Raw genomic sequence first — 144,179 nt, forward strand, 5'->3', positions numbered from 1 at the left:
GTAATGAGTTTCAGGTCCTGGTATAAAAGGGAGGTGGGGCGGTATGATAGTGGTTTTGTTGGGTCCCTGTCTTTCTTTGGAAGGAGGATTATCCGGGCTTCATTTGCTTCTGGCCAAAGAGGGAGTATATTTTTGTATAATGTATGAAGCGTGGGGGTTATATCGGGCCCTAGAATCTTGTAGAATTCGGCGCCTAGGCAATCCGGACCAGGGCTTTTACCTAATTTCAATGATTTGATTGCTTGTATGATTTCATTTTCTGTAATCGGGGCATCGAGTATGTCTCATTCCTCCACTGTTAACTTAGGCAAGTTAGCCTCTCGCAGAAATGTAATACCTTCTGTCTGATCATCGGGTTCTGCTGTGTAAAAGTACTGAAAATACTGTGCCATTGTTTTAGTGATTAGTGCAGGGTCTGTTATCCAAGATTGATTATTTTGAAGTTTGTGTATGTATGACTTTGTGGTTTGTTGTCGCACAATTCTTTGCTAAAAGTTTACCTGTCTTGTTATCCCATCTGAAATATCTATTGCATGTGTGATCTAGATTCAGGGTGTCAAACTGTTTTTTGTCTTCTTTGTATCTTTTGTACGATTCATTTTTGGAATGGGTCTTGAATGAGATGTTTGCTTGTGAGAGTTCTTTTTGTAAGGTGTCATATTTGTCGTTGTATTGTTTTTTCCGGTGGGCTAAGTATGTGATGATTTGTCCCTGTAAAACCGGTTTAACTGCAGCCCAGAATAGGTTTGTGTTGTCCCAATGGGCTATGTTGTCATCCACATAATTGGCCCAGGAAGTTTTAATGTGTTGTTTAAAGTCTTGATTGTTATAAAGGTACGATGGGAAGCTCCAATTATTGGATCTGGGTTGGGGTTGCGGGTGTTGTATTTTTAGTAAGACGGGGGCATGAATTGAAACTATTATGTCTTTGATTTCAGATTTTTGTGTATTGTGTGTAGCAATGTTTGGGAGACAAAGAAATAATCTATACGAGAGAAGGTCTTGTGGACGCCAGAGTAATTCAACTTTGGCTCCCGCACACCCTCTGCTAATAAGTAGAACGATACCTGGTGCACAAAGGTAGAGGATCAGCCTCACAAACAGTCTTAGCAAAAAGAATCCAAAGGCTCACAGGATCAATGCAAGCAAGCTGCCTTGCGTGTTTATTGCGAAATGCAACGTTTCGGGGTCACGCCCCTTTCTCAAGCATAAGGAACACAGTGCAAAAGGTGAATATAAAGCATTTGATATGCAAGTAAAGTCAATTAGTGTCCATCCACCAATGGCGGATCATTCAAAAGTGCGCATCATCAGTGTGTCAGTGATCCTGCGAAAAATTAGTGAAAACATATTCTAGATTCATAAAAAGTTAATACATAATAAAATCTTGAAGTATATAAATATGAAGAGATAAAATGCATTAATAGAAAAAATACATTAATAGGAAAAGTTAAGTTACCCAGTGCATTCAAGTGAACCAATCCGAAGTATAAAACAGACTTAAATACAAAATAGCATTTACAATAAAAATATATAGTGTATTAACACTTCTTACCCTAAACGAAATGAGAGCAAGGGGAAGTTGTCCCTGATATAGAAGGGGACAATATAACAAGGGTCCCATGCAATGTTTCTAATGCAGAACGCCTTGCGTTTAAATCTTTGCAAACCGATAATTCTATTACAATTATGAAGGCTGACAAAGGGGGTGGTATGGTTATATTGAATACTGTAGATTATGATAGAGAGGCTGAACCCAGTTACATAATCCTTTGCATTACAAAATGCTTAAAAATTATCCAACTTCTATATTTAAAAATGATATTAACATCTTATTGAATGATGCAGTTATTGAATGATCATAACAGATGAAATACTCCATTTACTTTAGACACAATTTCCAACCATTCCGTATGTGTATTTTTTGCCAAAAATCCACAAGAGTCTTACACAACCCCCTGGTCGGCCTATTGTGTCTAATGTAGGGTCTATTTGGCAACCTTTAGCTATGTATATTGACCTGCATTTACAAGAGATCCTTCCAACATTGTCTTACTGCTTAACTGATACTTCTGAATTTTTAACTAAGGTGGAAACAATTACAGTGACTAATGACAATTTCTTCCTTTGTTCATTGGATGTGAAAGATCTGTTCATATCCATACCCCATGACGAAGGGATGTGTTCGGACTTATTTGTCCCAAGGATCACTACCGACACACATGGTAAATTTCATATGCTCATTATTGGAGTGTGTACTTTGCAAGAATTATTTCCAATTTAAAAATGTATTCTATTTGCAATTACAAGGCTGCGCCATGGAAGCTAGCATGGCTCTGGCATATGCCAATATTTTTATGGATTTTTTTGAAAAAACATTTATGTTTGATAATTTGGAATTTGCAAAGTACATACATTCATATATGAGGTATGTGGATGATACCTTTTTCATCTGGACTGGGCCTTTGGAATGTCTACATGATTTCCTAACATATTTAAATCATTATTTAAATATGTTAGGAAATCATGTAGACATTCCAAAGACTTAATGGTGCTGTGAACATTTTCACAGCAATGAAATCTTGTATTACCGCACACCTCCTTCCACTATTCTGCGTGGTGGTGCTGGTTCTCCGTTGACCAAGCCCGGTCTCCTTACTGCTATGCAATTTCAAAAAACGGTCCGCACACACCAATGTTGCAGTCGGGGATTGTGCCCCTTTTATTAATGCCACCAACAATCAACGTTTCGGGGGGAACACAGCCTCCCTTCTTCAGGATAAATTTACAAAGTGCACAGTGCCATATTTTTATACCCTTAACTCCTCCCATCCCACCTGTGTGGCATCTCATTAGTGCCGTTTATACAATTAACTCTTAAAGTTCATTCAAAACCAATGTAAATGAGTATGCATCATATTAAACATGTGTTACAACTGACCATACATATCTTCATTTAATAAAAAACTTTTTACTCACTGCCCCTGGTTGCGTTTACTTTAGTTCAACTATTTGGAAAATACCACCTCCCATGTATTATAGGGCTATCATGATACATCATCTGTGAAGGAAAAAGGGTGATTTTATAAATTATTAAATAGTGTATAAATATCTAAAACCTACAAAAACCACATATATTATAAAAAACATGTCAAATTAAAATCTTCATTGAGGCCTTTAGGCGAAAGTGTTTTCAAACGCCAAATCCAATATGCATTGAATGTTGCAGAGATTATCTGGTGAAAGAAAAATTACCTATGCATGAGGTTAATTTTTTATGCAGTTGCCTGGAATTCGTGCTGAAGCGAAATTATTTTCGCTTTGACACGGAATTCTATTTACAGCTGCAAGGCACGAGTATGGGTGCTAACATGGCCCCTGCATATGCAAACATATATATGCATTGGTTTGAGCACAAATACATCCTGAAACATCCTGAGTATGGGAAATTTATAGGGATGTGGAGACGGTTTGTGGACGACATGTTTATAGTTTGGACTGGCACCGAAGACCAGTTAGAAAACTTTTTTATATATATCAACAGTGTACATGACACAATAAAATTCACAATGAGTAAAGGTCCACAAACCGTCAATTTTTTGGATGTGCAAGTAACATTAAAGGATGGTGATTTTGTAACAGACGTATACAGAAAGCCAACTGATAGGAACAATTTACTAAGGAAAGACAGCTTTCATCCAGCAGGGGTCAGTAAAGGTTTACCAAAAAGCCAATTTATTAGGGCTAAAAGAATTACCTCAACAGATGAGTTATATGAAAAACAAGCACAAGTGATTGTAAAACAATTTTGTGAAAGAGGTTATAATAGAGGTGAGCTTAATCAGGTTAAAAATGAGGTAATGGGGATAGAAAGAGAAAATTTGTTAACAAAGAAAGACTCGAAAAAGAAGGAACAGGAGTGTGTATGTGTAACTACGTTTGGTCCACATTCTAATTTGATAAAAAGAAGTATATTGCAACATTGGCATATACTGCAAAAGGATCAAGTATATGGCAAATTATTCATCAAAAAACCACTTTTCAGTTTCAAAAGGGGAAGAAGTGTGGCGGATGGAATAGTAAGATCAGACTTTAATCCAAAGAAAACAAAAGGTGTGATGTTTAACAAAAGGGGTACCCTTCCGTGTCATGATTGTGGCCACTGCAGTGGCATCATTAAAGGTGACAAATGTACCCATCCGAGCCAAGGATATGGAATCCGATTAAAACATATGGCAACATGCAATACGGAAGGGGTAATCTATTTGTTAAAATGCCCATGCGGCCTAGGTTACGTGGGCCAAACCTCCAGAGCGGTTAAAATACGTTTGAATGAACACAAAAGCGTGATTAGAAATTACAAACCAGAGGAGGGAACTGACACTAAAGATAAAAAAAGCAAAGAGAAATATAAACGAGAAACCCTATTGGCTAGACATTTCTATAATGCGAAACATAATGTCTCCCAAATAAGATGGCAGATTTTAGAAGTTATGTATAAAAATGCAGGTGTTGATTTTAAAAAATCTTTATTGAGGAGAGAAGCATATTGGATTTGGCGTTTGAAAACACTTTCGCCTAAAGGCCTCAATGAAGATTTTAATTTGACATGTTTTTTATAATATATGTGGTTTTTGTAGGTTTTAGATATTTATACACTATTTAATAATTTATAAAATCACCCTTTTTCCTTCACAGATGATGTATCATGATAGCCCTATAATACATGGGAGGTGGTATTTTCCAAATAGTTGAACTAAAGTAAACGCAACCAGGGGCAGTGAGTAAAAAGTTTTTTATTAAATGAAGATATGTATGGTCAGTTGTAACACATGTTTAATATGATGCATACTCATTTACATTGGTTTTGAATGAACTTTAAGAGTTAATTGTATAAACGGCACTAATGAGATGCCACACAGGTGGGATGGGAGGAGTTAAGGGTATAAAAATATGGCACTGTGCACTTTGTAAATTTATCCTGAAGAAGGGAGGCTGTGTTCCCCCCGAAACGTTGATTGTTGGTGGCATTAATAAAAGGGGCACAATCCCCGACTGCAACATTGGTGTGTGCGGACCGTTTTTTGAAATTGCATAACATTTTCACAGCACCATTAAGTTTACCCTTGAATATAATTCCAGTGAGTTGCATTTCCTTGACGTAAATGTATTGTTCAAGGATAATACTTTTACAACGTCTTTGTACACTAAGCCCACTGACAAAAACAATTTGGTAAGATCGACTAGCTATTAAAAGGGCTCCCTAGGAGTCAGCTTTTAAGGGTCAGACGTATTACATCTAATGATACCTTGTTTGATTCTGAATCTGATAAGGTCCTGCAGAAGTTTTCTGAGAAAGGATATGATAAAAATGACCTTTTGGCAGCAAAGGAGGAAATTGGTATATTACCCTGTAAAGACACCCTTAAGAAGAAAGCCACTAGTGTACGTAAAAAGTCACGTATACCATTTATTACATCTTTTGACTCCAATTCAAAAATGTGTAAGAGGATAATTCTGAAATACTGGGATATTCTTATGTCTGATCCTAAAGTAGGCCACTTATTTCAGTTACCACCTTTATTCTCCTATAGGCGTGGTAGGAACATAGGCGATCTCATTAAACACAGAGAATTACCCTGTAAGGATTTACATCTTTCCACTAATACTAAGGGCACGTTTCCTTGCAGGAGATGTGGCCATTGCAGTGGTATAATACCCGGGGATTGTGTCATGCATCCTACACTTGATACTAAACATAGTATTAAATGTTTTGCTACATGTGACAGTTGTAATGTGATCTATTGTATCAAGTGCCCTTGCGGAATGGCCTATATCGGCCAGACCTCACGATCTATTAAAGTGCGTCTCAATGAGCACAAATCCGTGATACGTAACTTTAAACCTGCTAATAATGTTCCAGGAGAAGCACAGGAGGCAAATAAGGAAGCAAAAAAAGAGAAAAAAGAAACATTGTTAGCGAAACTTTTTTTGCATGTGGCCACAAGGTGTCGCAGTTGAGGTGACAAATTTTGGAAAAAGTGGCAGTATAACAGGGCCAAGATTTAAAGAGGGTGTTACTCCAACGTAAGTGTTATTGTATATGGCTCTTACATACGAGACATCCTAAGGGTCTAAATGAGGAATTTAATATGGCTTGTTTTTTGTAATATTTCCTTTGGCTTTATTCTCTTCCAGATGAATGTTATATTGTCCCCTTCTATATCAGGGACAACTTCCCCTTGCTCTCCCTTCGTTTAGGGTAAGAAGTGTTAATACACTATATATTTTTATTGTTACATAGTTACATAGTTACATAGTTAAATTGGGTTGAAAAAAGACAAAGTCCATCAAGTTCAACCCCTCCAAATGAAAACCCAGCATCCATACATACACCCACCCCTCCCTACTTTTAATTAAATTCTATATACCCATACCTATACTAACTATAGAGCTTAGTATCACAATAGCCTTTGATATTATGTCTGTCCAAAAAATCATCCAAGACATTTTTAAAGGCATTAACTGAATCAGCCATCACAACATCACCCGGCAGTGTATTCCACAACCTCACTGTCCTGACTGTGAAGAACCCCCTACGTTGTTTCAAATGAAAGTTCTTTTCTTCTAGTCTAAAGGGGTGGCCTCTGGTACGGTGATCCTCTTTATGGGTAAAAAGGTCCCCTGCCATTTGTCTATAATGTCCTCTAATGTACTTGTAAAGTGTAATCATGTCCCCTCGCAACCTTGACAGTCTACCCTCATAAGTTAAGTCTTCCATCCCTCTAACCAATTTAGTTGCACGTCTCTGCACTCTCTCCAGCTCATTTATATCCCTCTTAAGGACTGGAGTCCAAAACTGAACTGCATACTCCAGATGAGGCCTTACCAGGGACCTATAAAGAGGCATAATTATGTTTTCATCCCTTGAGTTAATGCCCTTTTTTATGCAAGACAGAACTTTATTTGCTTTAGTAGCCACAGAATGACACTGCCCAAAATTAGACAACGTGTTATCTACAAAGACCCCTAGATCCTTCTCATTTAAGGAAACTCCCAACATACTGCCATTTAGTGTATAACTTGCATTTATATTATTTTTGCCAAAGTGCATAACCTTGCATTTATCAACATTGAACCTCATTTTCCAGTTTGCTGCCCAGTTTTCCAGTTTAGACAAATCACTCTGCAAAGTGGCAGCATCCTGCATGGAACCTATAGTTCTGCACAATTTAGTATCATCTGCAAAAATAGAAACAGTACTTTCAATGCCCACTTTCAGGTCATTAATAAACAAGTTGAAAAGCAAGGGACCCAGTACAGAGCCCTGCGGAACTCCACTAACAACACTGGTCCAATTAGAAAATGTTCCATTTACCACCACTCTTTGTAGTCTATCTTTTAGCCAGTTCTCTATCCAGGTACAAATACTATGTTCCAGGCCAACATTCCTTATTTTAACCAGTAACTTTTTGTGTGGCACTGTATCAAATGCTTTAGCAAAGTCTAAGTAAATCACATCCACTGCCATCCCAGAATCGAGCTCTCTACTTACATTCTCATAAAAAGAAATTAAGTTAGTCTGGCAAGATCTATTACGCATAAAACCATGCTGGCACAAACTCATAGTATTATGATTTGCTATGAAGTCCAGTATCTTATCCTTTATTACCCCTTCGAAAAGCTTTCCTACCACTGACGTCAGACTGACTGGCCTATAGTTTTGAGGCTGAGAACGGGATCCTTTTTTGAATAGAGGCACCACATTAGCAATTCGCCAGTCTCTCGGCACTATGCCAGATCTCAATAAATCCTGAAAAATTAAGTAAGAGGTTTGGCAATCACAGAGCTAAGCTCGCTAATTACCCTGGGATGAATACCATCTGGCCCTGGACCATTGTTAATCTTAACATGTTCTAGTCTCTTTTGAATTTCTTCACGTATGAACCATGCATCATTAGTTGTATTACTAGAATTGGGACTGTTAAGAAGGAAACCTTCACTTACTGGTTCCTCATTTGTATAGACAGATGAAAAATAAGAGTTCAGAATCTGCGCTTTTATTTTGTTTTCATCAACTAGCTGACCCCCCTCTGATAGTAAGGGTCCCACCCCTTCCTGCTTCATTTTTTTACTATTAACATATTTTAAAAAATAATTTTGGATTTTTTTTATAATTTTGAATAAAATTGGATAAAATTGTAAATGCTATTTTGTATTTAAGTCTGTTTTATACTTCTGATTGGTTCACTTGAATGCACTGTGTAACTTAACTTTTTCTATTAATGTATTTTTTCTATTAATGCATTTTATCTCTTCATATTTATATACTTCAAGATTTTATTATGTATTAACTTTTTATGAATCTAGAATATGTTTTCACAAATTTTTCGCAGGATCACTGACACACTGATGATGCGCACTTTTGAATGATCCGCCATTGGTGGATGACACTAATTGACTTTATTTGCATATCAAATGCTTTATATTCACATTTTGCACTGTGTTCCTTATGCTTGAGAAAGGGGCGTGACCCCGAAACGTTGCATTTCGCAATAAACAGGCAAGGCAGCTTGCATGCATTGATCCTGTGTGCCTTTGGATTCTTTTTGCTTGTGGACGCCAGAGCAATGGGTTTAATGGTGGGATGTGTATATCGGAAGTAGTCTTGTAGTTTTAGGGGTGTTCAACCATTTTTCAAGGGGCCAAAAAAAGAGGATTTCTTTTCGTAGCAGTGTTGGGGGGTCAGAGAGCATCAAAATTTCCCGCAGGTTTCTTCCTCTCCCAGTAAGGTTTTTGACTAAGTATTTTAGGTAAAGTTTTATCACTGCCCAGAATTTGCCAATTTTGATCCACTATACTTCGTATGGGTTTTGATGCCGTTGTATATTGTGAAGTAATCACAAATCTTTCCAATTTGTGTTGTTCTCAATGGGTCTGTTTGCATTATTTTTAGCATGTGATAGGGCCTGATCTAATAATCCATGTTTGTACCCACGTTCCTGGAACCTCCCATATGTCTCCTTCAATTGTGTCACACAAATGTCTGTGTCAGAGTTGTTACGTAAGGTCCGTAAAAATTGTGAATATGGGACACTATTCTTGGAACTTACAGGGTGGAAGCTATTATAGTGTAGGATCGTGTTTCGATCCATGGGTTTACGGTATAACTTATAACCTAATGAGGAACCACATTTAAAGACTTCCACATCTAAAAATTGGACTTTATTGCCCCCTTTGTTTAGGGTAAATTTTACAGGGGCTGGCAGTAAATTCAGTGTGGGTACCATATTCTCCAACGAAGCTTCATCACCACGCCATATTATAAAAATATTGTCTATATAGCGATAGTATGCAATAAGATTATTCATATATTGTGGGATAATGTATAAGTTCTCATAAACGGACATAAAGCAGTTGGCATAGGCCGGAGCCACTGCTGCACCCATAGCTGTGCCCTCCTTCTGTAAATAGAAAGTGTTTTCAAATTTGAAAAAATTAAGTTTCAATGTTAGTTCCAATAAATTGCATATAAACATAATTGGTGGACCATTATATTGTGAGGAGGTTTGTAAAATATTGCAGAGAGCCTTGATACCTTCATCATGAGGGATTATAGTATATAAACTACTCACATCTAGACTTGCCAAAATCACTTTACATTGGGGCAATATTATTGTAGATATCAATTTCAAAAAATGATGGGTAAAACGGTCAGATTTCATGCCCATTAGCCATCCGTACACCCGTTTGTGTTTGTAATCATCTGAAACCAGATCTGACAAGTCTGTCCTGACAGAATTCCTCATCGACTTACTACAGCTGACACTAACCTGGAACTATTTTCAATTTGAAAACACGTTTTATCTGCAAACATCGTTTGCAGACACCAATTGGTGTTAAGCTGCTTTAAGAACTGAGATAAATAAATTATCACGATGTGTGGCCAAAAGTAGACAGAAAAGGAAATAGTGAATCATAAGTTGCAACAAAATCAAACACAGTGATTGTAACAATATTTAATTGCTTTATTGTGTATATGTCGCTTCTGGTATAGTTTGTATAAATTTGCAGGGTATACATGGAAGGAATCTCTACAAATGGACTTTTTTTATGAACATTCACTTACTCCACTCAATATTGGCACCTTGTGGTGAGAATGTAAATTGCATAACTAAATGCCTAAAGAATGTTTGCTTTGTCAATTAACTTAATGAGGTTTGGTTTAACATGTATGCCTTCACGTTTGGCGCCATTTTTTGAAATAGGAAGGGTTTATTGTATAAGTATGCACTGAAACACTTGTATTTTATCCTTGATAAAGGCCAGAATATGGGCCGAAATGTTGGATGCACAAGTATGAATAAATACTGATTTTTTTGCACTAAACATAGGAGTGCGGGTCCTTACTGTCTAATTGTGACCCAGCACCCAAAGTGGATTAAGACTGGATTAGAGTGTGAGCGGTTACTGACTCCTTTATCAAAAATGGACAGTATATAAGCAATTACAGAGAGTAGCAACAGAGGACTAAAAGACTAAAAGATGTAATTTGGGTGATGTATCATCTTATTGAAACAATGTTAACAATAGGCTTTTATTCCATGAGTAGGCTCTTGTTTGATGACATTGGGTAACAATGTAACATGAGTATAAAGTAATGGGCTGTATATTGATACACATAAATAGATTCAGTGTATGCATCATCATTAAGTGAAATTGAACTCTATAAGTACTGATTCTCAGGTTCTAAAAAAATTTTCTTCTAGATGGACCAGTGTGGGTTGCGATTGAAGGTTGGCCTAATAGCGGAAATAGGTGTCGCCATGTAGGAAAAACAAACCCTTGAAAGTCAGAGAGCGGGATGCCTATCCGAGCGCCAAATATAATATTCCTGGCATAGCACTGCCTGAATGTCGATAAGTATAACTAGGTGCCTGTCAATACAATGATGTATTAACAGGTTTGCACGATTATATCCTGAGAGTGGAGGGACAGATGTGGAGCGCTGGTACCTGTAGGTATTCAGAGCTGCTCACCGATCTGTTCTGCCTACGGGATCAAGACGCCTGATTACAGCGTTATTCATACGGGACAAGTGATCCAAAGGAAGCCAGTTGCCTTGGTGACAGATGGAGTTGCACCAATGATACGATATGCACAGAGGATCATTACGTGATGACACCACATATAAGGCACTTTTTATTGTTCATTTGGCACTTTGAGAAAGGCCCAGTGAGGGTTGAAACGTCAGTCCTTTTGCTCTACAATAAAGTGACGTTTTTTTAAGTCCTGTGAGTGCGGATCTTTCTCTGGAGGTATATTTATATATATATATATATATATATATATATATATATATATATACATACATATGACTGAAAAAGGCTCGCACTCACAGGTCTTATGAAAAAACAAAAGTTTTTATTTAGCAAAATACAACTAACCTTTTGGCTAGCACTCTAGCCTTTCTCGAAGAGTGTGTGTGTGTGTATATATATATATATATATATATATATATATATATATATATATATATATATATATATATATATATATATATATATATATATATATATATATATATATATAGTCCCGCAGTACCAGCACTCTGATCATATGATATATATATATATATAAAATAGATACAAAAAAACGCACTCCTAGGTCTTATTCAGTGAAAAAATAGAAAAAATTTTATTCAACGTTTCGGCAATAACACATGTGACGTCTTCAGGAAGGTGAACAATACACAAACAGTGCTCGTGCTTTTAAAGGTGTTAAAATGGCGCCAAACTACCATGAGTGACATCATCATTAGGTGTCAGACATGTCAAAAAACAATAAGTGTTAAATCAAAAGAATTAAGGCTCCATTATCCAAATAGGAGCATAGGTATTGAGCTAACACAATGGTAGTACACTTACCCCAGCAAGATCAACTAGGTGGATATGGTCTCCCTTGTTGCCCCTTGTCGCCACTGTGCGCACCAGATGCTGGCTGCCCGTGTCATTCCCTGTTTGCGCATCCAGCTGCAGCCTCTCACCTCACTGCCGTGCTGCTCCCCTGCTCGTGCGTGTGCGTATTAGGCTCCGCCCCCATTGCCATGGGAACCAGACTCCAAGCAGCAAGGCATAGTACTACAGGAGACAGAGGGGACTCGAAACACAGCGGCTTCATCACCCACTCGGTACCTATTAGCATTGGCCCCTCAGGCAACACGTGAACAGGTCTAACCTCCCGTCCTCCCATGTGCCAAGGGAACTGTCGCCCATTTAATCAGGCCATTGGACCTTCTTAATTAGTCCCCTCTCTCACTGTACCTGCCTCAGTTGTACCACGTTCCTGCAGTTGCACGGAGGTTAGGGCTTTTTCTATCTATCTGTCACCAGGGAGTGCAAGCAGCCCCGGCGTACACAGTGGAACGTGGGCTGTCTACCTTCAATCCACTCATTAACCCTGTCTGGGGCACCAATGATCCTGAAAAAAAACAAACAACAAAAAGAAAAGGAATAAGAAATATTCTGATTATTCATAATCACACATATGACCTACAGCCAAGAAGAAAGGTTTGCTTCACATCCCCTATATTACTATCATCTGAAAAAAAGGGTTTTGTCACAGTTGTATTTCAGAGTCAAGTGCCCTCATATAATCCAAAGCACAAAGTCACTCATAAATGTCCACTTCACAACTATGGGTACCTACGTCCATTATAAGTCACCCTTCGGAAGAGAGAAAAATCCATGAAGTCTATGTCATCCTAAAGGAAAGAAGATGTAAAAAAACTACATAAAAAAAATCTTCGTGGTAAACCACAGTGCAGGTTAACCCATTAATAAAAAGACGACATGGGTAGTGTCTCATTAAGCCCTTTGGGGGCTAAAGTATCCAATTTAAAGATCCATTGTGTCTCCCTTTGCAACAACCATTGTAATCACAGCAGAATGGAAGAGAGTAGCACAACACCATTTTTGTTGCAGGTGGGGAGCTTCCCCATTTATTTTTCACCACAAGTAAATCAACGTTTCGGGGGGGGTTTTCACCCACCCTTCATCAGGATAAACACACAGTGCAAACCATCACATTTTAAAGCCAATTAGGCCACACCCGCCAACCACATGTTCCCAAGTTCCTGTATGGATCCAAATCGAGGCTTGGTACTCAGTCCTGTCCAAACACTAATTGGAGGGTCCATTTTGTAGTGTCACAAAAACAGTTTTTTCTTTAATAAATCCAGTCAAGGATGTGCGTGTATAGCATAAGATAAACCCAAATATCTCAGTGCAAGAATATACAAATTCAGACTACAATGGTATATATATATATATATATATATATATATATATATATATATATATATATATATATATATATATCGACGTTTCGGTCAGGATCTAAGACCGTTATCAAGATCTTGATAACGGTCTTAGATCCTGACCGAAACGTCGATCCTTGCGACTATGGTTTTAATCTTTTTTTTTTTAAAGGTAAAATTTTATTGTTTTATAACGCAACAAACATAAAACAAAATATATGCCGTAAAAGCTACTATAAAAGTTACTATTACATAGCTCGGAATACAACATATATGTATATATGTGCTCAGTTATTTGAATGATACTTTTAAGATCGAGAATAGAGTACAGACTGTCATACAGGAAGAATGGAGTACTGCCTGCGAAATTCCTATCATCCAAAAATTGGACAGTAACACCAAGTTCGAAATAAGGAATACTACCTTCAGCAGTAAGGAGATACATTTCTTTTATGTTCGGGAGCCCTGACCCCCAAGCCCTGCCTCCCACCAAGGACTCCATATTTTCTCAAACTTTTTCAATGCGCCTCTGGCTAGCAAGGTAAGTTTAATGAGAGGCAGATTCTGGTTCACCAACGTTATCCAGTTGTGGACTGATGGCAGCTGAGGGCCCATCCACGCCATAGCAATTACTTTCTTAGCATAGTATAATAGAGTTCGGTATCTAACTCTGGCATGATTAGTGTATATGATTTCATCCATGATTCCTAATATGCACACCTGTGGGGTCAGTAGCCTAGGGAAATCCAGTTTATCCGCTAAGATATCCATGACTTCAGACCAAAACTTGAATACTGGTGGACACGACCAAGCCATGTGCAAAAAGGTGGCTCCTTCAGCCCCACACCTATGACATCTAGCATTTGGGTTATTTCCCATGGCTTTTAATCTCACAGGGGTGATATAGAATTGATGAAGCCATTTAAAGTAAACTAATTTGTCACGTATAGAATAAAGGTGAGTATAACCTTTATCCGTAGCTTCCTCCCATTCTTCTTCTTCGAGGTCTGGGATGTCGGCAAGCCATTTTTGATATGCTACCTTAAATGGCGGGGGGCACGTTTGTAACAAAGTCTTGTATAAAGTGGATGTGAGTTTGGCTACATTGGGAGACCATAGCACAGCTTCAAACTGCGGTTGTGAGGTCTGTATTTCAGATCCTCCAAACTGTGCTAGAAATACTTGCCGCAGCTGGAAATACCTAAAGTGAGACAGAGTGGGTTCTGCAAGTTTTTCTTTAAAGAATTCATATGAGCCAAACTTGGCACCGTCTAGCACATCCTGCAATCGTCTAATATGTTTACGTGGCCAGTAGAGAAAATCCGGGAATTTATGGAACTGGGGAAGGCGGGAGTTAGCCCATAATGGAACATTGGGTGTTAAGATGGGGGAACTCTGTGGATACAGCTTGAGAACCAAAGTCCAGGCCTTCTTTGGGGTTGTCATAACCTCCGGTAGTTTGCCATGATCTGCGACTGCTCTATATGGAAGATGTCTGAGTCCTTCCCAAGACCCTATAGCCAGTGCCTGAAGTGTTGTGTTAGGGTTATATGTATCAGGTTCGAACCACCATTTAACATAGTGCAATTGGCTGGCTAAATAGTATAGGTATAAATCTGGCAAGCCTAGCCCCCCATCTTTCGTGGCAGGGGTGAGTTTCCGCCAAGCCAGCCTGGGCTTTTTACCTCCCCAAATAAACCTTATCACAATTTGATTAACAGTCATAAAAAAACCCTTTGGGATATGAGTAGGTGAGTTGTGGAATATGTATAGGAATCGTGGTAGATACACCATCTTAAAAATGTTAATTCTTCCCCAGAGTGTCAATGGAAGTTTAGACCACACAGAGAGAGTATTATTGAGAGAGGATACAATTGGGTCCAGGTTGCGTGGTATAAAGGTGGATAAATCTGGGTTAATATTAATTCCAAGATATTTAAATTCCCCCACCACTACTATTGGAATCTCTTGTGGCAAGGCAGGAAGGGGAGTTGGGTCTATTTGTAGTAAGGCGGATTTATCCCAATTGACCCGCAACCCCGATAATCCCCCAAATTCTGTTATAATGGCGGCTAAAGTAGCTAAAGATGGACCCGCATCCACCAGATACACCAGCAGATCATCCGCATAAAGCGATATTATGGTTTTAATCTTTTGATAAATAAAGAAACAAATCTTTTTTAAACTCCGGTGTGCGCTGCTTACAATTGTGGATTTGATGTATGTGAAGCGCTACTGCAGCACCCGATCCTGATTTCCCAGAAGGGAGTGCAGAGACCTGCCTGGGTTTTTAGATTCTATTGGTATAATTACTCACAGCCAGTGGGGTTTTTTTATCATTAGCTCTATCATTTCTTTTCTCCCTCTGGCCGGTTTATCTGTGAAGAGGAAAAAAGTGTTACAATCTTATACATTAAAAATAACTTATTATAAGAAACAATTTAAACTGAAATGTTCATTAAGACCTTTAGGATGTAATGTTTCCAGTTTCCAAATCCAGAAAGCCTCCCTTTTAAGTAAAGATAATTTTTATTGATAACATTACTTGGAGACACCCACACCTTTTTTCACCTTTTCTTTAATTTTTTCTTCCTCAGTTTTCTCTTCCGGCTTATAGTTTCTTATGACACTTTTATGCTCATTGAGCCTTATCCTAAATGCCCTTTTTGTTTGACCCACGTAGCCTAAGCCACAGGGGCATTTTAACAGGTAGATCACCCCTTCTGAGGGTCCATTTTGTAGTGTCACAAAAACAGTTTTTTCTTTAATAAATCCAGTCAAGGATGTGCGTGTATAGCATCAGATAAACCCAAATATCTCAGTGCAAGAATATACAAATTCAGACTACAATGGTATATATATATATATATATATATATATATATATATATATATATATATAATATATATATATATATATATATATATATCAAACAAAAAAGTCCAGACCACTTGCTTAATGGAACAAAAAAGATTTTTACCAAGCAAGAAATTGCAACGTTTCGAAGCTCCCGCTTCTTTATCAAGCATAAATGATTACAATGACATCACATCCTATATAGGGTCATAGGCATAAGTTCCGCCCACATGCACATACTGAATAAATTAAGCACAACCACATGGTATCACCCAGAATAAGTAAAATTAAACATTGCTGGCATAATTCTTATAAACATCAGGTTATGCATCAAGAAAATTGTAACAATTAAGTAACAACATCATATATTAGTTTTCACTCAGACTAATGAAACAATGTAACAAATAGGATATGTAATATCAATCAGTCCCAAAGTTACCCCTTCTCATTCAATAATTGTATCATACTCATATAAAGGCATACAGATCATATTCTCTATTGAGTCCCTTTGGATGTAGTGTTTGTAGTGTATGGATCCCAAAACTTCTCCCTTTTCTGGAGTTTGCTGGAGTCTGTTGCCCCCCCGACGTGGGGGGGGCAACAGACTCCAGCACAAGAAACCTCAAGGTTGCTACCGAATGTCGTGCTGCATGGAAATGCGCCGGAACCGGTAATTTCAATACCTCCTTTCTAATGGTTGATTTGTGCTGGCTAATCCTGTCACGTATAGGTTGAATGGTCTCCCCTATGTAGGCCAACCCACAGGGACATTTCAGCATATATACCACGTACTCAGTGTCACAAGTATAATGGTCTTGTATCTCGAATTTCCGCCCTGTGCGGGGATGTGTAAAGGCATTTGTGCGTATGACACTAGAACACTGATTACATCTACCACAAGGGTACATGCCATTTCTCAAAGGTGCTAAAGTCCTCTGTGGGTTGGTCCGAGTGGTACCTAAATCTGCCTTAACCAGTGTGTCCCTCAGACTTCTCGGGCGCTTATACGACAAGAGGGGGGTGCTTTAAATTCCAAAATATCAGGATAGGCTTTTTGCAGTAATGGCCAGTGTTTGTAAATGATTTGATGTATCTTACGTGTACTCGGGTGATAAGTATGCACAAACGGTATACGTCTTTTTTGCGACACCTCTGGCACCTTTTCCTGTATAATGGAATCTCGGTGAAGCTCTCTAACCCTTGCTACTTCCTGGTTAAGCATTGCATTCGGGTACCCCCTCTGTGTAAATTTAGTTGTCATCTCAGTCAGGCGTTCAGTGAGATTTTCCTCCTCTGAAACTATTCGTTTGACGCGTAATAGTTGTGACCTGGGGAGAGAGGAAATATTAGCCCTCGGATGTGAGCTATCAAACCGTAATAGATTCTTCTTGTCAGTCGACTTGACATATAAATCGGTATGTAAATGTCTGCCTTTACTGTACACTGTAGTGTCTAGAAATGTAACCCTCTCCTCATTGTACGTATATGTGAATTTTATGGTTGGGATACATGTATCCAAGTATGATTTAAACTCCAACAGGGATCCAGCGTCACCCCTCCATACTACCAACAAGTCGTCGATATAGCGCCACCATTTCAGGCAATGCATAAGAAGAGCAAATATCTTCCACCTACTTCTAACCATCCAGTTGAGACTGTTATCAGCTTCATAGCTCATGACATTAACCATTTAATACAAGACCCTAAGGGACTAAGGTCTATGCGGTTTAATAACAATTTGTCAGTAACTGAACGGGACTCTTTGTGTTCGCTCATGGGGGATGATACTGTAATATACAAACCTGCTGACAAGGGGGGAGCCCTAGTAATTTTAGACAAGGAATATTATGTACAGGAAATCCTGTGTCAATTAAGTGATGGTAATACCTATGTACGTCTAGAAAGGGATCCGACGGTAGAGATAACAGGTTTGATATCCGAGGTCACGTTACCAAGATCTAGGGATTATCAATGAGGGTCTTAAGGATTTTCTTACACAGGAATTCCCCTGCATTCCGGTGTTTTACACTTTGCCTAAAGTGCATAAAAACTTAAAATCTCCCCCAGGGCGGCCCATAGTAGCCGGAGTTAACTCCATATTATCCCCTTTATCGATATTCTTGGATAAAGTACTAGCACCCTTTGTGTCTTTGGGGCAGTCATACGTAAAGGACACTTCCCATTTTTTGAGATCAATACAGAACTTGGATCTAGGAGAAGAGAGGATAATACTGGCAGCCTTAGATGTAAGTAGTTTGTACACTTCCATCCCCCACGAGTTGGGCATGGCGGCGGTCCATTCTGTGCTGGAGAAATCAGAGTATGATATTATACAAATTAACTTCTTTATGGAGCTTCTATCCGTTGTCTTACATAAGAATTATTTCTTGTTCCAGGATAAGTTTTATCTCCAGCTACAAGGGAACGCGATGGGATCCAACGTCACTCCTACCTACGCCAACATCTTCATGAACCATTTTGAAGATACATATGTTTACATACATGAATCATTCGAGAGACATTGCCTGAAATGGTGGCGCTATATCGACGACTTGTTGGTAGTATGGAGGGGTGACGCTGGATCCCTGTTGGAGTTTAAATCATACTTGGATACATGTATCCCAACCATAAAATTCACATATACGTACAATGAGGAGAGGGTTACATTTCTAGACACTACAGTGTACCGTAAAGGCAGACATTTACATACCGATTTATATGTCAAGTCGACTGACAAGAACAATCTATTACAGTTTGATAGCTCACATCCGAGGGCTAATATTTCCTCTCTCCCCAGGTCACAACTATTACGCGTCAAACGAATAGTTTCAGAGGAGGAAAATCTCACTGAACGCCTGACTGAGATGACAACTAAATTTACACAGAGGGGGTACCCGAATGCAATGCTTAACCAGGAAGTAGCAAGGGTTAGAGAGCTTCACCGAGATTCCATTATACAGGAAAAGGTGCCAGAGGTGTCGCAAAAAAGACGTATACCGTTTGTGCATACTTATCACCCGAGTACACGTAAGATACATCAAATCATTTACAAACACTGGCCATTACTGCAAAAAGCCTATCCTGATATTTTGGAATTTAAAGCACCCCCCCTCTTGTCGTATAAGCGCCCGAGAAGTCTGAGGGACAGACTGGTTAAGGCAGATTTAGGTACCACTCGGACCAACCCACAGAGGACTTTAGCACCTTTGAGAAATGGCATGTACCCTTGTGGTAGATGTAATCAGTGTTCTAGTGTCATACGCACAAATGCCTTTACACATCCCCACACAGGGCGGAAATTCGAGATACAAGACCATTATACTTGTGACACTGAGTACGTGGTATATATGTTGAAATGTCCCTGTGGGTTGGCCTACATAGGGGAGACCATTCAACCTATACGTGACAGGATTAGCCAGCACAAATCAACCATTAGAAAGGAGGTATTGAAATTACCGGTTCCGGCGCATTTCCATGCAGCACGACATTCGGTAGCAACCTTGAGGTTTCTTGTGCTGGAGTCTGTTGCCCCCCCACGTCAGGGGGGCAACAGACTCCAGCAACTCCAGAAAAGGGAGAAGTTTTGGATCCATACACTACAAACACTACATCCAAAGGGACTCAATAGAGAATATGATCTGTATGCCTTTATATGAGTATGATACAATTATTGAATGAGAAGGGGTAACTTTGGGACTGATTGATATTACATATCCTATTTGTTACATTGTTTCATTAGTCTGAGTGAAAACTAATATATGATGTTGTTACTTAATTGTTACAATTTTCTTGATGCATAACCTGATGTTTATAAGAATTATGCCAGCAATGTTTAATTTTACTTATTCTGGGTGATACCATGTGATACCATGGGGTTGTGCTTAATTTATTCAGTATGTGCATGTGGGCGGAACTTATGCCTATGACCCTATATAGGATGTGATGTCATTGTAATCATTTATGCTTGATAAAGAAGCGGGAGCTTTGAAACGTTGCAATTTCTTGCTTGGTAAAAATCTTTTTTGTTCCATTAAGCAAGTGGTCTGGACTTTTTTGTTTGATATATAATTTGTCCTATTTTGGACTAAGTCACGGACTGGGTCTGCACTCCAATCCACTTTGTACAAATATATATATATATATATATATATATATATATATATATATATATTCTATAGGTACAATTACTCACAGCCAGCGGGGTTTTTTTATCATTAGCTCTATCGTTTCTTTTCTCCCTCTGGCCGGTTTATCTGTGAAGAGGAAAAAAGTGTTACAATCTTATACATTAAAAATAACTTATTATTTTGTTGTGCTACTCTCTTCCATTCTGCTGTGATTACAATGATTGACGTGTGCCGACCGTCTAGAGAGTTTTGCACCATCAAGCAGGAATTGGCATAGGAAAGGCGAGTGAGGTGCGGAGATTTTCATCGTCAGAAGTGCAGGTCACCCTGTACCTAATATCAAATTTGGCCCCAGTTCAGGGATGTGAGAATTGGGCACCCTGTAACATCCCGCTACAGGTCAGGCAACCGGCACATTTGAAGCACCCTTTCTTAAGGGGTCTATCCAACCAGGCGGTACCTGTTCTAGGGGGTTCAAACACGTCTTTCATCACTAAAAGATCCCCCAGATTACACCCTCTCTTATAGGCCAGTAGCGTTTTTTTGTTAGCAAAGTGTAAGTTTTGATCCGCCTGTATAATTTCCCACCGATTGTTCAAAGCCTTTTTAATCTCACCGCTAACTTCAGTCCATTCTGTTGAGAAAATCAAGTCTGGAGGAACCATCCTTGCGCTCAAGTCTGGGTTAAGTAAAGCATCCTGGGTCATCAATTCCGCTCGTCTCCGCTGTTCATTCACCAACACGCTGTCATAACATAGTTACATAGTTAAATTGGGTTGAAAAAAGACAAAGTCCATCAAGTTCAACCCCTCCAAATGAAACCCAGCATCCATACACCCACCCCTCCCTACTTTTAATTAAAATTCTATATACCCATACCTATATTAACTATAGAGTTTAGTATCACAATAGCCTTTAATATTATGTCTGTCCAAAAAATCATCCAAGCCATTCTTAAAGGCATTAACTGAATCAGCCATCACAACATCACCCGGCAGTGCATTCCACAACCTCACTGTCCTGACTGTGAAGAACCCTCTACGTTGCTTCAAATGAAAGTTCTTTTCTTCTAGTCTAAAGGGGTGGCCTCTGGTACGGTGATCCACTTTATGGGTAAAAAGGTCCCCTGCCATTTGTCTATAATGTCCTCTAATGTACTTGTAAAGTGTAATCATGTCCCCTCGCAAGCGCCTTTTTTCCAGAGAAAACAACCCCAACCTTGACAGTCTACCCTCATAATTTAAGTCTTCCGTCCCTCTAACCAATTTAGTTGCACGTCTCTGCACTCTCTCCAGCTCATTTATATCCCTCTTAAGGACTGGAGTCCAAAACTGAACTGCATACTCCAGATGAGGCCTTACCAGGGACCTATAAAGAGGCATAATTATGTTTTCATCCCTTGAGTTAATGCCCTTTTTTATGCAAGACAGAACTTTATTTGCTTTAGTAGCCACAGAATGACACTGCCAGAATTAGACAACGTGTTATCTACAAAGACCCCTAGATCCTTTTCATTTAAGGAAACTCCCAACACATTGCCATTTAGTGTATAACTTACATTTATATTATTTTTGCCAAAGTGCATAACCTTGCATTTATCAACATTGAACCTCATTTTCCAGTTTGCTGCCCAGTTTTCCAGTTTAGACAGATCACTTTGCAAAGTGGCAGCATCCTGCATGGAACCTATAGTTCTGCACAATTTAGTATCATCTGCAAAAATAGAAACAGTACTTTCAATGCCCACCTCCAGGTCATTAATAAACAAGTTGAAAAGCAAGGGACCTAGTACAGAGCCCTGCGGTACTCCACTAACAACACTGGTCCAATTAGAAAATGTTCCATTTACCACCACTCTTTGTAGTCTATCTTTTAGCCAGTTCTCTATCCAGGTACAAATACTATGTTCCAGGCCAACATTCCTTAATTTAACCAGTAACCTTTTGTGTGGCACTGTATCAAATGCTTTAGCAAAGTCTAAGTAAATCACATCCACTGCCATCCCAGAATCTAGGTCTCTACTTACATTCTCGTAAAAAGAAATTAAAATAACCTCTTGCCATAAACTGCTCAGATAAGGTAGTGAGTTGTAGTTGCGCTGTATTCCTATCCGAATTATTTAGGATAATTCTTAGGAACTGTGAATACAGGACCCCCCGGGACATGTGTGTGGGATGGTGTGATTGTGCCTGGATAAGGCTATTTTTGTCCATGGGCTTCCTGTACAGAGTAGTGCCCAACCCTTCACCCTGTTTAAATATAGTCACGTCCAAGTAATGAATCGTCTGTGTGTCATGAGATAAGGTCAGCTTAATGGGGGAATTTAACTTGTTCAAAGATTCATGATAGTCAATCAGTTCTCTTTCTGTGCCTCTCCAGACCACTAACAAGTCATCGATATAGCGTTTGTAAAAATACCCTTTGGGTAAAAACACAGTCTTCTCATAGTTTTCCATAAACAAATTAGCGAATGAGGGGGCCACATTGGACCCCATCGCGGTCCCAGATACTTGTAAGAAAAACTTGTCATTGAACATGAAATAATTGTGAGATAGTATCAAATCCAAAAGGGCTATTAGAAATTCCACTGGGGGGCCACCTTTATGTGTTTTAATCAAAGTCTCCCTGCATGTTGCTATCCCTGCCTCATGGGGACTCACAGTGTATAAGCTCGATACATCCAGAGTCGCCAGTATACTATCTGGGGGTATTTTCAACTTCTTCAACATGGTCAGCAGATGTGTGGAATCTTTCACATAAGAGTCCATAAGTTGTACTATGGGCTGTAAGTAGTGATCAATAAAAATGGCAATAGGTTGAAACAACAAACCCACAGCAGAAATGATGGGACATCCAGGGGGTGTGGACAATGACTTGTGAATCTTTGGAAGGGTATATATAAAGGGTATCTTTGGAAAATCAGTGGTCAGGAACTGCTTTGTGCTCTCGTCTACCCACCCTGCTACAGCAGCTGTATTAATCAATGTGTCCAATGTTTGTTTGAACTTGACAGTAGGTCAAGTTAACCTCACATAAGTGTCTGTATCGGATAGCTGCTTAGCAATCTCATCCATGTATTAAATTTTATCCAAAATCACTATCCCCCCTCCTTTATCAGCCTGCCGAATAATGATGTCTTTATCTGCTTGTTAAGTTTTGATAGCCTCTCTCTCAATTACTGTGAGATTGGCAAAGTGTTTATCCTTAGTGTTATGCTGCAAAACTCAGGGTTGGCCCTCCCTAGTGTTGGTACATTCCTAACCCTAAAACCTCGAGGTATAATCTTCTGTCGGTGGTAATTTGATAGATATGTGCCATGCAAAATTAAATCTCTCTCTTTTTTCTTAAGATTGAGCAAAATATGATAAAGATCCCGGGGGGTCCTACCAGGTGTGGAATTAGTTGGAAGGTCTGCAAACAGGATCCTTTCGGCGTCCTCGGTGGTAAAGGTGTACTCTCCTGTAGTTTCTACATCCAAAATGGCCCCTGTATCATCCATCCTCAAAGGGTGTATCCTGCTGTATGTCGAACTACTGAGTGTCGAATTCTCCTGTCTCAATAAATCAAATAGAACAATAGTCAAATATCAAATGTTGGTGGTGCAACCAGTAAAAGACCTCTCATCCTAAGGTGGAGAGGTCCCTATACAAGAATCCCCAATCCGGTGCACTCTCAACCCAATGGCAACAGCCTGGGTGCAGGTCAAAAAACACATGTAATAGATACAAAAAACCGCACTCCTAGGTCTTATTCAGTGAAAAAATAGAAAAAATGTTATTCAACACATAAAGGTGGCCCCCCAGTGGAATTTCTAATAGCCCTTTTGGATTTGATACTATCTCACAATTATTTCATGTTCAATGATAAGTTTTTCTTACAAGTATCTGGGACCGCGATCGGGTCCAATGTGGGCCCCCTCATTCGCTAATTTGTTTATGGAAAACTATGAGAAGACTGTGTTTTTACCCAAAGGGGGGGGGGACAACATCTATTTTTACAAACGCTATATCGATGACTTGTTAGTGGTCTGGAGAGGCACAGAAAGAGAACTGATTGACTTTCATGAATCTTTGAACAAGTTAAATTCCCCCATTAAGCTGACCTTATCTCATGACACACAGACGATTCATTACTTGGACGTGACTATATTTAAACAGGGTGAAGGGTTGGGCACTACTCTGTACAGGAAGCCCATGGACAAAAATAGCCTTATCCAGGCACAATCACACCATCCCACACACATGTCCCGGGGGTCCTGTATTCACAGTTCCTAAGAATTATCCAAAATAATTCGGATAGGAATACAGCGCAACTACAACTCACTACCTTATCTTAGCAGTTTGTTGCGAAAGGTTATGACAGCGTGTTGGTGAATGAACAGCGGAGACGAGCGGAATTGATGACCCAGGATGCTTTACTTAATCCAGACTTGAGCGCAAGGAGGGTTCCTCCAGACTTGATTTTCTCAACACAATGGACTGAAGTTAGCGGTGAGATGAAAAAGGCTTTGAACAATCGGTGGGAAATTATACAGGCAGATCAAAACTTACACTTTGCTAACAAAAAAACGCTACTGGCCTATTAGAGAGGGCGTAATCTGGGGGATCTTTTAGTGATGAAAGACATGTTTGAACCCCCTAGAACATGTACCACCTGGTTGGATAGACCCCTTAAGAAAGGGTGCTTCAAATGTGCCGGTTGCCTGACCTGTAGCGGGATGCTACAGGGTGCCCAATTCTCACATCCCTGAACTGGGGCCAAATTTGATATTAGGTACAGGGTGACCTGCACTTCTGACCATGTGGTTTACATAGCTTGGTGCCCGTGTGGACTTTACTACATGGCCAAAGCTGGAACCATGTACAGAGAGAGAATGAATAATCACAGAAGTGCAATACGGATGGCCTTAGCAACCGGTAAAGCTGATCAACCAGTAGAACGACACTGGCTTAAATCCAAACACAGTTTCGGCACATGATCATTGATCATGTGCCCGTCCCATGCAGAGGAGGGAATAGGGAAGTGATGTTGTTGCAAAGGGAGACACAATGGATCTTTAAGTTGGATACCTTAGCCCCCAAAGGGCTTAATGAGACACTACCCATGTCGTCTTTTTACTAGTGGATTAACCTGCACTGTGGTTTACCACGAAGATTTTTTTTTATGTAGTTTTTTACATCTTCTTTCCCTTAGGATGACATAGACTTCGTGGATTTTTCTCTCTTCCGAAAGGTGACTAATAATGGACGTAGGTACCCATAGTTGTGAAGTGGACATTTATGAGTGACTTTGTGCTCTGAATTATATGAGGGCACTAATATGTTGTCCCTCTTGACTCTGAAATACAACTATGACAAAACCCTTTTTTTCAGATGATAGTAATATAGGGGATGTGAAGCAAACCTTTCTTCTTGGCTGTAGGTCATATGTGTGATTATGAGTAATCAGAATATTTCTGATTATGCTTGCCTGGTTCTAGGGTTCGGCATGTGGTGGAACGAGTGGACAGATTATTAGGAGGGGCTGGGGAGGACCCAGCGGTCTTGGTACACATAGGTACCAATGACAAAGTTAGAGGAGGTGGTGAAGTCCTCAAAAATGATTTTAAAAAACTAGGTGCAAAGCTGAGGGCGAGGACTTCCAAGGTAATTTTCTCAGAGATATTACCTGAGCCACGAGCAACGCTAAGGAGACAGCTGGAGCGTAGGGAGATTAATGCGTGGCTGAAAGATTGGTGTAAGGAGGAGGGGTTTGGGTTTTTGGAGAACTGGGCTGATTTTTCAGTCGGCTACAGGCTCTATGCTAGGGATGGGCTGCACCTCAATGATGATGGGGCAGCTGTTTTGGGAGAGAAGATGGCTAGAGGGTTGGAGGAGATTTTAAACTAGGTGTGGGGGGGAGGGTTCAGTAAAAGATTCAGTGGAAGACAGGTTAGATGAGATAGTGGGCAAAGAAAGAGAAAATGGGGGAGGAGATTTGGCTGGGGATACTGTTAAGGATAGGGAGGACCACATGACATATGTTCAATATGGTACCAGTATTAAATGTATGTTTACAAATGCAAGAAGTCTGACTGGTAAAATGGGAGAGCTGGAGCTGCTGGTGTTGGAAGGAAAATATGATGTGATTGGTGTGGCCGAAACATGGCTGAATGAGTCGCATGACTGGGCAGTAAATATCAGTGGCTATACATTGTTTCGGAGGGATAGAGGCAATAGAAAAGGAGGAGGGGTATGTCTGTTTGTTAGGCAGGATTTAAAAGCTCATATAAAGGAGGAGGTTATGTTAGAAAATGAGGGGGCAGAAGTCGTATGGGTGGAGTTCTTCACCAATAGTAAAGAATCCAGCAAATTAATTGTAGGAGTATGCTATAGACCCCCTAATGTAAGTGAGGAGGAAGAGACAAAGCTCCTAATGCAAATAGAAAAGGCTGCTAGTTTGGGTAAAGTAATGATAATGGGGGATTTTAATTACCCAGATATTGACTGGAGCAACGGTACTGCTAGATCAGTTAATGGGAACAAGTTTATAAACTTATTGCATGACAATTTTTTAGCACAGGTTGTTGAGGAGCCTACCAGAAAAAATGCTATTCTTGATTTAGTGATCTCAAATGACCCAGAACTTATAGCAAATGTGCAAGTCATTGAACCCCTGGGTAATAGTGACCATAATGTTATATCTTTTAATGTCTGGTGCAAAAAACAAAAATATACTAGGGCAACAAAAACCATGAATTTTGGAAAAGCTAATTTTAGTGCCTTGAGGGCTGCCCTACAGAGCATTGATTGGGGCATTAGGTTTTCAACTAAAAACACAGAACAGAAATGGTTGTCCTTTAAAATGACATTAAATCATTACTGTTCTCAATTTATTCCCTTAAGGACTAAACGTAGAAGCTCTAAGAATCATCCTGTGTGGCTAAATACAGAAGTAAAGAAGTTAATGGGAAAGAAGAGAGGCATTTAAAAACTACAAATCTGTAGGGACAAAAGCTGCATTTAATGAATATAAACATTGTAATAAATGTTGTAAATCAGCAATCCGGAAGGCTAAGAAAAGAAATAAAGAGTTAATTGCAGTGGAGGTGAAAACTAACCCTAAAAAGTTTTTTAAATATATTAATAGTAAAAAGATGCAGGTTGAGAGTGTTGCTCCATTAAATAATGGTACCAGTATGGTTGTAACAGATACAGAAAAGGCAAATGTGTTAAATCAGTTCTTTTCTTCAGCGTATACAATAGAGGAGTCTAGGTTCCCAGGCTCACTTTATAGCTGCACTAATGGCTCAACTCAATCTAGTCAGTGGCTGACTCAGGATATGATTCAAAAAGCTTTAATACAAATTATTGTAAACAAGGCTCCAGGGCCTGATGGCATACACCCCCGGGTTCTAAGAGAGCTTAGTTCAGTCTTAGACCAGCCCTTATTTCTGATTTTCTCAGATTCACTGTCATCTGGTATGGTGCCTATGGATTGGAGAAAAGCTGATGTTATTCCGATATTTAAAAAGGGATTGCAATCTCAGCCTGGCAATTATAGGCCAGTATCTTGACATCTGTGGTGGGTAAATTATTTGAAGGCTTGTTAAGGGATTACATTCAAAATTTTGTCCTAATGAATGGCATTATGAGCAACATGGCTTTATGAAGGATAGGTCATGTCAGAAGAATTTGATTGCATTTTATGATGTGGTATTTAAGATTCTGGACAGTGGGGTGGCAGTAGATGTGATCTATTTGGATTTTGCCAAAGCGTTTGATACTGTGCCCCACAAACGACTGCTTTCTAAACTAAGGTCTGTTGGGCTTAATGAAGTCGTTTGCACATGGATAGGAAACTGGCTACAGGATCGGGTACAGAGGGTGGTTGTTAATGGGACATTCTCTACTTGGAGTAAGGTTCTTAGTGGGGCCCCCCAGGGCTCAGTATTGGGTCCACTTTTATTTAACTTATTCATTAATGACTTAGGGGAGGGTGTTGTAAGTAATGTATCAGTGTTTGCAGATGACACAAAGTTATCCAGCCCAATTAATTCCATCCAGGATGTGGCATCCTTGCAACAGGATCTTGACAAACTGGCAATCTGGGCAGCTAAGTGGCAAATGAGATTCAATGTTGATAAATGTAAAGTCATGCACCTGGGATGTAAAAATATCCAAGCCACTTATACCCTTAATGGGACTGCACTAGGCAAATCCATCATGGAAAAGGACCTTGGAGTCCTTGTAGATGATAAACTTGGCTGTAGCAAGCAATGCCAGTCGGCAGCATCAAGGGCAAATAAGGTCTTGAGCTGTATTAAAATGGGCATAGAGTCAAGGGAGGAGGGGGTCATTCTTCCACTGTATAGAGCACTTGTAAGGCCCCATCTAGAATATACCGTACAGTTTTGGTCTCCATCACTCAAACAGGACAATATTGTATTAGAGAGGGTACAGAGAAGGGCAACTAAGCTGGTAAAAGGTACTGAAAATCTTAGCTTTGAGGAAAGACTGGCCAAATTGGGGATGTTCACGCTGGAGAAGAGGCGCTTAAGGGGTGATATGATGACTATGTATAAATATATAAGGGGATCATATAATAATCTCTCTAATGCTTTATTTACCAGTAGTTCTTTCCAGCTGACACAAGGTCATCCATTCCGATTAGAAGAAAAGATTTTCCGCCTAAATATTCGAAGGGTTTTTTTTTTTACAGTGAGAGCTGTGAAGATGTGGAATTCTCTCCCTGAATCAGTTGTACAGGCTGATACATTAGATAGCTTTAAGAGAGAGCAAATTGGAGAGGCTTCAGATGGGTTTGCCTTCCTCTGGATCAACTGGCAGATAGGTAGTTAAAAAAAAAAAAAGGTTGAACTCGATGGACATGTGTCTTTTTTCAACCTTACTTACTATGTTACTATGTTACATAACCCTGTATTCACTCACTTGCTAAAAAGGCATCCAACCCCTTCTTAAAGCTATCTAATGTATCAGCCAGTAATGAGCTAACTGCATATTATTTAAATCTAACATTGTACCACTAGTTCCTGTTCAATAACCTTTTAAAAGCCCTTAGGACCCCCAGGGAAAGTTTGTTTAACAAGTCTAAGGGTCCTAAGAATCAGGATTCTCAACCAGTTCGATTCATAAGCACTTTTTGCAAACAATGGCCAATCATTAACTCTATACTAAAGAAGCATTGGCATATATTATTAACAGATCCAGTCTTATCTGTTTCGCTTGGACCTCGTCCATTAACATGCTGCCGTAGAGCACCGAAATTTACGAGATTGTTTAGAAAAGTCATTTCACTAAACCAAATAACAAAACAGCACATGTAGGCACATTCCCATGTGGTAAATGTAGAGCTTGTGGATATATGCATAACCAATCTTTGGTCACTGATAGATTTGGTAAATGTCACAATATTTACTTTAATTTTACCACAGAATATGTAATTTGCATATGTAATTTACATGTTGACCTGTCCTTGGGGTAAGATTTACATTGGTAATTGTTGCAATCGTGCTTTAAAGAAAAGGATCCTAGAACATGTATACAGCATAGATAATGCACTGGAATGGATCAAATCAGATAAGAAACTTTCTATAGTCAGTCGTCACTTCTTAGAACACCACAATAACATAAGCAGAGGTCTCAAAGTCACTGGGCTTTCCAGGATCTGGAATCTTCCTTGTTGGCAAAAGAAAGTGAATGGATTTTCAACATGAATGCTATGGGCCCTGAAGGCCTGAATGAGAGCATTATCATGAACATTTTTTTATTTGAAATTCATGATCCCATAACTCAGTGAATAATATTTTTATGATACCAGAAGATCATTCCTAGTTATCATAAGTAATTGAACAATATCCCTATGATTCCAGCAGGACCAGCTGATTTATAACAGCTGAGTATAGAAATATTTTGCCAAGACACTATTAATTCTACCTCCATCCCTTCCAGCATAATTCTTGTTACAATTTATCCAAAAGGCTTTAAAAGATACATACTGTTAGAATTTACTACCCTCAATTATAGATAACAATACACATTGCAACTATGTCTATCGATTAATCCTGGGGAGATATGAGCACATTAAAAGTAAAGGGGCCAATCAGCTCCCCCTGTGCTTCCACACCCCATCGCTCATTGGTGGATTTGAAATCAACGTGCACTTGCATCTATAAATAGATGTGCTTTATCTTCGCACCGCGGAATGCCTTTAATAAAGCCCGTTAAGCGAGCGAAACGCGAGTCAGGCGCCTATACCTTTGTAAACCAGTGCTGTCCAAGTTCTGTGGTACCAAGGGCCAAAATTTTACTGGCCTATGTAGAGGAGGGCCGATAATGGAAGTCAGTGTTGGCCACTCCCCCTTTTAAACCACACCCACTGTAAACCACACCCACATTACCACAAGAACTTTTAAGATCATATCCACATTAACGGTGGCAGCACACCAAAAAACCAAATGGTTGGTGCTCACTGCAGGGAAATCCCTCATCACTCATAAGTGAAAAATTTAAGTCATGTTAAAAACATACCCTTAAATCCATATGCTTCATCCTCCCCTGTGGATAATACAACCCCCCAACACATGATTAAACACCTTAGGGGTCCTTAACAACAATTTCCAAATGCTAACAAAACCCCAGAACAAACCCCTAACAGGCTTACATTCCACAGGTAGCATAGGGCAAGCAGAGAATGGCACACACAAGCAGCACTGGGCAAGCAGAGAATGGCACACACAAGCAGCACTGGGCAAGCAGAGAATGGCACACACAAGCAGCACTGGGCAAGCAGAGAATGGCTTCAATCAGTGCCCCCCCACCCAGTCCTGCATTACCATTACCCACCTTACCAGTCATATAGCCTTCTGTACCTGTGCCAGCACCTATCACATTGCTTCCATGTTTACCTATGCCAATGGCAGTCAATCCTTCAGATTGCCCCCAAACCCCAATCTGTACCTGTGCCAGCATAAACGAAAACATCCATCCTATTTTTATCCCCAATCTGTACCTATGCCAGCGGCAACCAAAAGAATCCATCATATTGCCCCAATTTGTATTTGTTCCAGCAGTAGCCAAAAATCCATCATATTGCCCTCAAACATCTGTGTACCTGTACCAGCAGCCACCATATTGCCCCATGTACCTGAGCCAGCAGCAGCCAATCCCTTATATTGCCTACTCTGCCTGCCCCTAGTTCCGGCCCTGCAGGGAGGGAATGCAGAACAAAGCAGGAGACAAGGAAAGCTCTCATTCTAATATGTACTACATACAGTGACACAGTGCTGGTGCCCCATTAGCATTTTGAATAAGCTGTGAACAGGTGAACAATGTGGGAAGTTTCAGTCTGGATCACAGGTGTGAACACTATAGGCTTTAGGATATAAATAATAGAGGTGTCACAAGTATGAACAATACAGGGGGTTAGAGTCTGAATTTGAGTTTTAAACAATGCAGGGGCCAGTTTATCTCTGTAGTGATACTTTTTAAATCTTACATATGGTAAGCAGACACAGCATCTGGGGGGCCACAGAAGGGGGGGTCACCGCCAGTTGGACAGCCCTGTTTTAAACTATTAGGCAGGGGCACGGGGAAAATCATTTGTGGAAGGGTGGCTTGTGGGTGATCTCTCCATTACCAGTGCTATTAAGAAGCAGTGACAGGCAGGGAGTATCGGTTTGTTATAAGTTACCATTGTAACAGCCACGCTCATCAAGGGAGCGCTCTGTGTGTACATGTGGGGGAACTACGGGCCGGCTCTTCAAACGCTTGCAGAGGCTCTCTTGGCAGCAGTAAGAGCCATGCGATATGCGGCTTCATAAATCTATCTAATTAGATTATCCCATCCGCCTCTCTGCTCTGAGTCACATAATAGGTAGAATCAGTGACAGGCAGAAAGCATCGGTTTTGATAATAGTAAATACTTTAGTTGATATGTCCATCAATAAAGGTGTGTGTGTGTTGAACTACGGGCCGACTCTTCAAATGCTTGTACAGGCTTTCTTGGCAGCAGTTAAGCTGGCCATAGATGTTAAGATTTTGAAAAGATCCGATTGTCATCGTGAGACCACGATTAACTCGGAACGATCGTAAGAATTGTCCATCAACTAAAAAGACCAATTTTCCAGGAAAAGTAGCTGCCTGCTTGGCCCTGCAAACATAGCTAGATTGCACTGGGACCAACAAAGATTTTTTAACCTGGTTGATCAATTTCCTGACAGATGTCGGCCGAAAAATCGGAAGATGTTCGATCGTTCGAATCCCACTGACCGCACGATAATTTTGAAGGATTGGTCGGACTTCGCTAAAATCGGTCATTCGGCAAGAGAAATCTTTGCGTCTATGGGGACCTTTATAGCCAGATGACATACAGTCTCTCCTATCACTGATTCCAACACCAAGTAGATGCCTCAAGACTGTGGTTCTAGCCTGGTAGCATCTGTCTTTCCCACAACCATCAAGCACCATTTATTAGAGGAAGTGGATTTACTGACTTAAGTTTAGTTGTTTATCCTTTAACAAATCCTCTGCACTTCGTCCCTGAACTAATGACCCGGAGTCGATTTAGCGCTCTCTCCAGATCTTGTTTTTATTAGTGTTAAATTCTGGGCACAATTTTAACTATACATTAATAAAAGTTAAGTTTTAATTTTGCTCATATAGTGGGAACTTCTGGATATATTGTGGGGTGGTGCAACTACAAGGGTCATTCTTTTTCTATTTTGGTTAGAATGAATTTCATCATATTGGTCAGGAATTTGCTGGTATCATTGTCAACCCCCATGTACTGATCTAAAAAATACTTAAGGGCTTTCAACTCTAATTGGTGATTTATGGAGGTATACAAGGACTCTACATAGAGTGTTATCAGTAATATCTCCTTGGTTACTTGTATTTCATTAACTTGATTTAGTACATCCATAGTATCTCAGGCATACGACTTTAGATTTTCCACCATTGGTTTAATTTTCAGGTCAACATATTGGCTGGCTTTTTCCGTCAGATTACCATTCCCAGATATGATGAGTCGACCCAGAGGTTTGTTAATACTCTTATGTATCTGTTAGTAAATAAAAGGTTGCAACCCTTGGATGATTGATACTTAAAATATTTTCTCCTTTTTGTCAATTATATTATCCTTATAAGAATTAAGTATCAATTTGTCATAATGTTGCTGCTTCCCCTGTGGGAAATTGCAAATCAGCAGGAGGTGATCTATTGTTTAGAATGCCCTTGCATTAAAAAATATGTAGGCATGACTAAACAAATGCTCAAACAATAACGAGAGGGGACATAGAACAAGAACTACTAAATCGAGAATACCATTGGATCTTTAATAAAATAGTGTCCCTCCATAGGAATTAATAAAAATATACTCTTTGGTGCATTTTTATAGATTAGTAATAGCTACCGTTTATTACTCTCACACATACATGTGACGTATATTCAATATAAGTCCAAGCATGCTCCCCATTCATAATAACCTTCCAACACCACTAATAAAATTCTACAGGATGCTTTAGCAATTAATCTGTGTAAAATCTCTTATGGTGCTAGAGAATTGTCCCTAAGCTCTCCTTTAGATGATGAGAGAAAGGGGCGCGTCTTGTTATTTCCCTGTAATGCTCTAGTTCAGGGGTCCCCAACCTTTTTTAATCATGAGCCACATTTAAACGTAAAAAAAGAGTTGGAGAGCAACACAAGCATGAAAAGTCCATGGGAATGTCAAATAAGGGCTGTTATTGGCTGTTTGGTATCCCCTATGTGGACTGATAGCCTACAGGAGGCTCTGTTTGGCGGTACACCTGTTTTTTATACAACCAAAACTTGCCTCCAAGCCAGGAATTCAAAAATAAGCACCTACTTTAATGCCACTGGGAGCAACATCCGAGGGGTTGGTGAGCAACATTTTAAACGCGAGCTACTGGTTGGCGATCACTGCTCTAGTTGATGGACAGCGGTCAGGGAATGATGCGACTGGCATATCATGAATACGCAACTTCCGACTTGACGCTTCACAATGACGTCACGGATGACGTGCACTTCTCGCGTGAATCTGTCAACACGGAAGCCTTAAATACCCACGCGACAGTCAGTAAGCCCATTTGCCTTGAAAAAGCGTTCTGTGAAACACACGTCGGCAAGCCTTTGTTATTTTAAGTTCTTTTAAGTTTGATTCTAATTCACTAGAAATTTTTAATTACAAGAAACGGAGGCAGAATTTAGCCTTCAGCAACTGCATTTACTCCTTTAGATACTCCTTTCTTTCCAAAGGCTTGGGAATTTGTGTTTTTTTAGGTTATATCATTGAGCTAGTAAGGTAAAAATCAAGACCACAGTCCCCAGCACCCTGCCTTCTCCTCTGTGTGGTGTCCCAGGGCCTAGAAAAATTACCAATAGAAGTTTCTAGGCTGGTTGTTTGAATTTAGTTAATGAATTTGAACTCATTTTTAATATTATATTTATTGCTTATTAGCAGTACTACTACTACTACTACTACCATTTCATTAGGAATCTTTACTGCTTTTTTCCTTTGGAATCAGACTCTTTTTGGTAATCACACCTCCGTATCATCCGAAAAGTGATTTAATTTGTAATTAATAGGGATACCCTACAGATTATGGTTATGGTCAAGTCTCTGCATAATTATGGTTCAGAATATTCATAACAGTAAACCTGATGAAAAATATTGAGTACCATTTGGTTTACATTTTCAAAATCTCTTTAATAACTAACATTGTTTGCAAAATTGTTTAAAAACACAATACATTGTCTTTTTTAAATCCTCAAACTGTGATATACATTCAAATGAAAAAGACTGCTTGAAGAACCATCCCTTTAGTTGGCCTATTTTGCCATCTTTTTTCTTAGTTACTTTTTCAACAAATCGAAACAAATTGAATTTTTATGATGTAGTTTTTATTTCTAAATTACACTGTTAACATTGCAAATAATTAACCCTACAATTCAAAATTTCTTTCCTGAACCAGCAAGTGTATTTTTTTTAGTTGTAATATTGCTATGTAGGCAGTCATCTCAGGTCATTTTGCCTGGTCATGTGCTTTTAGAAAGAGCCAGCACTTTAGGATGGAACTGCTTTCTGGTAGGCTGTTGTTTCTCCTACTCAATGTAACTGAATGTATGCAGTGGGACCTGGATTTTACTATAGAGTGCTGTTCTTAGATCTACCAGAGAGCGGTTATCTTGTGTTCGGGAGCTGCTATCTGGTTTCCTTCCCGTAGTTCTGTTGTTAGGCTGCTGGGGGGGGAGGGGGTGATATCACTGCAACTTGCAGTACAGCAGTAAAGAGTGACTGAAGTTTAGTAGAGCACAAGTCACATGACTATTCTATTTGTTGTAAGAGAATATTTGTATTTAACAACAATTCTAAACTGTAACAAAGCCAAGATACCCTAGTAATAAAAGTCATTATCAATTTGTGTGAGCTCAACAAAACATTTCAGCAAAAATTATATGAAGGAGATCCATAACATGAAAAAGCATGGTGGTTTATGAAACTTGCTTTTGAGGTAAGCATTCATAATAAAACTTTGTGTTTCACTTCACTCTGTTAATGCCAACAATCACAATTCTAAAATATGTAATTTAGCCACAATATTTATACATTCCCATAATAATTTAATTGAAAGTTCTTCAGTGGATATTTACAACTGTATATACATAAGTTCTCAAATATTAACAAATGTAGGGGAAATGCAGAAATTAATGGAAGTGTGTTTCCAATAAACTACATATAGCTCATGTCAAGAAATATTATCCAAACGTAGCACAAAATCTGCACTCGAAAATGTCCAATTAAATTGTGACAGAGACTTCAGCAGGAGAAGACCTAACAAAAGGATATAATCCCGCATATGCAATGCAAGGCACTTGGCTCAGGATCAGTTAACTAACAGTAACCAATAAGATATCTGCTTTTAAAATAAAGGTTTCCTTCGGATTGGTTGCTATAAATTTAGCAGCATGTACTACATAACTTCAATAATGTTTTAAAATTGTACACTACAATTTTTTTTCCAGTTGATTTATAATTTACCTAGTTTGCCTTTTTATGTGATTAGATCAGTAGAAAACATTGCACATTTTATTAAATTTCTCCAACAGGGTTCTAAAGAATTAAATAGCTATATATTCTTTGTGTGTTGTTATATGCTCTAGATATAAATATATATATATATATATATATATATATATATATATATATATATATATATATATATATATATATATATATATATATATAGATATGCAGGCCCACAGTACCAGCACTCAGACAGATGTTGCCAGTGGTGCACGATCAATAAATCGTATATAGTCTTATGAAGGATCAGCACACACTGTTCTTTAGTGAAGTAATAGTGTTTATTTTCAAACAAAACATATTTTTATCCGACGTTTCGGTCCCACCTGGGGACCTTTTTCAAGGATATATATATATAGATATAGATATATAGATATATATAGATATATATATATGGCCACATTTAACACGAGTTAATGGATTACATTTTGTCTGCTTGTACCCAAGAGCATTCTGCATTTTAGCACAGTTGCATTTAATTGCATTTTTTTTATTAACTGCAACATGCTGCATGTATTTGATGCACTTTTAATAGAAAATTGCACATCAAACTCACAAAAACACACAGGTTATAAAGATGCACATGAAAGAGTTTTCATGTGTTTAACATGCAATTCAAAAGGCGTCCATTAAAACACCTGTGTATAAAATCCCTAACACAGATTAACAACTTCCCATTTTACCTTTTTACTTATTCTCTTTCTCATTCTTTTTTTATTGTATATCAGGGGATGGTCTCCGTAGCATATTACTTTTTTTTCATTTTTTATTTAATAGAAATTTTTCATAGATAAGATAATTAAGAAATACAGAAAAGATAAAAATAGGTAAAAAGTAGATTAAGAGCAAATAGGACAATTTCAGCAATGTACCATACAAATTAAAGTATACAATATACACACGCAACCAGATGCTTTAACAGTTATAACAACATGATGCTACTAAAATATTGTTGCTAAAAGAAGGTATATGGTAACTAAACAAACCCCCTACTGGTTTCTATTTTGCGGAATTAGATCGTCCATTATATCCTCTTTTAGCCAAGCCTCCCAATTAAAACTATCTATTCAGAAACAATATCCATGGTTACCATATTTTCCAGTATCTTTTGCTATTATTATGAAGTATATGGGTTATTTCTTCCATCTTCCTAGTTTCTTCAACTACCTGCTGCCATTCTATAAACCTCGGAGGAACCGACTCTTTCCAATGTGTTAGGATTACTGACCTAGTTGCATTCAATAAGTGCAAGGTAAGTGAATCCCTCAGTATTTCATTTTTGTCTCTATCTAGGCTTAACAGGATTAATGGAACATCCACCGCATTAACATCTATATGCGTTACTTCTGTTATTACTTTCAAAATCTTTCCCCAATAGTCTTTCAAACTCTTACATTTATACCATATATGGACGTGAGTCCCCTTATCTTTACTGCATTTCCAGCATATATATGTGTAGGGACCCTTGTTATTGGGCCAAGCCCTTCTAACTGGTAAAGTGTAACAACTACACCTATTGGACAAAGAGTGTAATGACACTTCCCTGCCACACTGCTATATAGTGCTGTGTAGGGAGTGGCCTCTTCCTCTTTGGCTCCTAGTGTCTGTGCTGCTAGGTGTTTCCCATTGAGCCTGGGATCACCAAGGCCCCAGTAAGCCATTTACCCCAAAGGGACCTGTACCTTTGGTGCTGAAGTCGGGAACCAGGCAATCCCGTGAATGAGGATTAGCTATCATTAGGGCAGATCTGTAATAGTCTCTCTAGGAGAGAGAGATAGCCAGATTAAGGTAGTATGAGCAGTTCTGTGCTCCATCAAGGAGAATAGCAGGGAGTAGCCTCCCAAAGGCTTTTAAGGTGCCTTTAGTGTAGGGAATTCAGTGATAGGGAATTCAGTTTAGCAGAGCACTGCCTGACCCCTACTTGATCGATCCTGTTTCACATTGGTCGCTGGTCTTTGGGAGCGAGATATTCTTCCTACTGTTTGACTTGAGGAGTGACATCTGTACATGCTGCATCATCATCAATGCTATCCTTTCTCCTCTGTAATATGCTAACTCCTACTACAGCTCCTGCGTGAGTAAACCTGTTGTCAATTGCCTTTGCATATTGTTGTGCTAATAAATCATCTCACTTGTTTTCACTATCTAAAGAACCTCCTGGCGTCCATTATTCTATCTTTCACTCTAATTAGCTTGTGGGTTGTAGTTTTACACCATCTTAAAGGGGAAGCTTCCATTTAGCGAAGGCTCTGCCCTGAGTGTAGTATCATAGTGATGTGCTAATATATCATCTCACTTGTTTTCACTATCTAAAACCTCCTGGCGTCCATTATTCTATCTTTCACTCTAATTAGCCTGTGGGTTGTAGTTTTACACCATCTTAAAGGGGAAGCTTCCATTTAGCGAAGGCTCCGCCCTGAGTGTAGTATCATAGTGTAACCCATGCTCATACACTAGCTGGACACCCTTAACCCCTAATTGCCGGGATAGGCCAAGAAAGCGTTACATTTTGGCGCCCAACGTGGGGCCCCGCCCCCAATCCAGGCTAAAATAGTGTTTTCGCAATTTTTGTAAAAATTGTGTACTGTATCTTTAAAATTTGCTGACAGGCTGCCGGACCCGTTAGGCAAAGGGCAGTCCTGCACGCACTTGCTATTTTTGGTGTGCGCATAGTAAGGCCGTGGGTTCGGGCTTGGTGGTTCTTCCTGTTCCCTTTATTCGCCTGCGCCACTAAAGTCCCGCCAGGTGCATATTCGCTGGCGTTTTTGTTTTGTGCACTGTGAGTCTTCGCTGGCGCCATTTTAGCCCTTGCGAGATTTCGCAGGCGCCATCTTGTCCCGCGCAGATACTGTTTGGCGCGCTTGGGAAAGGAGGCAGTCTATGACAATACGTCACCGCCGCCATTTTATAGAGTGTTTTCACGAGGAAGGACGTGTCCTAGCACAGCTCCGGCCTTGGCCTGCCCTACAACCCTAGCGACTGCTACGGAGAGTATTGTAAGGTACTTATACTACACTCTACCAGCGGATAGTTACTTAGCTATTCCCGCTCCTCACTGCGGATACCCAGACGGTTATATCAACTTTGTCAAGGTCCCCAGTGCCGCACCTCTACCGGTCCACGGCTGTGGCCGGATCCTGTGAGGAAGTTACCAGCTTTGTCCATTACCCTGCGGCTGCGGGTACACCATTTGCCAACCATCTTTAGCCACGTGGCAAGCGGCTGATTTCAAGATGGCGGATCACGGTTGGGACGGCTGGCCTGATCCGGAAGCCGGTTCTGCTTCCAACAACTTCACCCTTAAAGACCCACTACCTGAAACAAGCAATAAGAGGTATGTGTGGAACGGCACTTTTGGGGAAAAATACATAACTGGCGAATGTAAGGTGATTGTGGCGTATTGTGGGCGCTGCGGCGCTGAAGGGGATAGAGCTTTCCGAAGAATTAGCTCTACGTGCCATGTGTGTGGGTTTGGTTGCTGGATGGGGCCCCTAGCTGTTTTAGAGGAGTCCCCAGGGCCAATGATTATGTCCCCAGCACCTCCCGCACAAGAAAAGATTGTCCCCAGGGTGCCTGATGTCGCAGCTGTGACTGGCAATGAGCCTGCACCCCCTGCCTGTCCATCACCAATGCCACGCTGTTCTAGTCCCATGGCTGTGGGTGAAGAACAAGCCTCTGTTGCTATGGGGGGCATTTCCTTAGATCCTCCCGCTAAAGATGCAACACCTGCCACATGTGGTAGGGGCCGCGGCCGCGCTCCCTCCACGCTTCCAAGGAGCACAGCTTCCACTAAGGGGAATGCTAATGTCTCCCAACCCAGTTCCTCTGCGGAGAGCAGCTTTCTTTCTATAGCATCTCCAGAGCCAAACTGGGCCGAAATGGATTTTGGACCTCTGCCAACTCCATCTTCTGATACCAAGTTTTTCTGTTATGAGCCACTGCCTCCTAAGAGCCCTAAAGTCGACAATTCCTTTTGGGTCTCCCCTGGGCGTGCTGACCCTAAGAAGCAGCGCACCGTCTCAAGGATCCAGAGGATCATAAATATCAAGGTGTATGACCAGTGGGGCTATTACATGCCGTATGCCCCCGAATGGGTGTATGATGAGATGGAGAAGCACCTTGATGAATGGATCTACGGGGAGCTCCTCAGGAAGGAGGGAATTGGTTCTGGAGGCCTCTTCCACAGCGACGCTACCAAGAGGGAGCGTGACCTGAACTTCCTAAGCAATGTAGTTCACGAATGGTGGTACGGCCGTACCATCCTGAAGCACTATGTCAAAAGCTGCGGGAAGTTCCAGGAGGAGAAGCATTTTGGGCTTAGTGAGCTTATTTCCAATGGGGGCCGCGTTGACAAGCTGCACCCCAACTACTACCTTTTGTATGAGGACACACGGGCCAGATCATGCCTTGGAAGAGGGATCAACAAGCCTTCCTTAGAGGAGGTGTGACTGTAATTCCTCTGGGTGTATGACCCCCTCTATGTTTGCACAGCTCTCTCTGGACTCCAGTTTGTTGAGATTTCCTTGAGGGTTGTCTTTGTCTTCATTCTTCTGGATTGATGCCCCTTTATTTGGGCCTTCTTCAAACTGACAAGTCGTCCAGATTGATGCCCCGGTTTGGGCCTTCTTCGATTTGTTTTGTTCACCATTTTCCAGTTGCTGGACTTACGGACATTGTCCAGGACCTTTGTATATATGTTGGGTTCATGAGAAAGGACTGCTGAGCCCCTACCACAACCCTTCTACCTCTAACTACTCGCTGAGTAGCACCTTTATTCTTGCCTTTCTTCTCCCCAAGTGGCTCTCAGTAACTTTGTACACTTGGGTAGGGGGGGGGTGTGATATGGAATAAAGCTTGTGGTTATGGTGGGTCATGTAACTCAACTGCAATGAAAATGAGTGTTAACAGAAAAGAAATCTATGCTAATTTTTCTTTTCAGCAAGCCTGTGCCTGGACCTCCTGATGTGTAGGTATGGTTCACGTATCTTAAGTCAAGTGCCTGAGTGTCCTTAAGGGTTCTCATGAAATTGTACTAAAGTTTAATGTAACTGAAACAGTTTTTGCACTTACTTACCCTGACAGTATTACGTATATTGTTTACTGTTCTATTGCACTAATATTTCCACTGTGTTTAATATTTGTGTATTTTTCTAATTTTTGCACCATTGTCGGGACGAAATGGATTTTTCCCCCGGGTGTATGTAGGGACCTATAGGATCTATTAGGCTCCTATAGAGTTAATCCCCTACCTAAATTCTCTTTTCCCTTGTTATTGGGCCAAGCCCTTCTAACTGGTAAAGTGTAACAACTACACCTATTGGACAAAGAGTGTAATGACACGCCCCTGCCACACTGCTATATAGTGCTGTGTAGGGAGTGGCCTCTTCCTCTTTGGCTCCTGGTGTCTGTGCTGCTAGGTGTTTCCCATTGAGCCTGGGATCACCAAGGCCCCAGTAAGCCATTTACCCCAAAGGGACCTGTACCTTTGGTGCTGAAGTCGGGAACCAGGCAATCCCGTGAATGAGGATTAGCTATCATTAGGGCAGATCTGTAATAGTCTCTCTAGGAGAGAGAGATAGCCAGATTAAGGTAGTATGAGCAGTTCTGTGCTCCATCAAGGAGAATAGCAGGGAGTAGCCTCCCAAAGGCTTTTAAGGTGCCTTTAGTGTAGGGAATTCAGTGATAGGGAATTCAGTTTAGCAGAGCACTGCCTGACCCCTACTTGATCGATCCTGTTTCACATTGGTCGCTGGTCTTTGGGAGCGAGATATTCTTCCTACTGTTTGACTTGAGGAGTGACATCTGTACATGCTGCATCATCATCAATGCTATCCTTTCTCCTCTGTGATATGCTAACTCCTACTACAGCTCATCCGTGAGTAAACCTGTTGTCAATTGCCTTTGCATATTGTTGTGCTAATAAATCATCTCACTTGTTTTCACTATCTAAAGAACCTCCTGGCGTCCATTATTCTATCTTTCACTCTAATTAGCCTGTGGGTTGTAGTTTTACACCATCTTAAAGGGGAAGCTTCCATTTAGCGAAGGCTCTGCCCTGAGTGTAGTATCATAGTGTAACCCATGCTCATACACTAGCTGGACACCCTTAACCCCTAATTGCCGGGATAGGCCAAGAAAGCGTTACATTTGTATTTTCTGGGAACATCCTTTTCATCTTTACTGGGGTAAGATGCCATCTTTTTATTAATTTATAATTCATTTCCCTCACTCATACCGCTCTAGATTATTTATTACCTAAAGCCTGAATCTTATTCCACATTGAAGGGGAAATGTTGGTGTTTAATTCCTTTTCCCACTCCCTGCACGCTGTATCTTCCTCTAAAAAGATAGATGATATTAGTAATTTATACATAGTGGAAATTGCATTATCTAGGGTCTCTTTACTCTCCAGTATAGCTTCCCATTTAGTTGACTCTCTATTCCATTCTGCATCTTTCATTTTATAGATATAATGTCGCAGTTGGCAGTAGTTCCATACATCTCTAGGGTGATTACCCCAGTTCTTTTGAATTTCAGCCCCAGTTTCATTAATGATATAATTTTATATATATTATCCTTTCCTTCCCTTTTAGGTATAAACCCTGTCTGATCTTCATGAATTAAATCCGGTAAGTGTTTTTTTTAGTCTATTTGCTATTATTTTGGCGTAAATTTTTAGGTCAATATTTATTAAAGATATTGGCCTATAACTTGCGCATGCCTGGGGGTCTTTTCCCTCTTTTGGTATGATAATTATATGTGCTTCCTTTGCCTGTTTATAAAATCCATGTGTTTGATCTATAGAATTGAAGTATGAACTTAAGGTAATTAAGTCCTTTTTATATATTTTGTAGTATAGTGCACTAAATCCATCCGGACCCGGACTTTTCTCTACTGCCAATGAATCTATAGTATCACTTATTTCTTGGAGTGTAAATGGTAAATCTAATACCAATCTCTCGTTTGTTGATAAGGATGGTAATTGCGCTTTCTCTATAAATTGTTCCATTGCAACTAATTTATCATTTTGATCTACCCCTTCCTGTAACCTATATAATGTTTGGTAATATTGATGGAATATTTTAACTATGTTATGTGTATCATAATGAACCTTCTGATCTCTGTCCTTTATTGATGTAATATGTGTAGCCTGGTTAATTTTTTTCAATCTTTGAGCAAAGTGTCTATTGCATTTATCCCCAAATTCGTACCCCTTCTGTTTGCCATAGATATAGGCCTTATATGTGCCCTGGTCAATTATTGCTTTCAGTTGCAGTCTTTTCTTTTCCAATTGTACTGTCATATCCTCCGTTATTGTTGTTTTAGGCTTCTGTTCCAGTATAGATATTTCTTTAATTAAACTATTAATTTGTTTTCCTTTTTCTTTCTTTAGATTACTATTTAGATTAGAAAGCAATCAGCTGACCCCTGAGCACACATTTCTTTGTTTCCCAGATCGTCGCCGGGCTAATATCTGGGCCTGAGTTACCTCTTATAATTTGTTGTAACATGTCCCTAATTTTGTTTTTTGTGTCCTTTCTATGTTTTTTGTGTCCTTTCTCATTCATTTATTAGTGGTAAATCCATCTTGAAAGTTATTGGAAAATGATCCGAAAACAGATTCATAGCAATATTGGCCTCAGTAGCCCAATGTAACCACCCTTGTGAAATAAATAGTCTATCCTTGTATAGACTTGATGTGTTTTAGAGAAGTGGGTATAGTCTTTGACATTAGGATGAAGGACTCTCCACATATCTACCAAACATAATTCTGCCAATTTTTGTTTTATCCTTTAAATTCGATTATAAGATACATGACTTTTCCCATTGGAAGAATCTATTGTTGGATTCAACATCATATTAAGGTCTCCTCCCATTATTACTATGCCCTCCTTAAAAGTGTTTAATTCTACTAAGAACTTATTTATATAGTTCACTTGGGCTTGATTGGGCACATATATATTTGCTATAGTTATCTTTAACGCCCCTATTTTCCCCTTCAATATGACATATCTACCTTCTTTGTCTATTTTACTATCTTGTAACACAAAATGTAAATCTTTATGGATCGTTATTAGCACACCTGTTGCTTTCTTCTGTGGATTTTTACTATAATACATCTGTGTGTAATGTCTATCCCTTATTGTTGGGCTATGACCTTCTTTGAAATGAGTTTCTTGTAACAGTATTATATGCGCCTGGAGCTTTTTACATGTATTTATAATCTGACTTCTTTTAACAGGTTCATTCAGCCCATTTACATTATAACTTAATACTATACACATTTAGTTAGAAGTGTCCTTTTATAGCGTGCTACATTGTAACCTTTGCCTTCTTGTCCTATGTTGTCTACTTTTAAAATTGAGAAACTAACGAGAAAAAGAAACGGCCTAGGGCCGGAAAAAAAAGAGAAAAGAAAAAAAAAAGAAATAGAAACAATATAGAAGGTAAAGTGTAGTAAGAAATTTCACCAACATGGTGATAGTTTGTATGCCGCCGCAGACTGTTCCCCAAGGGCGGCAGGGTGCGCCTAAGCACACAACTGTGGGGTATTGGTTGCCGATATGCTATCTCCTTCTGGAGACAACTGAGTTGTTATACTTTTCTGACCTAAGCCATTTTGGTCTGCTTGGCAGGGCTTACATTTTTAATATTTTACTGTTAAGTTGTTTTACTTTTAATTGTTTTTAATCTTTGCATTTTGATGGGCTTTTCATCGTTTTTTCCCTCGCTCCCCAGCTAGGCCACAAAAAGGTACTTACAATTATATTAACTGTTACATTAAACACATATGATCTATCTTTAACATGGAGAGAGAGACCCCAGCTAGCATATGTACTGAAGCATAATCCCCCAGGTTCTAGGTGTGAAGTAAACAAATGTGTTACCTAATATGTGGTATAATCAACCAAACCACCCCGTGTGATAGAAGCCACGTGTATGTGTTTGTGTCTATAATGTGGTAATCCTACGATTACATTGTTTGTTTAGCCTTGAAATTAGATTTTTAAGTCTTAATAGTGTAATGTTTCCCCGGAGTATAAACCCCAGAATACTTATGTGTTTTTCCCCCAGTAGGTGTGTGTGATTAATTTATATAAAATATATTAATACCTGGGGAGATTTTAGCTACCCACATATTCGCATGCAATCTCTACCTCTTCTCCCCATCTCCTTAAATGATGAATAACTTTTAATTAAACCTACATCATGATAGAGATGATACGTTTGCTCCTATTTGCATTCTGCAATTAATTTTTTTTTTTTTTTTTACATGCCCATATGAGCCAAACCTCATCCTATCATATACATATTGTGCATGTATTCCTTCACGCCTGCATAGAGTCTCTGAGCAGTTTTTCAGCCCTTGTTAAACAAGTTAAAAACAGTTCAGCTCTCACAGTCTCACAATGTCAAATATAGTTACCCATCCAGAAGGGTATTAGCCTCCTTTTATTGTCCTCTGCTTGGAGTATCGGATTATTCTTTATGATCTCTTGGTCTTGGGGTGCTCGTTATCTTTTTTGATGTTACCTTCTGTTGCCACCCACCCTGCTGTACAGTCCCCCAATCTATTGGGCATGGTTCTTCTGTCGTCCATCCTGGAAGATCTAGATCAGGCAGTTGCATCTTTGTTAAGAAGTTCTTCGTATCATTCGGGAAACGGATCGTTGCTTGTTGCCCTTCTCTATTAGCACTTAAAGAGAATGGGAATCCCCATCTATATTGTATATCTTTTTCCTTCATGGCTTCTGTCAGAGGTTTCAATAATCTGCGTTTATTTAGAGTACTCCATGTGATGTCTTGGAATAATTTCAAAGATGAGTCCTCAAAGGTTATAGTTCCTCTTTCTCTGGCCTTCTGTATTATTTCTTCCTTTATTGGGAAGCTTTTTATACAGCATACAATGTCCCTTGTTGCATTTAAGGGTGCTGATTTTGATTTCTGGACTCTATGCGCCCTCTCAATATCCATTTCCATCACCGATTCTCCATCCAAGATACTGTCAAACAGTCTAATAAGACAGCTTTTATATTCTCCCCTTTATCGTGTTCTTTCATCCCTCTAACTCTTATGTTGTTTCTCCTCCCTCTATTATCTTGGTCTTCCACCTGTCTTTGCATTTCAGCCAACATTGTGTTATGGGATATAATCGTCTTATGTATGGCTTTTTGGTTAACAATTATCTTATTTTGGCATAATTCCACCTTCTCCGTTCTGCTTGCCAACAACTCAAACTCTTTTTTAAGATCTTTAAAATCCTCCTTTATTGTAGACGTTACTTCCTGCAGCATGAGCCTTATTTCGGCTTTGGACAGCAGCTTAGTAATATATGATGCAATATCAGCTGATCCCTCCCCTTCGCTTTCTTGCTCTGAGGATTCCTGATGTGTATCAGCTGTATCGTCCATTTGGCCTTTAGCCGACGACTTTTTACTTTGTGACTGATCTGCTTTTCCTTTCATAAACAGTGGGGCTACTTCCGTTTGACCATATAGTTGCTTTTTCTCTTTGGCCTTCTCTTTCTCCCCTTTGACCTTTTGTAATTTGCCCATCCTCCTTTCCTTTCACTGCTTACTCAGCAGTGTAAATAGTGGCCGTTATTTCTAACCACCTTATGCTTCAAGGCTTGATGCAAAAATGTCTTTCAGGGTTTAATCCTCCCTCCTCCTTACCCCTTTAATCTTTGGGTAATGGCTGATTAACAGTAGCTTTGTTTTTTACAAAGGCTTACAGGTTGTGGTTGGGGCCTTGGGGTAATTATACATATATTACTTTGTTTATTTAGCGGTGCATACAGGGTTCTTGATGCTTTCTCTGGAAAATGCAGAGGTCCACGCTGAGGTAAACAAGTGCAGGAGTGGGGCCAGCCTTTATTATTTTGGCCTCTTCGGGACTATTTCCCCCCCCAGCTTTTGCTTCAGCTGAGCGGCAAACTCCCTCCCTGTAGCGGCTCTTCCCTGCGCCACACCTCTCCCTGCTTACCCCCTGCAGCCACTCCTTTCTATTCGGCCGCTCCTGAACTTTGCGCAGCCAGACTGCGGCTGCATTCTCCTGCCGCTCCTCCTCGCTCCCGGATGCGCCTGTGGTATTTTCGGCGATTCGGCTATTCACGGACACCCCCGGACCAGCCACTGCCGGACACCGAGCGCCCGCCGAGTGCCGCACCCCAGACTCCTCCTGCGCTCCAAGCAATCAGAGCCACTAGGCAGCCTTGGACGCGGCTTCACCCGCTTCGATGCTGCTCCCTTGCAAAGCTGCTCCTCCCCGCAGTTCCGATACGTGTCTCAGCGTTAGCTCCTCGGCCACAACCCTCTCTCACCTATGGAATGCACTCATCTCACCCTGGCTAGCTGCATAGGCTCAGGTACATGCAGCCATCTTGGTGACGTGATTCCCCCTCCCGTAGCATATTACTTTAATAAAACAAACAATAATAGTTTCAAGAATCTTTTGTCTAAAGTAAATTTATTTTCATGTACAAATAACAATTGCTATTTTTCATCTGGACAAGAAAAGCCTATACTAAATATAAATTTGAAAATCTGCACCTGTTTTTTTTTTTTTTTTTACAGACTAAATTTAAGTTGTTTCTATGATTGTTTAGGCAACAATTTTTGCTTTTGCTTTTTCCATTGACACAAATGAATTTACCAGTAGGCAACAACTTTTGCTCTTTACATTGACACAAATGAATTTACCAGTTACACCTATTGCACCTCACATTTGCTTTATTTTCAAGTTACTTTTACATCACAGTTGCATTAGAGAAAGGGATAGAAGTCTTCTTAGGACTTCATGTAGCATATTTTCCCAATGCTTAATAAATTTGGAATCCAAGTATAATCAGAAAAGCATACTGACCTGCTTTTTCCTGCAATTAAATCCTTAAATTTACAGTGTTGCAACTGTAACATTAATGTACATCGTAATAAGGGATGCACCGAATCCAGGATTCGGTTCGGGATTTTGCCTTTTTCAGCAGGATTTGGCAGAATCCTTGTGCCTGTCCGAACCCGAATTTGCATATGTAAATTAGGGGCAGGAAGGGAACTTGTGTGACTTTTCGCCAGAAAACAAGGAAGTTAAAAAATGTTTCCCCACTTTTTCCTTTCCCACCTCAGATTTTGTTTGGTATTTGGCCAAATCTTTCACAAAGGATTCGGGGATTCGGCAGAATCCCAAATAGTGGATTCACTGCATCCCTAATTGTAATCAGTTGTAAGACCATCACTCATGTATTATAAGGAAATAAATTGTACCTTTAAAAAAAAAAAAAAAAAAGTAAAAATTAAACAGATATTTAAAAAAAATAAAAAAAAATGCCTTGGAGTTGTGTGACCAGTATAAAGGCACTTGGTGTGCAGCCTTGGTTTTTATAGTTTATAGTAGATTATTTTAATATTTGAAATCCTTATAAGTTACAATATAAACACAGTGAGATAGCATTTTGTAGCAACATTTAATGCAACACTTAAAGTCTTCTCTAGACAGCAATGATGCTTTCAGTCACCCATACTGAATTTGGAGGAAATTTCCCCACCTCAAGCCTGAACGAAACGCAGTATAAAATTAGCAAGAAAAAAATAAGAAACTAAACTTGCTTCAGATGCTCTATGTCTCCCTGCAATATTTGCAAGGCTTAAGGCCTCAATCCCCACCCCCCCGGGCTGAATCTCCTTTAAGAGCAGTGATTTACCATGCAATCCTCTTCCTTAACAAAAAAAAAAAATATAAGGAAAATACCATGATTTGATTATCTCACCCTTTCCTAATTTCTTTATTGTGGGAAGAGCATGTGAGGGCAGCCAATCTTGTAACATTCAGGTTATAAATAAAGTCACTAAAGCAACAAATTAATGCAATCCTATAAAAATAACAGAGAATATGATGCATTAATCATTGAAGCTGAGATTTAATGATAAAATCAATTATATGAACCCATTCAGGAGTTTATTTCCCTTTGAATAAACTGTAAACTAACATGTTAGTTAACTTTTGGGAAAAATCATGAAACATAAAGGTCTATCAAAGTTTAGCTGACCTACCAAATTACTATTCGGCCTGCGAAGCCAGAAAATATAATCTGTGTTTTATTATCAGACTTTTGCACTCCCAACTAATTTTTAATCAGGTATAAATTAACACAATGGTTTACAACCTTTGGCCTCATATTAAAATAAATACCATATTGTACCTTTTATAGACATGTCACATACACTTACCTTTCACCTGAGGATAATTTAAACATTGTTGTAGAAGGACAAGCAGTGTGATTTTACAACAATATTTAAACAACCTTTTGGCTGGTGACTTAGTCTTGCATTTTTTCAGTGGTTCCTCAATTACAAAATCACACAATTTTTAATAGATTAATAAAAGGATAAAGTTTATCCACATATTACCCAACTGATGTACAAAACAAATACATAAAACCCAAAATTTGTACGGATATACATAAAAAATAATAATCAAAAGTGAACAATGTCAGTGTTAAGAAAACAAAACTCAAAAAGGTTACAGTTTGTGAGTGAACAGCTTATTTTAACATAAGCAGCACTGTCATAGAAGAAAGCTGGATGCTTTTTCTTTCTTGAATACTACTAAAAGCCAAATAGCATTTGTTCCCGATACCAGCTCTTACAGTGTCCTAAAACTTTTTTTTACCCCCAGTTTTCTTTACTTGTCAGTTTCTATATTTTCCTACAAAGTAAGCATCACCAGTGTTTGGGCCTACTGAATGTTCACCACATTAGCAAACATTTATAAAAAAAAACTGCTCACAATGATGTTCTAAGAATCAAACACTTTCTTGCGAACAGCAGAGTCAGGGTGAATTGGGAAAAGGCCTGTTAAATGATGCTACTGGCCATTCCTTGGTGATTGTCTGCAATTTTCTCTCCCAATACATTTTCTTTTTATTCAGGATCTCCATCTTTATCCGATGTTCTTCCTCAGCCATCTCGCACTCTCTCTCTATCTGCTGTACCTTTGCCACATGCACTTCATTCACCTGAATCAACTGCAGCTGAAGGACAGACAACTGTTGGTGGTGTTGCTCTTCGTGCATCTTTGTAAAAATGCCATTTTGTGATGGTTTTCTGCCATAGGTCCTGTTAGCATATAATTTGGAGGATTGGAATATGGGTGTAGAATGAAGAGAGCTTTCAGAACTGTGCATGTTGACTATAGAATTTTGATCTTCGTACACATCTCTTTCAGGAACAATAAAGGATTCTCGAAGCAAAAGAAAACAATGTTTACAATAGTGCTACAGTATGTATGCTAAAATGGGTAGTTCAACTTCACATAATCTATTGTATTCAAATAGCACACCATAAATGCATTTTTTCATGAATTTTTTTTTTTGCCATTTATTTGAAATTTTAAAAAATTCCTGTTGTGCCCCCCCCCTTTTCCTGCAACAGCTTATTGCCAACTCCCTAAACCAAACTGTGCAGCTTGCCACCCTTACTTGTGATATTGGCTGATTTAGAAAACATAGAATATAGATACAGGTATGGGACCTGTTATCCAGAATGCTCGGGACCTGGGGTTTTCCAGATAACTGATCTTTCTGTAATTTAGATCTCCATACTTTAAGTCTACTAGAAAATCATGTAAACATTAAATAAACCCAATATGCTGGCTCTGCTTCCAATAAGGGTTAATTATATATTAGCTTGGATCAAGTACAAGGTACGGTTTTATTATTACAGAAAAAAAGGAAATCATTTTTTAAAAATTGGATAAAATGGAGTCTATGGGAGTCAGCCTTTCCATAATTAGGAGTTTTCCAGATAATGGGCTATCAGATAACAGATCCCCAGTTTTACAGGATTTGCTAGTCCAGTGTTGAGAAACAAAGGCAGGTCATCATTCTTTCTGCTTTCTCCTGCATCCCTGTACTTCATGAACTTTAGCCTCTAAATGTAACCACAAAAAAATTTGCAATATACTCTAATGTACGCCTTCTACATTGCTGCTGGTCTTACATTATAGGTGAAAAAAGGTCAAGTTTCCATACTGTACTCCAAGCAGAGCTGCTGGAAGTCTCAAAAAAAATAATTGTGACTTATTTTTAATGCCACTTAGGTAAGAGTTTACCACAGAAAATTCACCCATTTTTGATTCATTCCTATGGGACCCGCTGATAAACACTATTCTAAAAATCCCATAGGAATGAATAGCAAGTAGGTGATTTTTTTCTGTGGTAAACTCTATTTTGATAAATCAGCCCCTTAGTGTGACAGACTGGGGCTGATTTATAAACTTCACACATCGCAGAATGAATATATATGCCCTTCGCATGGTTATATTTATAAAGCTGAATAAGAGTGATCTATTTAATGTGTAACAGAATGGAGATTTTTTTTTTTGCACTGCGAATGTCCTAAAAGGAGAAGGAAAGCCAAAAAACTAAATTACCTTCACTTTGTTCTCCATCAGGCCCCCTCCTGAAACGTCGCAGTAAAAACACTTAAAGCAGTGCTCATTCTGTGCACAAGCGGTTTGAAGTTTCACCCGTTATCTAAGTTTAGCGCCGCCATTTTCAAATTTGCGCTTCTCCTCAGGCCTACTCTCCGTCGTCAATGTGCATATGTGACCCCCGGTGATGTCATTCGTGCATTAACACTGCAGGTAAGGAGCCACACCAGCTTGAAGATCGCTTTAAGTGTTACAAAAAGTAACGTTTTTTAATAACTACATTTTGAGGCAACATGCAATGATTTTCATTGCATTTAGATGCTTTTATTCAGCATAATTCGATATATATATATATCTATATATATATATTTTCCTTTGTGCCTTAGTACAGACCTCAGTCAGACAGACCCGATCCGTGGCTGCCTTTTTTAATGCTCCCCTCCTCAGCTCCTGCGCTTGCTCACTGACAGACTGTAAATTAAAATGAGAGCGAGCACAGGAGCTTCAAAGCGTCCCCTGGTTTCCTGGTTTGATTTATGAGGCAGGGGCAGAGAGGTCAGCTATGATGCGCCGGCTAGGTCAAGTAACCGCATCATCATTGCTGCTCAAGGAAGCTAAAAAAGTCTACTACGCATGCGCAGGGCACGGATGGAAGCTATTGCGCATGCGTGTGCCCTAATTCTACGGATTTCTTACAGAAGCAAAGGTAGTCTTTTTCATACATGTCTATACTTTTCTAAAAATCGATTGGAGCAAAAAGATTGAGGGAAAAAGTAATAGGGGAATGCTTGCTGGTAACTATATATACCATACATTAGCAACACTTAGAGCTAAAGTATTTTTTTGGCTTTCCTTCTCCTTTAAGAGCTTTTTAAACATGGCAATAATTGCAAATTGCGATACGCAAAACAGTTTCGCAAATTGCACATTTAAATTACTGTCAACACTATTTTCGCATTCAGCAGCCTCACACAACGGCCAACCTCATGCAAACACCCATCTCATTTGCGAACCATTTGCAAAAATTTGCTTGTAATGCAAATTCTCAAAAAAATGGAAAGACGGGCACAGCAGAAGTTTTAGTATCCAGGAAAAAACATTGGCAATACTACCATTTACGAATAAATATGCACTGTGCAAACTTTATAAATAGCTACCACTGACTCTGGAGAGGGCAATTGAGTCATGGTTTTATTACATTGCATGGTCTTCTAAATGATGAGTGTGATCCCACAACTAAAACGGCAATCCAGGGATCTAAACCTCAAAGGGGTTGTTCACCTTCCAAACACTTTTTTCAGTTCAGTTGTTTTCAGATTGTTCACCCTAAACAGACTTTTTTTCAACTGCTTTCCATTCTTTAATGTTTTCTCAAAATTTAAGTGTAATGTTCCTTTCTCTGGTGTTTCATTCTGGTAGTTCAGATGCTCCTCGGTCACCATATCTTATGTATCAGCCTGTACCACTGATTCAGATGTATCAGTTCAGATGCTCCTGGGTCACTGAACTGCCAGATCTATAAAGCTTTTAGGTGTTGGATGGCTTTCTAGCAAGCGAGGGAATACAGAGTTATGGAGGATAGCTCATAGTACAACTTGATCAAGAGACTAGTCCGATTTTGGAGTCAGGAAGGAATTTTTTCCCCCTCTGAGGCATATTGGAGGGGCTTCAAATGGGGTTTTTTGCCATTCTCTGGATCAACGAGCAGTAGGACTGTACGGTATCTTCCTGAACCACAAACTCCTGCTGGTTTCTAAAAAAACAGTTCCACTTTAAACACTGAAGAGGAAACAAATAGAATAGCTTTTTTAATGACTTCCTGCCTCCTTTTTCCCTTCTCATACTAGCAACCCATGCAGGATGTTTTTGAAGAGGACACAAAACTATATAAAGAAACAATATTAGAGTAGCCATCTTTGGGCAAGATATAATTTAAAATGAAAAAAGCAAGGTTATACATATGAGGGATTTAAATGTGCTTCTTAATTATACCCATCAATACGTGATGCAGAAGAATCATGGAATACATTTAGGCAGGCTTCACCTAAGATATCAAAAAGAAAGCAATCAGCGATGACGTGGTCTGTGATTATAAGTCCAAACAGGTGATTAAATTGCTTGCAGCTCCCTTCCTTTCACCCCTCAGCAACTATGAGGAAGCGCATAAAAATAATATAGTTTAGTATGTTCAACTAATTATAACACCATAAAGTTTAAGTGATTATGAATGTTACACTAAGGGGCAGATTTATCAAGGGTCGATGTGAAAATTCAAATAAAAAAAAAAAAACCGAATTTCGAACTATTTTTTGTGTATTTCGACTAGGGAATAGTCCAAATTTGGTTCGAAATTGAAAAAATTAGAATATCGAAATTTATCATGTACGGTCTCTTTCAAAATTCGACTTCGACCATTCGCCATCTAAATCCGGCCAAATTGCTGTTTTAGCCTATGGGGACCCCCTAGAACCTATTTGGAACCAATTGGTGGACTTTGAAAAATCAAAGTTTTGTTTTAGAAAAAACTTTGAATCGAATTCGATTCGTACGATTTGAATTCGTCGAAATGGTTTCGGTTTGTCTTTTTTTTATTCGAATTTCAAAGTTTTTTTATTCGAAATTTGACCCTTGATAAATCTGCCCCTAAATGTTTAACCTTCCAAATGAAGTATACTGTGTAAAAAGTATATAGATCCTCTGCCAATCATATGGTAAGCATGCCTACTAACCAGACAAACAAAGTAGTATGTCTAATAATAATGCTCAAAGTAGGAATGCAGTGGCTTTACAACGGACACAAAGTTCTCATTCGGTATAATACATAGAAGAGAAAATTTGCTAATAGCGTGATACAGTTTTAATAAAAATAAAATAAAATCCTTTGCTAAATGCAGGCTACTCACAAGCTTCTGTAGTATAACAAAGCATGTAATCATTCAAGCTGGCAACACATTCCAGATTTATAATTTATAGAGACCATGAGGGTGTAAAGTATTACGTTTAAATATCCAATAAGTCTCACGCTGCCTCAATTTGGTAAACCGTTCACCACCTTTCAGGCTAGAGGGTATTTGTTCAAGATCTAAAGCTTAACCCTGTGGGATCACAACCATGGGTCTCCTTAAAATGCTGGGGTATGCTATGATTTATTTTTGCAGCCCTGATGTTCTGCAGATGCTCGGCTATCCTTATATCCACTTTTCTGATAGCCTTCCCATATATAATTAAAACATTAACTTTAGGTAAACCATTCAGCTTAAAGCTTCTTGGTGCAACAAACCGACAAGTGGTACATTTCTTACGGCCGCATTTATATGTCCCCTTTAGACCAAATGAACTTACCACTTTATTGTTACCCCCCCCCCCCATATTTTGGATGGTGCCCACATACTCTTAAGACTTTTTGATTTTTACAAAACCAACAAGTGGTTTCTGTTTAATATGTTCACTCAACACCGGATCTGCAAATACAACATGCCATTGTTTCCAAACAATATTCTTAATATTACAGGAAGCTTCGTTATATTTTGTGTAAAAACTACATCTTTCTTGCCCTTGTTTGGGGTAAATTTCCTAACAAGCAAGTCCCCCTTACTTCTTGCACAAGCAAATGCCTTGGCTTCTCTGACCCAAAAAAACCTGTCCCTAATCAATGAATAAAGTGAGGTCCAAATAATTAATAACTTGTGGATCTACTTCTACTGTAAACTGAAGGTGACAATCATTATGGTTAATATGTGTGACAAATATGCTAATTGATTCCCTATGACCATCCCAAATAAAAAGGTCATTGATGTATCTGGTATAGAGCACAATATATAATAATAATAATTATAATAATGCAAAAATTGTTGGAGGACATTCGAGTATGTATTATCAGTGCCAATCTTTCTTCTTACAGCCTCGATCCCTCTATTATGTGGGATACATGTTTATAACAATGTTACATCAAATGTGACCCAAAAGAATGAATCTTTCCAGACTATATCCTCTACCTAATTTAATAGATCTGTTGTATTTCTCTATCTCCACACAATACCCTGTAAATAAAAGTCAACATATTCAGAAATGTAGTTATGGGGTTTAGTGCGCTGCTTGCTGGTACGTTACTTCCTAGGTTCCTAGATGGAAAAATGAGCTGTATAGTGTATTAAACTTTTTTCAGGGATGAAGAATAATACCAGATCTACCCACGAGATTAACTCTTGATTGTGTACTTATCGCACATAGGGTTGAGAAAACGCAGGTAATTCCTTAAGCCTGAAAGTAAAAGCTTCAATAGTGAGGTATCGCTGGAACTTTGATTAAGGCCTTGCGGGCTGTTAAACTTACCAAGCTGTGTAGAGGAAGATTGCCTTAAATCGGATCGTTCATTGTTCTCCAGGTTATTTGAGCGTTGTTTGCCGGTTCCGGCGGCGTCTCTGATTCTCCGCGTGGTCCGTGTAATCGGCTGATTTTTCATCTGGGTTCTCTCTCTGTAATTTGCGCAGCGGTCCGATCTGAGGTCACTAGGGATCGAGTATTCAGCAAGACCCAGTGTTTGTTTAAACAATAATGAAAATATTTTTCATTTTCTTAGCTTACAAGCCCAATGCGTTTCGTATTATACATACTTCATCAGGGGCATTCATACTTTCATCACCTTTTATCCAGAGTTCATTGGTTCTCAATTAATTAACATAATTGATATTATTCTTTTCCTTGTTATTCAATTACAATCCTAATGGTAGTTAAAAAAAGGTTCCTTCAACAGTGTAGGTAAAAATTAATTTCATATGAAATTAATTTTTACCTACACTGTTTAACTGATGAAGTTATGTTGAACCAATCTGTCATGCTAACTTCCCCTTTAACCCGCATTAATTGGCTCCTCTTAATAGTAATTTGGCGTATAAATTTTTGTAGGTCAATATACAATTCAAATCTGTTTGGACCACAGCTAGGAGTAAATTTCAGACCTTTGTTTAGAAATTACATTTCATCCGCTGTAAGAACATTACTGGAGTGATTAAAAATGGCTATATCATTTACCTTTGTAAGTGTAAGGAATGCTCGTTTGGCGCTCCTTACTCCTTTGGTGTCTTCAGCAAGATGGCGGTGTCCAGGGGAGCCACGTGCCGCTCTGACGCTGAAGCGTCAAAACGTGCAGCATCAACGCACGTCGTCATGTTTTTGGAGTGAAAATCTGCCTTTAAAAGGACGTCTTCATGTCTGCTGCAGATTCATCAAGGGAGTCGGAGTGCCAGTGAATATTGCCTTGATCATTAAGATATATACCAGAATGTGTGAACATTAATCTGATAAAGAAAGAAGCAAGAAATGTCAACCCTTGCTGGCTCCACGTTTTCAGAGATCTTTTCTCCCCTGCATGCCTGCTCCATCTCCTTCAACCTCCGCTGAAGAACCCATGCAAATTTGGGGAGCTCCCCTTTCTGAACAAGAGAAGCTTCAGAGATCCTCTCACCGATTTCTGCTTCTGCTTGCAGCTTCAAGTCACGTCAAAGATGATCATGGCTCAAGCTTTCCTTGATTCTGGTGCGACTGAGAACTTCCTAGATCAGTTATTTACTGAACTACATGGTATTCCTCTGCAACCCTTGTCTGTCCCTCTACGGGTTCTGGCGATTGAAGATAGACCATTATCCACTGCCTTCATCTCTCAAGCCTCGCTGGAATTACCAGTCACAGTTTGAGCTCTACATAATGAGAGACTCATAATCAATTGTAATTCTACTCCTGTTGTCTTGAGGTTGCCCTGGCTTCATCTCCATTATCCAACCATCGTTTGGTCTGAAAACCAGATATCACATTGGAGCCCTCACTGCCAGCGGAACTGTCTTGCATCCATTTCCTTACAGAAGATGACTTGTGCCTCAGTGGATCTTTGCTCTCTTCCCCTTGCTTATCAGGATTTGTTGATGTGTTTTGTGAAGTCTGTAGAGACCCTTCCCCCTCATCTGCTCTATGACTGCCCCATTGACCTACTACCCGGTACTATTCCCCCCCGTGTCGTACATATCTGCTATCACCATCCAAAACAAAAGCTATGAAGGACTGTATCCAAGAAAATCTTCAGCACGGATTTATTCGTCCTTCTCCAGCTGTGGCTGGCTTCTTTTTCGTGGAGAAAAAGGATGGCAGTCTACGACCTTGCATCAATTATCGAGGCCTCAACAAAATCACCTCAAAGAATTGTTACCCTCTACCCCTCATTTCTGAACTTTTCGATCAACTCAAAGGGGCTTGTCTATTCACTAAATTAGACCTCAGGGGTGCATATGTTTTAATTTGAATCTGGAAACGGGAGACTGTCTATCTTTATACTGTCAAGGTTGGGGTTGTTTTCTCTGGAAAAAGGGCACTTGCAAGGGGACATGATTATACATTACAAGTACATTTAGAGGACATTATAGACAAATAGCAGGGGACTTTTTTACCCATAAAGAGGATCACCATACCAGAGGCCACCCCTTCAGACTAGAAGAAAAGAACTTTCATTTGAAGCAACGTAGGTGGTTCTTTACAGTGAGGTCAGTGAGATTGTGGAATGCACTCCCGGGTGATGTTTTGATGGCTGATTCTGTTAATGCCTTTAGAAGTGGCGTGGATGATTTCTTAGATAGAAATAATATCAAAGGCTATTGTGATACTAAATTCTATAGTTAGTATAGATATGGGTATCTATAATTTATCTGAGAGTAGGGAGGGGGTGCGTGTATGGATGCTGGGTTTTCATTTGGAGGGGTTGAACTTGATGGACTTTATCTTTTTTCAACCCGTTTTAACTATGGTTTTATTGACCGTATTGTTCCTCCAGCTTAAATTGTGACTGCATTGTTTCCTTCAATGGCTTCTCAAATCCTATTGGTACAATCCTCTGCACCACCCAATACCCCAATTGGAGTGGCCTATGTACTGCCTGATCATCACACTGTTCTTTGCCAGTCACACAATTCCAAACAAGCTGGCCATCCTGGTATCAAGAAAACTACTGATTTGTTGTCTTGTCTTGTTTGGTGGCCTTCAGATGTTTGTATCTTCTTGCTCTATTTGTGCCGCTTCCAAATCCTGTCACTCCTCTCCCAAAGGACTGCTTCTGCCACTACCCATTCCCTCACGACCCAGGACCCATCTGGCCATGGACTTTATTGTAGAGCTTCCTTCTTCTCGGGGCTACACGTTCATTTGGGTAGTAATTGACAGATTCAGTAAAATGGCTCTTTTTATTCCCCTCAGCGATTGAACTCTCAAAATTATTCATTCAAAACTTATTTTCCGCCTCCATGGCTTTACCACTGAAATTGTTTCGGACAGATGCTCTCGGTTCATTTCGAAACTTTGGAGATCCTTATGCAAATCCCTCAATATCTCGCATCAATTTTCTTCAGCCTATCATCCCCGATCTAACGGAGCCAGCGGAACGAGTTAATCATGCACTAGAACCATTTTTAACATATATCATTGTGTCAAGACAACTGGGCTAAATCCTTCCTTGGGCTGAATTTGCTACATACCTCTTCAGAGAGATCTTTTTTTGTGTATATGGTCAACATCCTTTGGCATTCCCTCAAGATTTAGTCCTCACCAATGTACCTGCGGCCAATGATCAAGTGTCCCACATGTCCGCAATCTGGCAAGCTACCAAGTCTAACCTGGAGAAGAGTTGTTTCTCAATCTTATGCCAATAAGAAACGTTCTTCTCATCCTTAGTACTCTCTTGGGGACAAAGTTTGGCTTTCTACCAAGAACATTTACCTCAAAATTCCATCTCCTAATTTGGGCCCCAAATTCATTGGTTCTTTTTCTATAATTGAACTCATCAATCCAGTGGCAGTTCAGCTTCAATTACCAGCAGAGATACAGATTTTATGTGTTTCATGTATCCCTCATTAAACCTGCAATGTTCAGTCATTCTTCATCTTCTCCTGCTCCTGTAATTGTAGATGGTCATCATGAGTATGAAGTGGAGTAGATCTTGGACTCTCGCATTTTCAGAAGTTCCCTTTAATACTTGGTTGAATGTAGAGGTTTTAGGCCAGAGGAATGCTCCTGGATTAAACATTTGGACATCCATGCTCCACTTTTTAAGGAGGTTCCATAATCTTCTCAAATAATCTCTTCTCAAAATCTTGGTGGTCCCGCTCGCCGGTGCTCCTTACCTCCCTCCACTGTAGGGAGGATTAGCCCGTACCAATTAGAAGTCGCTCCTCCCCTATAAAACTCCCAGCAACCCCCAAGCTGTTCAGTGAGAGATTTTCCAAGCAATAATAAGACATTTTTTATGCTGCTTTATTATGTACAAAAGAAGGGGAGGGGGGGTAATATATGTTGCCTTTGGGACTAAGGGAAAAGGAATTTTCGATAAGTATAAATTCTTTATTTCCCTCACGTCCCTACAGACAGCAATAAACTAGAGTATGAAAAGCAGTGAGTTAAGGGAGGGCTTAGTAATTTCTTTGGCAATGTCAATGTCCAGTCTAAAGTATTTTGCGAAGGTCCTACAACTTGACCGTGAGGCTGCTTTGCAGATCTGGTCCAATGTGACACCTGCTCTCTCTGTTTAGGAGGTTGACATTGCTCTAGTTGAATGTGCCTTTAATTCCTCTGGTACTACTTTATCTACCTTTTGGTAGGCAAGGGAAATATTTGTTTTATCCATCTAGAGATGTTTGATTTTGAGGCTGTTTTTCCTTTATTGGGACGCGCAAAGCAAAGGAGCAGATTATTGGCCACTCTAAATGGCTCGACTTTTTGTGTCTAGCAATTGTAGCTCTTTCTCCCTCTGAATGAGAGAATGATCAAAGGATTGTAAATGAATTTCAAAATTCCTGTGAAAATCTGACATAACTTTTGGAGAAAATGAGGGATCAGCCCACAAAATAATTTTTTGAGAAACTAAAAGCCCTAGAAAAACAGATCAACCAAAAAGCTCCCTTCACCTACAAGAAATAGCTGAAGTAAGGCGTAAACTGAATGAACTTCAAGTGGCCAAAACAGCATTTTGTCTTAAACTACTTAAACTCTTTTACACCAAGGGCAACACAGCAGATAAATTACTAGCAGCAGAATTGAAAAAGCAACAGGCTCACACTAGAATTAACCATATAACATCCACACAAGGGAAACAAACAGATCCCAGGAAAATAGCTAATGAGTTTGCAGATTACTCTAAACTCTATAATCTTAAAGAGGATACATCAGTAACACAACCCACCATAGACACTTTTAGAGAATACCTAAATAGTTTGACCCTCTCACAACCAACACAATCACAAATAGAAGCATTTTCGAGAGGGAAAATTCTAACAGTCATAAAGAACCTAAAAGCAAATAAAGCCCCAGGACCAGACGGGTTTTCTTACACTATTATAAAACATACGCAAACACCCCGCATCTGCTCCAAGTATTACACAACATCATAGACTCGGGGGAGGTAAATAAAGAATATCTCCAAGCTTACATAGTCACAATCCCCAAACCAGGGAAACTTCCTGACCAGTGCCAAAGTTACCGACCGACAGCGCTGTTGAATACAGACCTTAAGATTTATGCCAAACTCCTGGCCCAGAGACTCAATCAAGTTCTTCCATCCTTAATCGACCCAAATCAAGTTGGCTTTATACTCCACAGACAGGGATTTGACAGTACACGTCAGTTTCACATCATATATATCCTTAAAAAACAGGTGATACTCAAGATTTGATACCAATAAGTGCAAGTTACCTTATAGACCATGTACTACCTTAACCTCACTCTTATTCGTTTATGTTTTTGTAATCTTGTTTCTGTATTTTTTTCTTTGGTTAAAGGGTTATATAAATATCCACCATGATCATATGTGCTTTGCATATGTAAATTACGAGAAATAATTTTGTATTTTGAGTAACTTTACTGCACAATAAACCTGCAAATTTCAACAAAACTTTTTTGAGGTTGGATCTGAAGATATGGCTGTTTGCATGTTAGCGCCTGTAGTTCCCCAACTCGCCTTGCTGACCAGGCAAAAAAAAAAAAATCTGTTTTAATTGTTAGATGGAACAATGATGCCTTTGATAAGGGTTCAAAATGTGTTTTTTTGCAAGGCTTTTAAATACAACATCAAGCTCCCAAGTAGGGACGCGTTTCTTTGGTCTCAAGTTGGAGACTGCTTTGAGGAATCTTTTAATTAAAGGGTGCTCTGCCAATGATTTACCCCTGTAGGCCCCCAAGGCCGCAATCTGAGCTTTTAATGTGTTCAGTGCCAATTTCTTTTCAAAACCATTCTTGAAGGAAATCCAGGATTATTACAGCTGAAGCTGTTTTTGGGGAAATGGTTCTGTCCTTACACCAGGAACTGCACTAACCATTCAGATCAAAGTCTTACCATTCCGATCAAATAAAGTAGAAAAGAACAGATCAGCCAACGTTCTGCCCCTGACAGCAATCGTACGATAGTTATGTCTGACAAAGCTAGTGACAGTCTTCCACTGAAAATCATACGATCGGCAATACATGCAGAGATATTATCGGTCAGCTACAGAAATTTTTTAACCTGTCCAATCGACCAAACGACCAATCTCTGCCGGGCGAAAAATGTTGGGACTCTCCACACATGGTCCGAAAATCGTACGAATCCACAATTCGTACGATTGGATCGTTGCGTCTATGGCCAGCTTTAGTGATTCTTTTCCAGCTCTGAAGCAGGATATCAATTACCTTGGATGAAATTCCTTGCTGTCTTAGTATGTCCCTCTCAGTTTCCAGGCCATCAACTATAAGGCATCTGGGTTATGACGTAGCACTGGCCCTTGTAGTAGTAGATCTTTTCTTTTTGGTAAAGGCCAAGGCGGACAGGTCGACATTTGTAGCAGATCCGCATATCAACTGCAATTACAATTACTGTTGCCTGATGTTGAACTCTGATGAAGTGCCAATAGGAAGGGCACGAAACGCATTTGTACCACTTTCCCACTGCCAATGTAATCACTTATTGAGCTGAATAAAAGCCGCTTTTTTTAAAGAAATTTGTAGCCACTCCTGAGGGGTGATTAGGCAGTGCGGAACGGCGATACACCGAGACTGTTGTAGGTTCTGGCTTGGAGTTGCTGGACTATTGCTGGGGCCGACACGCTACACTACAGAAAGGGTGAGCTCTGCTTGTTTTTTCACTACTCGTTGTTATTAGGGAAAAAATTTTTTCACTTTGCTGTTTTTTCTTGTGGCCATAAGGTCTATTTCTGGAATCCCCCAAAGGCCACAGATTTGAGAAAACACCTCTGGATTTAAACTCCATTCTGTTGGTGAAATTTCCTGGCGACTTAGAAAATCTACTATTGTATTTGTGGAGCCTTTTTATATGTCTTGCTGTTAATTCTTCCAGATTGATTTCTGGTGATTCAAGTAGTATACTGTTGCTATGTTGTCTGTGTGGATTCTTACGGAGTGGTCTCTTATGGAATCCTTGAAGGCCAGAACTGACCTCCAGACGGCTTCTGGTTCTGAGAACATTGGAATGTTGCATCCGTGGTAATTGTCTATGCCTGTTTTGGAAACAGGTTGGTTCCTTTTTGAAGGTTCTGTGGCACCAGCCACCAGTTGAGAGACTCTTACTTGAACTGGAAGGACTACACGTTGGTTCAATGAATCTTCCTGCGGATTCCAATTTTGGATCAAGAAGTTTTGTAATGATGTGGCATGGGCTTTGGCCCAAGGAACTACCTCTATTGATGAAGTAAAAAGACCAAGGGTTTCCAAAATTTGTCTTACTGCAGATCTTCTTCTTTGAGTAAGCAGGGATACTTTCTGAATTATATTTTCGCATTTTTCTTCTGGTAAAAAATCTTGCCTATTTTTGTATCCAGCCACATTCCTAAAAATGTTATTTTATGAATTGGAAAAATTACCAACTTTTCCCAGTTTACAACCCAGCCTAGGGACTGTAGGGTATGAATAATAAAATAAAGATCTTCTTTTAAAATGGAATTGGATCTTGCTTTTATGCCAGTCAAAGTAGGGTATGATTGCCATCAATCTTTCCCTTAAAAAAGCTGGGACCACTATGAAGATCCTGGACTTCTGGAGACAATGATGCTATTACAGAGTGGATTGTTTCCATTTTGAATTACTTCTTTTCTATGAACTGGTTTAGGAACCTTAAAGGTTCAATATTTTCTGTCTGGCATGGGAACAAGGAACATAAGATATTATAACCCTAAAAATGTTTCCGCTGGAGGGACTGGAATGACTACACCCTGATTTTTGAATGGCTTCTGAGAGGGCTCGTCTTTGACCACCGATGAGTGGTCTTGGGGACAACTTGTACTTGTTTTGTGGTATGGCTATAAACTCTATAGAGTAACCCTTCTGGATTGTTTGAAGGACCCACTTGTCGTTTGTTATCTTTTTCCAAGCTGATACAATGTTCTTTAGTCCTCCCCTGTAAGAGAAAAATGTATCCCTACTGGATCTGATGCCTCTTCCTTGTGGTCTCGTTTTGTATGATGGACCCTGTGTATGAAAAAATAGTTTCCTTTGTTTTCTATCCTGGGGAAGCCCCCTGACATCAGATTTCTTCGCAACAAGTAGATCTAATTCCGATTCAAATGATTTTTCTCCTTCAAAAGGCATATTAAGAAGATGATTTTTGGAAGCAATGTCTGCTGCCCAAGGCTTCAGTCATAGCACTTGCTGGGCCAAAGTAGTATAAAGCAGTAGTTTTTCCTTAACATGTAGACATTGTAACAGTTGTTTGAAAGGGGATATAGTAGATCATTTCAGGAGAAATGTTAAACAAAATCCAATTGCAAGCCATTTTTTGATTATGCAGGTCATATTATTGCCCAGCTACATTTTCTCCAACAGATTCCCAGATCTAGGAGGGGTGGAGACAGAATAAAACAGTTACTTAAATGTGAAGAAAACTGGATTAAAAAACGGGGTGCTTTAATGCCTGGGGGTCTCCATAAAGAATATGAACTAACCCAGTTGAGCTAATTATGATGTGTATAGTGCTCAGTTGTTTTTATAATTTTAATTGTTACTCGTATGTATTATCCTGTAGTGGCCATCAATGAGTCTACATGTGCAAGTGGAACAGTAAATACAATTCGGCTTGTATGAACTATAAAAATTATGAAAATGTATAAATAAATCTTGCAATATGCAATACTATATGCATAAAAAAGTTGATATTTGAATTTATGTTATATAGGTTGTTGCTATGATTGCTGATGGAACCCTGTACTATGTATTTTAAATATGTATAGTTCTATATATGTCCAATTTCCAGAACCCACCAGCACACCCTGGCCTCTCCAGCACAAGTTGGCCAGGTGCACAGTCAGAAGGGATCGGCAACCCCAATTGTAGTCAGCGTAATAAAAGAAAAACTGGCACTCCCAGCTCGATGCATGCGGGCAAAGCCCTGCGTGTTTATTACAATGTAACGTTTCGGGGGCGGGCCCCATCGAGCTCGGAGTGCCAGTTTTTCTTTTATTAGTTCTATATATGTACCACTAGGAGGCAATGTGTTATATGGGTATTTAATAAAGTTGTAATTAATTTTTACATTCATTCGTTGCAATTGACACTTTGTCAGAATGAGAAAGGACCTGGAGTGTCTGAAACGTTGCTGGAGTTGCCGTATGAAATAATAAAGGCGGTTTTATCTTCACAAGATGGGAGTGCTGCTACCTTTTGACTTTGAGCTATAAGGTATGTGAAGGTGAACACATCTCTTGTGTGCACCCCCCAGAAGAAAATACATATAACGTGTGCTGGAAGATTGCCGTTTGTTCTAATGAAAGTATTGGTAAATCTTCCAGGAGATGTTCTCTTAAAGTTCCCTTCTTCAATCCATTTTGTAATTGATTGATCCAGATTTTTAGGGATCTAGCAACTGAGGCTGCTGCAATTGCTGGTTTGAATGAGGCTGCATCTTCGAGATATGACTTCCTAAGGGCTGCTTCAGCTTTCTTGTCCATTGGATCATTTAGCCCTGAGCTATCTTCCAAGGATAGTGTGGTTATTTTTAACGTCTGGGCCACTGGGGGATCTAGCTTTGGTGTAGCATCCCAATTTTTTTAATCTTTTGTGTCAAAGGGAAAGAGGGATTTAAATCATTTTGAGAAGGATAGTTGACCAGTGGCTTTTTTTTCTTTCGGATATAACAGAGTCTAAAAAAAACAAAGCTTCTTTTTAATGATTCCTGCAAAAAGTTAACAAGTCTTTTTGGGCAGTTCTGTTGCCCCATGGTATCTCTAACCGACAGAAAAGGTTAGATTTCCTCAATAGGAAAAAAGTCTGCTGAACCCTCTGAAGAAACGTCCTCAAAGACTGATTCCACTAATGAGGATGTCCCTTCATTATGTGAATGCTTAAAAGAATCAAAAGATTCTTGCATAGCTCCTTTCATCCAGGTAACAAAATCTTGCATAGAAGGCACAGGACTTTTTCAGCACAAGGTTTGCATAGTTTTTCATTTCCCAAAGGAATAAACACATCGCAGCCTGCACAATTTCCAGGGTGCTGTTTCTTTAAATCCTTCATGTGCTCTTTTTTACTACGTTGTGAAGGCAGATCTTTTGATCTTGGCTTGTCTTTACTTTTTGCCTTATCAGCATCAGCCTTCTCTGGAGTTTGGTCAGCCATATCTAAAACAGATGAATTACTCCATAAGTTGCTGAATAATACAGCCTAAGTTAACATATAAATTGGCGGAGTCTTACCAGTGGAGAAGCAGGATAGCATGTATGGATCCAGATTTGTTGTATTCAGGAGTGGAGTGCGAGCAACAAATTTGCGCCAAAAACATCACTAAAAAGCGAAAGTGATGCAGATTTTCGTGCCAATTTTTTGACTCTGATACGGAAAGGAAGCCCACGCGTTAATGTTCATGACCATTTTGACACTGATACGGAAATGACGCCCGCGCGCCAATTTTTGGGCCCCTTTTTAATGCTGATGCGGAAACGCCGCACGCACATAAATTTTTGTGGCCAATTCTACGCTCATACGGAATGCTGCCTGTGCGTCAATTTGTGTCAAAAAACAATGCAGGCAAGACACCAATGCGTCAATTTTTGCTTTAAAAAACCATGTGGCAAACAAACTGCTCCATTACTTATGCTCTACTTCCGCCAAGGCTTGCGGAAGGGCCTGATACCTGCTGAGAGGGACTTTGTAGTGAATGAAAACAGCAGGTGGCTTGTTTGTCAATAGACTCAATGATATAAAAGGATCCTTTAATCAGCTTTAACTATGTTAATTTGCAACAGTTATGGATAGAATTAGTTGACACATTTCAAACAGCATCTGTGGAATATTAGCAACTATTGCATCAATTCTAAGGGTAAGGACACACGAGGAGATTCAGGGAGATTTTTTCGCCTGGCTACTAATCGCCTCATCTTTTGAGCAACTATCTCTCTGAACTGCCTCAGCGTTTTTCCCCATAGGCTACAATGAAAAGTTGCCTGCGCTAATGCACACGCAGCGATGCCTTTTCAATAGTTGCCCAAAGTTGCCTCAGTGAGGTAATTTCAGGCAACTATTGAAAACGCATCGCCGTGTGTGCATTAACACAGGCAACTTTTCATTGTAGCCTATGGGGAAAAACGCTGAGGCAGTTCAGAGAGATAGTTGCTCAAAATACGAGGCGATTAGTAGCCAGGCGACAAAATCTCCCTGAATCTCCTCGTGTGTCCTTACCCTAACAGCTGTCTTTCATGAAGCTCAGGGATTCTGCTCAGCAGGGACAAAGATAACAAATGTATAAACTAAATATATCAATTTAGAACAGTTAAAGAGTCAGTGACGCCCCCTCCCTGAGCTGCTTTAGAAGTTGAAAATGTAAACTTTGCAATCCAATATTAGAAAAAAGATCACAAATAGAAAGTAATTGGAAAAAGTATTTGTTTATGGCGAACAATCTGAATCCAACTGAAAAAAAAAGTGTTTGAAGGTGAACAACCCCTTCAAGCAAATTCAGACCAAAGTGTGGTCTAAATATATTTAAAAAAAAACAAAATATCTACAATCGGAGATGGCTTTGGTGTTTTAAGGCATGATAGAAAGGAAAACTCTGCCTACTTCTTTTAAGTTTAGTCACTCCTCTCTGAGCCTAAGTTTCTCTCTTTACCTGTCTTTATGGAGCTTGAAGGCGAGCCCTGTGTACACTGTGAATCTGTGACGGGCACTTTCCGAATTGGTTCGGCTTGGATTTTACCTTGCTCATCGATGAGAAGTTCCAAATCTCCATTAGGAAAGGCTGAATGATTTCAAATTAAGACATAATTAAACATTTTTATATAGTATATAGAAATATAGAAATTAAAATATTAGTAGAATTACTACAGGCTCACCAACATGAAATAACGTATTGTATGGCAACAGGTTGGTTAATAGTAACCATTATTTTCCAAAACTCTGCTTCCTTTTCTTTGTTTCAGGACTCACTTCAGCCTTTCTGATGGGCTAGCATATCAGTAGTCCAGCATGAAGTTGGTAAGCACAACACCATTTATAGAGTGTTAAGTACAAGCTTTATTAAAACAAGTTTAAAAAACACATATGTATATTTTGTAGTAAATAGCTTCTTTTAAAGGGGATTAAAAAAAAACAAAAAAATGAATTGATGTAAACTTATTCAGAGTGGTCCTCTGAAAAATTTAACAATTTACATGTGTTTACTTTTTTAGCAAGTTCTAGGATATTGGCAGTTGGACAGCAAATACCAGGCTTTCATGCCACCGTCAGTGCCCAGTCTATGCACTTCCTGTATTCGGTTAACCCTAGGGTTCTTAACTCTTAGCAACTGCCTCAGAAACAGCTAAAAATTTACACAAATTAAATTTTAAAGCATATTGCTTTAAAAAAATGTAAAGCCTACATCCTCCCCATACAAATGGCATCATTCGTATTGCATATATGCCTAACATTTGTCAGCACCATTACACTCTTCTAAAACAAAATAGCAGGTTTAACCCAGTGGCAATTTAGCCTCTAACACATCATGAGCGAAATTTACGTCTACAAAAAGCACATGGGAGCTGTAAAGTTCATGCAATCAAGAATGCAGGCTAAAAGTGCCCATACACAAGAGATATTGCGGTGGGCAATATCAATCTAATCCGATGAATTTTTTCCAAAAAACTGAGCATGCTCAAGTAGCCAACAACCAAAGTTACTACGATATTTCCCAAAAACATGGAAACAGCCCACACTCCAAAAAAAGTTAAAACAATAGTCTTTATTGGCTCTATTAAAAATGGATTTCTTCTCCAAAAAAGCCACTCAATACAGCAGCCTTACAATTAACCTCTGAACAACTGGAGTGGCAGGTATTTAAAAGAGACCTAAACCCTAAAAAGGAATATGGCTAAAGATGCCATATTTTTAATACTTAACTTATTGCACCCACATAAAGTTTCAGCTTCTCAAAAGCAGCAATGATCCATGACTTCAAGCTTGTTACTGGGGGTCACCATCTTGGAAAGTGTCTGCGACACTCATGCTCTGAGCAGCTGTTGAGAAGCTAAGCTTAGGGGATGTTGAAAGCAGAAAACTGTTGTTACAAGGTTACAGTTAATCAGGTTGAAAAAAGACAAAGTCCATCAAGTTTAACCCCTCCAAATGAAAACCCAGCATCAATACACAGCCTTTGATATTATGTCTGTCTAAGAAATCATCCAAGCCACTCTTAAAAGCATTAACAGAATCAGCCATCACAACATCACCCAGCAGTGCATTCCACAACCTCAGCGTGAAGAACCACCTACGCTGCTTCAAATGAAAGTTAGTTTCTTCTAGTCTGAAGGGGTGTCCTCTGGTGCCGTGATACTCTTTTTGGGTAAAAAGGTCCCCTGCTATGTCATCTAATGTACTTGTAAAGTGTAATCTTGTCCACTCGCAAGCGCGTTTTTTCCAGAGAACCCCAACCATGAAAGTTTACAGATTGATTTATTAATTCTGATGCAGTCGCACTAGTTTCTGTGCTGCCGTGTAGTAACTGTTTGTATTAATTACTAATCAGCCTCAATTTACATTTATATTCTATGTGTATTGTATATTTTGAGTCAGTCCTTAAAGGAGAAGAAGAAAAACCCCATACCCCCCATGCCCCCCCAGGGAAATAGCCCATACTTTATACTTACCCCTCGTCGCAGATTCTGGCAGTGGACTTCACGGCATCCGTCTTCCGGGTCCTCGGTAAGATGACTGGGAGATCGTCAATCTCCGTCAATTTCGGCACATGCAGAGTTGTAAAAAACAGGCAAATTGCTCCAACTGCGCATGTGCTGACATACCGATCTCCCAGTCAGCTTACTGAGAACCTGGAAGATGTAGTGAAGTCTGCTGCCAGAACCTGCGACGAGGGGTAAGTATAAAGTATGGAGCATTTCCCGGGGGGGGGGGGGCAGTTAGCCTGGGGGGAGGAGGGAGGGGCACGTGCAGTAAATCATCAGAAAAGAAGAAAGAAAGGTGGCGCCTTTGAACTTCACAGTTTTGTAACAGCTCCATACACAGAAACTTCTGACTGAAATAGATGTTGTGGGGAGGGGTTAGTTCTCGGTTAAAGCAAATAACTGCCATTACTGCTACATATAACTGGTAAGGGTAATGGCACATTATGTTATGACAAAACAGCTAAAAGGTGCCTCTTTACGGTGATTCGCTGCAGTAAAAAATATGAATTGTATAACTTGCAGAAGGCAATTTCCATTTGTAGCACAATTCAAGTGTTTTACCTTTGGCAATTCACACAAACACCATTGAGAACATTACATAGCTAAATTGGGTTGAAAAAAGACAAAGTCCATCAAGTTCAACCCCTCCAAATGAAAACCCAGCATCCATACACACAACCCTCCATACTTTCACATAAATTATATATACCCATACCTATACTAACTAAAGAATTTAGTATCACAATAGACTTTGATATTATGTCTGTCCAAAAAATCATCCAAGCCCTTCTTAAAGGCATTAACTGGATCAGCCATCACAACAACACCTGGAAATGCATTCCACCAGCTCACTGTCCTGACTGTGAAGAACCCCCTACGTTGCTTCAAATGAAAGTTCTTTTCTTCTAGTCTTAAGGGGTGGCCTCTGGTACGGCGATCCACTTTATGGGTAAAAGGTCCCCTGCTATTTGTCTATAATGTCCTCTAATGTACGTGTAATCATGTCCCCTCGCAAGTGCCTTTTTTCTAGAGACAACAACCCCAACCTCGACAGTCTACCCTCATAATTTAAGTCTTCCATCCCTCTAACCAGTTTAGTTGCATGTCTCTGCACTCTATCCAGCTCATTTATATCCCTCTTAAGGACTGGAGTCCAAAACTGCACTGCATACTCCAGATGAGGCCTTACCAGGGACCTATAAAGAGGCATAATTATGTTTTCATCCCTTGAGTTAATGCCCTTTTTTATGCAAGACAGAACCTGCATAACCTTGCATTTATCAACATTGAACCTCATTTTCCAGTTTGCTGCCCAGTTTCCCAACTTAGACAAATCACTCTGCAAAGTTGCAGCATCCTGCATGGAACCTATAGTTCTGCACAATTTAGAATCATCAAAAATAGAAACAGTACTTTCAATGACCACCTCCAGGTCATTAATAAACAAGTTGAAAAGCAAGGGACCTAGTACACAGTTCTGCAGTACTCCACGAACAACACTGGTCCAATTAGAAAATGTTGCATTTACCACCACTCTTTGTAGTCTATCTTTTAGTGAGTTCTCTATCCAGGTACAAATACTATGTTCCAGGCCAACTTTCCTTAATTTAACCAGTAACTTTCTGTGTGGCACTGTATCAAATGCTTTAGCAAAGTGTAAATAAATCACATCTACTGCCATCCCTGCTTACCTTCTCATAAAAAGAAATGAAGTTAGTCTGGCAAGATCTATTACACATAAAGCCATGCTGGCACACACTCATAGTATTATGATTTGCTATAAAGTCCATTATCTTATCCTTTATAAAACCTTTGAAAAGCATTCCTACCACTGACGTCAGACTAACTGGCCTATAGTTTTGAGGCTGAGAACGGCATCCTTTTTTGAATAGAGGCACCACATTAGCAATTCGCCAGACCTCAATGAATCTGGTCAACCAGCTGACCCTCCTCTGATACTAAAGGTCCCACCCCTTACTGCTTCATTTTTTTTTACAATTAACATATTTAAAAAAATCATTTTGGATTCTTTTTACTGCAATAGCCTTTTCCATATCAATTTATTTTCAGATATTTTCCATATCAATTTATTTTCAGATATTTTGTGCAGGAGGCAATTATGCCACTGTCTAAAGGGTAAAGCTTCTCAGTTGAGGTCTTCCTCTGCCAGATTTGTGGATAATGAAAAGTGATTGCTGACGGACAGAGCTCCGCATTGTTCTTAATCATTTTCTTTTACAACAAACTGGGAAACATAGCACAAAGCATTTGAACATAAGAGCAAAGAGCATTGGACAAGCAAATGGGAGAAAAGAAGAGAGCAAAACTGTATTTGCTAATTTTGGTTCAGTGGAGAGTGGGGGGCGGGGAGAGGAAGAAGTAGTTTTGATTTATTCATGGATGCTTTTCAAATAAATTATGATTATTATATGATCATTACTGTTATATAAAATACTTAAATAAAAGGTTTCCTTTCATTCAGTCTTTGCTTTTTAAATTCATAAAATGTGCAGTAATAGCTTTTTTTTTAAAAAACTAGATATAAGCTCAAGAAATCATAAAAGCCATATTTTGTTGTGAATATAATAGGAAAAAAAGGTATGTTTACTACAATCGTTATGTTAAACATGGTGGTATAATGCCCTTTAAGTATGAAATGCCAGACCAGATGCTGTTCATTAACATTACTGGAAGTATTACAGAGATCATGCAAAAATAGAGTTCTTCACAAGTTTTTAAATAGTTTCTAAACAACCTTTTACATATTTAAGGCCATTTTTTACACTTACATATCCATTTATCCAAAACAATCATTACACAGCTTTATAAACTAGAGAAGAAATTACATAGTGCACAGTTGCATTAAAGGGGCAATGGAAACTGTATGTAACCATTTTTTTCTTTAAACAACACTACAATAATAATATAGCCCCATAATTTGTAGTATTCATGCAATCAATTCATTTGCAACTCTTTACTAATATTCAGACTTACATTTGTCTATGGACTGGGGAGGTGAGCCATCATCACATAATGAATTTGTTTCAGGTACTTTCCTAAAAGGTTTGGTTAGAATTTTGCCTTGTTCGTCAATAAGTACTTCCAGATCTAACAGATTAACTCTCTTGCAGTCCATTTCTAATGCAGAAAAGACACAAAGACAATTAATAAAATGTTATAATGTTTACCATTTAGAATATAAATGTAGCTTTACAGAAGAGGTAGAGCCAGACAGTATAACTAACTGACCCTCTATTTATTTAAGAGAAAGCTTTCAAGTGATTGGATCTGCAGGCCGATGCAGTTTTCATCAGAAGCACTGGCCTTGGGGTTTTGGGTAAGAAATTATAATCACTGTAGGGCGCATACACTTTTGCCCCCACCAAGTGATTATGCCTTCCCTTCTCCTTTAATAATATAAATCACATTACATCATCAGTTTTAAAGCCACTGATTTTAAATACAATTTTACAAGGAAGATATTTTATTGACCAATTCTGAATTTAAAAATCCATATAGTACGTAAATTACTTTTTGTCTATATTTAAACTAGGGTATCCCTGGTATTTATTGTTTTAAAACAAGGAAGAATTCTGCAATTTAGGCACTAAATTAGTGGAAAGGATGAATAGGATTCCGTTTTAACCCACTCATGGAGTGATAACCAGGATAATACTGCTCTGGCCTAACAGGTTTATAAGAATGCTTGGATACTGGTCTCTAGTCACTATATGGAAAAAAATAAAAGAAATGGCTCCTCTGCATGCTTGGAGCAAACAAAAAGACCATAACTTTACAAGGATACTAACAAGAATTCTATGTTCAAAAGGTTTTACCAACAGGTTACTGCCCATTCATTTTCTTCAGCTACAGTACTAACAAGCATTTTATGCAACTTATCTTCAGAAAAATATATAACGTGCTATAACAGATTTTATTTAGTAGGCATGTAAATAGTCAATAATAAAAAAGGGGGGAGGGGTTTGGTATGGAATACAATGTACTTTATTTACCCTGGTGATAGGGGTCTTTGGGTCAAAAACTCTAATATAGTTTACATATATAACTAGCTTCCTTTGCACCTATGGGATGAAAACCACTTATTAAAACAGGACTGTTTTTTGCAGATGCTGGATAAAATATAATCTTAAATTGTACAGCTATGGCACACCTGTTATCCAGAATTCTCTGGACCTGGATCTTTCCATAATATTGGATCTTCACACCTTAAGGGGCATATTTATCAAGGGTCGATTATGAAAAACGTTGAAATTCGAATTCAAAAAGACCAACCGAAATGAAGTTGAAGGTTTTTTTTTGGCCGTATAGGTCCGTTTTCTATCAAATAGGTCCATATTTGGCCGAATTCGAATCGTACGAATCGAAGTAATATCGCATTCGATAGAATTCGAATCGATTTTTCAAAGTCCACTAATTGACTTCAAATAGGTTCTAGGAGGTCCCCCATAGGCTAAAACAGCAATTTGGCACATTTTAGATGGCGAATGGTTGAAGTTTTAAAGAGTTTTAAAGAGACTGTACATAATTTTCAATATCCGAATTTTTTGAATTTTTTTCAAATTCGACTCAATTTTGAACTATTCCCTAGTCGAAGTACACAAAGATAGCTCGAAATTCAAATTTTTTTAATTAGAAAATTCACCTTGACCTTTGATAAAACTGCCCCTAAGTCTACTAGATAATCATTTAAACACTAAATAAATCCAATATGCTGGTTTTGCCTCCATTACAGATTAATTATATCGTACTTTGGATCAAGTAGAAAGAACTGTTATATGATTACAGAGAAAGAGGAAATAATTTTTAAATAATTGGATTATTTGAATAAAGTGCATGGTACCCGCTATTCAGATCTGGGATAACAGATCCCATGCCTGTAGAGCCTGGTCCTTTAACATGGGATAAAAACTTATACTATTCTTCTGTATACAAATGTAAATTGTAGTCAAGTGAAGACATTTTTGCTGGCAACTGGACGGTTTAACTCTTAACTTTAAATTGCTCACTACACAATGAAAAGTTTCACACAGCAAACCAATGTGATCTAATATAGCCTTGCTCAGTAAAGCCAACACCATCACAAGTAACAGGAACTATTAATATATGTATAATATGAATGAATTTACTCAGCTACAAAGAACTAAATACATTACTAAATTAAAACAGATTTGGAAGGAAATAAGTGTCCTGGCTATAAGTGTAGAGCCTTTTGGGTCAGGTATTTGCAGAAAGACTACAACAGTAAATGTGAGGGTTTTGTATGCCTTTAACCCTTTGCCTGCAAAGCACGTACGCCGTACATGCTGGCAGGCAAGGGCTTTAACTGCCCTTAGTACGTTCTGACTGAAATCTGCAGCTTTAGCAGCATTGACAGCCCCCTGGGCAATGAGGCTGGGGGACTGTCATGACGGTCCTGTGACAGGATTGTCGCAGGGCCGACCTAAAAGCAGCAGAAGCAGCAGATTGCGGTTCTGCTGCGCTGCTTCCTCCTTCTATCTGTGATGCCCACGCACTTCTTGCCTACCGAGACTCTGCAGACATGCTGCTCCAGGACTCCCCCCACTTGCATATGCAAATTAGGGTTCAGATTCGGTTCGGCAGAAGGATTCGAATCGAATCCTGGATTCGGTGATCCCTACTAATTACGCAGTTTTTTACGCTTATTTTGTTCTTTTATTGATTTAAAAAATTTTTGTGGTTTTATTGCAATTTTATCCCTGCATTATTGTTCAAGTATCTTTAGTATAGTTTTTTTGTTTGGTACTTTGGTATAGAAAGATGTATTTTACATTGTTTTATCCGCCAGAATATGAACTTACTAAAAATATATGGTTTTCTGGGGGTCATTTTACAGATTGGGGGTTACTGCACATAACGCATTCGGGGTTCTGTTTTCAGCAGCTGAGTTGGCCAGCATGAAAATTCATATGCACGTTTTTCATTTGGGGTCTGTACATGCCACATACTTTGGTAAATCTATGCATATTGGGCATCAAACTATTCAGTAGACCTGACGTCCATATTTAGGGTGATTTTCCTTTGTTCGTAAAACATTGGGTGAGATAAATGCAGCAAACTGCAACATTTTTAGGCGATTTTCATAAATTTTATAAAAACCTCTACGTTTAGAAAAGCTTTTCAGTTTGGTATTTTGGTGTAGAAAGACGTCTTTATCTTTGCTAGATTCATCAGAATGTCTACTTTCCAAAAATATGTTTTGGGGGGTCTTTGTGCTGTTAGGAGGGTCTTGTGGCACATAATAGCAGTCAGGGGGCTTTGTTCACAGAAGGCAGCCGAGAAAATTCATATGCACTACTTTTATCTGGGTGCGCATATGCCACCTGCTTTGGTATTTCTATGCATATTGGGCATCAAACTGTTCCGTAGACCCTTGGCATCAATATTTAGGGTGTTTTGCAATTAAGAAATTGGGTGAGATAAATGTGACCAATTTCGATATTTTTAGGCTATTTTCAGAAATGTCAAAAACCTCTGCTTTTATTGTAGCTTTGCAGTTGGGTAGTTTGGAGTAGAAAGGCATAATTTACCATTTTGGATTTGTTAGAACGTGTACTTTGCAAAACTGGCAGTGTTTATAAATTAGTGTAAATGTAAGCCATCAAATAAGTATGCACATGGTAGATTCATGCCTTTTCCCTTGATAAACCTACGTGCATTACTATAAAACTTTTCAGTGGACTGCAGGCTTTAATATTTAGGGTGATTGATCTTGATACCTCATAGTATATGGGAAATAAGATGCAGCAGGAAGGAAGTTTTGAGGTGACTTTTGGAAATGTCACCAAAAATCAACAAATTTAGGAAAGGTTTGCGACTTGGTGCTTTGGCGTTGAAAGACATGCATACCCAATTTGGATTGGGGGGGGGAATGTGTACTTTCCTAAAACATATGGTTTTCTGGGGTGAACGAACTTTTTTTTTTCTACCTTTGCACCCCAAAATGAAGTAAATGTGTTGATTTTGCAGTACCTGGAATTACAGTAGCCCGAATGGAGTGTCTACATTTTGGGGCCCCTATATGCCACATAATTAGGTAAACATACATATTATACAGTTAGGTCCATAAATATTAGAGCAGACAACTTTTTTTTCTAATTTTGGTTCTGTACATTTCCACAATGAATTTTAAATGAAACAACTCAGAAGCAGATGAACTGCAAACTTTCAGCTTTAATTCAGTGGTTTGAACAAAAAGATTGCATAAAAATGGAACTAAAGCCTTTTTTTTCTTCTAACACAATCACTTCATTTCAGGGGCTCCAAAGTAATTGGACAAAGTAATAAAATGTTCATTTCTAATATTTGGTTGATAACCCTTTGCTGGCAATGACAGCCTGAAGTCTTGAACTCATGGACATCACCAGATTCTGGGTTTTCTCCTTTTTTTTTTTTTTTACATATTCTTTATTTGGTTTTCTTTTTTTTTGAAGAAAGATAAAACAAAGACAATATACAAAAAGAAGAATGAAAAACAAAATAATAATAGAAATTATATCAGAAGGGTGTAACCCCTGATTGCATTTGCATTACAGTCAATGCATTCAGCAGTACATAATACTTGACATCTTCTCTGGAACAATAAAAGTGATATCCATTAACTTTTCTTTAATCAGTCGTGTCAAGGGTCTTCAAAACAATAAAAACACAAGGGTGGATCAGCACATCACAATCTATCAGATCATAATAAAACGACAACATCACAATCTATCTTCTAGCTCGTAGTACAAGAAATTCATATATGTTGATATTACCCTTCTCACCAAGAAACATCATATAGCAGCTAAAGCACGGGTACAATCCAGGAATGATTTGAATAAGGTCCAGGACGTCCAGGTTTTTATATAGTTGTTGGGGGATTTATTTGTGTATGAGAGTAGCTCTTCCATACGTTGTATCTGGTTAATTTCCGTTACCCATTCCACCACTGTAGGAGGCCTAGTACATTTCCATAATCTGGGAATTACAGTTCTGGCTGCTGCTATTGCAAATGCTACAAAGCCCTTAGGTACAATTTTCAACTGTGCATTAGGGGATGGTATCGTTAGCAATGCTAAAGAGGGATCAGGTGGGATATCTATCCCTGTGACTTTGGAGATTAACTGGAAGACTGAAACCCAAAAGGGTTGCAATAATTGACAACCCCACCAAATATGTGTCATATCACATTTCTGCATGTTAAAGCGCCAGCATAAATCTGACACCCCGGGGTAGATAGTATGCAGGGTCGTGGGGCACCTGTACCATCTGGTGAGAATCTTGTAGTTAGTCTCTTGTGCTTTGCATGCAGTTGCCAATTTGTGGGTAAGGGCAAAGGATTGCTCCCAGTCTTTGACACTAAAAGAAGTATTAAGGTCTTTCTCCCATTGTGCTTTAAATTTGAGTTCTTGTGTACCTTTTAGGTCCAAGAGTATGGAGTACACCTGCGCTAAAGTATGAGTAGGTTTCAGTTTAGCTTAACAGAGATCATCAAAAGCTGTGCTGTCTGCCAATAGCAAGTTTTTCTCTGGGTATGTTTGAAATCAATGGGTTAATTGATGGTGCATAAACTGCTGGGCAAAGGAATGCGTGGGAGTCTCTAAAATATGGGTTTTCTCCTTTTTATTGCTCAACCAGATCTTTGCTGCAGCGGCTTTCAGTTGCTGTTTGTTTGTGGGCCTTTCTGTCCGAAGTTTAGTCTTCAACCTGATTGGGTTCAGATCAGGTGACTGACTTGGCCATTCAAGAATATTCCACTTCTTTGCTTTAATAAGCTCCTGGGTTGCTTTGGCTGTATGTTTTCGGTCATTATGAAATGCCTCCCAATAAATTTGACTGCATTTAGCTAATATTGCGTAGTTTTCTAGGGTAAACCTACTGTTAGTGTTCGGCCTTGAAATCAAAAGTATGCCGTGTAGTGGTGCTTTGGAAATTTGGTAGTGTACTGCTTTTTAATTTCAATCTATACAAGTGAGCAAAACTATATATATTTTGGTATTGGCACGTTCAGAAGACATAGAACTTTCCAAAACTGCTGCGTTCTCATACATAAAATAAATTATGTTTCTGATCTATATGATTGTACCATGTGATTTTTTTTTTCATTTTATTACACTTAGAAGCCTATATAATTTTACAGAAGTGGAATTACACCAAAATTTTAACATATTTTGAAAGCTCAGGTTGTCCTGAAAAACAATATATAGTTTTCCTGGTTAAATTAAAAGACCCCCCTCCCCCCCCCCAGGAGAGAGTACTAAATGTCTAAAACTGCTAGGCAGTACATGTTTGCATTTAGGACAAATCGGCTGGCAGGGAAAGGGTTAAGGGTAATGCTTCTTTTGAAAAAAATTCCAATACTGCCCACTACTTTAACATGTCTACTGACAGACATCAATAGGTGTGTGATGACAGGAGGTTATCAATCATGCCTGTCACTACACACATGGGCTGGTATGCAGGCCATATTGGCAAATTAGTCTAATTGTAATGCAGTTTGCCCTGTACTGGAAAAATCTGTATGTTAAACAGCACGGATACATTTTAAATAAAGAAGTTGATGGATAAGATGCAAATAACACAATGGCATTTGTTCTTAAACAGGAAGTGAAAAAACATACTTGGCTCTCTATAGAGAATTACAGAATAAAAAACTCATTCAGATAAAATAGTATATCGTTATAAGGAACGTTATAAAAAATGGTGTAACGGGTCTGTGTAGTACCTTGTTCAACACAACCCTAATGAATAGGGTTTGTGCCGAAGATACAATGTAACTAGTGATTTCATCATTAAAAAACAATGGTTTTACTATTTAAGAAAACAGGGTAAAAAAATGTTTTTTACTTCCTGGATCTCTTCAGGTAGATATTTAGATCACCGGTGAACAGATAAACCCCCTGCATAATGCACTTCTGCTTATCTGGAAGTTAAAAAGGTTATAATAAAGGGGGGAATGGAGGGGGTTGCTTATACAGAGTTCATTATGTCTAGTTAAAGGGGTAGCTCATCTTTAAGTTAGCTTGTAGTATGTTATAGAATATCCTATTCCTAGCACCCTTGGAATTGATCTTCATTATTTATACTTTATTGCTTATGAGTGAATTGCCATCCTCTTCTATTTATTAGCAGCAGGCAAAAAAACAAAACAAAACATTGCTCGATAAGGCTAAAATATTACTTTTAGTGTTTTTATTAATTATGGAGAGCTGCTGAACAAAAAGCTCAATAGCTGATAAACCAATGAAGACTAACTGTAGATTTTTGAGAATATCACTATCACATCATATAAAGTAAATTCAAAAGTCAACTAACCCTTAAAAATTTTGGTGTATCATTCACTCATTGTTTTGTCATGGTTTCATGAAAATCTAGGACAGCAAATACACATTTGCCAAAATTGTCACCCTGACTTTCAAACTGGGCATATTGTGTATCCAGGAGAGCAAATTACGAGTGTTATTACCTTGGTTGGACGTATCATGATTGTATCCTCTTCCTTCATCAGGCTGGTTATGTACAAAATAGAGCTGCTCAGGAATCATACTTGCAACCTTTTCTTTCAAAGCTTGATGACTATTAGACTCTGGCCCAAAAAGTTTTCCCTTTTCTCTCCTTTCATGGGCCATAATCTTTTTGGTCCTAGCTTTGATGTTCTCCCAGCATTTCTTCAGCTGCTTAAAATCCCTCAGTGACACACTAGGCTGGGAATTATATTCATGGGCTAAAGCTTGCCACGTGCGCTGCTTTAGGGCTATAGTCCGAGCATCACTTTTCTTACATTCTAGGACATACTTATACTTTTCCACCAAAGCCAGTAACACGCTCTTTTCCAGCTCCGAAAAGTACTTGGCAGGCTTCAGCACTTCGTTGTTTTGCATTTTCAACTGAAAGGCAGACTCCCTAGAATAAGACCAAATTAGAGGTAAGTAAAATTGTAATATTATTTAATACTTCAGGTTTAAATCTTCAATTCACACAAATTCTTTTTTTTTTTATTAAAACATCCACACCTGTAATATATCTATTTAAAAATCTCAATTGTCAATCATATATTGCCTGCCCTGCCTCTATGCCTTAGGTAAAAATAATTTCACTTTCCATTCTGCACTTCCTAGAGGTCACAGCACTCCCATCATTCCCTATCCCTCCTCAATCGTGTAGCCAGTGCATGGGCGGTGCGCTAGGTCCCCCATTCTGATACACAAGCAAGATGTTTGCATGACGCAAAACTTGCCTTAACAACAGTGTTAAAGTGTTACCTACCTGCTTGCTGTGATTGTGAATTAAAAGACTGAAGGAAACAAGATTGAAATAATTTATACAGTGTTCATGAAGTTCATTTTGCTTTGTTTATTAGGGTGACAGGTCCCCTTTAAATTACATCTATTGTGATAGATATTGAAACTACAGTTTGTGTCATTAAACATTACTGCTAAAGCACATGGAAACTTAAAGGGGAACTATTGTGAAAGTGAAAATGTAATATAAGTTATAGCATACTGAAATAAGTTCTCTACATATAATTAAAAATTCTGTACAGTTTTCTGAAATAATTAAGTTTATCTTCACTATTCCTCTCTCAGCATTTGTATCTCTTCGTTCTGTCTTCATGCATGAGTTGGGTGTCCGATAATCATTGACAGTTAGAAGATGAATTAGAGGTCACTCTATTAAAATCACCAGACATCATGTTTCTATTCTGCTTAACACGACTGAGCAATAGGAGAAGTGGCAAGAGGCAATGTTAATCAACTTTGTATCAACTTATTTTAGTAACTGTATTTTCCTACTTTCAATTCAAAACGGTCATTAATTGTATATGCCAGTACAAGCACTTTTGGGAAAAAATTCATATCATACTGACATACATTGGAAAGCAAAATATATTTAGTATCTACAATTAAATGAAGAACTATTTTTCATATTCTAGTGGCTACAAAGGTAACAAGAAAGATGCAACAACTGAAACAGTAACAGAAAGCCTACAATTAAAAATATATTTACTTTGTGTTCCCTGTGCAGTTCCTTGGTTCCACTTTAGACGGTCAACAGCATTACATAGTAAGTAACGTTGAAAACAGACACATGTCCATCAGTTCAAGCTTTTAAGTCTATATATAACCTGCCTAACGGTTAGTTGTTCCAGAGAAAGGAAAACATTTCAGGCCTCTCCAATTTGCCTCAGAGAGTGAAAAAATTCCTTCCCGACTCCAAGATGGCAATGGGACTAGTCCCTGGATCAACTTGTACTACAACATAGCTTTGATAACCCTGTATTCCATCCCTTGCTAAAAAGCCATCCAGTTATCTAATGTATCAATCAGCCTGTATGACTGATTCAGGGAGATAATTCCACATCTTTACAGCTCTCACTGTAAAAAAAAAAAACCCTTCCGAATATTTAGGCAAAAACTCTTTTTCTTCTAATCGGAATGGGTGACCTTGTGTCAGCTGGACCTACTGGTAAATAAAGCATTAGAAAAATTATTATATGATCCCCTTATATATTTATACATAGTATCATATCACCCATTAAGCGCCTCTTCTCCAGCATGAACAACTCCATCTTGGCCAGTCTTTCATCATAGCTGAGATTTGTCCATACCTTTTACCAGCTTAGTTACCCTCAGGGCTGGATTTACAAAGTGGGCTCCCTTAGGCCTGCTGTAGTCCGTTGCCCCCATCCCCTCCATTTTATTCTCTAAAATTTTTATTATTGGGACCTGAGCAATGTAGAATGGCATACGGGAAACTATTGTATCTCCTGAGCATCCCCAGTGTTTCTTAACCAATGCGGGCGTGGTTGGGCAGCATGCTGCCCCCTAAAATCCTGCCAGCCTAGGCCAGGGCCTTGGTGGCCGCTCCACAAATCCGGGCCTGGTTGCCCTTCTCTGCAACCTCTATAATTCAATAATGTACTGTTTGAGCACTGGAGACCAAAACTGTATGACATATTATAGATGAGGCCTTACCAGTGCTCTGAACAGTGGAACAATAACCGTCTTCTCTTATGAATCTATACCCCTTGATGCTGCTGACTGGCATTGCTTGCTACATCCAAGTTTATTATCGATAACATAATCCTTCATGGCAGAATCATGTAAAATATGACAGAGAAAAGTAGCCTTTGGTTTAGAATAGGAAATTAATTAGAATTTTGCATATGAAGCATGTCCATGATGATTTTTATTTACATAAAAATACAGTAAAATATTGACACTATATCCAATATATTAAGAACTCAAATGAACAACATACAAAGAAATGCATTTTATAACAGATTTGGACTTAATTTATATTTAAAAAAAAAAGAAAGAAAAAAAAAAAAACACTGAAATGCTGTTGTAATATTTTTATTTCAAAACACATTTATTAAAAATTCTCCCCCCATGGTGCAGATTCTGTACGTGATTTAAAACTTGCACTGTACAGTTTACGTGCAGTACAGCACACATGTGCCGTATATATATCCCCACTAAACTGGTAAAATCTGGACAAGTTTAGGATGTGACTGGAGATTTTAAAAGGGGCAGGAAGAAAACATAAAACAGTGTTTCAGGAGATGGAGTAATTACCAGTTTGAGAGTTTTTGTAGTCCTGGCTTTAGTTCTCCATTAGCTTCTGCCTCTGGATTCTCAGCATTCTTAAGAGCCACTGTAAGAAACACTGAAGCACCATGTCGTGCCCACATACCACAATGCCTCCCAAACAAACTGCTCGCCAACAACTCATTTCAGTGCTGGAATAAACAGCAGCAACACAACCAAAAGAAAGGAGTGTTGGGGAATGAACAGTTAGGGGCAGATTCATTAAGGGTCGAATTTCTTAGTTAAAAATACTTCGAAATTCTACCCTCGAATTGAAATCCTTCGACTTCGAATATCGAAGTCGAAGGATTTAGCGCTAATCCTGCGATCGATCGATCGAAGGATTTTTCGTTCGATCGATTCGAAGGATTTTAATCCAACGATTGAAGGAAAATCCTTCGATCAAAAAATCACAGGCAAGCCTATGGGGACCTTCCCCATAGGCTAACATTGACTTCGGTAGGTTTTACCTGCCGAAGTAGGGGGTCGAAGTTTTTTTTAAAGGGAAAGTACTTCGACTATCGAATGGTCGAATAGTCGAACGATTTTTCGTTCGATTCGTTCGATTTCGTTCGAATTCGAACGAATTTAACCAATTCGATGGTCGAAGTACCAAAAAAATACTTCGAAATTCGAATTTTTTTCATTCGAATCCTTCACTCGAGCTTAGTGAATCGGCCCCTTAGTGTATGCGAGTGGAGAGAATGGGAACTAAACAGAAGCACACCACTCATTCCAGCAAGGCCTACAAAGAAACCGCAACTTTGGGCATCCATTTACATCGCCACAGAGGGGAAAAGAAGAGTAGCAGGGGAGTAACTACCCCCATGTGACCCAAACCCATGCAGATCAGAACAGGATAAACACAAATGCACAATGTAATCATGGAGAACCATGGTGAAAGTAGGGGGGGGGTTACAGATTCTAACCCCTCACACAGGTAGCTTGCAATAAATAATGTACCCCCTACTAAAGTTCACTGTGTCTCAGAATACAATACATACAGTCATATGAAAATGTTTGGGAACCTCTCTCAGCAGACATAATTTATTCCACTTTCAACAAAAAAGAGAACAGTGGTATGTCTCATTTCCCAGGAACATTTGAGTACTGGGGGTTTTCTGAACAAAGATTTTTAGTGAAGAAGTATTCAGTTGTATGTAATGAAATCATAGAAACAAAGTTAGGTTGGAAAAAAGACACACGTCCATCAAGTTAAACCTTTTAACTTTTTTTTTTTTAACCTGCCTACGAGTTGATCCTGAGGAAGGCAAAACATCCCCAATTTGGCCAGTCTTTCCTCATAGCTAAGATTTCCCAAACTTTTTACCAGCTTAGTTGCCCTTCTCTGTACCCTCTCTAATGTCCTGTTTGAGTGATGGAGACCAAAACTGTACGGCATATTCTAGATGGAGCCTTACCAGTGCTCTATAAAGTGGAATGACCACTTCTTGTGAATCAATGCCCCTTTTAATACATCTCAAGACCTTATTTGACTGGCATTGTTTGCTCAGCCAAGTTTATCATCTACTAGGACTGCAAGTTCCTATTCCATAATGAATTTGCCTAGAGCAGTCCCATTAAGGGTATACGTGGTTCAGATATTTTTACATCCAAGGTGCATGACTTTACATTTATCAACATTGAATCTCATTTGCCACTTAGCTGCCCAGATTGCCAGTTTGTCAAGATCCTGTTGCAAGGATGCCACATCATGGATGGAATTTTTTGGGCTGGGTATTGTGTAATCTGCAAACACTGATTACCTACAATACCCTTCCCTAAGTCATTAATGAACAAGTTAAATAAAAGTGGATTGAATACCGAGCCCTAAAGGACCCCACTAAGAACCTTACTCTAAGTAGAGAATGTACCAAATGGCAACTGGATTCTAAAATAAAATAAGGCTAAAAATGCTGTATTTTTTATACAACATATAAACATGAACTTACTGCACCAGAAGCCTAATTAAACGAATTTATGCTTTTAAAGTTGGCGCAGGGGGCTGTCATCTTGTATCTTTGTTAAACATCTTTGTAATACCAAGACTACACACATGCTCAGTGTGGTCTTTGCTTCAGTTGGGAGGTTAAGCTTAGGGATTGTCATAAATGATCAAAACAGCACAGGTCAAATAATATCTGTCAGAATATACAGACTGTACTGGGTCTGTGGATAAAAATCTACACAGTTGTTACAGGGAAACAAACAAAGCTGCTCGAGTTCTGGGAATTAAGGTGGGGGGGGGCTCCCCCCTGTCATTTGAAAGTATTATTGTTTCCCTGCACAGCACTTAGGGACCGTCTGGTTTCCTGACTGCAAGTAAAATGAAAATGAAAATGTACACATTTTTTAGTTAAAGTATATTGGAGATAGGTTTCTTTTTCATTAAAGAAAGTAAAAATGGGATTTTATTTTTTTGCCTTTACGTGCCCTTTCACAACCACCCTTTGTACCCGATCCTGTAGCCAGTTTCCTATCCATGTGCAATCACTTCATTAAGCCCAACAGACCTTAGTTTAGAAAGCAGTCGTTCGTGGGGCACGGTATCCAACGCTTTGGCAAAATCCAAACAGATCACATCAACTGTACCCCCCCCCCACACTGTCCAGCATCTTACTTACCTCATCATAAAAAGCAATCAAATTTGTCTGACATCCAATCCGGCTTTATGCCAGGGAGATCTGCCACCTTTGACATCCGTCGCCTATCCACAAATATCCAGGTTGCACATGCAGAAAAGGATCCAGGGTCATAGCCTCATTAGACTCAGCAAAGGCATTTGATTCTGTAGAATGGCCATACCTATGGGAGATGCTCCGGAGATTTGGTTTAGGAGAGTGTTTTATTAATTGGGTAAAACTCCTATACAAGGCACCAAAGGCAACGGTCAGAGTTAATCGCATCACCTCTCCCTCCTTTGCACTGATGCGAGGCACTAGACAAGGTTGTCCACTCTCGCCTATATTATTCGCCTTGGCAATCAAACCCCAAGTGATACTCATCAAGAACTCAAACGCCATTAAAGGACTGACTTTTCAAACAGTTGTTGAGAAAGTCTCCTTATTTTGCTGGTCGATGCCGGAGGCTCACTGGAATCCCTTCTACAAGCAGTTGATCAATTTGGCCACTTCTCAGGACTGCTTATTAATTGGGACAAGTCCCTCCTTTACTCCTTGGACAATCAGCACCCCTCCCCACTGCCACCCCTCTTAAATGGGTTACCTCTTTAAAATACCTGGGAATTACTATACACCCTAAACAGGATCAATATCTAACTCTTAATCTTGCCCCCATCTATTCCTCACTAGCAACAGACCTCTATAATTGTGCCAAGTTAGCCCTGACACTATGGGGGTTGTATAAATATCTATAAAATGATATCTCTCCCCAAATTCTTATGTTTTGCACAATATATGCTATACCTTATAGCAAAAACATTAAGAGATAATAACAAAATCCTGACTCCCTTCCTATGGAACAGCAAATGACCCGGGTATCCCTGAACAAATTGGTTGCACCTTATGAAGCAGGGGGGACAGGCACTCCCAGTTCTCCAAAGATACTATATGACATCTCAATTGTACTACCTCCACTGGTGCTCCCTCCCAGATCTGTACAATCCAAATATGGCTATCCAGGCCCTACTTCTGGTATTTCTGGAAGGACTTTCCCTATTGACACAAATAAGACCTACCAAAGCTTCCATCCACATCTCACAGTCCTACATAAAAACCAGGGCATTAGCCCTTAAACTACACAACATATCTCCTCCACTAAAATCACTTAGGCTTCCTGTATGGGTCAATTCATATCTCCCACATTTTAGACAACTCCACAAGACTTCACATATTGGTTAACCCATGGCCTGGAATACCTAGGCAACCTCCTTATAGACTCCACCTTCCTTACCTATGGACAACTATCTCTTAAATGCCAGAATGATAAACCTCATTCTTATAGATATTTCCAGCTTCTGCACACCCCATAAACTAGTTTCACAACTATACCAAACCATTCTAGCCACAGGAAACAAGAGCATTGAGACATCAAAAGCCCACTGGCTAACAGATAATCCTCAATTAACCCAAGAGGACTTGGAGGGAGCTACCAACAACAGCTATAACTACTTAATCTCAAAAAGGGATAGGATGGTTCAATACAAAATAATTCACCAACTGTATATAACCCCAAGCAAGTTGCATGCCATGGGAGGGAACATGACCCAGTCAAAAGAAATCCAAGTGCAGGACAAATCCACAGCAGTTTTCTTTGACTGCAAAATCTTTTATTGGGAATGTGCAAAACACAACATGTTTCGGGCTAGGCCCTTTATCAAGTGTGCAGGAACATACAAGGTGTGGGCATTTAAGCATTTCGTGACCTTTCACCTAATGTGATGCATTGTGGGTAAATCAAAATGGTATTGATTAAACCATTTAAATCAATTAATGTGAATAACACGCATTTTTTTTTTAAAAGTGTCCATAAAAAAAAAAAAATGTATGGGTTATTTAAATGGTTTAATCAATACCATTTTGATTTACCCACAATGCATCACATTAGTTGAAAGGTCACGAAATGCTTAAATGCCCACACCTTGTATGTTCCTGCACACTTGATAAAGGGCTTAGCCCGAAACATGTTGTGTTTTGCACATTCCTAATAAAAGATTTTGCAGTCAAAGAAAACTGCTGTGGATTTGTCCTGCACTTGGATTTCTTTTGATTGACTCTCTATTGGGGGATCGACACAGGATACCCTGCAGGATAACTAAACCAAGCAACTAAACGGTGAGCTGCAACCCATCTTTATACTTAATAGGGAACATGACCCCTCTTGTCTCCGGTGCAATACCTCCCTAGCAACCTTCTTCCACATGATGTGGTTCTGCCCCCCAATAATAAGGTGTTGGACTAAAATTCTCAGTGTACTAACTGAGCACGTTCACTTCCCAAAAATTGATTCACCTCTTATATGCCTCCTGGGAGTTCTAGAGGATATTGTAATGTCCAAATATGCTAGAAATAGATACCGTTCAGTAATATGCTGTGAAAAACATAGCCATGCACTGGATGGGGCCCTGACATCCAACAGTCAAAACATGGAAACAATTGGTTCACAATGCTATTCCCCTAATTAAACTGACATATGAACCCAGAGGGACGCAGTCCAAATATGAAAAAATCTGGAAACCATGGTGAGGTGGATCGGAACTAAAAATTCACTCAAATTTTGTATATTGCTACTTACTGTATCGAAATATTGTTTATATGCTACTGATGTATCACCCACTGTTGCTTCCACTTACTACAGTATATACCCTGAACTGTAATGGTCTTGGCTGTATGTATGTTATAAAAAATCAATTAAAAAGTTACCTTTGAAAAAAATAATTTAACTAACACGACCTATCCTTCATAAAGCCATGCTGATTGCTCCTCATAATGCCATTCACAAGGACAACATTTTGAATGTGATCCCTTAACAAGCCTTCAAATAGTTTGCCCACCACAGATGTCAAACTTACTGGCCTATAATTGCCAGGCTGAGATCGTAATCCCTTTTTAAAAATATTGGAATGACATCAGCTTTACTCCAATCCAAAAGGTACCATACCAGATGAAAGCGAATCTGAGAAAATCAGAAATAGGGGCTGGTCTAAAACTGAACTAAGCTCTCTGAGAACCCAGGGGTGTATGCCATCAGGTCCCGGAGCCTTGTTTACATAATTTTTAATAAAGTTTTATGGATCATATCGCAAGTCAGCCACTGACTAGATTTGGCTGAGCCATCAGTGCAGCTATGAAATGAGCCTGGGAACTCAAGACTCCTCTATTGTATACAGTGAAGAAAATAACTGATTTAGCACATTTGCCTTTTCTGTGTCTGTTACAACCATACTGGTAACATTATTTAATGGAGCAACACTCTCAACCTGCATCTTTTTACTATTTACTTTTAATATATTTAAAAAACTTTTTGGGGTTAGTCTTTGCCCCTGCTGCAATGCACTCTTCATTTCCTTTCTTTGCCTTCTGGAACTGCTGATTTACAACATTTATAATAGTGTTTATATTCATTAAATCATCATCATTTATTTATATAGTGCGGTCAAGATATGCAGTGCTTTACTGCAGTTATAGCAAACCGGGAATAAATGGTGGATAACAAACAAGGATTACAGAGTACAATAGGGTTAGAAGGACCTAGAGATTAGAGTTTACAAACTAAAGGTTAGGGTGCAATTGAGACATTAGGATTATATAAACACTGTCATTTTTGATACAGCAATGATTAATTAAGGTACATCGAATAAGCCTCTTTAAACAGGTGGGTCTTTAAGGAGCGCTTGAAAGTTTGGAAAGAAGGAGAAAGTCTGACAACTTGTGGCAGAGAGTTCCAGAGAAAAGCAGAAGCCCGAGAGAAGTCTTGTAGACGAGAATGGGCAGAAGTGAGGCGAAGATCAGAAGCAGAGCGAAGGTTTCGTGAAGGAGTGTATTTGGAGATTAGAGATGAAATATAGGGTTTCATTATTAAGGGCCTTGAATGTGAGTGTAAGTAATTTGAATTTGATTCTAGAAGCAACTGGGAGCCAGTGAAGGGACATGCATATGGGAGTAGCTGATGTTGAGCGGCGAGCTAGATGAATGAGTCTAGCGGCCGCGTTTAGAACAGATTGGAGTTGTGAAAGGTGACTTGTTGGAATACCTGTGAGGAGTAAGTTGCAGTAATCAAGGTGGGAGATGATGAGAGACAATCAGTGTTTTAGTTGATTCTGAACTGAGATATGGTTGTATTCGAGCAATGTTGCGCAGTTGAATACAGCAAGATTTTGCAAGTGTTTGAATGTGTGGTGAAAAAGACAGATGTGAGTCTAAGATAACTCCTAGGCAGCGTGCCTGTGTGGTGGAATGAAAGGTGGTGTTTACGGTGAGTGATATCTGAAGAACAGGGGAAGATCTTGGAGGAAATATGAGTTCTGTTTTTGAAAGGTTCAGTTTCAGGTGGCGCTGTGACATCCAGGAGAAGACAGCAGAGAGACAGTCTGTGACTTGGGAAAGGACAGAATTAGAAAGATCAGGAGTAGACAAGTAGAGTTGGGTGTCATCAGCATAAAGGTGATACTGAAGTCCAAATGACTGAATAAGTTTTCCTAGTGAAGTTGTATAGAGCGAGAACAGCAGGGGGCCAAGAACAGAGCCTTGAGGAACTCCAACAGAGAGTGGGAAAGTAGCAGAAGGAGAGTTAGAGAAGGAAACTTTAAAGGAACGGTCAGACAGATAAGATGTAAACCATGAACGAGCAGTGTCCCGAATGCCAGATGAGTGTAGAATGTCAAGGAGGAGTGTGTGGTCAACTGTGTTAAATGCAGCTTCTGTCCCAACAGACTTGTAGTTTTTAATTGCCTTTCTCTTCTTTCCTATTAACTTCTTTCCTTTCATATTAAGGTGATTCTTAGAGCTTCTACATTTACTCCTAAAGGGGATAAATTGAGAACAGTAATGATTTAATATCATTTTAAAGGACAACCATTTCTGTTCTGTGTTTTTAGCTGAAAACACAGATCTGAAGGGCAGCTCTCAAGGCACTAAAATTAGCTTTTCTGAAATTCATGTTTTTTGTTGCCCCAGTGTATATTTGTTTTTTGCACCAGACATTAAATGATATAACATTATGGTCACTATTGCCCAGGGGTTCAATGACTTGCACATTTGCTATAAGTTCTGGGTCATTTGAGATCACTAGATCCAGAAAAACTTTGTCTGGTTGGCACCTCCACAACCTGTGCCATAGTAACATAGTAAGTTAGGTTGAAAAAAGACACACGTCCATCAAGTTCAACCTATAACTTGTCATGCAATAAGTTTATAAACTTGTTACCCAAACTAACAGCCTTTTCTATTTGCATCAGGAGCTTAACCTCCTCCTCTTCACTTACATTAGGGGGTATATAGCATAAATTGAACAAAAAGATTACGAAGGGTGCACTGCAAGGTGTAGAAAGGCTAGATTGGACTTTGCTAAAAAAACATCTAAAATAGCCAGCACAGTTCTGGAAAAAAAATTCTTTGGACAGATGAAACCAAGATCAACCTCTACCAGAATGATGGCAAGAAAAAAGTATGAAAAAAGGCGTGGAACTGCTCATGGGCGTGCATGGCTGCCAGTGGCACTGGGATACAAGTGTTTATCGTTGATGTGACACAGGACAGAAGCAGCTGAATGAATTCTGAGGCTTTAGAGACATACTGTCTGCTCAAAAACATAAATTGATGGCAATTCATAATACAGATGAACAAAACATACAGCCAAAGAAACCCAGGAGTTTATTTAAGCAAAGAAGTGGAATATTTTTGAATGGCCAAGTCCATAACCTGATCTGAAGCCAATTGAGCATGCATTTCACTTGTTTAAGACTAAACTTCGGACAGAAAGGCCAACAAACAAACAGTAACTGTAAGCAGCTGCAGTAAAGGCCTGACAGAGCATTAAAAAAGAGGAAAGCCAGAATCTGATGATGTCCATGAGTTCAAGACTTGGCTGTCATTGCCAGCAAAGGGTTTTCAACCAAGTATTAGAAATGAACATTTTATTTACAGTTTAATTTGTCCAATTACTTTTGAGATAGATAGATAGATATTAGTTAGAAGAAAAACCGCACCAACCAGGGCTTAATATAAAGACAAAGTGTCAACATTTATTTTCAACGTTTCGGCTCTGTAGCTTGAGCCGTCTTCAGGAGTAAAAAAATATTGTGTACAAACATACAAGTTTAAATAACCAAATATAACCGCCAGACCATGAAGTGACGTGTACAGCTTGATGAGTGCAAAGGATAAACCCCCTTTCGTGACGTATTTGTTGCCGTAATAGTTAAATATGCGTGACTCTTCCTGCCCGTGAACAACCAATATATGCCATATTACGTGTGAGAAAGTAATAACGGATAATACCCGACCATTAGTGACGCTAAAAGAATCTGCTGCCATAAGGTAGTGCAGATCTAGTAAAATCAAACCGGCGCTCCACCAATCCTCCCTATTCAAGGAAAATCTGATGATGTCCATGATGATGTTCATGAGTTCAAGACTTGGCGGTCATTGCCAGCAAAGGGTTTTCAACCAAGTATTAGAAATGAACATTTTATTTACAGTTTAATTTGTCCAATTACTTTTGAGATATATTTTACACAAAAGCCATGAATATCCTGTAAATTATATCCTTATAAACGGTGAGTAGTGATGTCATCAGTTATAAACGGTGAGTAGTGATGTCATTTCTGTCACGAATTATATTAAAGTATTATAATAAAGTAAATAAAGTAATTATATTAAAGTATTATAATAAAGTACCCCCAGTTGTAAAATATGAGGATATTAGAAGTTACCTCGGAGTTCCATGACCTGTATAAAAACACCCGGCCTTCGGCCTCGTGTTTTTATATGGTCATGAAACTCCTCGGTATAACTAATAATATCCTTATATTTTACAAGAGGGGGTACTTTATTCACTATATAATCTGGGAGTACTGATGTCAAACGGCGAGTTATGATGTCATTTCTGTTGCAAAATAGGAGTATATTAGAAGTTACCTCGGAGTTCCATGACCTGTATAAAAACACTCGGCCTTTAGCCTCATGTTTTTATATGGTCATGATACTCCTCGGTAACTTATAATACCCTTGTAATTTACAAGAGGGGGTACTTTATTCACTATATATTTATATCCTGAATCCGTTGTACAGGCTGATACATTAGATAGGTTTAAGAAGGGTATGGATGGCTTCTTGGCAAGTGAGGGAATACAAGGTTATGGAAGATAGCTCATAGTACAAGTTGATCCAGGAACTAGTCCGATTGCCATTTTGGAGTCAGGAAGCAATTTTTCCCCCCTCTGAGGCAAATTGAAGAGGCTTCAGATGGGGTTTTTTGCTTTTCAACCTAACTTACTAGGTTACTATATAGAGATATAGATATATATATATATATCTTAAACCTATCTAATGTATCATCCTGTACAACGGATTCAGGGAGAGAATTTCACATCTTCACAGCTCTCACTGTAAAAAAACCTTTGTAAATATTTAGGCAGAACCTCTTTTCTTCTAATCTGAATGGGTGACCTTGTGCCAGCTGGAAATACCTACTGGTAAATAAAGCATTAGAGCATTATATGATTCTCATATTTATACAGTTATCATATCACCAAATTTGGAACAGGTGCTGCCAACTTAATTATTCAATTTACTACTTGGTTGCTTGTACTTATACATTTTAAATTTTTACAACTGCGCTCACCAAGTAATAGATGTGGTTCGAGTGCCACTGCCCCTAACACATCGCTAACTTAAGTACAATCTTTAAAATAAGGTGCACTCACCGCTCTGCGTTGGTGGCCCGGGTGCTGCGACCTGAACCCCTGGCTTGGGGAGAACACGTTACTTTGCAGATCTGCCTTGGGCACGCACTCCAAAGACTCCTCAGACACAGTGTAAGATCAAACGGATAATCTTTATTCCACAGGTAACACTTTATGCGTTTCGTATTTCTACACGTAATCATAGGTAAAAACCTATATAAATATACACACACACACACACATATAGTCAAATACAAGAGTCCTCTGCACTCATGCACTCAACCCATTATCAATATATTTAAGGCAGTCTTGATAAAGGGCCCTGCGTGGCCCGAAACGTTGCCAAACTTTATGTCTGCCGTGAGCCAATAAAAACACTTTTCTTCACAAGACAAGTTTGATCGGTGTGCTACAGTTTTCTTTGGATGTTCGAGTTATTTGGACCTTGAGCAGGAGGTCCTGTGGACTGTTTAGCACCCGAGAGGGTAATTACGTTCAGGTGAGCACTCTAATTCTGTGTATATTTAAGACAGTGACATTTTGTGCATACTGCTACTAAAAAATGCCTTACCCTTTAAACAAAACAGGGATTGTTTGTCCATATATTGCAATATATTTAAGCTGGCCAACTACGTCAAAGTCATCCCATATCAGGCCAGTCCTATGCTCAATTTTATCTGATTCATTAAGAATTCTATTGCAATAGTCCCTGCATTTGTAGCAGCTAGGTGTCTGTGAAACAAGGTAAGGAGAGCTGAGCTGGTGTCCTCACCTCCCCCAGTTTCCTCTTGGTGCAAGTTATAGTTTTCTTCTCCCTCCTCAGGGGTTGCTGTGTCACCTGTCATCTTTCAGGTTAGGTTGGGTGTAAGGGGCAAGTAATTTGATCAGTTCAGTGATCAGAGTCGTTGCAGTGTGGGAAGCTGAATCTGGGTAAGCTCAGCAAGTGTGAGGTCCAAGTAGTTCCCTGATGTGCCAGAATCCATTATCCACACCACTTGCCACCAGAAATGTCATGCAACATGTGACGTATCGGAGACTTGCACAAAACAGGGACAGACCACAATCTATGAATAGGGTTTACACAGGGGCTTTATTACAAATATAAAAAGCAGGGAATTAGCATGTGAAGCACCAAAGTCCCAATAACACTCCCCGGCCAAATATATAATATAGAGCTTCCCCTGATGTCAGTCCACAGGTTTCCAACCCCAAAGTCCTTCTTACCCAGTCTCCAAGATACAGACCACAAGCAACACAAGGTCAGGGGGTTCCTTCAGGTAATTCCAATGGTAAGGGGAACAGTTAACTCCACAGAATAACAATACCTCAAGGGTATAAACAATCCTCCGGGAGGTAGGGAGATCCAAACTGTTGGAGGGAGTCTTCCTGCCGCAGCTAGGGTAGATTCCAAGGAGGTGCCAAAGTGGGGTGCCCTGCTGCAGCCAGGGTGCTCCCCAGTTTCAGAAGATGCCCCAAGCCAGGAGCTTCACACATGCAGCTTACTCAGCCCCTGCTGCAACCACACCCGCTACACCGATTTCACAAACCAACACAACTTTGTTTTTGTTTGTTTGAGGGAGGGATTTTGCCAGACCCCCCTGGTTTGAACTGGTATGTTATCTATGTAGCTTTAGTGGGGTGGGGGCTGGGTACTGTTCTGTGACTTTGTGTCCTTTCTATACTGAAAATGTGGGAATTATGGGAAAAAGGTGCAAGCACAGTCTAATAGCCAAACCACATGTCCTTTTATATCTCAGCATTTGTCACACCCATGCCCTAGCTTTCCAAAAGAGCCTGAGAAGTCCACTCTTGAAACAGTATTGAAATACTGTCTAAGAGAGTACCGGAAGGGAAAACTGCTTGCCTCAGTATCTTTGAAGATTTGAACTGCTGTGGGACTCCATTTTTGTGGCATCTATGGGGGCCAAGGCATACGATAAAATAACACAATGTAATTTTGAACCAGGGATGTAATAACTAATAAATTTGGTATGCTTACGATTTCCACAAGGACTACACATTTTAAACAATAACATGTTTTAGCACTATGTAAATAATAATATATTATGTTGCCTTTGTTGATTGATTTTTTTTTTAAAACAAAACTCATTCTCAGAAGTGCTGTGACCTATTGTATATCAGTATGCTTTTTAGATGTACCAAAGCTCATCCTTTGCCTGATGCAAACTCCTCTACCTACCATAATAACAAACACAGCTATAGGCAGTAATATTGAAGCCAAAACATGTAGGCACCAATTCTGCAGAAGTTCCATGTGGCCATCTTCTTTGAATTTTTTCGGTTTCTTTTCCTTCCAGTTCAGGCAAAGGCATCCACAGCAAAGTGAAAGCCTAACTTAGAAATAAAGTTGGCTTTTTCACTCTGTTGTGCATGCCTGTGCCCAGAGAAAAGAGGAAGAAAGATCATGCTGAAGAACCTCTGCAAAATACCCCGAGCCTGCACAGTTTTCTGCTAACTGGAGCACAGACTGGGTCTGTTCATGACCCTAACATTTGACAAACCCAAGTCCTTTAATACATTTTTAATGATTTGTTCCTTTACCAATACTCTCTACGGCACATGGACAAAAATACATAGCCAAATTTTTAAAAATAACTAAGTGAGAAAAAGCATTATAGCAACAACAAGGCTTCTGACTGGATGTAACATGTGGATGTTGGCCTTTGTAAAAGTATTTTATTAAAGTGGACCTGTCACCCAGACACAAAAATCTGTATACTAAAAGTCCTTTTCAAATTAAACATGAAATCCAATTTCTATTTTTTATTAAAGCATCCATAGCTGTTGTAAACTCATTTAGAAATCACAGCTGTCAATCAAATATTGGGCATAGAGGCGGGACAGTCAATTACTTCCTATGTGTTACTGCTCTCCCCACATTCCCCCGTTCTCTTTACCATTTAATTGTGTAGCCAGGGAATAGGAACGGACATTGGGTCCCCCATTCTGGAGCACAAACAAGATTCTGAGATGATGCAAGGCTTCCCTTAAAAACAGTGTCCACAAAATGGCTGCTGCCTGCTTGCTATCATTTTGAATTCCCAGACTGAAGGAAACAAGATTCAAATAATTTATATAGTGTAATTAAAGTTCATTTTGCTTCACTAATGTGCTAAAAATCGATTTTGAATCATTTTTTTTGTGTGACGAGTCCCCTTTAAAGCTCAGAATGGTCAGTGGCACATACTGTAATGTTACTTGATCATCTATACTATTACAATAAAGGGACAAAAAACAGTAATCTATTTCCTATCATTTTTTTTCTTTTATTGTATTTCTACATTTCTGGGTGATAATATAGTACCAAATGGCAAGGCACTTGTATGGTATACAGGACGATATTTATGTATCTTTACGTACATATGCCTATTAGATAGACCCAAGCAGATTGTTATTACTACTTGTCTTTATTAATAATAATAATCCTCTTGTTTTAATACACGTATTCTAAAACTCTTTAAAGGGATTGTTCACCTTTAAATAAACTGTTAATATGATGTAGAGAGGGATATTCTGACACAATTTGTTTTCATTTTTTATTATCTGTGGCTTTTGAGTTATTTAGCTTTTTATTCAGCAGCTCTCCAATTTGCAATTCCAGCCATCTGGTTGCTAGGATCCAAAAAATCTTAGCAACCATGCATTGATTTTGGGAGAGGCCTGAACAAAAAGATGAGTAATTAAAATTAGCAGTAACAATATAGTTGTAGCCTTTCAGAGCATTTGTTGTTTAAATTGGGTCAGTGACCCCAATTTGAAAGCTGAAGAGTCAGAAGAAGAAGGCAATTAATTCAAAAACTATAAAAAAAATAAAATAATGAAGACCAATTGAAAAGTTGCTTAGAATTGGCCATTCTATGAAATGCTAAGAGTTAACTTAAAGGACAAGGAAAGGCTAGAAATGCTGAATTTTGTATACTAAACATAAGCATTAACTTACTGCACCGCAAAGCCTAATCAAAAATGATTTATGCTTTCAAAGTTGGCCACAGAGGGCTGTTATCTTGTAACTTTGTTAAACATCTTTGCCTGAACCTGCACATGCTTAGTGTGGTCTGGGCTGCTTAGGGATTGTCATAAACAAAGCTGCTTGAATTCTGCATGGCTGGCAAGTAAGGCGGGGGCTCCCCCTGCTGTTCATAAGTATGATTGTTTCCCTGCTCAGCAGTTAGGGACCATCTGACAATTCCTATCCACAGCAGTAAATGGAGAATTTCACTGCATACAGTCAGGTTTCTTATAAAAACGGTACACATTTTTAAATAAAGTATATTGGAGATAGGTTTCTTTTTCATTAAAGAAAGTAAAAATTGGATTTAATTTTTTTTGCCTTTCCTTGTCCTTTAAAGATGAACCACGGCTATAAGCAAATACTTAAACCAAAATAATCACCAGAAACATCTTTGACAAAAACAGAATGTTGTTGTGTATAAACTGGTGTGGCACAAACAGGATAAGTAATAAATTGTTACAAAACGACAGCTATGCACTACCCCACAATCTATAATGCCTCAGCAGTAGGATTGTGACAAAACAAATACTATCCTACATCTGTTATGTTTCCTAATGAAAACACTGCAATCAGTTATAATTACTAGATTAGCAACTAAATCAATGGCCAGGTAACACAGTAGAACCCCCATTTTACGTTTTTTCAGGGGGTCAGAAAAAATAGTGTAAAATCCAAGAATATGTAAAATCAGGGAAATGTATTATGCATACTATATTGGTGGGACCACAAAACAACATTGTAAAACGAGAGAAAACTTAAAGTCAGGGAATACAAAATGGTGGTTCTACTGTATACGTGGTGGGTACTCAGCTTTAATTATAGAAAACATATACCCAACCTGTAGCCAATGCCATCCAAATGTTGCTGCACTACACCTCAGTAAAAGCTGCAGGTCTCCGGGTTGGGAATCACTGTTTCAGAGTGTATGTTACTGTACAAGCAAACACCAAAGTATCTATTACACGCATATCCAGAACAGTTATACCTGAGAACATCAAGAAATACCTGTGGAATCAATGGTTAAAACTACGAAAGCAAATACAAAGAAGAACAGTAAGGAAAAAAATGGATGGGGGATGGGTCAGTGCAGTGCCCACGAGACGACGGGGGGGAAGTGGTTTAACGGATAAACCCCAAAAAAATAAATAATTACTAACATACCGCCCAACAGTCCCTCTTTTAGCTAGGCAGCCCCGGTTTTATTTCCCCACAGTCCTGGATCGCTTCTTAAATGTCCCGCAACGCCATTAATTTTCAGATCCTTTGCTCCTTACTGACAGCTAATCCCGATGTCACAAGTCTCATCTCGCGAGACAGGACGTCACAACCATACGTATATAGGAGCAGTGACGCTAAACGTAGCGGCAGTGGTTGTAGTGATGAGCAGTTTCAAGTTGCTAGCAACCAGTTAAAGTTTACAGAGCAAGATGTATTGTGACTGTCTATTCACAATTTTAGCTATGCTCGCAGCTCCTGTTTTGTTAGGGGAAATGGAGATTTTGTTTCTTGGTGGTTGCTAAACTTTCCTGTTGTTGCCGCCATTGTTTTCTCCGCTCGTTAGCAGTTTTGAGAGGGAGCTATTTTACAAATTCCACCTGAAAGGAACGTTTTTGTGCAAACTATGGCCAAGGGAAATTAAGGAATATTTTTGCATTTCTTTTGAGTTGAGTCCCAGTGTTTTTCATAAACAAGGGACCATATCTACCAACATTTTGGAAATAAAAAGAGGGACAAAAAAGTTGCTGCGCGTACCCACACCCCCTAATTACCATGTTAATTTTACAAAATTTGGCAGGTTGTGAAAGTTTGAACATATATCTGTTTTTTTCAGTTATTACAGTTTTGCTAATCAAGGTGAATTGCCCTTTAAGCTGCAAGTCTAACTTTTCCCAAGGGACCTGTTTTCTTATAGTGTTACTTATTTGCTTATCTCGAAAAAGTATCTGCTACACTAGCTGTTCTGGGCTCTCTGCCAAAAGTCAATTATGTTAGAAATTTTGTTTCTTTCTCTGGCTGTTCAGTGCAGAGAAAAACTGGCCTTTCCAGTACAAACTAGGGACTGCGGGTTGAGGGACTGTCCCTCTAAAAACAGGACAGTTGGGAGGTACAGATTTTTCACACTTCATGGATATTGTGGAACTTCAAGAACCAGAGACTGCCTGAGGTGAAAAGATAATGTTTATTTTACACAAGATCCGTGGATTCTGAACTCAGAGTCAGGGCCGCCATTAGAAATCACGGGGCCCCGTACAACAAAATTTTCAGGGGTCCCGGCCCAGCCCCACCCCAGATCCCACCCACTCCACACTACAGTTTAAAGACCACATAGACATCAGTGCTAAAAAAGGTAACCCCCCACACACGTTATAAAAAGCTATTGATGGTCAGGCCTCCTTATAAGTTAAAAAAACCTGTGGTGCCCCCCATACATTTTTTTTTTAAAAAAATGGTAGTCAGGGCACACCTACAAGTTAAAAAAAATAATTGGTGATCAGGACCCCCCTATAAGTTAAAAAAAAATAATTGGTGATCAGGGCCCCCTATAAGTTAAAAAAAAATAATTGGTGATCAGGGGCCCCCCTGCAAGTAAAAAAAATTTGATGGCCTGCCCCCTTCCCCACAAGTTATAAAAAGCCATTGGTGATCAGGGCCCCCCCTGCAAGTAAAAAAAAAAAAAAGGCCAGATCCCCCCAAATTTTTAAATTTTAAAAAAAATTGCTTGCCAGGGTTAAGTGTCTAAGGGGGGGGGCTGGCCATGCTTCACTTACTTGATTAGCCGGGTCCCCCTGCTTTCAGCGTGCTACACAGCAGCTCTGTGCACGAAAATTTTTCTCCTATTAAGATTTCTTGTACCCTCGTGGTCCTTTAAGAATAAGTCCTGGTAAAGCTGTACAGGGATTGGATAAGGGGATCCAATCCCAATGCAGATTTACCGGGACTTATTCTTAAAGGACCAATAAGGTTACAGCAAATCTTAATAGGAGAAAATCTTCTGTGCACAGAGCTGCTATGCAGCACGCCGAAAGCGGGCCGGCTAATCAAGTAAGTGAAGCATAATCAAGAAAGTGAAGCATGGCCGGGCCCCCCCTTAGACACAAAATCCTGCGGGCCCGGGACAACTGTCCACCCTGTGACCCCCTGATGGCAGCCCTTCTCGGAGTTAGAATTCCAAACAAAGATATCACAGAGTTTTTATAAACTTTGGAATGTATGACATATGAACTCATGGCCATAAAAGGGCACTACCATTGTGAGAGCATAGATAACGCTTCACAGCATAGAAAAAAAGAACTGCTCCAATAACCAATGGGATGGTTCTTCCTTAAAAGACCAGTAACATAAAAAAAATTTGTTTCTACTTAACGAAAAAAAAAAAAAACCACCAAGGCAGTTTTAACTTTAAATTCGCAAAGTTTTTATTAAGCAATTACTTACCGATTCTCTGCTTGCGCTCCTCTTCAGAAACAGCAACAGGGCGGCGATACATTGTGCGGTGCTTGATTTCTCCTCCCTGCCTTCTATAGGAGAGAGCCAGGGAGGAGAAATCGAGCGCCGCACGATGGATTGTCGCTGTTTCTGAATAGAAGCGCAAGCAGAGAATTGGTATGTTATTTCTTTATAAAGACTGTGAATTTAAAGTTAAAAATGCATTTGTGGTTTTTTTTTCGTTAAGTAGAAACAAATTTTTTTTTTTTTTAATATTACTGGTCCTTTAAAGGAAAATTCAACCCAAAAGTAAAAGAAACCTTACCCCTGGGGGGGAGGAGGAAGGGGGGTCTATGTAGGAGGGAGGGTTATTTTTTCCTTTTTTGTAATAAATTATTTTTTTTCAACTGGGTGTACTATCCGTTACTTACAATATTTAGTAGTCTGAGAGGAACAGCTGCACCTGCAGTGACAGTGAAACAGGAGCCAGTGGCAGCTTTTTAAAACAATGTAAGCATCTGCACTTTTATAATTTTTTTACAAGTTATTATATAGAATAGTAAGAAACAAAGGGGGAATAGAGTGTGGGGGGTAAGGTTGAGACTAAATATTCTGGGGGTACTCGTGGATTTCAATCGATAGTCTTATTGTTCATCTCTCCTTTTGTGTATCTTCTATTGTAGCTTTATAAAAAAAACTCTCGTATAGCTGTATCTGGTTTGTCTCATAAGATCTCTTTTTTTTTGTCAGTAAGGCAGAGTTCTTTCAATTTCTTGCTAGAAGGTATCTGCTTGCAAGTAGTACTTGAAAGATAATTTGTCTGAGGGTTTTATTTAGTTGTATGGTTAACAGTCTGGCCGATGCCAGTGCTGGGTTGAGTTGAATCTTTGTAAGGGATTCAATGGTTAGTCGTGCTTGCAACCAAAAGTTCTGTGCAATTGGACATGACCACCATATATGAATTAAAGAGCCAGTTTCTCCTTGACAACTCCAGCATCGCTTAGGCACATTTGGGAATGCTGCATGAACCATGTCCGGTGTCATATACTACCCGTATAGCAGTTTTATTGCTAGTTCTTGGTGATTCAGAGAGTGGGAGTACCTTGATGTTTGCTTGAACAAATATTCCCAATTTTCTCTGCTTATTGTGAGTTGTAAGTCCTTCTCCCAGTGTTTTAGCGCTGGTGGGTATTCCATGATGTGTTTCTGTGTTAGATGTTTGTAAGTCAAGGCTATTCCCTTCTTCATGTTTGGTGTTAGTAGGCATCTTTGCTCAAATTTCATTGGCTGGTTTGTTGCTGTTAGCCGGTTTGTCTGGAGAAATTGTCGAATGCGTAGATATGTATAGAATTGATTGTTTGGTAGGCCATATTTGTCTTGGATGTTTGAGAATGTTCTCAGTCTGTTAGAGTCATATAGGTCTCCAATTGTTTGGATGCCTGCTTCATTGGGTCATGATCAGATCTTTTTTTGGTCCTTGCCAAAAAATGACAATGGATGTCTTCTGATGCGTTTATTTAATTTTGCCAAATGGTCAGGATGGTTCTAATAGGCATTGGTAAAGCTACCAGTGTTGTTTTATGCAATTTATTGGGAATCCATATGTCCATTTTGATGAGGCGGTTTAGCTGGAATTTATATATCCAACACTCAATATAAACCCATTTTTTAGTTTCTGGGGTTAGGTGCCAATCAGCCATTTGGTCCGGTATAGTGGCTGTGAAGTATGTCTGTACATTAGGGCACACCAGTCCTGCTTGTTTTTTACCCATGAACATAATATTCTTGGAGATTCTAGGTTTTTTTGAACCCCAGATAAAGTTCATCAATAGTCTCTGTATTGGGTGGGAGAAGGAGTTGTTCAGTGGTATTGGTAGGACTCTGAAACTTAGCATTTTTATGGCGTTTATGCAACCCATCCAGGATACCTAGGTGGTTCTCCAGGATTGTAACTTGTTTTGTAGTTCATTTATTTGTAAAGCATAGTTATGTTGGTACAGTTGCAAAGGATCTGTGGTATTTGGGTAGTGTAGTACTGAATTTTGGATATTCAACAATAAGCCCATACACGCAATGGGTTAACAGATATCTGCCTTTCCATCAATGGCAACTGTGAAGGTGCAAGCCTGGACAACAGCCATCCTGCCATAAAACAATCCTTGTAGCTACAGTAATGTCCATATCAAAGAGATGTAAATAACTGGATATACTGGTGTGGGTGCAGGGATAGCAAGAGTTTCCAAGGGAATGACACTCTGCTGGATCAACAAAGGGATACCTGAAGCATTGGATTATGGGATTTCTTTCACAGTGCATCCTAATTTGAGTTCAGTCCCTTGTCTATCTAAGAAGAGATGAACCATCTTCAAGAACTGATAACATCGACCTGATTGGCCTGGACTGTCTTTTGGGTGTGGCTGTTTTGGGAAAAGTGTAGTATGTTTGTTTGAATGGTCTTCCTTATGTGTATATAAAGAGCACTGTAATTACTTTGTTAGTTAGGTCACTTTCCACTCCCTTCCATTGCATCTTTCCCTATCCCTTTCTACTTCCCTCCATCTTAGTTAGTTCCCTTTTTATGTAATACCTTTTAGTTCCTTTATAAATAAATACCACTTATTTAAAGATCAGTCTGTCTCAAGTCATTGGCCTGGCACCCCAAAATAGAGCAGATCCAATATTTTGGCACCCCAGATTTGAGGATTTGAGGACTAAACCCATCATCGTCAGGAAAAGGAATCTGCATGGCTGAGAAGATTTGAGAAGCCTGAGACTGACGCGTTAAAGGTCTGACCAGAAAAGAAAGCTTGGAGCCTAACACAGGTAAGTATATGTTTCTTTTATCTAATTTTAACTGAAAGTTATTGTATTAGATAAGTTTCTGTTTTTTAGTGGAAAGAAGTTAAGGAACACTTTCTATAAGGTAGTAAGGTCAGTTATTGTGTAGAAGCTAAGGTATAGTTTGTTGTTGTTGTGAATTTTAGGGGCCAATTCAATAACTTCGAGTGAAGGAATAGAAGAAAAAATACTTCGAATTTCGAAGTGTTTTTTTGGCTACTTCGACCATCGAATGGGCTACTTCGACCTTCGACTTCAAATCAAAGGATTCAAACTAAAAATCGTTCGACTATTCGACCATTCGATAGTCGAAGTACTGTCTCTTTAAGAAAAAATTTCGACCCCCTAGTTCGCCAACTAAAAGCTACCGAACCCTATGGGGAAGGTCCCCATAGGCTTGGCTAAGTTTTTTTGGTCGAAGGATAATCCTTCGATCGTTGGATTAAAATCCTTCAAATCGTTTGATTCGAATGATTATTCCTTCTATCGTTCGATCGAACTATTTGCACAAAATCCTTCAACTTCGATATTTGAAGTCGAAGGATTTTCATTCCCAGTCGAATATCGAGGGTTAATTAACCCTCGATATTCTACCCTTGATGAATTTGCCTCTTAGTGTTTTGTTTGTGTAAGTAATTGTTTGTACTGTGCATTGTTTGTTGTAAACATGGAATTTGTTGAAAGATATGTAAACAAATATGCCTCAGCTGATTACCATTCATGTGCAGATGAGTCTTTGACACATCAGTTTAAAAGTCTACTGACACAGTGTCAAAGTTACAACAATAAAGTAAAATGTAATCATCTTGCAAAAATGGTAAAGAAGATTAAATGGCTAATGAAATATTAGCATTATTAAAGATGAAAGGTATTGCTGAGAATAAGGCAGAACAGTGGAGAAATGAGAAGGCCCAGTTTAGAGAAAACTTGGAAAAGTTTGGTGAGTCACTTATTGTAGCAGCTAGCACTCCTGAAGATCATATTTCAGAATTAGAAGAACTGAGGGAGAAGGTGGAACTGTTAGCTAAACAGAATGATTTGTTAGAAGAAAAGTTGAAGGATTGTGAAGAGAGGTGCAGGCTCAGAGAACAACAGGTGATTTCATTAGAAAGCAAGGCTGGATATGAACTAAATGTCCCAGTAAGTGTCTGCCCTGTTACTGAGCAAGAGATAAAATATGGAGAACAAGGTATAAGACCACAAACATTACCTATTCCATCTCTCTTTAGCCTCCATTCAGAATGTGCTAGACAAATCAATAATACACATGTGCCAACTGATAATAATATTCATTCAAACTCAGTAGCACTGAAAATACAAGAGGTTATAAGTTTGACACAGATATTGGGAAAGTTTGACACTAATTTATCCCCTATTAGCCTTTCCAATAAATTGGAAGCTGTGGTCAAACAATATAACCTTGGAAATAAAGATGCATGTGCCTTGCTTAGAGCATGGCTCCCATATCAGTTGGCTGCAGAACTTAGGCTTCTGGTTGGTAAGCACATTGGGACATTGTCCAATATTAATGAAAATTGGGGAGGTACCACTGAAAGGTTAAGAGAGTTGCAAAGGATTTTGGGTGGGCGTGATACAAGAGGTAAAAATGCATTGGAGAATGCAAGGTATAGGAAAGGAGATGATCCAATGTTATTTTGCACTGATTACCTCTCCCTATATAAAGTTGTTTTCAACTGCCCTGATATGTTGCCAGATGAGCCCAATTTCCTCTACTCAATGGCAAATAAATGTAATGTTGATCACAATACAAGAACTGCCCTTAGGTACACCACCTCATTCAACAACTTCATAAATACACTTAGGGATTGGTCTCAGGAGTCTTTTGAATTCCAGAGACATATTTCTGTTGCTTCTAAGAACCACCAAAGCAGGAGATTTCCACGGAAATGTAACGGTTGTGGTAAGTATGGTCACATTGCTCGATTTTGCAGAATTTCTACCAAACAGCATGATAATTACCCAATCTATTCAATAGAGAGACAAGAGGGGGATGCGCAGGAAAATCTAAATGATTATCTCCTTGACCATAGCCCTCCCCCAGAGCCTGACACTGTTGTCTCCTCTGATAACATAGACACAGGTTCCAATAGTGCAGGAGATCAAAAAGAGAGCCAAAATGAGCCCAAAAGGGAATTTCACATACCTCCCTGAAAAACAGGAAAAGAAGGGCCAACTGTCCCACCCTTTATGCTTTGGGTAAATATTCCACTGTGGCTTTACAGCAGTTGGTCTCAAATTGCTATGCAAATGCTAATGGCCATTTTAGCACAGTTTGCCCAGGGTGTACCAAACACAAATATGCCTGTTTTCTAATGAAAATAAATTTTATACAATTGGAACTAGATCTGGCCATGACCACTGGGTGTGTACTATGTTATTTGTAATGTTATGTATATTAATTATATGTATGTTTCTTTTTTAGAGTACTGATGGAAGAATAACTGTCCATTCATACCATATAATGAAGATAATGTGATTTTACAATGATTTGTGTTTCAACAGGTTGTATATTTGTTTTATGGAGCACAACACCTGATCACTTTTGCAAATGGTATCGTAAATAACCCAAATTAAATGGATAAGTGAATTGTTTTTAAAACCACATGGTACAATCAATTAGCTCAATAGTAAAATAATTGTTTGCAATCAATTTAAAAAAATAATATTTAAACTCAGTAACATCTCATGACAGTATCCTTGTTCTATTATTAACTTCATTTTCCACAGGTTCATGTATTTGTGTTGTTAAATGTAAATGTGTTTATCTTTGTGTTACATGTTGTCTCTGTTTAGTGTTTTGTGTTAGTTTGTATACAGTATTAGTATCTTCATTGTTTTAGTCAAAAACACTGCTAATTTTTAACATTTTCTTATTTTTTTTTGCTCTCTACTTGCATAATGGTACCTAAGTTTTTTGGTACCAAATGGGGGTTGATCATAGTTTTTCTTTCCTAAAGCCCATAAAAAGATGCAGTAGATACATGAAAATGTTTTTACAATTTTTTATTGTTGTTTTTTTTTTTTTTGCAGCTCTCATTTTATATTATTTTTTAACAGAATGTATTGAACAGATAATAATGCTAAGCATATGATCCTGCTCTTGCTCTTTTATTTCCAGGATCCATGAAACTACGTAGAAAAAAATGTGGGTCCTGGATCAACTGAGTTTGGTTATGCTTTGAAAGGCAAATGTGTTTAGAACTTTTGAATTATATTAAAACAGGTTTCAGAACAACATTACTCACACATTGTTTAGATTAACTGGAATACATAGGGCACAAATTTCTTCTTAGAATAAGTATGTTTATGTAGATATATCAATATAAGTGTTATTTATATTAATGTTTTTAGTTAATGGTGTGGTTAGTTGTTTTTACATAGAAGTGAATTTAAATATAAAGTTAGAATGCATTATGCGGATAAAAATAACATCAATTTAAGAAAATGCAGACTAGTGAACAAATGTCTATTATATAAAGTTTAATTTGATGACATGACATTTATGTGTATATGTAATGTGCAATGTTTGGTGGTATTGACAATCGATGTTATTGCCATATCTTATCATGTGTGAATGTGTGTGAATGGTGCAATGTTGTCTGTTCCCTGCCCATTGGCATAGTACACTGGGAGAGCCACAGGTCCGAAGAGGATTTGCCACAACTTGCGAAGAGGATTTGCCACGACAGTAATTATGTTTGTTTTTCATAGAATATCCAAAAGTATGTTTGTCATTCTGACACACAAAAAAAAGTGGGGAATGTAGTACTGAATTTTGGATTTTCAACAATAAGCCTATACACGCAATGGGTTAACAGATATCTGTCTTTCCATCAATGGCAACTGTGAATGTGCAAGCCTGGACAACAGCCATCCTGCCATAAAACAATCCTAACAGCTACAGTAATGTCCATATCAAAGAGATGTAAATAACTGGACATACTGGTGTGGGTGCAGGGATAGCAAGAGTTTCCAAGGGAATGACACTCTACTGGATCAACAAAGGGATACCTGAAGCATTGGATTATGGGATTTCTTTCACAGTGCATCCTAACTTGAGTTCAGTCCCTTGTCTATCTAAGAAGAGATGAACCATCTTCAAGAACTGATAACATTGACGTGATTGGCCTGGACTGTCTTTTGGGTGTGGCTGTTTTGGGAAAAGGGTAGTATGTTTGTTTGAATGTTCTTCCTTATGTGTATACAAAGAGCACTGTAATTACTTTGTTAGTTAGGTCACTTTCCACTTCCTTCCATTGCATCTTTCCCTATCCCTTTCTACCTCCCTCTATCTTAGTTAGTTCCTTTTTATGTTTTACCTTTTAGTTCCTTTGTAAATAAATACCACTTATTTAAAGATCAGACTGTCTCAAGTCATTAGCCTGGCACCCCACAATAGAGCAGATCCAACAGGTAGTGAATTGAAAATTCTTTGCAGTCTAGGTTGTACTTCTTTTTTAGGTCTTGCAGTTCCAAGAGAGGTATATTCACTAAAATAGGATGTGTCTTTGTGGTATTAAGTTTGTAGTGTGACATGTTCCCAAATTCCCTCAACATATCAAAAAATCTTGTAATTTGCCTGTTGGGTTTGTTAGAAGAAGTGCCACATCATCTGTAAATAGCAGGATTTTATGTTCTTGGGGTCTATGTTCTTGGGGTCCCACTTCTAAGCCTTTTATGAGCATGGCTTGTCTAATTGCCTGGGCTAATGACTCTATGCTAAGAATGTAAATAAGGGGTGACGAAGGACATCCCTGTCTTGTCCCATTTGTTAGGCTAAATAGTTGTGATAGAAAACCATTCACATTTACCTGGGCTGTTGGACTTGAGTATAGGGCTAGTATTGCATTTATAAAGACTTGGGGAATAGAAAATGTTTACATTATTTTTAAATAAGACCAATTTACACGGTCAAAGGCCTTCTCGGCATCAAGTGCTAAAAGTATTGGAGGGGCTTTTCGGCATTGTAGTATGTGGGTAAGAGTAATAAGTCTCCTAGTGTTGTCATAAAGTTGGCGGCCATTCACAAAACCTGTTTGGTCGTTGTTTATTAGTATTTGTAAAAGAGGTTGTAATTGTTTAGCCAATATGGTTGCGTAAATTTTTAGGTCTCCATTAAGGAGAGATAGAGGTGATAGTTTGGGCATTTGGTTCAATCTTTTCCGGGTTTTGGGATTGTTGTTATGTATGACAGTACAATTTCTTTTGGGAATGTTCTAATAACCGCTGTGTAATTTAATGCTTTTGTCAATTGCGGAGTGAGCAGGGAATTAAAGGTTTTATAATATTTGTCTACCCGTCTGGACCTGGGGCTTTGTTGAGGGGTAGGGGTTTGATTGTATTTTACTCACTTGTGATTGGGGCTGTTAAGTTAGAGAGTTTTCTTGGCTTGAGCGCTGGCAGTTCGAACTAATCTAGGAAAGCTTGTATTGCTTCCGGAGGGGATAAATAGGTAGACGGGTCATCTTTCAAATTATAAAGCTCACTATAAAATTGGGCAAATGTATTGGTAATGTCCTGTGGGTTTATTTTTGCATTTGGATCTTATCTATACGTTGGTTTAGTTTTTGTTGGACTAATTGTTTTTTCTGTGCTGTTGTTGCCTTGTTTCCCATAGCATAGGTGATACTTTGTAGTAAAATTAATGGTTTTGACACCTTTGTAGGATTAGTAGATTTATTTCTTCTTTAAGTTTATTCTATTTCTTTAGTGTGGTAGGTGAAGGTGTGATATTGTTTTCCTTTTCTAGTCTATTAATTTGTAGTGATATCTGTTTTTTTTGCTAGTTTTTCTTTGTGGGTGACTATACTTATAAAATGGCCCCTTATGACTGCTTGCGCGCACCAGAGAGTAGTCTCCAATTTGTCTGGTGTGTCATTTTCTGAATTAATCTGGTTGACTATTTTAGGATTGTCGAGAAGGGAGTTGTTCAATCGCCATGTGTTTCTTGTAGTGTAAACTAACAAAGTGTAAGTGCCAAATGATCTGTCCAGGTAGTAGTTGTGATTGTGCTTTGGTTGATGGAATGTAGGGGCAGATTTATCAAGGGTCGAATTTGGAGGGTTAAAAAACCCTCAAATGCGACCTTTGAAGTAAAATCCGTCAAATTCGAATATCCAATTCTATTTAAGGGAGATTCAGTTTTCAACACATTGCCCATTGTAGATTCAACTTAGCTTGTTCCTGGTACTATTGCCTTGTGCATCCTGCTTATTCTCTATTATCCTGATTGATCTTTTGTGTATTGACCCTTGCTTTGCCTGTGACTACTCTGATCTCTCCAACCAGACCTTGCCTGTCCTCTGACTATCCTACACTCTCCTATCCTGATTCCGGCCTCTCTGACGATTCTCTGCTTGTGCTGGCCCAGCCTGCCTGTTCCTGGTGGTGTTCTTCCTTCCAGTATTCTGGTGAGATGATCGTGCCCCTTTGCTCGTCCAGAACCGTTAGCTTGTAAGGAGCACGGTCCAGCGCATCCATTCCTGCCGGCGTTCTGTCCAAAATGGCAGCGCCCAGGGCAGGCCACATGGGAAGTCGGCAATGGCGCCTCGTCTGGACGTAGCGAATTTGCGGCAGCGCCAAAACGTGCAGCGTCAACGCGCAGCGTCAGCGCGTGACGCATGACGTCACTACGCACGTTTTGGCGCCAAAAATCTGTTTAAAAGGATGTTTGAGACCCACTGCCTTTGCTCGTGAATTGGTTCTACTTCATTGTGTTCCTGGGTGCTACTATTGTGTTTTGGATTCTTGATATCGACCTCTGCCTGTTCCTGTTTACGACTACTTGCTGCCTGAACTGATCTTCTGCCCGTCTGACTACTCTTTCTCTTGACCCCATCTTGTACTGCGAACTGTGTTTGGTCCGTTACTTCAAACTAAGCCTTCGGGCCTGACAGTATTCACGCGCCATGGACCCTTCCGAGGAAGCTCAACCTCTACCCGACTTCGGAAGAGCCTTCCGTGGGCTGGCTTCTCGCATGGAGTCTTACGAGGCCCAGCAGACTCATTTTGGCCAAGCCTTGGAGGCCATTTTGGACAAGCTGTCGATTAACCCTCCAGCGTCCGCTGCTGTGGCTGCTCCACCTGCTGTGCCATTTTCTGAGCCTAAGGTACCTGCTCCACCTCTCTACAGCGGAGACCCCCAGGCTTGTCGGGGCTTCATTAATCAGTGCCTGATACAATTTGAACTTCAACCTTCACTGTATGTATCTGAGCGAGCTAAAGTGGGGTTCGTCATTTCCCGTCTCGAAGGGAAAGCATTGGAATGGGCATCGCCCTTATGGGAGAAGAATTCTCCGCTCATTCAGGACTGTAACTCCTTTTTCCAGTCTTTTCAGAGCATCTTTGATGCTCCTGGCCGAGTTACTACAGCCTGTTCCCGTCTGCTGCAAATTAGCCAAGGGAGTCGTTCTGTCAGTGAATATGCAATTGACTTCCGTACCATAGCGGCCAAAACAAACTGGAACAATGATGCTTATTATGCGGCTTTCTACCAGGGGCTCTCCATTCGTCTCAAAGATGATTTGGTCTTCCACGATATCCCGGAGCTGTTGGAAGATCTCATCGCTCTGGCCATTAAGATCGATACTCGAATGCAGGAACACCAATCTGACAGGGAGAGAAGCAAGAAATTCCTGCCACAGCTGGCTCCACGATTTCAGAGACCATTTCTTCCTGGTATACCTGCCCCGGTTCCTTCTACCTCCACTGAGGAGCCCATGCAAATTGGCGGAGCCCGCTTATCCGAAGAGGAGAAACTGCACAGACGCACAGCCGGTTTGTGCCTGTATTGTGCATTTCGCCTTTAACTGTCCAGTGAAGCAGGAAACTTCTGTGCCTAGGTAAGTTTGGGGAGACTCATCTGGGCGGAATTGTTCCTTCTCCCCATCAATCTTCTCATCGCTTTTTGCTTCCTGTGCAGCTTCAAGTCTCGTCCAAGAGAATCTCGACTCAAGCTTTTCTGGATTCCGGCTCTGCTGGGAACTTCCTTGACCACTCTTTCGCCATTCATCACAGCATCCCTCTCCACTCCTTGACAAACCCTCTCCAGGCCCTGGCAATTGACGACAGACCACTCTCCACAGCGTTCATCTCTCATGCCACACAAGAACCTTCTGTTACAGTTGGAGCCATGCATGTTGAGAGACTTTCTTTTCTTATTATTAACTGTCCTTCCACACCTATAGTCCTGGGGTTGCCTTGGCTTCAGCTCCACAATCCTACCATCAATTGGGTTGAAAGCCAGATTTCTCATTGGAGCCTTTATTGCCAGCAGAACTGTTTAAACTCTAATACAGTACAGAAATTATCCTCTGTCTCAATAAATCTTCACTCTCTTCCTCCAGCATACCAAGACTTTTGTGATGTGTTTTCTAAAAAATCTGCCAAAACCCTTCCTCCTCATCGACCCTATGATTGCCCCATTGACCTTCTCCCTGGTACCATGCCTCCTCGTGGCCGTACTTACCCACTGTCTCCATCTTCACTGTGCCATGAAGGACTACATTCAAGAAAACCTGCAGCGTGGTTTTATTCGTCCTTCTTCCTCCACAGCCGGGGCCGGATTCTTCTTTGTAGAGAAAAAAGACGGCACTCTTCGACCTTGCATCGACTACCGGGGTCTCAATAAAATCACTTAGAAGAACCGGTATCCGCTACCCCTTATCACTGAGCTCTTTGACCAACTCAAAGGAGCACGTCTCTTCACCAAGCTGGATCTCAGAGGTGCATACAATTTGATCAGAATCCGGGAGGGCAACGAGTGGAAGACAGATTTCAATACCCGAGACGGTCACTATGAATATCTTGTCATACCGTTGGGGCTCTGCAACGCGCCCGCGGTCTTCCAGGAGTTTGTTAATGACATTTTTAGAGATCTGCTTGGTGTTAATGTAGTCGTTTATTTAGATGATATACTCATCTTTTCCAAAAATCTGGTTGAACACAGAGTCCATGTTAGGGAGGTTCTCTCTCGTTTAAGGAAGAACATACTTTATGCCAAGCTGGAGAAATGTTCATTTGAAACCTCCAAAATCCCGTTCCTTGGTTATATAATTTCTCCACTGGGCTTTGAAATGGATCCGGTCAAGATTTCTGCCATTCAAGAGTGGCCGCTTGGCACCAAAGCCATACAGCGGTTCATCGGCTTTGCCAGTTATTATAGGCAGTTCATCAAAGGCTTCTCTTCCAGAATTTCTCCTATTTTGGCTCTCATCCACAAAGGTGGGAAACCCGACTGCTGGTCTTCACAAGCCCGGAAGCATTTGAATCTTTGAAAAAATCCTTTTCTTCCGCTCCTGTTCTGAAACATCCTGATCCTCAGCTTCCTTTCTTCATTGAAGTCGATGCCTCCGATATGGGTGCTGGGACGGTACTTTCCCAAAGGCAACTCAGTGATGGGAAGCTTCACCCGTGCGCTTCTTATCAAAAACATTCTCCCCGCCTGAACGAAATTACGATGTGGGCAATAGAGAACTTTTGGCAGTAAAATTGACACTTGAGGAATGGAGACATCTTTTGGAAGGCTCAACAATCCCTGTGACGATATTCACAGGTCATAAGAACTTAGAATATATTCAAGCTCTTAAATGTCTTAATCCCAGACTGGCTCGGTGGGCTCTTTTCTTTTCTCGCTTTAATTTTATCATCACTTTCCCCCGGTTCCAGAGATAAAAAAGCAGATGCCTTGTCAAGAAGTTTTTTCCCGGTGGATTCATGTCTAAAGGACGATGATCCCATCGTTCCTCCAGCAAAGATTGTAGCTGCTTTATTTCCTTCCATGGCATCACAGATCCTGTCGGCACAATCCTCTGCACCTTCAGATACACCATTTGGCGTGGCCTTTGTACCCCCGGATCTTCGCCAGACTATTCTTCGTCAGTCATACAATTCTAAGCAAGCCGGTCATCCCGGAATCAAGAAGACGACTGAATTATTGTCTCGTTTGGTTTGGTGGCCTTCTCTACGGAGAGATGTCAAAGATTTTGTATCTTCCTGTTCTGTGTGTGCCCCTTCGAAGTCCAGTCATTCTTCTCCTATGGGGTTACTACTACCACTGCCTATTCCCGCTCGACCCTGGACACATCTTGCCATGGATTTTATTGTGGAACTTCCACCATCCCGTGGTTACACGGTCATCTGGGTTGTAATCGACAGATTCAGTAAAATGGCCCATTTCATTCCTCTCCACAAATTACCTTCTGCTATTGAACTCTCAAAATTATTTATCCAGCATATTTTTCGTCTCCATGGTTTTCCCGTTGAAATTATTTTTGACAGAGGCTCACAATTTATTTCGAAGTTTTGGAGATCCTTATGCAAATCCCTCAACATCTCTCTACAGTTTTCGTCTGCGTATCACCCTCAGTCCAACGGTGCCTCTGAACGTGTCAATCAAGCACTAGAACAATTCTTAAGATGCCATATTTCTTTGTGTCAGGATAATTGGGCTGGCTTACTTCCTTGGGCCGAATTTGCTCACAATAAATCTCTGCATGCTTCTTCCGAGAGATCTCCTTTTTTTTATGTGTATGGTCAGCACCCTTCGGCTTTTCCACAAGACTTTCTTCTCTCCAATGTACCTGCAGCCAATGATCAAGTGGCTCATATGTCTGCAATTTGGCAAGCTACTAAGACCAATCTGGAGAAGAGTGCTATTGCTCAAAAAACTTTTGCCGATAAAAAGCGGACTCCTCCCCCTCCATATGCTATTGGGGACAAAGTATGGCTTTCCACTAAGAACATCCACCTCAAGATTTCTTCCGCTAAATTGGGTCCCAAGTTCATCGGTCCTTTCCCCATAATCGAACTTATTAATCCTGTAGCGGTTCGTCTTCAACTTCCATCCGAGATGCGGATTCCTAATGTGTTCCATGTGTCCCTTCTTAAACCTGCATTGATTGACCATTCTTCGTCTTTTCCTGCTCCAATTTCCATGGACGGTCATCTTGAATTCGAGGTGGAGAAAATATTAGATTCTCGCATGTCCAGAGGAACTCTTCAATATTTGGTGGAATGGAGAGGTTTCGGACCTGAGGAATGCTCCTGGATCAGACATTCTGATATCCACACTCCATTTCTTCTAAAAAAGTTCCATAAGAAATTTCCATTTAAACCCAGTCCTGGTGGTCCAGAGGCCCCTGTGGGGGAGGGGGTAGTGTAAGGAGCGCGGTCCAGCGCATCCATTCCCGCCGGCGTTCCGTCCAAAATGGCGGCGCCCAGGGCAGGCCACGTGGGAAGTCAGAAATGGCGCCTCGCCTGGACGCAGCGAATTTGCACCAGCGCCAAAACATGCAGCATCAATGCGCAGCGTCAGCGCGTGACGCATGACGTCACTACGCACGTTTTGGCGCCAAAAATCAGTTTAAAAGGACGTTTGAGACCCCCTGCCTTTGCCCATGAATAGGTTCTACTTCATTGTGTTGCTGGGTGCTACTATTGTGTTTTGGATTCTTGATATCGACCTCTGCCTGTTCCTGTTTACGACTACTTGCTGCCTGAACTGATCTTCTGCCTGTCTGACTACTCTTTCTCTTGACCCCATCTTGTACTGCGAACTGTGTTTGGAAACCTGCAAGCTTCCTCCTTGGTCCGTTACTTCAAACTGAGCCTTCGGGCCTGACATAGCTTAGCTCCTCTCTCAAATAAGACCTGGCGGCATCCGATTAGCCGAGGGCTCCTCCTGAGGTGAAAGGCAGCAGTTAGAGGCAGAAGTGAGAGCCGAGACCAGGGAGCTTAGCTTGGGTTCTGGATATAGGGTGCTGAACGTGACAGGATCTTTACCTGGCTTATCAAGCAAAATAATAGGGTAGTAAAGTGGGCAAATGGATAGCATCAAAAAAAGTTTGCACCCCCTCAGGTGAAACTAATAACATAAAAGTGTAGAGAAAGGAATAGTATTCTTGCAAAGTAGCAAGTATTTTACTAGGATGGTTATGCAATCTGCAATTTGTATAATTCAGATATTACCGGAGGGGAAGTCTGAGCTTTAGACATGTAGGCTAGTAACTTTCCCGCCCTTTCTCCATGTTCAAAAAAATTTGCCCCTAGAAAATATGCATGCTCTGCCTGTCTCAAAGCAGCCAGGGTATAAGGAGAAGGATGCAATGCGCTTGTGTAGTAAGATTATCCACCTGTCTGCCTAACTGTATTTCCAGGCAATGCGAGGCCTTCTTGATTGCATTAATTTCAGAGTGGAGGGTAGACTTTAAATTAGCCTTAAAGGCCTCCCACACCATAGCTGGAGCCACAGAGATGATCTAAAGAGAAATATTCCTTAATGGAGTTGGCAATAGCTGCATCATTGTCAATTATAGAAAGCCAAACTGAATTAAAAGACCATCTTTTTGTACCGTGCTGAATTGAATCTGGATGCCACGTTTGATCAGTGATTCCCCTAGTTTGGTACTGTACACTGAATATTTGGTAACAAATCTTTAGAGAGGAACATCACATCTATTCTGGATAAAGCCATATGTGACACAGAGAAACAAGAATACCCAATTTGCACTGGGTGGCAGTAATGCCACGATTCTGTCAATGAAATATTCGCCATTAAGGCAGCTAAATTAGTTATGAGGCTAATCGATGTGCTTCCTGCGCCCTTAAACCTGTCCAGTTGTTCATTAAGAACTGTATTGAAGTCACCAGCACAAGCACAGTGGGTAGCATGAAAAGCCCATCATAACCAGGGCCTTTTAAAGGAGAACTGTCAAACTATAAACCCTACCATTTTTTTCACTGATATATAAAATTCATTAGTACAATAAAATCTATACTCAACCACATCAAATTTGTATTATAAACTCACTTACTTATCACTCATTTCTAACTGCTCTCCAGACCAAGCATTTTCAGAATGGGAAAGTAGGAGTGTCTATTGTAAGGCAGCAACAGTCACTTAGGCCTGCCCATGTTCCCTGAGTCATATTTCCCCTCCCTCATCCTCTAGTTACATCATACCTGTGCACAGCATGTCCAGCAGTGCTGCTCCTTGTCAGAGCGAGAAAGAGAGGGAGTTTGAGCACTGTTCTCTGGATTTTTTTTTCAGGCTCTCCTGCTTGGCTGCATCAGTAAAAGGCTGCTTACTTTGCTTCTAAAAAAAAAATGACCAGAACATATCTGGAAAGAATCTGTTTTCTTTAGCATCCAAAACACGTTGAGTAAATTCCTCAAGATTGTGCTCATTTTGACCAATGCAAATTAGCCATTTATTTACTAATCTCAAGGTCTGCTGGAAAAACATGCATTATGACATGCCTTCCTCCCTCACGAGGCTTTCCATAATTTGGGCATGACTTCACATAGCACTTTGGCATTTTTATCTCAAGGATCTATGAAATAAGCGGAAGCTTATAAATACATAAAACTAATATTTGAAGTAACCCATAGCAGCCAAAGAGATGCTTGCTTTTAAACAGGTGACCAGTAAATGCCAACTGCTCATTGGTTGCTATGGGTTACTGCTCCTGGGCAACTTAAGTGCTTCTTATAACATAACCCTCTAAGGGTTAGTTCACACAAGGAGATTTGGGGAGATTTTGTCACCTGTCGACTAATCGCCTCGTCTTCTAGGAGACAATCTCTCAGAACTGCCTCAGCGTGTCTTCCCATAGGCTTTAATGAAAAGTCGCCTGCGCTAAAGCACACGCAGCGCTGCTTTTTCCGAAGTCGCCCGAAGTTTCCTGTGAGGCAACTTCGGCAACATCCCCATTGTAATCAGCAGTTCTGCTCTGCTTTATGGCTGATATTCTAGCTATTTGTATAACACAGCATTCTGTCACAGTGACACAGATCCTTTCTCATACCCACTCCTGGAGGTGAGAGAACTGATTAAAAGCAGGGGAATCTGACTGCAAGTGTCTCAGCATTGAGAGTAAGGGCTCGTACAACCAGAGGTTGGAGATCTTCTGAAGGGAATATGCTGGGAAGATATAGGAGAAGGCAAGGGAGCACTTTAAAGGGGTTGTTCGCCTTTAACTAAACTTTTAGTATGACATAGAGAGTGATGTTCTGAGACAATTTGCAATCAGTTTTCATTTCTTATTATTGGTCCAAATTACCCTAGCAACCATGCACTGATTTGAATAAGAGACTGGAATATGAATAAGAGAAGACCTGACTAGAAAGACTAGTAATAAAAAGTAACAATAACAATACATTTGTAGCCTTACAGAGTATTTGTTTTTAGAAGGGATCAGTGACCACCATTTGAAAGCTCGAAAGAATCAGAAGAAAAATTTAAATAATTAAAAAAAATCTAAAAAATAAATAACGATGACCAATGGTAAAGTTGCTTAGAATTGGCCATTCTATAACTTACTAAAAGTTAAAAGGTGAAATGAAGGCAGTTACAATATCTAGGCCTCAGATAAAACCTGTGTCCATGATGTTTAAGAATAAAACTGTGAGTGGACCTGGTGGAAGGCTAAATGTACTGTCGTGTCCCCCTTGGTGCCAATGACTGATGAGGAGGGATTCTGGATGGATAGTAGGTACAAGTGAAGCTGAGTATGTACAATCATTTGCCAAGCCACCTGCCCAATTCCATTTCCATTGTCAGGGATAGGGGGGTCTACAGAGTGCTCAGTGGTGCTTCAGTCTGAGAGGCGTGCCTGGATGGGCTCTTCCAATTCTAAACTCCGCCCCCCCGCTGGTGACTGGAGGAGTTAGTCAGTGTAGTGCCGGAAGCTCCGGAGGACTGTCGCACACTGCCTCAGATACAAAATACAGATACAGTCATATTCTGTATTCGCTTGGCATCTGGCTTCAGATGGGTTTTTTTGCCTTCCTCCTGATCAACTGGCAGTTAGGCAGATATATCAAAAAAAAAAAAAAAAAGGTTGAACTTGATGGACGTGTGTCTTTTTTCAACCTTACTTACTATGTTACTATGTAACCAGGTTGCATCTTGGCTTTCTTCTTACCTTTCTAACCGATCATTCACCTCTCATTCTCCTATGCTAACAAAATCTCATCTCCAGTTCCACTTAATGTGGGCGTGCCGCAAGGCTTGGCCTGCTGTTGTTCTCTCTGTACACTCTGTCTTTGGGAGATCTCATCCGATCATTTGGCTTTCACTATCATTTGTTTAGCTGCAGAAAAGATATATGTAATCATGCATCTGGAATATTTGTTGCTGGGATATGCTTATTAAGCAGGGCTTCAGCTGGGTTTTTGGGAAGGTAAAGTCCTGTAACGCTTTTAATAAGAGTATATACTCTGATCCAAAAACAAGTTGCTACAGGGCAGTCCCACCATGTGTGGATGAATGAGCCCTTTTGGTTACAAGCTCTAAAGCATAGCATGGAGGATGAAGGATACCATTGGGATATCTTCTCCGGAACTAGGTACCATTGGTGTAGCACTTTTTGGGAGGTCTCTTGCATGAGGACGTTGACAGAACACAATGGTATTTGTGAAGATATCAGACCAAGAATCCTCATCTTAACATTGTCGTAGATCCTTCTCCCAACTTTGTATGGGCTTCAGTGTTTTAATTGGAGTGATGTGAGTCAAATTGTCATACAAGTAAGATAGTGCTCCTTTAGTAGTAACCAGCTAAAGGCAAAATCTTTCAAAAGCTGTCGGGAGGGGGAAAGCATTTCCTTCAAGCTTGGATTTTATGAAATCTGCTGGTAACATAACCATTCTCCCTGAGGGGCTTTATATGTTTCCTGAAATTGTGAAAATGATAGTACTTTGTTTGTTCGTGTGAGGGAGTAGATGGTCGTTAAATGAGATTGTTCCCACCATGAGAAAGCTCTGGATGACTTACCAGGGGGGAAGTCTACATTTTTAAGTAAAAAAGTAGCTGATTTGTGTGGAGAATATAAGTGGTAAGTATCTCTTGTTTGAAACCACACTTTCAAAGATTGTGCAACTAGGATTATTCTGTGCTTTATTAGTAGAATTTGTAATCCAAAGTATGTTCCTAAAATTCTGGAAGAGAGTTTTGTTCAATTTGGACCCACAACGGAGTGTTGTGTGGCTGATGCCAGGATACTATTTGAGTCAGCGAAAAAAATAATATTTTAGATTTGGGATACCCAAGCCTCCTTTGTAGCGACTGCTGCAGGCTGTAGAAAATTTCAGTCTGGCTCTCCTACCGTTCCATACAAACTTATTAAAAGCCTTCTGCAAAGTATCAATAAGACCTCTTGGAGGATAAATTGGCAAAGTACGAAACAGATACAATAGGAGGGGAAGGGCAGACATTTTCAAGGCTGTAACTCTCCCCAACTCCATAGAGTTCCCTCATAGTATCGGGAACTCTATGGAGCTGAAACCCATGTAATTGACTCTTGCACTAGGATGGTAGGATAGTGCTGAAATGATTTGCGAAAATGATGGAGGGAAATCATAGATTTTTAACACCTCAAATAGGAAGGGCCACCAGATGGTATCAAATGCCTTTTCCAAATCTAGGGAAAGAATCATTGATGGTTTGTTTTAGCTATATGAACTAGGTTGAGAATTCTGCATATGTTGTCAGTAACCTGTCTCTTGGGGATAAAGCCAGATTGATCTTTATGGATGAGGCACTCGATGAAGGTGTTTAACCTAGTGTTTTACCTTTGGCTAGCAATTTTATGTCTATATTAAGGACGGAGATCGGGCAGAAATTTTTGCAACAGGTGGTATCTCTGTCTGGTTTAGGTATTACAGCTATCTGCGCTAATAAATCCTCCTGACCAAATTTGCTCTTGCCTTGCATTATGTCATTAAACATTGTAGTAAGCCAGGGGATCAGTTTTAAGGCAAAGATTTTAAAATATTTCCCTGAAAATCCATCCGGGCCTGGAGATTTCCTTGTCTTAATTTGTTTTAGTACAATCTGTACTTCCTCCAACGAAATTGGGTCGGACATTACTGTGATCTGTTGTGAGGTTAGAGAAGGTATCAAAAATCCAAAAAGCAGACGGCACTTCTGAAAGGTGGGTTTTATTGGAGATCCTGCTGGAATTTCCAGCAGGATCTCCAATAAAACCCACCTTTCAGAAGTGCCGTCTGCTTTTTGGATTTTTGATGTATATACAGTGGGGACACTGTTTGACAGAGCACCTGTCTTGAGGGGAGAGCGGCGAGTTGTTTGCGGTCCTTTTTTTTCTTTTTTTCTATGTTAGAGAAGGTAACTGCAAATGTTGTAAGAAGTCTATTAATATGGTAGGTTTAGGATCTGATTGTTTGCTATAGAGTATCTAATAATAAGAAACAAACTCCTCAGCGATTCATTTGGGGTGAATTTTATTTTTAATAATGCACTTATTGTTACTTTTTATTTCATGACCCCTTGTTTGTTACTTCTAATTTATTGTTTTGCTGTACAGTGCTTTACCCTCAAGGAACGCTATACAAATAAAAATATACATACATACATACATAGGGACATTAGACATCACCAGGATATATACACAATTGTCTTCAACTAGGAGACTTTCTCCATAGATTATACAGCAAGCAGTGCAATATAACTCCACGCATACATCGACCGCTACAACAAACTATAATTCAGCATTAACTGAAAAAACACAAAACCCCACAAGGAGGAAAGCCATTGGCCCACTTGACAACTCGACATATACAACATCATGCACTAATACTCCTGCCAAGTAAAAGTGAATAAACGTATGGAGCCTAATCCATTTTTTTTAAAGGAGAAGGCATTTTATTTCCAGTAGATTAGCTGCTATAGTGCAAGCTAGAATGCTATATTTATTCTGTAGAATGTTTTACCATACCTGAGTAAAAAGCTCTAGAAGGTCTCTGTTTATTTATGATAGGTTTAAGCTGAAGGCAGAAAGTCTGATATAGAAGCCCATGTGTACACAATAGAAGGAAAGAAATGCAGTGTTTTTGTTGACAGAGGACCCCAAGCAGCACTACTTTGAGGATTTACTGGTATATTTAGGTGGACCTTTCTGATAAGGCTTACTTAGTTTTAACCTTTCCTTCTCCTTTAAGAAATGTTTCCCCTTTTTTTTCTGAGCTGCAGACTGGCCACCAGTATACTAGAGGATATTTGTGCCCTTTCTGTTCCTGTTCACTTTGCGACAAGCAATATACCATGCTAGATCAGCTGGCTGCGCAAACTCTAAGGCCGAGACTTTGCTACATGAGCTTCTACTGCGGCTTAACCGAACTGCAGAACTATGTAAATATAATATGGGTATCCCGCCTTGAAGCTAATCTGGACTACTGTATAGACTCAACTACTTGCAACAACTGAGAAGTAAAGCACTAAAACTCCCTCATTGCCAGGGGGACATGTACATTTGCCCTTTGAAGCTTATAGAAATAATGACTCCTTATTGCAATATTTTTAGTTTATTTAATTTTCGGTTTTCTCTCTCTCGTTTCTACATCACTGCAGCTGCAGCAGTAGCTACCTTGTTAGGTGCAGTATGTATATGAATACGCTAAATCACTATTCACATCTTAAGGTGTTAATGCACTGTTCATACAAAGATATGTTGTTATAGGTTTCTCGGTTAAACTCAGATTATTAAGGTATGGTAAACCACTCCTAATCCCTAGACCACTAAAGGTCGACACTGAGACACCCCAAAAAGGTCTATTAAGTGTTGGTATTTTGTATACCAGACCTCGTTTGCTATTCAAATAAGTGAGGTTATTTATTAGACAAAGACAAACAAGACAAGAGTTTTGCCTAGGAAGTTGTCACAATCACAGCATAGTACTTAAGTGTGACAGGAGAACTTCCCAAAGACACTCCTCTTACAACAAGCTTTTATACCTTTACAGAGCATTTACCATAAGAGCAAAGTGTACACGGAAATACCATACATGGTCAAAAGCCCTCCTCCTATATTAGAAGGCATGTAAGCTTACTATAGTAAATATTGCAATACCTGTTACATCATTTTATGTTTCCCTGATTCCAATATACACAAACCATAAAATATATGTCTGCTAGTTTGAGACAGGATGGGGTGTTTACAGTTCTGAAGCAACACTTGTGTATCTCATTGTTGTTTGACTTCTGTCTGCAGAGTCTTGACCTTTGGTCAGCATGTCATTGTTTGATCACCCTGAGACCACTATCATCAGCCTTCCCTTCCCCCTTATCTGCCTTAGGTCTGGCCTTTGTATGTACCAGGACAAGGGGTCTTGATCTTTCATTTATATTAATAGTCCTAAATACCAGCCATTACCCGTCATGGAATAGGGTGTTCTCATTATTCTATTGTTAATATCATTATTTTATTGTCATAAGACACAGACTTTCCTTAATAGACGGATGAATACATATAGAAATACTATATATAAAATGTACGCAATCTACTGTTCCACCAAGGTTATGTTGTTAACATATTTAAAAGCCTTTATAGGCACTGAAGTGTTCATCCAGGTACCTTAGATACTAGAACGGAATCTACTAGTACTTTTATTTATTTTTTGAATATACAGGATGTACTAACTAGACCATCTCAACTCAGATCCAGCCTTAACTCCCAAGCACTTTTCAGACTCTAACATATTACACCCTAGTATCATATACCTGACTGTCAGTTGACTTAAAACCAAATAATATTACTACCCCCTATAGATTATATTGGCGTAAAATACAATAAAGTAATAAAGCTCTATATAGTAATAGGTTGCTTGTCAACCAGACCATCACCACCCATCAACGCAATAGCTCAACTTCCCTAGGTGCGTCTACTACCTTCTGAGCCTTCTATACGGCTTTTTGCCCCTCACCCCAACCTCTTACCCCAACTCTCCCTCTACCCCCTCTCCTTTTCCCTCCACCTCTTTTTTTTTTTTTACAGGCAATGCCCCCTTCCGCCAGCTCCAAAACCGACACTGATCAGTTGCGCATTGTGAGACTGAATGTCAACAGACTAAATACACCACAGAAGCGTGTCTTGCTCTCAGGGGAACTCAAAAACATAGAGCCTCAGATAGACTAACAGTTACTATCCAGAGATATATACTAGTAGATACCATAATGCCAAAGTCAAGGGAATGGCAATATTATTCCTGTTATCAGACAGAAAAGCTTTGTTTTTGCCAAAAGCCCCATTGTCTAGCTACTACTGATGTTTCTGCTCACGTGTTGGGAAGCAGATAAGTGCGTTATCAGAGGATTCCTAATCCAATTAGCTTCCAAAATGGTATAAAAATAAAATTGATTGTGAATTTAAATGGTTACACCCTTTTTAGAAGGGGCAGAGGGATTAAAAAGGGGGGAGGAGTGTGTTTGTATGTAAAGCCTGAATTGTAGAGATGGGTCACGGGGTACAACAACTACGGTTCCAGGTGATAGAAATGATACCCCGCCCTAGACGAGGAGGTGATAGAGTAAAAAAACGTTTAAAAAGGGAAGCATACTAGATCCGTCGTTTAGAAACTTTAGCCCCTAATGGCCTTAATAAGGAATACGATCTACAGGCAATTTTCTAAAATGTTGTTTTTAATCATGTTTTTAATATTTATTTTTTACAGAATAAATTATACACAATTATGCGAACAGTGTGGAAGACAGGAACAGATAAGTGCCAGTGGCAATAAGATACAATGTCTATACATAGATTGTTACACTGTATAAAATTGGTTAAATTGTATGCTATTTGTTTTAAATATATTGTGACCTATATCAGTTAATGAACATTAGAGGGCGCTTTACTGAGTGCCTTAAAAGGAAGTTGTAAAAATGTATCAGTTAGTTTGATAACGAGCCAGGATGTGGCTTGAAACGTAACTGTATCTTTTGGTCATAGCCAAGTTACAATAAAGGCTTTTTTACTTCTAAAAACGGTGCTGTCCATTTTTGAAACTTTGCTGTACCTGGTGGATTGTGGCCACTACTGGAACGTGCACCGGATAATCTGAAGGAGTGTGTGCTGACTCAAGTACTTCACTGTAAAGCCTGAATTAAAGCCATGCACTAAAGAAATAACCATAGCTGGCACTGGTGAGAGAGTGGAATCCCTCTGTGTAGAGATTTTGACTGGGCAAAAGGTTACAAAGAGAATTATCATCGGTGTATGCTATAAACCACCTCATATAAGTAATGAGTGTGAAGCCAAGCTACTCTTGCAGATAAAAGCAGCTTCACAGTGGAGTCAAGTTGTTGCTATGGGTGACTTCAATTATCCAGATGTTGACTGGGGTAATGGGGTTGCCAAGACAGAAAAAGCTAGTAGGTTTGTAAATATGCTGAATGACAACTTTTTATCCCAGCTCATTCAAGAACCTACTAGGAATAACTCTCTTTTGGACCTTGTAGTAACTAATAATACTGAACTGATCTCTAGCATTTGTGTGGGTGAGCATTTAGGGAATAGTGACCATAACAAGGTCTCCATTGAGATTCTGTTGCAGAAGCACTTCTATAAGGGAGTAACTAAAACACTAAATTTCAGACATGCAAACTTTGACAGTATAAGGGCATCTCTGCAACATATTAAGTAGGAAATGCTTTTCACTGGGTTAAACACAGAACAAAAATGGAAAGTCTTTAAATGCTGCTTTATAAATATACATGTCAGTATATTCCCCTTCTAAGAAAGGAACGTTGTTGCAAAGCAAAACCTTTTTGGTTCAATAGAAGTGTTAGTGTTGAGGTGGGTGAGAAAAGGTGTACTTTTAAGGCTTTTAAGTTGGCTGGGTACAAGGAGGCCAATAAATCATGCAAAAAAGCTATAAGGCAAGCTAAAATTGATATGGAAAAGGATATTGCAGCAAGCAGTAAAAGTAATCCAAAATTATTTTTTAAATATGTTAATTAGTAAAAAAATGAAGCAGGAAGGAATGGGACCTTTAATATCAGAGAGGGGTCAGCTGGTTGATGAAAACAAAAAAAAAGGCGCAGATTCTGAACACATATTCTTTTGTCTATCTACACAAATGAGGAAGCAATTAATGAAGGTTTCCTTCTTGATGGTCCCAATTCTATCAATTCTAGTAATACAACTAATGATGCATGGTTCACACATGAGGAAATTCAAAAGAGACTAGAACATGATGTTAAGATTAACAAAGGTCCAAAGCCAGTTGGTATTCATTCATACTTGGCGAGCCTAGCTCTGTGATTGCCAAACCTCTTTACTTAATTTTTCAGGATTCTTTGAGGTCTGGCATAATGCAGAGAGACTGGCGAATTGCTAATGTGTTGCCTCTATTCAAAAAGGGATCAAAGCTATAGGCCAGTTAGTCTGACATCAGTGTTAGGAAAGCTTTTTTTTTCAAAGTATTAATAAAGGATTTCATAGCAAATCATAATACTATGAGTGTGTGCCAGAATGGTTTTATGCGTAATAGATCTTGCCAGACTAACTTAATTTCTTTTCACGAGAAGGTAAGTAGAGACATCGATTCTGGGATGGCAGTGGTTGTTATTTACATAGACTTTGCTAAAGCATTTGATACAGTGCCACACAGAAGATTACTGGTTAAATTAAAGAATGTTGGCCTGGAACATAGTATTTGTTCCTTGATAGAGAACTGGCTAAAAGATAGACTACAAAGAGTGGTGGTAAATGGAACATTTTCTAATTGGACCAGTGTTGTTAGTGGAGTACCGCAGGGCTCTGTACTAGGTCCCTTGCTTTTCAACTTGTTTATTAATGACCTGGAGGTGGGCATTGAAAGTACTGTTTCTATTTTTGCAGATGTTACTAAATTGTGCAGAACTATAGGTTCCATGCTGGATGTTGCCACTTTGCAGAGTGATTTGTCTAAGTTGGGAAACTTGGCAGCAAACTGGAAAAGGAGGTTCAATGTTGATAAAGGTTATGCACTTTGTCAAAAATAATATAAATGCAAGTTATACACTAAATGGCAGTGTGTCAGGAGTTTGCTTAAATTAGAAGGATCTAGGAGTTTTTGTAGATAAGTTGTCTAATTCTGGGCGTGTCATTCTGTGGCTACTAAAGCAAATAAAGTTCTGTCTTGCATAAAAAGGGCATTAACTCAAGGGATGAAAACATAATTATGGCTCTTTATAGTTCCCTGGTAAGGCCTGATCTGGAGTATGCAGTGCAGTTTTGAACTGCAGTGCTTAAGAGGGATATAAATGAACTGGAGAGAGTGCAGAGATGTGCAACTAAACTGGTTAGGGGGATGGAAGACTTAAATTATGAGGGTAGACTGTCAAGGTTGGGGTTGTTTTCTCTGGAAGAAAGGTGCTTACGAGGGGGAGTGATTACACTTTACAAGTACATTAAAGGACATTATAGACAAATAGCAGGGGACCTTTTTACCCATAAAGAGGATCACCATACCAGAGGCCACCTCTTCAGACTAGAAGAAAAGAACTGTCATTTAAATCAAGGTAGGTGGTTCTTTACAGTGAGGTCAGTGAGGTTGTGGAATGCACTGCCGGGTGATGTTGTGATGGCTGATTCTGTTAATGCCTTTAAGAGTGGCTTGGATAATTTCTCGGACAGACATAATATTGTGATTCTAAATTCTATAGTTGATATAGATATGGGTATATATAATGTATGTGAAAGTAGGGAGCGGTGTATGTATAGATGCTGGGTTTTCATTTGGAGGGGTTGAACATGATGGACTTTGTCTTTTTTCAACCCAATTGAACTATATTTAACTAACTATAAGCAAAATGCCTTGCTCTCCAGGATACAGTCACTCGAAACATAAACAGATAAAACACTTTTCAAACTTACACTCACTGGAAAAGATCTAAATATTTCCATACACATTTACCAGACAATCTCGCGACATAGTAACATAGTAAGTAAGGTTGAAAAAAGATACACTTCCATCAAGTTCAACCTTTTTGTTTTTTTTTAATCTGCCTAACTGCTAGTTGATCCAGAGGAAGGCAAAAAAAAAAAATGACTCCAAAATGTCTAGTCCCTGGATCAACTTGTACTATGAGCTATCTCCCATAACCCTGTATTCCCTCACTTGCTAAAAAGAAATCCAACCCCTTCTTAAAGCTATCTAATACATCAGCCTGTACAACTGATTCAGGGAGAGATTTCCACATCTTCACAGCTCTCACTGTAAAAAACCCTTCCGAATATTTAGGCGGAACCTCTTTTCTTCTAATCGTAATGGGTGACCTCGTGGAAAATCCTACTGGTAAATAAAGCATTAGAGAGATTATTATATGATCCCCTTATATATTTATACATAGTTATCATATCTCCCCTTAAGCGCCTCTTCTCCGGCACGAACATCCCCAATTTGGCCAGTCTTTCCTCATAGCTAAGATTTTCCATACCTTTTACAAGCTTGGTTGCCCTTCTCTGTACCCTCTCTAATACAATAATGTCCTGTTTGAGTGATGGAGACCAAAACTGTACGCCATATTCTAGATGGGGCCTTACAAGTGCTCTATACAGTGGAAGAATGACCCCCTCCTCCCGTGACTCTTTGACCCTTTTAATACAGCTCAAGACCTTATTTGCCCTTGATGAGCAGATTTTATAAGTGTGGGTGTCTCCTTGCCCGTATCTTGAAGAGAAAGCAAGCAAAAAACTATATTCCCATCATAAAAGATAATAAAGGTAAAACTCACCATTCTGCTGACAAAATAGCAAGTACTTTTGAACAGTATTACACCAAACTATACCAACTGGGATACCCACATCACACCCTGAATCAAATGGAAACAAATTTGATTCAGGAATACCTGACAATCTAAAAATGAAAAACGAAACAAGCCCTTAAACACACCCCCGCTGGTAAAAGTCCAGGTCCAGACGGATTCTCTACTATAATATGAAACTTTCCAGGATAACCTGATACCACACTTTACAAAAGCAATAACGGACATTAAAAATAAGAATCACAGTTTAGCTCTTACTCTCTAGCAGCCCATATCACACTAACACAGAAACCTAGCAAAAAAAACCCTAGAGCCTGGGGACTATTGCGCTATTTCCCTAATCAATAGTGATGTAAAGTTACTTGCCAAAATAATAGCTTCTAAATTAAAGAATTATATTCAATATCTTATCGATCAATTTGGATTCGTGCCTGGGAGAGAAGTCCAGGATAATACCACAAGACTCTTGGACATCCTTCATATAGCAAAAATGATGATAGACAAAATTATTACTTTTACTGTATCTACAGATGCTGATAAGGCATTTGATAGCGTTAACTGGCCCTTTATGATGGAATGCCTAAGATTCTATGGCATAGGCCCGAATATGTTGACCTGGATACAGTCTTTGTACTCTAAACCTATCGCTCATATCAAAGTTAATGGTTCCCTCTCACATCTCATTCACATCAAAAATGGAACATGACAGGAATGCCCCCTTTCTCCTTTCCTCATATATTATGACTAGAACCTCACTCAAAGGACAACGAAAGGTTAACAAACATCCTGTTTTAAAGCAAATGCTTTATGTGTTATTTACTGGGCAGTGCAAATCCAGGCTCTCTGTCTTCTTTCACTTGCAAATCCACTGCCTGCAGAAGCAGAGTCTCACAGTTGGGTGACGTCACCAACTTCCGACCCCGCTGCCTCACAAAAGCACACAAGAGTCTCCTTATAGCCTTTTTCTACATTCTAATTTTAATAGCCCTTCCCTCTGTGCTCAATTTCATGCTCTGCTTTATGTCGCTGTGGAGCCTGCCCAGCAGCCAAAAGGAATCAGTGTAAAAATTCAAAAATGTATGCACTTCCTATAATAAAACTGAACACCTCACTTAGGGGCAGATGCACTAAGCCTCGACTGTTTTTTTACTTCGACTTTGACCTTCAATTCGAACGATCGAACGATCCTCCGATCAGGTGAATAGTCAAATTCGATAATCGAAGTGGACAAGTACGACTATCGAAGGATGTATTAGTTCGACCAGTCGAATTGACTCAAAGGATACCTTATTTATGAAATCTTCACCCGAAATTTTATTTGTACCCCATCTTTGACCTGCCGAAGTCCATTTTGGACTTCGATATTCGAAGATGATCGGATAGTCTAGGGAAATTAATGGAATAGTCGAGGCAAAAAATCATTCGACTATTCGATTGTCTTCGATTATCTTTGCTGGTGCTCTCCACTGTTGTGGGTGTATAGTGACACATAGGGATCACTTTATAAACTGCTTCTTTAGTTCTGGCTGCACTAGAGGTTTGGTGAATTACATTAAAGAAATACTGACACCAGAAACATGTTTGTTTTTGCATCTATCAGAACATAACCTTGATTTTCAAGTAGCAATGGCTTACAAAAGTCCAACATTATATTTTATTTCTATTTTTTTTTCAACATCACTTCAAATATTAATAAGCCCTATCTATCCTTATGCTTCACTAAATTGTTAAATGTTTAAAAGCTGCATGGAATGCTGTGAAACACTTGCTTACTCATAAAAACCCCCACCAGATGCCATTTGACTTTTAATTATTTCAAAATGGACATTTTGGCAGCCGCCATTTTTGAGGCCCAAGAGCAGGCTGAGGAGCAAGAACAGCTTGTCCCTGCTAGGATCAGGCAGCCTCGTCACTTCAGGAGACCTGTACTTTGTTTGGACGAGCTGCCTGATGATGAGGTTGTGAGGATGTTCCGCCTGAGTTGTGCCGCCATAGTGCAGGTTTATGGCCTCATCAGTGAGGCCATTGAATCTGTGACGGCACGGTCACAGGCAGTGCCTGGGATGTGCAAGTTGCTTGCAGTTTTGCATTTCCTGGGCACTGGCAGTTTCCAGCAGGTTTCTTCACGCCTCATTGGCATGAGCCAGCCCACCTTTAGCAGGATACTAGCACAAGTGCTGAGGGACTACTGCAGCACTCGCAAAGGCTCATTTCCTTCCCCTCAACTCAGGCAGAGTGGATAAGATTGAAACAGGATTTTTTCCTAATTGGCCAATTTCCAAATTGCCTAGGAGCCATTGATTGCACTCATGTTGCGCTCACACCACCTCGCCATCACCAGGAGCGCTACCGAAATCGTAAGCGCTCCCATTCCATCAATGTGCAGGTGGTGTGTGATTCCAATATGCGCATCATGAGTGTGAGATCTGGCTTTCCTGGAAGTGTCCATGATGCCACTATCCTGCATCAGTCAGCTCTCCATTACCTCTTCACCGAGGAGAAATGCCGGACGGCTGGCTTGTGGGTAAGTTCTATTTTCAATTTCATACAAAGACACTTCAAATATTATTTTAAAAGTGAAATGTATGTATTTTCAAGAAATGTTTCCCTATTTGCAGGCTGGCTACAATAGATGCACTATGCATCTTGGGACCTGTAGTTTAGTTCAATTAGCTAACTTTGTTAGTGCTTTTAATTCTTGGCACCTGATTTAGTTTACATGTGTGATGTGTTAAGTGGAGGATTTCTTAATGGATCTGCACACACACAATTCTTTGCATTTGGGGGGGGGGGTACCTCTTTTATTGTGCCACCAATGTTGGTTGCCTAACAAAAGGGGTAAAGTAAGCACCCCAACAGCAAAGCTATAATAGATGCACTATGCATCTTGGGACCTGTAGTTTAGTTCAATCGGCTAACCTTGTTAGGGCTTTTAATTCTTGGCACCTGATTCAGTTTACAGGTGTGATGTGTTAAGGGGAGGATTTCTTAATGGATCTGCACACACACAAATTTTTGCATTGGGGGGGGGGAGATTACCTCTTTTATTGTGCCACCAATGTTGGTTGCCTAACAAAAGGGGTAAAGTAAGCACCCCAACAGCAAAGCTACAATACATGCACTATGCATCTTGGGACCTGTAGTTTAGTTCAATCAGCTAACTTTGTTAGGGCTTTTAATTCTTGGCACCTGATTCAGTTTACAGGTGTAATGTGTTAAGGGGAGGATTTCTTAATGGATCTGCATACACACAATTTTTTGCATTGGGGGGGTTGGTTGCCTAACAAAAGGGGTAAAGTAAGCACCCCAACAGCAAAGAATTTGTGTGTAGATCTGTTTGTAAAGATTTTACTACTACACAATGGACATAACTACAGCAATGGAATAGTCAACACAACAGACCACTGGAATCAATTACTAAATATTTTTTTTTTTTACATTTTTAGGAGACGCAGGATATGGGCTTCTGCCTTGGTTGATGACCCCTGTGAGGTTTGCCTAAACACCTACCCAACGTAGGTACAATCGTGCCCATCGGAAGACGCGCAATGTCATCGAGCGCCTCTTTGGGGTGCTCAAATTGCGCTTCCGATGCCTCTCCTCCCTGACGGAGGAACAACCAACCAGAGGGAAGAAGAGTGCGTGAAAGGCTCATCCGTGCCCACTTTTAGTTGTAAATTGACCAAACCAAACAAATAGTTAATTTGTACTAATTAAGAGTTCTCAAGGGTCAAATAGTGGCACATATTTTTTTGGGCCCTTATTCCTAAGTGCATTTTTTGTGATTGTTTGCAATCTTGTCAGTTACCTTTCAAACCATGTTATTCCACTGTAAATCTGGTCATTTGCTTAGCCTTTAGGCCTTTTACAGCCAAGCATTTGAAGCTGCGTTCCCCTGCGTTCTGTTTTTATGCATTCAGCCGCAGGGGAGCGCAGGAGTAGACACATTCAGTTGTTTTCAATGGGGCTGTACATATTGAGACGCAACATGCTACATTTTTCCTGTGTTCAGTGAGTACAGCCCCATTGAAAACAATTGAATGCGTCTACTCCTGCGCTCCCCTGCGGCTGAACGCATAAAAACGGAATGCAGGGGAGCGCAGCTTCAAATGCTCGGCTGTAAGAGCTCTTAAAAATATGAATTCCCCCCATTGTAATGAGGTTTAGTAATCTAATGTTCTAGATCAACTCAAAAATGTCTGAAATCCACTAATTCCTAGGTCAGTTGTTTGACCTTAAAGGAGAAGGAAAGCTACGGAGGCATTTTATTGCCAATAGATTAGCTGCAATAGTGCAAGCTAGAATGCTATATTTATTCTGTAGAATGTTTTACCATACCTGAGTAAAAAGCTCTAGAAACTCTCTGTTTGTTTAGGATAGGAGCTGCAGTATTAACATGGTGTGACATCACTTCCTGCCTGAGTCTCTCCTTGCTCTGGGCTCAGATTACAGTAGAAAAGGGAGGGGGTGTGGAAAAGGAGCAAACTGAGCATGCTCACGCCCAGGGCAATGAGGTTTAAGCTGAATGCAGGAAGTCAGATACAGAAGCCCATGTGTACACAATAGAAGGAAAGAAATGCAGTGTTTCTTTTGACAGGGGACTCAGAGCAGCATTACTTTGGGGGTTTACTGGTATATTTAGATAGACCTTTCTGATATGGCTTACTTAGTTTTAACCTTTCCTTCTCCTTTAATATGTTTGCCTTGTTATATGTCAGGTAATAAGTCTTTTGATTCTATATAACCAATCCCAATTATTAGGCCTTATATGATTGATGTGATATGACATTGTTTTGAATGGATATATGGAAAGTAAACCATTTTTTCTACTTTTCTTACAAATGAACAGCCTGCTGATGGTGATGTGCCGACGTGCCCCTAGCAGTGAATGCTTTCCTGTAACATCTTATGCTGTAAGCAGAAAAATGATGAGATGAGAAACACATTTAACATGTGTATACACATATTCAAGAGAAACCATTATCTGTACTGGTCATTTCAGCTTTCTGGCCTCCTACTGTGTTATGGCTATACTTCACGGGTGTCAAACTCTACTTTATAACTTGGTACTTGCCCACAGAGGATACAGACATGGACACTGACTGATTAGCCATGCCTCAAACACCATTATTCAGGTATTTAGCAATTACTCTGGGAATCTAAAAGATATTGCTAACAACTTACCATATTATTTGTGTGACTTTGCAGCCTCTCCATGTGCAAACTTTTTCTGACCCACTAAATTGGACTCAACACCAGCGACAGATGTGATGAACTGACAGCTGTTTGGCTCATTTGAACCTGGGTGGAGTCACCTTTCGAAAACATATCAGTAAGTGGCAGTGTTTGTTTAGCAATGACAGGCTTTTGTGTGGCTACTTAAATTTATTTTGATTTGTGTTTTTTCTTGTTTGATCCACAGGTATGGCTTCTTCTGTTTTCTTGTTTGAAATGACATTACCCATGTTACTATTTTGGACAAGCGCCTTGGCAAAAAAGAAAAAACAAACACACCCAGTACTGTTTTAGTGGCTTTACTGACACAATCTTTGTCAAAATCCAAAATAGTTGAACAACAATAAAAAGACAATCTATATCTGTATCAAGTTTGTTTGTTTTTGGAACACACAATAGTTATTTAACCCTTTCAGTGCCAGCAGAATTTCACATTTTGGTTACGCGAAATGCCAGCCGTTTTTAAACATTTTGTGCTCTCTCACTTTAGGGGCATTTTCTGAGGGGAAACCTATAGTTTACCTAGGAAAACTATACATTGTTTTTTTCAGTAGAAACTGAGCTTTCTAAATCTGAGTTTTTATGTATTTCCACCTGTGCAAAAAAATTTATAGTGCTAAATACCAAAAAAAAATGAAAAATTACCATTTTTCATAGTATATCAATTTATACCAGAAAAATATTTCATTTTACAGATGAAAATCCAACTGATTTGGAAAGCCTTATGTCTCTCGAACGTGCCAATACCAGATATGTATAGTTTTAGGGAGATTTAGGACTTCTGTACAGCAAAAACTCCCTGCAGTATATTACCGAATTTTGAAAGCACTAAGGCAGAAAACGGCATGCTTTAGATTCCAAGGCAAAAAATCCTGAAACCGTAGGTTTACCCCAGAAAACCATACATTTTTGAAAAGTACACATTCTGCTGATTCCAAAATGGGTAACTATGTCTCTCTACTCCCAACTACCAAACATAAAAGCTTGTCTGAACATAGCGTTTTTTCTAGAAAAATTTCAAAATTCTGAAAAATCACTTCAAAGGTTTTATTTTGCTGCTCCGCATATCCCAAACTATATTAGGTACCAAGAAAAAGCACCTGAAATATGATTGCCAGGGGTCCACTGAACAGTTTGATGCCCATTATGCATAGGTTTACCAGAGTATTTGGCATTTAGAGACACCAATATGAAGTTAGCGCATCCAAATTGTTCAGGACTTTACTTCAGCTACTGAAAAATCAACACATTGACTGCAATTTTTGTGGGGTAAAAACACAGAAATATATTTTTACCCCCCAAAACCATATATTTTTGGAAAGTACACATTCTACAGAATCTAAAATGGGTACCCATGCCTTTCTGCTCCAAACTACTGAGTCGCAAGGCTTTCCCAAATTTGCCGGTTTTGGTGAAATATCTGAAAATTGCCTCAAAGCTTCAACTTCCCAGCACCATATCACCCATGTATCATTACGCACCAAGAAAAAGCACCCTAAATATGATTGCCAGGGTTCCTCCAAACAGTTTGGTGCCCACTGTGCATAGGTTTACCAAAGTATCTGGCATTTAGAGGCCCCAAAATGAAGTTAGCGCATACAAATAGTTCTGTGGGTAACTTCAGCTAATGAAAAATCAACATATTGACTACATTTTTGTGGGGTAAAAACACAGAAATATATGTTTACCCCCCAAACCCATATATTTTTGGAAAGTACACATTCTACAGAATCTAAAATGGGTACCCATGCCTTTGTGCTCCAAACTACTGAGTCGCAAGGCTTTCCCAAAATTGTCGGTTTTGGTGAAATATCTGAAAATTGCCTCAAAGCTTCAACTTCCCAGCACCATATCAGCCATGTATCATTACGCACCAAGAAAAGCACCCTAAATATAATTGCCAGGGTTCCTCCAAACAGTTTGGTGGCCATTGTTCATAGGTTTACCAAAGTATCTGGCATTTAGAGGCCTCAAAATGAAGTTAGCGCATACAAATAGTCCTGTGGGTAACTTCAGCTAATGAAAAATCAACACATTGACTGCATTTTTGTAGGGTAAAAACACAGAAATATATTTTTACCCCCCAAACCCATATATTTTTGGAAGGTACACATTCTACTGAATCTAAAATGGGTACCCATGCCTTTGTGCTCCAAACTACTGAGTCGCAAGGCTTTCCCAAAATTGTCGGTTTTGGTGAAATATCTGAAAATTGCCTCAAAGCTTCAACTTCCCAGCACCATATCAGCCATGTATCATTACGCACCAAGAAAAGCACCCTAAATATAATTGCCAGGGTTCCTCCAAACAGTTTGGTGGCCATTGTTCATAGGTTTACCAAAGTATCTGGCATTTAGAGGCCTCAAAATGAAGTTAGCGCATACAAATAGTCCTGTGGGTAACTTCAGCTAATGAAAAATCAACACATTGACTGCATTTTTGTAGGGTAAAAACACAGAAATATATTTTTACCCCCCAAACCCATATATTTTTGGAAGGTACACATTCTACTGAATCTAAAATGGGTACCCATGCCTTTCTGCTCCAAACTACTGAGTCGCAAGGCTTTCCCAAAATTGTCGGTTTTGGTGAAATATCTGAAAATTGCCTCAAAGCTTCAACTTCCCAGCACCATATCACCCATGTATCATTACGCACCAAGAAAAAGCACCCTAAATATGATTGCCAGGGTTCCTCCAAACACTTTGGTGGCCATTGTTCATAGGTTTACCAAAGTATCTGGCATTTAGAGGCCTCAAAATGAAGTTAGCGCATACAAATAGTCCTGTGGGTAACTTCAGCTAATGAAAAATCAACATACTGACTGCATTTTTGTGGGGTAAAAATACAGAAATATATGTTTACCCCCCCAAACCCATATATTTTTGGAAAGTACACATTCTACTGAATCTAAAATGGGTACCCATGCCTTTCTGCTCCAAACTACTGATTCGCAAAGCTTTCCCAAAATGGTCGGTTTTAGTGAAATATCTGAAAATTGCCTCAAAACTTCAACTTCCCAGCACGATATCACCCATGTATCATTACGCACCAAGAAAAAGCACCCTAAATATGATTGCCAGGGTTCCTCCAAACAGTTTGGTGGCCATTGTTCATAGGTTTACCAAAGTATCTGGCATTTAGAGGCCTCAAAATGAAGTTAGCGCATACAAATAGTCCTGTGGGTAACTTCAGCTAATGAAAAATCAACATACTGACTGCATTTTGTGGGGTAAAAATACAGAAATATATGTTTACCCCCCAAACCCATATATTTTTGGAAAGTACACATTCTACTGAATCTAAAATGGGTACCCATGCCTTTCTGCTCCAAACTACTGATTCGCAAAGCTTTCCCAAAATGGTCGGTTTTAGTGAAATATCTGAAAATTGCCTCAAAACTTCAACTTCCCAGCACGATATCACCCATGTATCATTACGCACCAAGAAAAAGCACCCTAAATATGATTGCCAGGGTTCCTCCAAACAGTTTGGTGGCCATTGTTCATAGGTTTACCAAAGTATCTGGCATTTAGAGGCCTCAAAATGAAGTTAGCGCATACAAATAGTCCTGTGGGTAACTTCAGCTAATGAAAGATCAACACACAGGAGAAAGCTCTCTGTTTAGTGCTGAATTAAGCATTGAAATTCCTGTTTGAGACAGGATTTTTTGTTATCACTTGGTGTGTGAATGTGTTGTCCACTTGGTGGGTGAAATTTGGGAAGTTTTGAGTTGATTTTCTTTACTAAAAATCGATTTTTCTTTTGACCCTGAAGGTGAGTGATTCCTAGCCCAGTTCCTTTCACTTGCTCTGGGCTACAAACTCACTGTTAGATCCCCTACCCCTCCCCCGCACCTGGGTGTCAGTTTCATTTGCATTTTTCTCTTGTTTCAGCACAAATTGTTTAATTTTTGTACAGATTGAGTGGATATTTTGATTTTGCACTCAGTTCTGTGAGGAGAGAAAGCTAAAGGGAGAAGGATTTAATATAAGTATAAATATAAAATCTTTTCCAGCAGCAGCAGTGCAGCTCCCAGGCACCTGCTCACATTAACCCTCTCCCTGCCACAGCTTCTCAAATTAAAACTTTTTTTTTTTTTTTTTTGTTAATCAATAGTATAAAGCTTTCTTTTTGTGTGGTGTTGTGTAAAATAATGGGATGGAATAAAAAGGAAAGTTATAAAAAAACATCTCTTGGTTCTAAAGCAAAAGGACCTGAAAAACCCAGCTGTAGCTCTGCAAGGAAACACAAGTCAGAGCCCATGTCAAAAAGCCCCATTGCCTCTACTTCTGCTGCTGCAGCCAATGTGACCCCTGCTAAAACATTTGCACACGCGGTAGCTACTGGCAGCAACCCTAGCCAAGTCACTGCTGGGGTAGAGAAGCTTACAAGGAAGCATGGGGTCAGATGCCTAATGTCAAGCACTCATGGCATAGAGGCTTATATAAAGGCTGCAGCTGAAGTGGTGGGCCACTGTGCAGTAGTGGCAGCAAGTAAAATGTATGGGAAAGCCATAATCTTTGCCCGTACTCTAACTGCAGTGCATACTCTGGTACAGAGGGGTATCACAGTGGGAGGGAGTTATGTCCCTGTAGAACCCTAGAAGGATTGGGCACAAGGGTGGTTTTATCTAATGTGCCCCCCTTCCTGCAAGACCACTTATTGTACCCCCACCTGCAAGCCCTTGGGGAGTTAAAATCAAATATGTCTAGAATTCCCCTGGGATGTAAGGAGAGCAGACTGAGGCATGTCCTTTCCTTTAAAAGGCAGGTGCAACTACTTTTACCTCGGGGGCAAGACACTATTGAAGGGTCTTTCGGGGTTCCATTTGAAGGGGTGCTGTATAAAATTTTTTACAGCACAGAGGAAGTGAGGTGCTTCCTTTGCAAGAACCTGGGGCACACTCGCCAGAGTTGCCCCAAAGGGCAAATTAAGACCACAGCCCCTGTTCCTGCTCCCAGTGCCTCAAATAAAACATCCTATCCTGCTGGGACTATTTCAGCAGGGTCCTCAAAGGGGATATCTCCTTCACTAAAGAACCTCAAGGTGGCTGTTACACAACCCACCTCTACAACATCCAAACCTCCTCCTTCTTCACTGAAGACATCTAAGGCTGCAGCATGTCTTACAATTGCGGCAAAAGAGAAGGGGGGAAAACATGTCAAAGCTTCCCCCAGGGTCACAATTGTTCCTACCACAAAAAGGTGTACCCCTGTTATGGGCACCCCTGAAGGTGTGGGGTACCCATGATTGCAACACCTGTTGGGGTTGGGGCAGATAGTGGCCTTTCCTCTTCAGATGCCAAGAAAAAGAGGAAATTTAAATCAAACTGGCTGGTACCTGAGGAATGGGCATCAGTGGTTAATGATGGGGCACCCCCATCCAAGGGTAAAAAGGGCAGCAAAACTTCTGCTCCTCATGTGGTGACATTGTCTGGCCCAACTGTTGGTCACGATCAACCGGTGTCAGACCATGCACTCTTGCCTCCAGACCAGGTGGGGAATAATGAGGTTAATGGTCTGCATGGCCTTGAACATGGCAGTGTTGGTTTCCCCACAGAGTCAGGGGTGCAGTATCTGCCTCAAAATCATTTGGAAGATCTTCCCTTGGAGTGTAAAGAGACACCTAATGAGACTCCTGCAGAGTGGGCAGTCAGTGTTCCTGAAGTGCTGAGATTTGGCAACTGCAACCAGCCTCAGTTTTTAGTGCCTCAGGGTATTTCACTCCAGGAGGGGGACAATATTGGGCTAACCCCCATACAGGACCCTGCAGATAAAACTGCTGGGAAGGATGGTGAGGGTGGAGTTGTAAATACGGAGGAGGGTAGCCAGACAACTTCTACTGTTCATGCTAAAATCTCTCCTCCCTTGTCTTCAACTGACCCAAATGTTATTGCCATCCAGAAAGCACAGGAGGTAGTAGAGAGGGCAGAGGCTAAGCATCGAGCCTCCAAAGCTCTACCTGTTGCTGGGGAGCTAATTAGTTCTGTTGCTCCTGTGTCAAACACTTCCAAATGTGTTTCAAGTGAAGTTGAGGGAACACCTGAGCCATTGCAAGGTCTCCAGAAAAGTGATTCTGATACTTTTCCTGTAACAACTTGTGGAGAGATTCTCAAAGCTCTAGTGGAGAGGGGAGATTATCAATCCCTTAGCCAGGAAGAGCTCATGGATGAGGGGAACATCGAAGAGGAGGTTGACATAGGAGTGGCAAATCCTTCTACCCCAATCATCCCTGCTGAGGAACTCAAAAAGTTTCTTGAGAGCACCCTTGGTGTTAAATTAGAGAAGAAGATGCACATGGCTCTGGAGAAGTGGCATGATTTGCCTTTAGTTATCAATTCTGTGAGACAATACATTAAGGTCATAAAAGAGGCCAAGAACTATGGAACAGCGGAATATCTCCGTATAATGAAGTTTCACAAAAAATGTTTGTCTCATCAGACCTTGATGAAGGTTAAAGCACTTCCTAAGACTCAGTAATGGCCTTGAGTATAAGCACACTTAATACTAATGGCTGTCGGAATCCTTTCCGAATGTTTCAGGTACTCTCCTTTCTTCGTCAAGGAGGGTACTCTGTGAGTTTCCTCCAAGAGACCCACACCACTCCAGAGCTTGAAGCAAGCTGGAATCTGGAGTGGAAGGGAAGGGTCTTTTTAATCACCTCACTTGGACATCATGCGGGGTGGTGACCCTTTTCTCAGATTCCTTCCAGCCAGAGGTCCTGAGTGCTACCTCTGTCATCCCTGGCCGTCTATTGCATCTTCAGGTCCGGGAGTCAGGTAGAACATATAATCTAATGAATGTGTATGCTCCTACTACCGGACCAGAGAGGGCACGGTTCTTTGAAAGTTTGTCAGCCTACATGGAGACAATTGACTCTGATGAAGCCTTGATTATAGGGGGTGATTTTAATTACACCCTTGATGCTCGAGATCGCAATGTACCCAAGAAAAGAGACTCGTCGGAGTCCGTTTTGCGAGAACTAATTGCTCATTTCTCCTTGGTTGATGTCTGGAGAGAACAGAACCCAGAGACGGTTGCCTTTACCTATGTCAGGGTGAGAGATGGTCATGTTTCTCAATCCCGGATTGATAGGATATATATATCGAGCCATCTCATGTCACGAGCCCAGTCGAGCACCATTAGATTGGCACCATTCTCAGACCACAATTGTGTATCCCTGAGAATGTCAATCGCACCATCTCTGCCAAAAGCTGCTTACTGGCACTTTAACAACAGTTTATTAGAAGATGAGGGTTTTGCAAAGTCAGTCCGGGATACATGGAGAGGCTGGAGGGCCTTTCAGGATGAATTTGCCACATTGAACCAGTGGTGGGATGTAGGCAAGGTTCACCTAAAGCTCTTGTGTCAAGAGTATACCAAAAGTGTGAGCGGGCAGCGCAATGCAGAGATTGAGGCACTGAATGGGGAGGTGCTTGATCTTGAGCAAAGGCTATCAGGCTCTGAAGACCAAGCCCTTCAGTGTGAATATCTAGAAAGGAAAGAAGCGCTGCGTAACATGGAACAACGACAGGCTCGTGGTGCCTTTGTGCGAAGCCGGATGCAGTTACTTTGTGATATGGATCGTGGTTCCCGATTCTTCTATGCTCTGGAGAAGAAGAAGGGGAACCGAAAACAAATCACATGCCTTTTTGCGGAGGATGGAACCCCCTTGAGGATCCGGAGGCTATCCGGGACAGAGCCCGGTCCTTCTATCAAAACCTTTTTTCTCCAGATCCCATCTCTCCAGATGCCTGTGAGGAGCTATGGGATGGGCTTCCAGTGGTCAGTGAGAGGAGAAAAGAGAGGTTGGAAACACCAATCACTCTAGATGAACTCTCTCAAGCACTCCGTTTAATGCCCCACAATAAATCTCCTGGGCTTGACGGACTGACCATAGAGTTCTTCCAGTTCTTTTGGGATACTCTGGGCCCTGATTTCCATAGGGTCCTAACTGAGGCCTTCAAGAAAGGTGAGTTGCCACTTTCGTGTCGTCGAGCAGTTTTATCACTACTTCCTAAGAAGGGGGATCTCCGTCTTATTAAGAAACTGGAGACCAGTCTCACTGCTTAGCACAGACTATAAGATCGTGGCCAAAGCTATCTCACTTAGGCTCAAATCTGTGCTGGCAGAGGTGATTCATCCTGACCAGTCCTATTACAGTCCCCCGGTCGGACAATTTTTGATAATGTCTTTTTAATCCGAGACTTACTACATTTTGCGAGAAGGACTGGTCTATCTCTTGCTTTTCTCTCTCTGGATCAAGAGAAGGCATTTGACAGGGTGGATCACCAATATCTTATAGGCACTCTGCAAGCCTATAGCTTTGGCCCACAGTTTGTGGGCTACCTGAAAACAATGTATGCCTCTGCAGAGTGTTTAGTTAAAATCAAACTGGTCTCTGGACTGCACCTCTGGCCTTTGGACGAGGAGTTCGGCAAGGATGCCCCTTGTCGGGACAACTGTACTCGCTGGCCATTGAGCCCTTCCTGTGTCTCTTAAGGAAAAGGCTCACGGGACTGGTGCTCAAAGAACCTGACATGAGGGTGGTTCTCTCAGCCTACGCTGATGATGTAATTCTTGTGGCCCAGGACCTAGTTGATCTTGAGCGGGCACAAGAGTGTCAAGAAGTCTACGCTGCTGCCTCATCTGCCCGGATCAACTGGTCCAAGAGCTCAGGCCTTCTGGAGGGTTCTCTAAAGGTAGATTTCCTGCCTCCTGCTTTTCGTGACATCTCGTGGGAGAGTAAAATCATTAAATATTTAGGCGTCTACCTATCAGCTGAGGAGTATCCTGTCTCACAGAATTTCAATTGAACTTGAGGAGTGTGTTCTAACGCGCCTTGGAAAAGTGAAGGGTTTTGCTAAAGTACTTTCTATGAGGGGGGAGAGCTTTTGGTGATTAATCAGCTGGTGGCCTCTCAGATCTGGTACCGGCTGATATGTCTTAGCCCAACCCAAGAATTCATTGCTAAGATCCAGAGAAGGTTACTGGACTTTCTCTGGATAGGAAAGCATTGGGTTTCTGCAGGGTGTCTCAAGCCTCCCGTTTGAAAGAGGGAGGGCAGGGAGTCGTGTGTATACGTTCTCAAGTGCACACCTTCCGTCTCCAGCAAATACAGAGATACTTGTATGCAGATCCTTCTCCACAGTGGTGTACTCTAGCATCGAGTTTTTATCGCCAGGTACGAAATATGGGATATGACCGGCAATTGTTTATAATTGAACCTGAGGGTTTTCTAAGAAACCTTTCAACCCTGCCGGCTTACTACCAAGACACGCTAAAAACCTGGAGCATGGTATCCGTGTTAAGGCAAGGAGCCATTGAAGGGGAAGACATTCTAAATGAGCCCCTACTTTACAATCCATCTTTTAAGACTAGGATGTTAGAATCCATCAGCATCCGACGTCGCCTTTGCCCAGGCTCGGTTAACCAGAGTTGGAGATCTCCTGGATTTTGAGAAATCAGATTGGGTGGACTCTCAAGCAGTTATGCAACGCATGGGATTCCTCACCACTAGGGTTCCACACCGTCTTCTCAAGGAAATCAAGGACACAATCTCTCCTGATTCTCACACCTTCATTGATGGGGTTTTACATGCTGGAGAGCCACGTCCACCTTGGAACTCCTCACCTCCAGACATAATAATAGCACCTAAAACCCGTCAATCCCCCCAAGCACCTCCTTCCCCCAACTTGAGCCAGTTGGAGAATTTTCCATTGACACGCTTTCATGATATAACAAGAAAGCTGTTGTACTCTCTAATGCTTCACACTGTACACTTCCTTGCCCTCATCTCCCGATATGATACCATCTGGAGACGTGTGCTTAATGAGGGTGAAAGACCTCAGTGGCAAGCTCTTTATTCCAGTTTGGTGCCTAGACCAACTGGAGACTTGAGTTGGAAAGTGCTGCATGGTGCATTGAGCACGGGAGAGTATTTAGCTCGTTTTACAGACTCCCCAGCTGCTTGTCCATTCTGTGGCAAAGGAGAGTCTGTGTTTCATGCTTATTTTACGTGTGCCAGACTGCAACCTCTATTGGCTCTTTTGAGGAAGCTTTACCTGCAGTTCTGGTTACACTTTTCCCCTCATGTTTATATTTTTGGACGCCCA

At 39.8% G+C, this 144,179-nt stretch overlaps 2 protein-coding genes and 1 long non-coding RNA gene across 16 annotated transcripts; 2 read left to right on the forward strand and 1 right to left on the reverse strand.

Annotated features, from left to right (window-relative positions):
• Positions 1-48,846: 48,846 nt before the first annotated feature.
• msantd3.S (Myb/SANT DNA binding domain containing 3 S homeolog) lies at positions 48,847-101,453 on the reverse strand. Of its 14 annotated transcripts, none has more exons than XR_001933700.2 (7): positions 99,160-99,320; positions 80,479-80,915; positions 72,990-73,133; positions 67,949-68,077; positions 56,164-56,339; positions 53,824-53,875; positions 50,503-50,640 (listed from the first exon to the last, which is right to left on the reverse strand). XR_001933700.2 is itself a non-coding variant. In XM_041567609.1 (6 exons), exons 3-6 carry the CDS (start codon positions 80,891-80,893, stop codon positions 50,231-50,233), a joined length of 1,098 nt encoding a protein of 365 aa, XP_041423543.1. In that variant the 5' UTR covers positions 80,894-80,915; positions 98,837-98,929; positions 99,160-99,319; the 3' UTR covers positions 48,847-50,230. The 14 variants fall into 14 exon arrangements, 7 of the variants coding, with proteins under 7 accessions (XP_041423543.1, XP_018097133.1, XP_018097130.1 ...); XR_001933698.2 differs by having other exon boundaries at positions 53,824-53,980; XR_001933699.2 differs by lacking the exon at positions 53,824-53,875 and adding an exon at positions 53,876-53,980 and having other exon boundaries at positions 50,505-50,640.
• A 3,640-nt stretch (positions 101,454-105,093) lies between these two features.
• LOC121395069 (posterior protein-like) lies at positions 105,094-108,645 on the forward strand. The gene has a single exon (XM_041567610.1). The coding sequence runs from the start codon at positions 105,094-105,096 to the stop codon at positions 106,432-106,434; it is 1,341 nt and encodes a 446-aa protein (XP_041423544.1). The 3' UTR covers positions 106,435-108,645.
• A 24,827-nt stretch (positions 108,646-133,472) lies between these two features.
• LOC108704913 lies at positions 133,473-134,292 on the forward strand. Its single transcript, XR_005962357.1, has 3 exons — positions 133,473-133,962; positions 134,036-134,159; positions 134,250-134,292. It is a non-coding gene; the product is annotated as an uncharacterized LOC108704913 (long non-coding RNA).
• Positions 134,293-144,179: the final 9,887 nt, after the last annotated feature.

This window comes from Xenopus laevis, chromosome 6S (assembly GCF_017654675.1).
Source record: "Xenopus laevis strain J_2021 chromosome 6S, Xenopus_laevis_v10.1, whole genome shotgun sequence".
Taxonomy (NCBI): Eukaryota; Metazoa; Chordata; class Amphibia; order Anura; family Pipidae; genus Xenopus; species Xenopus laevis.

What these genes read in the sequence shown, in the direction of transcription:
- msantd3.S (XM_018241644.2), bottom strand. Translation starts at nt 80,893, where the DNA reads ATGCAAAACAACGAAGTGCTGAAGCCTGCCAAGTACTTTTCGGAGCTG. An exon ending in TCATGATACGTCCAACCAAG is followed by an intron (nt 73,134 to 80,478) that starts GTAATAACACTC and finishes TTTCTGCATTAG; the next exon opens with AAATGGACTGCAAGAGAGTT. An exon ending in TCCCCAGTCCATAGACAAAT is followed by an intron (nt 68,078 to 72,989) that starts GTAAGTCTGAAT and finishes GAAATCATTCAG; the next exon opens with CCTTTCCTAATGGAGATTTG.
- LOC121395069 (XM_041567610.1), top strand. Translation starts at nt 105,094, where the DNA reads ATGGCTAATGAAATATTAGCATTATTAAAGATGAAAGGTATTGCTGAG.